At 43.7% G+C, this 144,179-nt stretch overlaps 3 protein-coding genes and 2 long non-coding RNA genes across 21 annotated transcripts; 4 read left to right on the forward strand and 1 right to left on the reverse strand.

Annotated features, from left to right (window-relative positions):
- Positions 1-12,530: 12,530 nt before the first annotated feature.
- On the forward strand, positions 12,531-19,054 carry aktip (akt interacting protein). Of its 4 annotated transcripts, none has more exons than XM_040165052.2 (11): positions 12,531-12,864; positions 13,247-13,325; positions 13,612-13,736; positions 15,084-15,295; positions 15,471-15,535; positions 15,785-15,885; positions 16,319-16,407; positions 16,750-16,848; positions 17,147-17,254; positions 17,347-17,407; positions 17,615-19,054. In XM_040165052.2, the coding sequence occupies exons 3-11, from the start codon at positions 13,689-13,691 to the stop codon at positions 17,720-17,722; spliced, it is 891 nt and encodes a 296-aa protein (XP_040020986.1). In that variant the 5' UTR covers positions 12,531-12,864; positions 13,247-13,325; positions 13,612-13,688; the 3' UTR covers positions 17,723-19,054. The 4 variants fall into 4 exon arrangements, with proteins under 4 accessions (XP_040020986.1, XP_040020977.1, XP_040020996.1 ...); XM_078085549.1 differs by having other exon boundaries at positions 12,723-12,864; positions 15,087-15,295; XM_040165043.2 differs by lacking the exon at positions 13,247-13,325.
- A 521-nt stretch (positions 19,055-19,575) lies between these two features.
- Positions 19,576-77,446, forward strand: chd9 (chromodomain helicase DNA binding protein 9). Of its 13 annotated transcripts, none has more exons than XM_040195826.2 (39): positions 19,576-19,937; positions 23,769-25,459; positions 39,985-40,394; positions 48,818-48,923; positions 50,639-50,782; positions 51,278-51,346; positions 51,505-51,560; positions 51,883-52,000; positions 52,259-52,345; positions 52,602-52,739; positions 53,374-53,495; positions 54,617-54,860; positions 56,714-56,890; positions 57,026-57,169; positions 58,099-58,354; positions 58,728-58,938; positions 60,452-60,647; positions 60,827-61,009; positions 61,898-62,086; positions 62,245-62,355; positions 62,523-62,722; positions 62,971-63,170; positions 63,303-63,462; positions 66,375-66,464; positions 66,994-67,097; positions 67,439-67,556; positions 67,654-67,711; positions 67,832-67,880; positions 68,064-68,319; positions 68,467-68,672; positions 69,124-69,990; positions 70,176-70,345; positions 70,528-70,758; positions 71,597-71,774; positions 72,127-72,275; positions 72,434-72,664; positions 72,885-73,034; positions 73,293-73,397; positions 73,635-77,446. In XM_040195826.2, exons 2-39 carry the CDS (start codon positions 23,873-23,875, stop codon positions 74,616-74,618), a joined length of 9,054 nt encoding a protein of 3,017 aa, XP_040051760.2. In that variant the 5' UTR covers positions 19,576-19,937; positions 23,769-23,872; the 3' UTR covers positions 74,619-77,446. The 13 variants fall into 13 exon arrangements, with proteins under 13 accessions (XP_040051760.2, XP_040051789.2, XP_040051780.2 ...); XM_040195855.2 differs by having other exon boundaries at positions 72,136-72,275; XM_040195846.2 differs by having other exon boundaries at positions 71,600-71,774.
- LOC144385351 (uncharacterized) lies at positions 35,959-37,490 on the reverse strand. Its single transcript, XR_013451592.1, has 2 exons — positions 37,351-37,490; positions 35,959-36,890 (listed from the first exon to the last, which is right to left on the reverse strand). It is a non-coding gene; the product is annotated as an uncharacterized LOC144385351 (long non-coding RNA).
- A 571-nt stretch (positions 77,447-78,017) lies between the features above and the next one.
- On the forward strand, positions 78,018-85,658 carry LOC120810313 (retinoblastoma-like protein 2). 2 transcript variants are annotated; one of them, XM_040164759.2, is made up of 14 exons: positions 78,018-78,291; positions 80,978-81,100; positions 81,443-81,549; positions 81,936-82,039; positions 82,195-82,335; positions 82,514-82,678; positions 82,917-82,986; positions 83,092-83,186; positions 83,277-83,453; positions 83,689-83,760; positions 83,873-83,933; positions 84,178-84,338; positions 84,450-84,614; positions 84,769-85,658. In XM_040164759.2, exons 2-14 carry the CDS (start codon positions 81,027-81,029, stop codon positions 84,985-84,987), a joined length of 1,611 nt encoding a protein of 536 aa, XP_040020693.2. In that variant the 5' UTR covers positions 78,018-78,291; positions 80,978-81,026; the 3' UTR covers positions 84,988-85,658. The 2 variants fall into 2 exon arrangements, with proteins under 2 accessions (XP_040020693.2, XP_040020701.2); XM_040164767.2 differs by having other exon boundaries at positions 78,033-78,291; positions 82,198-82,335.
- A 455-nt stretch (positions 85,659-86,113) lies between these two features.
- Positions 86,114-86,979, forward strand: LOC144385352 (uncharacterized). Its single transcript, XR_013451593.1, has 2 exons — positions 86,114-86,478; positions 86,778-86,979. It is a non-coding gene; the product is annotated as an uncharacterized LOC144385352 (long non-coding RNA).
- The last annotated feature ends 57,200 nt before the right edge of the window (positions 86,980-144,179 follow it).

Here is a 144,179-nt window from a genome sequence, read left to right on the forward strand (position 1 = left end):
AAGTCGACTCCCATGATGTTCATCCAACGACAGCCCCTTTGATTACTGCCTTTAGCACGGGCAATTTCCCTGGTCTCTGCGAGCACCCATGGCACCGGGGCAACTGGTGCAATGTGTCATGTGGGCGTCTGGAAGTAGAAGCTCAGTTCTGAAAGAGCCATCATACAAATTAAGCCCTTTCGTTTCCCCTCTCCAAAAACTAAAAGTTTTGCTGTTATCCCTCAGAGCAGCACTAAAGCAGAAAGCCAGTTAAGCTCCATTACGAGCCTGCGCGCTGTGACGATCTCATTGGAAGTGCTGGATGAAAATTGCCCGGATTAATGTGTTAATCCACCTCTTTAAAATGCTAATGTCCATTTTATGCCCATTAAATCTCAGTGTGCGTTTTCTTTGATGCGTGCAATTTCTATCAATTAAACACAGAGGAGTGAAACAGGCAGAAGGGAGATTAGTTCCTCGCTTCAAGCATGAATTTCTCCTTTTGGTTTCATATTTATCTTGAATGGGAGGGGGGGGTTCGGAATGGGTTTTTGTGAAATACAGAAGGAGTAATGTGATGAAATGAAGAATCCTGGGAGCCTTGAGTGCCTTTCTCAGACCTTGTAACAACCCCTCACAAATCCACCGTCTGTATATGAATTCATGTAAGCGTTGAAGGAATTTTTAATTTCAAAAGAATTACTTTGAATTTAGTCTCTCTATTTTATCTGTTTTTCTCTCACCTGATCTTGCACAATCATTTATTTACCCTGAAGTCTTTTATCATAGATTGTTGTTTTATGTTGTCAGTTGAGTTAAGGGGGAAAAAGTTCCCTGTTATGCTAACCATAAAGCCATCATTTATTTTGTAAGGCACTCCTTAGTGTATTTTAACATTTAAATGAGTTTTCTAATTTTGAAATTGTTAGTGTTTCGAATTGTTTGAAAAGTTCCAGACTGTTGCTAAGCAATACCCCAAAACAGTCCTGCACTTACAGCGTAGCACCGTATGGTTGCTCTTACCAGTTGGTTGCAGGTTGCAATCTGTAACTTTTAACGCTAGGTGCCGTCCACTCCTACACGCTGCACACGAGGGAACTGCTGACTAGCAACGTGTCCAGAAAAGGTGAAATCTAAATCTTCTCCAATTAAAGTCTTGGGGATAATAGACAATGGGAATCGTTTGTTGCTGAGGTAAAGCTATCAAAGCTACGCCTCGGGTGAACACCGCACGCACTCCTAGAAAAAATAATGAAGTTCATAGTTGACAAGACGTAGTGAGTGCCTAAGTCTTAATACTGTAATATACACACGCCAGAGTGTTAGTGATGTGATCAGAGCTATTGGCATGTAACACTGACAAACCCATTTGCCGATTAGTCCTTATGAAGCTCCAGAGGGACATGGGTAGCCTATTGATTGTGGACCACAATTACAAATTACCGAGCAGAATCACGCGTCTGCAACAGCCTGCAGGTACAATAAGCAGTTCGGATAGAAACGAGTTGCGTGGTGAATCCTGCGGAATATGTCTTCCCGCAAATGGCGGGACGACTTGCGGATGCCCTCGCTGTTGTGCAAAGGCTTTTAAGACCAGCAGTGACATAGCTTGTCCAATCACAGAGGCCTCTGTGGCTGACCATAAAATGGTTCCAGATTTGTCACACGCAAAGACACACACACACACAGATTTATTGTTCAGAGTTAAAATGCTTCCAGTAAACTTGCATTTATCATGTGAGCACTATTCTTGAGGTAGAACGCAAGGAACCAATGGACGGGCCGCTGGCTTTTTTAGGGGCCTAGGAAGAGATGAATATAGATTATTTTGATGTGGAGGTTGTGAAGTCCATAAAGATGACTGGAGATAAAGTCAAATTTGCTCCTGTTTACAAGAACTCAGTGAAGAAGTCAGTGAGCAACTAGGAAGTGCCTAGACACTGCATTTGGAACCCCGAGCTAATCCCACCCTCGTGTGCCACTCATCCCCATCATTTAATACACATATTTAAACAACCAGACCTCCCACTGGCAAAACGACCCCTCCCCCAGCGTAAGCATATGTGGACTATTCAGTGGGATGGGTAATTTATTAATATCGACCTAATTTTCCGTGATATTTCAAATCTCTGCCTCGGTAATCGCAAGCCCCATTTCATTGAGCGAATTAGGTGCTCACTGCTTAGTCTGATCAGAGGCCTGGAAAATGAGAGCCGGTCTGGTGTTAGGGAGTGTTCACGGCCTGCTAATGACCAGGGGATGAAATAGATTTCCACAACATTTATTACAGTTCAGCGACAATGTTGAGCAGCTAAATATAAGCACACACTCACATCATTACAGAGGCCCGTTTGAACATACATGACGAGTAATGGCTTGTGTTATGGAGGTCCTGGTTTGGTGTGCGAGGGAGAAGCTTATACCGTTATATTATTGCCATGTGATCCGAGACCAGGGTTGGGTGTGATACAATTCATTACAATCGGGAGGATGAAAAAGGGAGTCTTAAACTGTCATCCAAAGAGACAAAAAATCACATTGAGTATTTTGAAGAAAGCCATAGTTACTGAACAACGTTATGAGGTTAATTTTATGTATGTGCATATATATACTGGAAAACGTTAAAACCTCAGTTGTGCGTAAGTTGTATCTCATTTGCTTTGGAGTAAGAAGATCAGGCTGTTATTATCGTGAACACCCATTAAATTAGTAAATATTATTCAACAGTTGCTACATGATATTTCACAATTTAGCAACATAAAAAACTTGATATTATGTGATATAGAAAGCATTTTGGTCTTCATGGTGCCTATGATCTTTTATGGATAAGGAAGTGAAATGTCCACTGACTGTAAGGATTCATTTAAAAATACAGACCGCAAAAATACATGACGAAACTGTATCAATTGATACAAGAACTTGTACATTATTTCCTCTTAACCTCTAATGGAGTATGGCAGTAATCCATTCCCCTCAGCTTCAGTTTGTACAAATGGCCTAAATGCAAAAAGGTAGTATGAAATCTTTTTTTGGTCCTAAACTGTTAACAGACCAGCATGAAGTGGAAGAAAGTATAGTTCTCTTCACATCTAGCCAAACCTCAGAGACCATTTTTGCATGGAACCAGACAAAGTCTGGTCATTGTCATGTTGTTCTGCTTGTTTTGGGGTTGAGGCTAAATTAGTTGCTGCTGAATGTGAGGTCCCAAGACAGCACGCTCCCACAATGTTTGGGCCACCAATTGTCATCATACAATTTGTCTGTGTTGTTTTCAACAAACAGGAAGTCCTTTAAAACTAGCGTAGAGCTCGGCGAGATACTTTTCTTCTCCAACAGGTTCATAGGAAAGGACTAACGTGATTAGACAGATCCAAGATGGTGCCTAAATATCTAATGGCGTCACCTTTTCCTTCATAGTTGGATAGCCTGCTTGCCACAATAGCGCGTGAGAGATCTTTCCCACTGAAAAACATTGTAATTCTTCTTATGTGTCTGTTTTTTCTTTCCGCCCCAATAATTTAATTTTTAGATTTCCGTTATTTCCCCTCCCCGGCTTCCAGTGGTTCCAGCTGGTGTTGTTGGATTGCATGTTATGGAGTGATCCTCAGAGAAGCCATTGTTATGGAAGTTGGGTCTACTGCACTAGAATCTATTCTGACTTCATTCAACAGCCTCCTAGTCTTAGCACCACAGCTGTCAGTAATGTCACTACATGATGAGCCGTGACACCACCAAATCTAGCAACGCTTTGTCACCCTGATACACTTAAGCATTGGTTACAGAGCTCGGGCTCGACAAAGACATGCTGTCAAGTAAGGACAGACCATTATCTGCAATAGACACAAAAGTACAGGGGATCCCTGCAGACACAGAGATGATTAAGGGCTAAGTGTCATCCTTACTGTCTTGGTGTACTTTTAAAAAAAAGTGTCCTTCTTACTTTGTATCTCAGACTTATTGCCCTATGGGTAAGTGTGAAAGTATTTGAGGGATGTGCCCACAAATGTGGTCTTGTATCCAGGGGATTATATATATATATTTTGAATACATATTTGTATGTATTTTATATAGTTTATATACAGGGCTAGTGTATTTTGTCACGAACGGGGTGGTGGAGGCAGGACTCAAACGCAGAGTTTGGAAACAAAAAAGTACTTTAATAGTCAAAATTCAAAAAAGGAAAAACACAGAAACGAACTAGGAACCAGGAACCACTCTGAGGGTAGGGCATTCAACATTCAGGGTTGAACAATCAATGACGCGACAAAGGGCACATGACACACAGGGCTTAAATACACTGGGAGGTGCAGGTGATTGGACACAGGTGGAAACAATCAGACAATCACAGGGGATGACAGGACAAGGCAGGAAGTGAAGTTAACCCGGGGACACGAGGGACAGAAAACTACAAAATAAAACAGGAAACAAACCCACACCGTGACTGTATAACTACAGTATAACTGGAAACGTCAAGGCTTTGCTTGTATGCTAAGAAATACACATATTTCCTTTTCCACGACAGTTAAATGAGAGGATGGATCACATTTTTTCCTAGTTAATGTGCTCCAGCTAGCGGCTGGTTAGCTTAGTGCAAAGACTGGAAATAGGGGCAAACCACTTGCAGCGCTCTGTCCGAAAGTACCAAAAGTGTACCATTCACTAGGAGTAGTATTTTCCTGGAGTCTCTGAAAATTGAAAGACTGATGATGAAAGAGGCTTGCTGGTTCCCTTAATTTCCAGTCTTTGCGCAAAGCTAAGCTAACCAGCTGCTAGTGGTAGCCTTATATTTACAAACAGAAGAGTGGTATTGCTCTTCTACTCTCACCCAGTAAGACAATAAACTTATTCCTTATACTTCCTTAAACTTATAGCACGACTGGTTCATTTGGCCTGCCACAGATTTTTGTAGCCAATTTGAGTAAGCAGGAAATGCTTCAGGACCGAGTCTGTTTCTCCAACGTCTTGGCTAACATTAGCCCATCTAAGCATCTGAAGAGTTGCGTTATTATTCACAGAGACAGACAGACAACCAGGCTCCAGTTTTATCACTCAGCATTTGCAGGAATCAGATCTGGGACACAGCAGCAGTATCAGTAAAAGATCTAATTTCCACCCGCATGCAAAAAACTGCCTCCTTTAACCTATACTGTGGGTATCAATTGTGCACTGAATAATGAAAAGCAATTATGTAGCCAAACAAAGCTGCGGCAGTAATGGGCTTTTGTTTTATTTTTAACCACAAAATGAAAATAGATTCTGCGGCTCTGTGGTTTTTCTTTTTTGAGATCCTGTGGGTCACCCTCAGGACATGCTCTTCCTACCACCAGTCTGCCTTCAGAAATATTGTAGTGGAGGTTCCAATCCAGACAAATTAGACAGCGAGTTCGTATGAATTGCCGGGGAACGGCGGCAGACAATCTGGCATGAAACGAATGGGAAACAGAAGTCGGCGGCTTAGATTGTTTCTAGATTAATTATTCAACAACCCTATTCTCTATCCAATGACCCTGGTAAAGAAGCACAAATTATTTAGCGAGCTGCCACATCAGAGCTTGGTGTGGGGACATGAAGCATGGGCTCTCACTGAGGTATCATAGGAGGCATGTGAACCTCCGCTCAGGCTGTTTTCCGCATGACACACGGCCCCGTGGGTATTGACGGCTGTATCAGGGTACGGAGGTAAGGTTTCCTCACCGCGGTCACCCATCCAGCGGCCGGGATCTGATAAGGGGGGGTAAAATGTACGCCCTTGTCACCAATCGTAACTGTTGAGATGCTACAAACGAAGAGTGCCCTTCCAAAATCAGATAGCTATCATGTTTGGATAAAGTGACACCAGCCTCTTCAGAACAACTGGTTTTACAGGGTTTAAACAAAGGGAGCGGCACAACTAGTTGATAGGCAGATCAAACGCTATATATATATATTAATAGGGAAATAATGCACATTTTAAATGTTTCCTCATAAGCAGGTGCGGCTATAACTAAGCCTTACCTTGCAAAGGTGACGTTTTCAGCGTCAGCAAATCATGTGACTTGTATTTTTTTTATATAAATGTGTAGCAATGAAATTTATGGATGTATTTTTGCCACAGTGTCACCAAGCAAAAAAGAAAGGTCCTGAACTTAATGACATACAGTGAAATGAGACAGCCACGTCTGACAGCATGATTGTCACCCAGTTATTTTTGTTGCTCTTAAAAAAAGCTGTATACCTTCCACAGCCACTCAAAATGTGTTATGATCTCGGAGCAGGCCAAACACAGAGAGAGAGAGACAGTGAGGGAGAAAGAGAGAGAGAGGTTTAAGAAGGAGGGGACGGACTGGTTGCGTACCCACGTGCAGGTGTACGCGTGTTTGTACACTGTGCATGTGATAGGGAGTTAGCCCTGATCTTGTTAGTGGTGATTGGGGTCTCCCTGAGACCTCACACACTGGGCTGTGGGTGTAATTGCCCCCTGGCAGGCCGGCCTGTAACCATGTGGAAGCTTAGGGAGGAGGAATGGGGAGGCCAGTACGAGGGGCCTTTTGTTTGTGGCGTCCGCCACATGTCTGCCTGTGTGGCAGTGGGCGAGCTCCCGGGTGTAGAGGTTTGGCTTTGGGGAGATGATTGTTATAGCAATAGTGTTGCCTTTAAAAATGACGTTTTAATGGGAATGCATTTCACAAGCAAGAGTCAGCGAGGTCTCGGAAGCCAATACACAGCGGCAGGGGTACAGAAGTTCAGCGTGTGCTTGCGTTGGGAGACGGTTCATTAGTGGAAACAGCCTGCCATCTGCTGCCGGACCGAAGAATAACACACGGGGTCTTGAAACGCTCTGCAGACTCACGTTTGAAACAGATATTTCTGCATTTGTAAAACAGAGAAAATAAATGATAGCACTTCAAAGTAACGCAAAAATTGTACTCAAAAATGATATTATGCTTATATATGTTTTGGAGGCTATTATATTAAATTTAAAAATATTTGGATCAAGTGAACTTTACCCGCTTTTCTCATACTTGTGTCTTTTCACACATTCATTCTGTATGTAAACAAACATAATGCACATGTCATCGGTCGTGTAACAGTGGTTGTAAAGTAGCTTAATTAAACATCCATTCAATACATGACCTTTTTCCACTTACCTCAAGTCCTTTCAATGCTTTTTCTTAATGAACAAATGAATTATGCAGTAACCGAGGCTCAGCCAACAAAAGGCATTTGCTGCCTAAATAGCAGTGAAGAGCAGGCATACCTTTTAAGTGGATAAGGTACCTCCGTTCTGCTTGCGGTAAGTGTCTAGTTTAATTTAATTCAATAATCCTGATAAATGAAATAAATCCCTTTTGGGACATCCATTCCTTGAGTAGTGAGATAATACAAAATGAGGTTCACAGAGAAAAAATTAGAACATTATGGTTGATTGAGCTTTTACAAAAAGCAGAAATATTAATACAGAGATCTTCTTTATGTTTATAATTTTGCAATAATGAATGAAGGCATCCATGTGGAAAACAATCAGCGCTTGAAATGGATGACAGTGATTGTGAGGCTTAGTGAAAGAATGCATTAGCATTTTCACACACTCCCAATGCAAATTGTTTCACTTCAACTTTTTAAATACCATTTTGTGTTCTGACTTAATTTTAATAAGTTTGCAGATAAGGAAAGCATACGCATTGACTTGAAAGGCAGATGGTGAGTCTCTGCAACACATTTATTCACTTTTTGATTCATGAGAGGAAAGGGGGAAATTGAAAAGAATGAAAGAACATGATCTTCTCTGAGAAATAATACATTTTGTGCTGATTCAAGATTATTTGAATATAATAAGAATATCCATATCAAACATTAATTTGAATTCAATATAGACGATTGTATAATTAAATGCAGCACTCTGCACAAATTAAAACGGGCCTTTCTGAAGGCTGCCGCTGCTTTTATTGAAAGTGTTTTACTCGTAGCCATTCAGTTTTGCTTGCGCTGGAATCCATTCGCTAAACATGTTTTGTGCTTTATGTATTTATCATATTAAATGGCCAAACTAACTTTGTTTGTTAATGACTCCGCAAAATCATTTTCAGCATTACCTAAACACCTGAACATAAGGTCTTCAGAAAGTTTGCTGTAATAACAAATATTACCGTTTTTTTTGCAAGGTGCAAATACATTTATCTTTTCGAAGCAATAAGTAGAATGAGCTTTGAGCCGCAGATAGTTGCAGATTTTGAAACTTCAATTCATGAACTGAGTGTTCTAGTATTCATAAACCGGTCCGATATCTCAAACTAATTAATGAACATTCTGTAATTCTAATTCTCCTGTTCTTCTGCTTCACTTGTGTGTTACCACGGTGAACTGTCTCTATTTAACCCCTTTCCCCACACGCAGACTTATCACTTGTTTCCTGCAACTGCAGCCTCTTGTAAGTCAAATTGATTGTCGTCCTTGAACATCTGTTGTTCTGCCGAGCCTCAAAGGTAATCCCGCTAATGGCCCTCTAAGCTATCCACATAAACACACACATAAATAAAAAATGTTTCCAAAGAGATTTGGTCATCGACTTGCTGCTAATCAATTCTGCAGCTGCATCTGTTGATGAAGGTTCGGGAAGTACACAGCAAGAAATATGTGGCGATCAATGCCTGGCGCTACACCGGTTGGGCCATGAGTGACAGTCAGAGCTCCACCGGGAGTCAACACTTACACGCAGATGGAGCGGGGCCAGTCGGATGTCTTGGCAAAAGGCTGCCGTGCACACGCACACAATAGTGAAACCAACAGAACGTTGTCCATCATTTCGGTGCTCGCGTGAAGCGGAGTCAGTAAAGTGGCGCTCCATAATTTGTGCTCTGGCACAGACCGATATGACCGCTGTTGGGTGGATGCCACCACAGGGAGCTGGTTTCAAGATGTGGGAGTGTTTTTTTCTTTAAAGGGAAAAGTGGATTCTCAAATAGCCAGGTACACTTTTTGTATTCGGTCATTGACTCATGGGATAACTTTTATGGTATTTGGGCTTTTCTTATTGTGTCCAGGATGAACACCTTCAGCTCAACAATTTTCCAAAACCGAACAACATGCTGAACAATGGCTGAGGTCACAGTGCGGTATGGGGCATCAAAATGACCCACTATTCACCTTCACAGCCCCGTCCTGAATTTGGACTGTTATGTTTCTGATGTGTTGCCACACAATGGTTTTATATTTTTGACCAAACGAAAAAAGGCCGAAACATATCAGCTGCCTCAACACGCCACTCGAAAGGAAGTAGTCGGAAATTGCAGCTAAAGAAATATCTGACAGATCAAGCCGGGTTTTTTTTTTGATAACTCCTGCTGCCAAGCAATATTCATAAATTTAATTTCCAATCTGCTCTCCTTTTATTAGTTTGGGTGTTATTAAATGAGATTGCTTCATCTTAATATATTTCCAGGACCTGCGAATGTGGCTAGAAGCTGATATTCAAATTCAATAACATGGCCTGTACTTAGTGCATGGCACTAATAAATGCCAACGTATGATGCATATGAGGACGGGGCTCAGCGCGGAAGTCGCAGCGGGCAATAATAAGAAATGCTGTGCATTTCGTTTCGGAGGTGAGATATGCGTCTGTGCTCCGCTGCTCATATGCCTGAAGAAGCCCAGGTGACCTATATACAGAGATGGGCAGGATGGGTGTGCGAGAGAGAGGGCAGGCGGATGTACATCTCTCCATGTATTTTATTAACTAGACTAGACAAATCCCCGAAGAATGTAGACACTAGCTCTATGCCGTGCACGTCACAAAGGGATCTATGTACATCACAGCTTTTTGACTGACCTTTAACCTCCCTATTGGACACTGGAGGAGACCGGCCCGGTTAGATCCATCGTAGGGACAGACATGTGTAGGGGATACATAAAAACATGATCAAGGAGCTACAGTATGTCGTGGCAGGGCCTGGCTGCGGAGTCTCACCTCTTGGCTCGGTGCGGGGTTGAAACGTGGCGTCCCGACCTTTTTTCCTATTTTATCGCCGTAACCTGACAACTGCTTTTGCAAAGATTGCAGCTTAGGAAGCTTAGCTGCAGCAGCAAGTGACCTTTACTTTTATTATGAATATTTCTATTTCCTCATTATTGTAGAGTGAAATCTATGCATGTGATCAGCACAATGGATTTCTTTTTCATTAGTTGTGTAAAATGCCACTCAGTGAATGGAGGGTCGGCCCCGCCAGATTGCCCCTCTCCCCCAGTGGAGGGATTTGACAATTGGAATTAATATGCGTGGAGCTTTCGTCCTCCATTTGTTGGCTGAGGTTTTCCAGGAAACTTTATCAGGGGTAACATTATTGAGAGCTTTGCCAAGAGCTTCTTCATCATGCTCATATCCGAGCTTCCCAAACACTTGTCACTGTCAATCACAAGGTGATAATACACCGATGATTCTCTCATTTGGTTTAATAAAATCTCCAGGCTTATTTGAACTGCAGTCATTACAGCAAATAATTGCTGCATTGAGGTTTTAGCAGGCCATAGCCTCGGGGACAAGGAAAGACTATTGCTATATGAAGGATTTGGCTGATGTTTTTTCTTTTGTATTCTTTACTCCCCAGTTGTTCATATTTCTAAAATGAATATTACATTTGAATCTAGATTTGGCTTTCTTTATTCAAACTAACATTGTTATTACATATTATCTGGATGTGGAATCATCTTTTCTCACTTTTTTATGTCTATGCTGTGAAGACAGGCTTCACCAGGGACTGCCAATTGTAATTTTTAACTGTCATTTAAACGCAATTGTAGACTTGAGTCCATCGGCCTAAAAGTCTCTGAAGAAATGGACCTACAGCAGGGAACATATTTCATGTTAAATTTGAATTTCAGCTGACGGCACGCAGATGGAAAAAAAACAATATATATAAATCTTTCAGACAGGAAAAATCAGATAATAAAATATACCATTACATCATTGATCTACATTGCAAATATAAAAAGGGATCTGATGCTGATATGATACTATTCACATGCAGTACTGTAGCTCATCATCACCGTGGCCCCTGTCAACTTGATATTTTGTATATAGCCTTTACTGCTTTATATATATATTCTAATCAAAATAAAGCTTAATGCCCGAGAAGGGTATAATAATTGACCTCCCACCAAATAGCAGATGCTGAAATATTTCCAGTATTAAGGAAACACAGCTCCAACGGGTTTCATAACGGTCACATATTCAATTAGTTAATCCAATCTCCCCATTTTAATTACATTCATTAGAGTATTTGTTTGACCAAACAAGGTCACAATAGTTGATTAGATAAAGAATCAATGGCAAAGACAAAAAAACTCATTACAAAACCAATGGTGTGAATATTTGCCCCCTTGTTTGTGTCAGACAGTTTATCTCAATGTCGATGGAGGCAAACCAGGCATAAACTTATTTGTTTTGAGGTGATCTTTGATTTGTACATGTCAAAAGAGTGATGGTGACCTTGCGTTGCCGGCTGCCCCAATGAAGCAGCAGGACACTAATTACCTTTGTCAGTGAAGTGTACTTGGAACAATACACAATCAGATAACAATAATGGAGTCAATAATTTGTATTTACTCTGAAACTTGGACAATGTCATTTCTCCCAATTAATGTAATCACCCATGCATTAAATTAGTTTTTTTTTTCTTACCCAGAAAAATAATTAGGGGTAATTGTTAGGAAATCAATCAATCAGCAGAATGAACTGCCAATGAAGCATGGTCGATACTAAAGAAATATGTGACGCAGATGGCTTGAGTCTTATCCTCAAGGGACTATGGCTGTGAGGTGCACTGAAACATTGAAATTAAGGCAATAGAAAAGTGTTTATTATTTTATTATTCATCAGAGGGCCTGCAGCGTTTTTTCTAGGGGACACTGAACAGATAATGTCGTTTAAAAAGACACACAAAAAAAAAACATTGATATTATGATCCGGAGGAAAAGTGTTATGAAAAAAGAAAAATGCACTTGATATTCAGTGTTAAAAAACTCCAATAACATTTAATAATGGCACCTGAAGAGGATAAGCAGAAAATAGATGTATTATTTTGGACTCTAACGTTACATTCAAATATTTAACAGTAGCTCTATTAACAATGTTTATTCAACCTCGAATTTAGCCAATTAATTTAGCAAAATATGAAATATTTCTAAAATGAACCACCCTGGAGTAAACAGCCATGTTGATTTTCGCAAAGAAAATGGGTCAATACCATTTTGGGGAAATGAATTAACTATTAACGGACACGACAGACTTCAATAACAATACAACAATAACACTTTTTTCATTGCAACTTGATTAACCTAGTCAACGAGCAGCAGTGCAGATACCGCTAGTAGACATTATATTCATTATTATATAAGACATCCCGAGCAATCATCTACAACTATTCCATTTAATTTAATATAGCTAAATTAAAAGTCCCTCGAATTAGGTTATCCTGTGGTTTGTCAGATAAGAAAAATGTCTTCTGTTAAAAACGCCTTTTCATTGTGCAATAAATCACCGTATCTTCCTTTCTTTCTTGTTCCACAAAAGAAAAACACAGCAACTGTACTCACGGTTTGATTGACAGCAAGCCATTGTTCCACGAACTACTTTCCCTACTCACGTGACGAGGAAACCAGCAAATGAAATGTGAGAAGTTTATCCTGTAGACCAATACAAATCCGAAGCCATACGCCGAAACGCCCCCTCAGTTGTTAGATTGAACTCTGGTTTCTCTGTCTGTCAAATTATTTAGCTAGCCAATGTTAGCTAGTTAGCCGGTATGACACTTAAAGGACTGACGAACAGCTGAGCAGTTCAGCGATACATACGCTAGGACACACGTTAATATCGCTCTTAAAAGCTCATTGTAAAGCTCTCTGACAAATACGGTGAGTTTCATCGCATAGTTTTTTCTTTCGCAACAGTTTAACTTAAAGGTATAACGTTAGACAATGTGTTGGCAACGCTAAAAGTAGCATTGCAAGCTAATGCTATAACTAATACATTGTTAACCTTAGTTAAGGAAAACAGGTGTGACAACGTCTGTGTGTGCACATCCTGCTTTTAGGCTTTGAGGGAGAATGTGGTTAGAGTTTAAGCTGCAAGCTAACGTTCTGTTAAGTCTATACTGTTTGCTAACGCAACGTTAGCACCGTTATGACGAATGGTACAAAACTCGATATCCTGTCAGGAATGCCACGATATTAATAGCAGATTTTATTGAAATTCAAACACTGTTCTCTGGTGTTGCCACCCGACGACAAACTACAGCGATCAACTTGCTACACAACTGACTTTCCAAACGTCGATGGCAATCAAACTCTTCGCTTCCTTCATGAAAACAGCTAACGTAAGTTAGCACAGAGCTAAGCTATCCCAAACAATCCCTCACATCCCCTGTCATTATAGCGATTGTCAACGTTTCTCATTTTGTTTTTCCATCTGCACTTATTGATAAGACAGATTGATAACGACTATGAAATTGCAATGAAGTATTGCCATAGTGTTAACCTGCTAGATGACACGAGATCCGTATGAAATACTTGACTGTATACTTGAATACTTGACCTGTGTTCTTTTGAACGGAAGCTACAGTCACTTGTGTCAAGCGTCTTTTCTTTCTTTTGTCATTACAGTTTTGGATGGCCAGTACAGCTCTTGTCGTGGGATCTACATAGAAAGAGGGACACCATTCTGAACCTCTGGATGAGTAATGAACTTAAACCCCTTCTGGAGCATGTCTTCCAATTCAAGTCGTAAGGTAAAGTTCAAAACATTGTACTATAATATTGTTTAGTGTTCATATGATGAGCTTGACATGGTAGTTTTGCAAGGGTGCACCATTCTTAAACAATTTAATATGGATTTATCTTTATGGATCATACGCTTGCTAAAGTTTTCAGAAGATCCTTCAAAGTTCCTTTTGCATCATCAATAAATTTCATACATCTGTGATCAACTTGGAGATTAAACGGTACCTGACTTTTTCTCCCAAGTAATTAACACTATATGGTAAATGGGCTGCACTTGTACGACACTTTCCTTGTGCTCAAAGCTCTTTCCCCGCATCATGTCATCTTATGACGAGGTGGTGCCTGCGCATCAGGTATCTTACTAACCATTAACATCCATTTCTACACTGGCACAGTTTGCCAGAGCAACTCTGGGTTTTAAATGCCCCCAAGGACACGTTGACATGGACCAGCGGGAAATCGAATCCCCAATCCGTTGACCTTGCTCTGCCACTGAGCAGAGTTCCCTACATGCATCAGTGTCAACAGCTCTCAGCACTTATAAAGATGATGTGTTGGTACTCTGCACCCTCAACTGTGTTCAGACATCAGTCATCTGATATTTAAGAAAGATAGTTCCTTTTCAGTTTACTTTCTGTAGTTAACGGTTTGTTTTGAGCAGTGTATAGCTTTACCAGCAAGCCTTACTTCTGGCGATTTTAGTACAGCGAGGTAGTGCCCAACTGAATTCCCACAAAGTGAAGGGGAGGTACATTTCAGCATGCTTATGTAAGCGAAGAATGTAGGAGGTCCAGCCTGAGCATGAGTGCAGCAGGAGTTCTTCTTTTCCAGCCTCAAAGAAACATTTCAAACATTAGGTATTCAAGTCCGACTTCAATGAATGTAGACGCTAAATACGTTGCATCATGGCAATTATCCACTGTAAACATTCCTAGCATACTGGTTGTAATCATCAGCATTTGTTGTGGCTTCCTGATGCTTTTTGCTCTGTGAATAGTGACACTGTACGCTGGCTGCATCATTGTGACCGGTAAAAGTTAAACGCAACTTTGGCAGTGTAACCTGAGATGTTGGACACGCCACATTGTAAACTGATCAACTGGGTCGACGGTGGCGCGTGGAGTAGAGAGGGTGCGCTGGGAAGGGAAGGTTGGCGGTCCGAACCCTGGCTCCCCCAAAAGCGTCAGCTAAATTACCTGTAATGTAATGTAACTGCATAATGGCTCAAATGATATTATTTTCTAATCTAAAGACTTTTTTTTTTCTGCCTTCTTTTCACACCGCTGGACTTCTTGTTTCTTTTTCTATACATCTGATGTGCTGAGATTCTTGTTTATATTTCTCATACAAAACAGCAGAGAACTGACAGCGAGGATCAGAGTGGACACAGTGAGCAGAGAGCCAGCCCAGCCCGGCTGCCCTTTGGCAAAAAGCAGCTTCCGCCCATTCCTAAGAATGCAGCCCCCGTTACCAAGCCTGCGTCAATGGGCACCCCGGCCCAGTCGTCCAACGGCACACACGCTTCATACGGCCCTTTTTACTTGGAGTACTCTCTGCTGGCTGAGTTGTAAGTGTTTTTTTCTCACATTGTGCTCAGTGCTCTATTCATATTTGGAGTCTTTTTAAAATGTTGGTAGCACTTTTTTTTTAAACGCATGTGCACAGTTGAAGTTGGGTTTGGAAGTTTCATGAAAGTTTCTCTCACTGTGCATTGATCTGACTTCTTGCTATGTGACCCACAGCACACTAGTGATAAAGCAGAAACTCCCTGGAATTTATGTCCAGCCATCTTACAAATCGGCACTAAGTAAGGACCCTCTTTTTGAAGTTCATGCCCTCTTCATGTTTACCATAACAACATGTGGCTACTCGTGGATTCTTTTGAGAAAGCTCGAGCCTGCTCAAAATAATCTACATGCCATTAGTGCTCAAGCTTTGCCAAAAAAAAAAAAAGAAGATATCTCCAATTTTAAATTGAGCGTTGTCTGTGCAGTATTCAAGCCTGTGTTGCTGGGAGTAGATATTCTGAACTATCTTGTGTCTCACTGTTTTTTAGTGTGGTTCGGGGTCATATTCATCAGACATGGCTTGTACCAGGATGGAGTCTTCAAGTTCACTGTGTATATTCCAGATAACTATCCAGATGGAGAGTGTCCTGTAAGTATATTACACTTCATATAGTTGTTGTTTCTTTTGTTTGCTCGTTTCTTTCTCTTTTAGTATTTTTGTTTTTTGTCATGTCTGTCTTTGCCCATGTAAAGCATATTTGGGTATCTAGAAAAGTGCTTCAACAAGCTAAAGTGTTATTATACTTTGGTGATCACTGTTTATGATCTATTTTATACGAAAAAATATTTTTTCTGTGATCGTGACTTTTCCCGTTTGATAAAATAAAAGACCACATCTCTAACTTTCATTTGCAACAGTTTACAGTCGTATTGAAACTGTTAAACTACATAAAACTGAAACTCCTGAGTCATAACGAGTGACTATAAAAACAACGCTTCGTGTTACAGAACAATCAGTTAAAATTGTCAATCCAGAAGTTAAGGCTAGTTCTTCATCATGTCTTCCTTATGCTGTATTTCAGAAATTAGTATTTGACATCCCAGTCTTCCATCCTCTTGTTGACCCGGTGTCTGGAGAGCTCGATGTCAGAAGGGCTTTCACCAAATGGAGGTATGCTCTCTGCTTTTACACATTTGCAACTACCCTTCTTTTTCTAACACAATTATTTATGTGACTACATTTTGGTTACTAAGTTCCATCAACACCAGCTCCTCACCAGTCAGTGCTTCTCTTGGATAGTTTACTCAGCTGGACGTTGCAAAGTCGCCTTTTGGACCAAACCGGTCCATTTGAAAGTGGGATTTAGTTAAAGAAAATCTAAATTAACTGCTTATTTCACAGAATGTAGTTCAAGTACGATTCTATGGTAGGGTGTTTACGTTTGAAATGGGGCGTACGTGTTCTCACACCAAAGTATTAATGCTGTGGTCGACTTGTAATGTGTTCTTGTAGACGGAATCACAACCACATTTGGCAAGTCTTGATGTATGCCCGTACAATTTTCTACAAGATCAATACCACGGAACCACTCAACCCAGAAGCGGCTGTGCTGTGAGTTTCCCCGCCTCCTTTCACTTCCTTTCATCCAAATTTAAGAAAAACTTTTTTTAACTCAAATCTAAAGAAAGCTCAAACTGTTGACCGTCTGTGACGCTGTTACACTGGAACTGTTAAAAAGAGATGTTTGTTATTTTAGATTAGCCCCGTTTTGATAAAGACTGGAACAACATACGACTCAGCAGCGGGATCCCGACTTGTATTGTGCACAGACATTTGCGATGACAACAAAAATGTGTTGGATTTGCTATCGGCTTTAGTTATAAAGCGTTACTTTCTCCTTTCATTTCAGATATGAAAAGGATGTGCAGCTGTTCAAAAGCAAAGTGGTGGACAGTGTGAAATTATGCAACAGTCATCTTTTTGACCAGCCCAAGATAGATGATGCGTACGCAATAAGGTTGGTCAAGTTTTTTCACACATTTTTCACATTCCACAACAAGAAAAACAGCCATGTAAAGCTCACATCGTGACTCTTAATCCGTTTGACAGTTTTTCTCCATGGAACCCAGCCGTTCATGAGGAGGCGAAGGAGCGGATGTTCACTCACAAAGTAAGTTTCTTTTAAAAAAATGACTAGTTGACCACCTCAACCTTTGGTCCATTCTAGATGAGCAACAGAATGCAGTTGGCTTTTCCTCCCAGAATCCAAACCTCAATTTTTTGGGTTAAGTTGCACTGCAAGCTATTTTTTTTATGTTGTTTTTGTTGGAGCGGTTCCTTTTGTGTAGCCGTTAAACTGCCCGGTTTGTTTCCCCAGAGACGGCCCGAGGACGCCCACAAGGGAGCGCCGGTGTCCGGGCTGTCCTGGGTGAAGCCCGGCTCGACCCAGCCCTTCAGCAAAGACGACAGTCCTCCCCAGAGCTGAGCCTGCACCTCCGATGCAGCAGCAGCAGCAGCCGCTGCCAGAGGGAGGCCGGTGCGTCCACAGCTGCTGCTTCACGTGAAGTGGATCTTTAAACAGTTGGGAACTTTGAGTTTAAATCTCCACGTTTATTGCTTGGCTTTAAAAGCTTTTGTAGGCATCACCTGGAACAGCTTTACAATAAGGAATCAAAGTTGTAAAATCAACGATGACAAACGGATGTCCCAGCAACCGCGTTTAGGCTGTGATGCAATCAAAGAGCTTTTGTCAAGTTAGATTTTCAGAGCTGTGCACATCTTGGGCTCGGTGATCTAACATGCTGTCCCCAAAAAGGAGCTGGAAAGTATGATTAAAGCATTCATACGGTAAGTATAGAGGACTACACCATCTCTACCACTTATTGGGTTTGGCTCAGGACTGTTTTATTTGTCAGACTAGGAATGTTGTCCGTCACTTCTGTGTGAAACGAAACCTCATAAACACCATCCCCACCCCATGACCAGTTAGATTGACGTATGTTGTATAAGTGTTTCTTATTGGACAATGATTTATTCTTAATGCCACTGTCTCGCATAGTTCCAAATATAACTCTATGAATAAATAAAGCAGAGGAGGCAAGGAGGTTTTAAATGAGATGCTAAATATCTAAACTTCTTTCATTTTATTTTGAATGTTTTCTGTACCTTGTGGGTTGTATATAATGGATGCTGTGCTTAGTTTTGATTTAAGAACTGTGTGAATTGCCGCTTAGGTTGATTTTTTTTTTTTTTTGGGGCAAATGTTATTGTTTGTCACAAGTTAGTTATTGCAGGATTCCTGCCAAAGTCTAAAGGAAAGTCAGATTGTATTTTAAATAAGGTTTTAAGTAGTCAAATTACCACCAAATTGCTTTTTGTCCAGTTACAATCATCAACCTTTTCCATTGCCAGATATATGTTGTGTTTTATGTAACGTTTTAATCTGTAAAGGGCTTAATTGCTAGTAATAATGCCCAGTCACTTTCAATATGCAAATATTTTAAAACTAAGAGTCTGGGAATAGGAGGGTATTTTTAAAGTTTGGGGGGGGGGGGGGGGGGAGAGGACTGTATCAGAATAGCAGATATGGTGCTGAAACCGTTAAATCTATTTATAACAACTGTGGAAAGGCAACGACGTGAACATTTCGGTGTGTCGAGCACACACTGACATTTGGCCTTTCGGCCTCTTCAAATGGGAGAGTTTCAATGACTTCTGCACGGACCCATTGTTCCGCTCCACTTTGTGAAAGGGAGGAATGCCAAAATGGCATGTGGTTGCTATGCTTTTCTTTGAAATCAATAAACTGATAAAACGACTTTGTCTTTGCACTTTGTACGCACTGCAAGTAATTTGAAATACCCGATTGAGAGTAAACATTATACACAGAGTTCTCACTCTATGATCTACATGAGAGATGTTTTCATTCGTCACAAGTTCCCCAATATTCAACTCTATAATTAGGCAGCCTACAGCAATACAAAGTATTGTAGTGATTGCCACTACGATACTGTTCTAGTTACATATATATTTTTTAATATGATTATTTAGTTCAGTATGTGGCGTCACTGTCAACATCAAGACACATTTCTACAAAAATGATAAAAATAAAACTCCCCAATTGTATCACGTCATAATAGGCTCACTGATATGAACCAGTGCAACGGGGCCAATGTGGAATCATTTATCATCCGTGGCGGCATGTTGCCCAGTCGGCCACCAGAGGTCCACATGTCCCCGCAGTGGAGCGCAGCGCTCCCACCCATGTCCTCTCGGCCCTGTGGAGAGACTCCGCTTGCATGTGCGAAAGTGAAACCTCTCCCGATTGGCTCTGGCTCGCGCGCGGCCATCTTATGCACTGTGTCAACACGGGGACTTTACGCACAAAACCACGGTTAAATCATCCGCCTACCGGAGCCGGTTGGGTGCGGCCCCATGTCCAAAAGCGCCTGCTCGTCTCGGACCGGTTTTATATTTTACGCCTAAAGGTGAATTCGAGGGGAGCGACCGGCTCTCCAATCAGAGAAGAGCTTACTATTATGCAAATGCGGCGTTATCGGATTCACGTCAGCAGCAGCAGCAGCAGAGCCGCTGCGTCGTGGTCGCCAGCAGGAGCGCAACTAACAACACGGTCACAAGTTCGCCCGAAAAACACACACTGCACATCGACGGCTGGAGTTTCACTTTGGCGTTCGTTTCGGGTAAGGAGTCACACTTCTTCTTCTGTGTGTTTTTTTGTTGTTGTATTGTATTTAGTCTCCCTCGGGGATGTTTCGGGGCTCGAGAGGTTCCGTTCCATTCAGGCTCGGAGCTGTCAAAATCGCGTCCAGCCAGCGAGGCGCGCCTCAGCTGTGTGATGACGCGCCGCCGCCGCCGCCGCGCGCGGATCCTCGCCGGTGGAAAAATAAAGAACGTGACGAGCCCAACTTCTCCGCCGGTAGTTTTCCCGTGAGTTCGCGTTTCATTCGGCGGAAGTCGGCGTACTTGGTACACAGTTTTAGCGGCATAGAGCAGCGGCGGGTTATCTCCCGGCTCGTGGTGGTCCTGAACTGACAGCGACCCGCCGGGCTCAGTCAGCAGCGCACCTACACTTATATACGTAACATATATCCACTTTATATTCATTTATTAATGTGTAGACCCGCTGTAAGTCGACATTTCTATTGGAAATAATGAACAAAAAGTGGTCGAGACTAGTTGTGTTATCACGGACACCATCCCTGTCGACCCCCCTTATCCATCTCCGGTCACTCCCCCCACCCTCCTCCTCCTCCTCCTCCGTGTCGAAGCGTCACGACACCTTTTTTTTCTTCTTCTTCTTCTTCTCCCAATCCTGTGTTGTTATTTTTTTGGCCCATAGTGAAGCTTTTGGGAGCACGTGTGCGCAACTCAACGAGGCTCTACCAATTCCAAACCCACAATACCCCCCCCCCCCCCCCCCCCCCCACATCCCCTCCCTCGACCCCCCCCCCCCTCCTGTTCTCACGTCAGTCCAGTTCGCTTCCGCTCGGCCGGACCAGCATTTGTCCCCCCCCCCCCTTTGACACACTGTCGCCTCGCCGGCTTATCAAACAAGCCGCGCAGAAAGGAGCTGGAGCCATTTGCTGGGGCCGAAGAGGATGCTGAGGCTACCGAGGTGAGCCCCGGACTCTGGTTCTTAACGGAAGGCAAGACTTCTCCACAAACTCCCCACCGCGTCGGAGCACGCGTGTTAACTTAACGTCACCTGTTGAAACATTTACCGCGCAGATATTAGATAGATATTAAACGGTTATTTCGGTTAACGCTACTTTTTTTTTTTTTTTTTACGTCGAGGCTACTTTGTTTCCCAGCGCGTCGGTAACCTTCGGACTATGTCGCCGCGTTTTTTTTTTAGCCCTTTCTGCAACAGGTTGTTGTTTTTGTTGTTTTTTGTTGTGTGTTTTCTTTAAAGAAATGGCGACCTCGGAGGAGTTTTGTACGCGGAGTTCTTGTTGATGTGGGGCAGGAGTTGCACGTGGGTGGACGGCGCTTGCGACGTCACGATTATGGAGGAAACAGCTGGAAGGCGATTTAGATACAGGGGATTGGTTTCTGTCTCGTGGCCAGTTTGGGGTTGAAGGTCAGCGGTGGTTTGACCAGCAGGATGAGGAATATGCCCCATGGTGCGTGACAAAGATGCTATTGAGAGTCACCTCTTCCCCCAGATTTATGTTGTATATTCTAACTTTAAATGTCTACAACCAGCTAATTTGAAACAATTTCAAATAACAGAAATTAATAAAATCTTTGGGTTCATCAAATGAACGGACACAAGCACACTTTTTTTTTTAATTAATTTCATCCCAAAGTATCTTTCTCATGAGAAAAGCAAATAAACCTTTTGATACTTTTAAACCTCTTTAATTAGGGTGTGCAACGGTGTAAGTAACTATCCCTTTTTGTGATCACAAACTGCTGAGAAAGGGCAGTTGAGCCCATTTTCCTGATTCAGTACGGTCTGAGGCAGTAATTTCACATGCCCCGTGTTTTGCTTAATGTGAGACATCGAGCATGCTATTAAGAGTTGGGCGTCCAAAGATGCTTTAAAAAAAAAAAAAAAAGAACCACTGGGAATTTCGCACATCAGGTCCATCACGTGATCCCCCCCCAAATTAGGAGGATGGTAAACTACCGCAGTAAAATTGGAAGGTTGGGGGCACAAGTCCAAAGGACAGGAATGCCTTCATGCTTGTGTGGACAGATTTGAACTGGGACCTCTTGGTGTTGGGAAAGTGCTAATATTACTACCTGGTGTTATGCCAATTCCTTTCGGCTTTACAGCTTAAGCCATTTGATTTGCTTCAACCAAATTCTGACTGGACTACTGCAAATAACACTTGGTGTATCATATTTGTACTAAAGGTGTGAAATCATACCACAACCAAATCACCTTTCACCAGCATAGTCTGAACTTTGAAAGATTGCCAATTAGCCTCCCAATAAGTGCGAGTGTGCGTGTTGATTATGTTTGCCAAGAATCAGAATCCTGACTATTTCTTTCAAATGAGATCGCAGTAGCTGCAGAACTACTTTTCTAATATTGTCTGGAGATATGTCCAATGTCCACCATTGCAGTAATGTATATACAGATACTTGCTTTCAGAGTCCCCTATTTAGTGATTTATTTCACCCTTTGATTGTACATGTCACGCGTGCTAGTTGAGCCTTACACACTTAGGTCTTAGTTAACGGCCAGTGCATTTTAAAAACTGAAAACCCCATTTCATTCACCACTTTTTCACATTTGCAGGAGAAATGGCTGTGCTTGTTTTTTCTGTGCCTGCCTGTGTGCACAGCAAGTCAACATATAATGACCGACCTGGGCGAGCTTCTGTCATCTTCCGCCGGCCTGTGGTTGCAAAACACTCAAACACGCACGCACAGACGCACACGCTAGCTCACGCGGCCGAAGAACTTCATCTGCCGCTGTCCCTAGCTGTTGAAATTCTATCAGCTGTTTGTACCTCCCACACATTCTGCAGTAGCAGGACAGGCGGCTTCTGTGGTTGTGGGTGGGGGGGGGGGGGTGGGGTTGAGGTGTGTATGTGTGTAATAGGTGAGGGGGTTCAGGAAGAGGCACCTGGTGTTGTCTGGCAGCTTTGTTAGCACCAGCTGCTTTGCTACGCACAAGATAGGCGTCCCAGCCCACAACTCTTTTGACTCAGCCATTACCTGTCCTTTTTTTGACACTAAATTGGCATTCGTCCAATTCTACCAGCCTCCAAAGCATGTAGCACTGATGATGAAATGGATGATCGGAGGAGATCTGGTGGTGAGAAATCCCTGATGTATTATCATGTAATCTCAGCCTGAAAATTATTTGTGTGTGTGTGTGTGTGTAGCACGTGGGGGGGAAGGTGGGAGGGGGTCTGCTGGATTATTGTAATCAGTAGCTTGTAGTTTGTTTGCAAATTGTGGTCTAATTATCTAGACCAGGAGTTTCCAACAAGTAGCATGTAAGCTACCAGTAGCTCGCTGCTTGTTTCAGCTGTGGCAAATATATAAGTTGAAGCCTGCATTGTATGTGGGATGTATGGTGATGTTAGCAAGCGCTCACTGGATTTGACAACCATTTTGAAATACTTTTTTTAAACTACAACGCTTTTATGCGACTTTGTGGCTGGTAGCGGCAAAAAAAGAAAGTAAAAGAGCTGAAAGAAAAGCTTTAAGAAAACAGTGTCTGCTTAGTAAAAGAAGCCAACTGTTGTAGGCCAATGCAGAATTAGAGGCACTTTCACCAAAAAAAAACAGCCCTTTGCCGATGACAGGAATGGAAAAGAGGTGATGAACTTGGAGGCTTAAACGTTAATTTAGGACCAAAGAAGTAAGAAAGAAAGTCAATCTTCTATTTACAATATGCAATGAGTTGCTCTCGGCCAATTATCATTTTGACCAATTAGCTCTCCGAAGCAAAACGATATATATTACTTCGTAAACACACACACACAGTCTTCATCTTTGCATACTAATGCTTTATTTTATATATTTTTCTCTCCTCTGTCTTTGGAAAGGGACACAATATTATGGACCTGCTTTAGCTACCAGTGAGGCTGATTTGGGACCAGCTCCGATCCAGTGGAGTTCCACAGGTTCCAGTCACGCTCCCGGCTCTGCCATGGACTTCTTCAATGACCCCAACCTCTTTGTGGGAGGACTGGATGGGCTGGACGAGGATGGCTTCCCGTCAGCACCATCGCTTGTGGATGAGCTGAACCTCACTGCGGATTTCGAGCCGCTCCAAGTGGAGCCCATAGACCCAGGAAAGCACCCGGACATGATGCCACCAGTTGCCACCCAACAAGACATGCCGTCATACAGTCAGCAGATGGGTCACTACATTGGCATTAAGGCGCAGACCCCTATGGGGCAGCCATTTTCCATTCCTGCAGGCACAGGGGGTGGAGGTGGTGGCATGATTGCAGATCAGCATGCCCAATTCCATAGTGCTGCCATGGGCCAAGTACCTCAATCCAATGGGCTCTTCTGTAACAGTAGCAGTCCAATGTGGGGCAACCAAGACCAGAATGGGAATAGGTACCACCCCTTAACTCAACAGCAACAAAGGCTTTGTCATCAGCAACAGCAACTGCACAACCAGCAACTTCATGAAAGACAACAACAAGCACAACAAGCACAACAGCAGCAACGCCACCACCTGTGTCACCAACAACAAGAGCAGCAGCACAGAATGCAGCAGCAGCAGCTGCAACAACAACAACAACAACAACAACAACAACAACAACAACAACAGCAGCAGCTGTTAAACCAGCGGCAGCACCAACAAATTAGCACACCAACTATGTCCCTGCAGCAGCAGCAGCAGCAGCAGCAGCAGCTTCACAGTTTCTCCTTCCACCAGGGAGGGCAGTCCCAGAGCCAACAGCAGGTTCACCATGCTCAGCAGCAGGTTCAGCACCAGCTAGCTGTAGGAGGACCACGGTTCCATTCAAGGAAGTCGTATTTGGATAGTCCAAATGCAACACTGGGCGGGGCTTGCTTACAGCCACAGCCGCAGCAGGCTACCTACCAGCTGACGAGCGCAGGTCCAGCCTTCTCCGGATCGGGCTCGGATGACCCGAACCTGCCGTTCCCCATGCATTCGTCGTCTATGATTCACTCCCTGCCCACGTGCACGGTCGGTTCTGCTGCCGCTTACCAAGTTGCTCAGTACCCCACCTATCCCGGCGAGCCGGAGATGCCCGGTCTCGGTCAGCAGCCCATAGCCTCCGTGTCGATGCCCAACGCCACCTCTGCACCCCTCGCTTCTGCAGTGCCTGAGCTGCCCGGGGCAGTATGTCAGTTTCCATCCCCAGTAGTTATGAGGAACCCGGTGGATGAATGTGCTTTCCGGGCCCTACGTTGCTCCGGGGAAACCCAAGGGAACAAGTCGTCCGAGATGTTTGGCGAGTCGATGAACTGCTTCCCCAGCATTGCTAGCCAGCTGCCCTCTGAGCGGCCTCAGAGCTGCGGGGCCATAAACACAAATGGATACCGAGCGTTGGGAGACAGTCTCCTGCCATCAAAGGCTCAGGTTGGAGACTTGGAGGGCCTGGAGCCTCCTGACCTCCTACCTGACCTTTTGCCCCAGCTGGCAGCTGCCCTCAGCCAACAGGATGAATCCAACAGTTCCTGGGTCGATTCTAGCCAAGAGAGGGGACATGGGCATGGCAGACCGCCACCTGTTGAATACAAGCAAGAAAAGGTAATACGAGTATTTTACTTGAATCTAATGTTCTTTTTAAATGCACTTAACCCTGAACTGGTCATCAGACTAACTCAACACAGGGTATTGGAGTGGTACAGAGGTTTATAAGTAGAAATTCTTTTGATATATCTGCTTTCCTAACGTCAAACCTTTCCTAAAAGGTTCCTTCTTAAACCTTCCCAGTGTAGCACGGCGCAGAATCCACCCACTCGTATAATGTTTAACTAACTATTCCCAGATAGAACATGCGTCTGTCTCGTAGGAAAGGCTGCAAAGCTGCAATCAGTGGTGGGGAGTGGTGGCGAGGAGCTAGCTGGTGCCTTGTGAGAATGATAATGGTCCGGCCCGGCATGGACCGTCTATCTGCCCAGCGTGCTGACAGCAGGTCAGGCCTGATTAGGCTAAGAGTGGCAGGAGTGTCTTCAGGACTTAGCTGTAAGCATACTTAGGGCTATATCAAGATGTGGGTCAGGGCGAGTCAGCGGCACTTGCACACTGCCTCCATGGAGTGTGGGGGAGGTTGCACGCTGTTGTGGTGGCTGCCACAGTTTGTGTGTGTGTGTGTGTGTGTGTTTGTGAGTGCGTGCACGAGAGCAAGAGAAAGACTAGGCGGCAAGAGAGAAAAGCGTGGAGGAGAGTGGTTAGCGCTTGAGGGAGGGGGAGGGGGTTTGTGAGATGGGGAGAGCACTAGCTCATGGAAAAAGGACAGCGTAGGAAAAGAAAGAGACGAGCGAGGAAGAGCACGAGAGGGAGGAGAGAGGCGGTGGGGGAGGCTGGGAGAATGCATTAGCTGGCTGTAACAGGCTTCAGGCGGTTCCTGGACCTCAGTTGGCTAGTGACTCTTAGCAGCATCCCCGCCGCCTCTTGGCCAGCGGGTGACGCGTGACCAGCAGCAAAAGCAACAGCTGTTTCGTGAGGGTCTGCGTGCCGAAAAACGACTTTCAGCAACATCCTTGTATTGGTGTTTGATCCTATTTTTGTGGATTTTCGTTATCAAAAAAAACATCTGTTGTACTATCAATTAAACAGGTTTGGTCCAGCGCAAACAACCCATGTGTGGGGGTAACGTTTTCCACAAGAGCCCACCATTGACATTTGCTGAGTCGTCCTTATTGCTACAGACAACACCCAAAAATGTCCATCATGGCATCATCTCGTCATCGCTCTGGCCTTTCTGCATCGGCATTTCCTCGAGTGTACTAAACGCACTGATAATGACCTTTTTTTTCTTCTTCTTTTTTTTTCTGTCCCTCTGAACCGTGTCCCGCTAGTGACAGCAGACCCGTTGTGCACCCCCACACTTCAAAAACCAAACCTGTGCCCATGAGCCCAAGCAGGACTCATGTGTTGAGTACTGCCTCTACTATCCCCCCTCCCCTCCCCCTCCCCAACAGGCAACAAAACGGGTGGCCTGTGTGAGCAAGGCCTTGTTAGGCCGACCATTTGCCCATCTGCAGAGGCCCTTGATTGAAATGAGGCCATGAACCGCGGCCACACGCATGAGCCTCTCCCCGTCTGTGTCAACATCCAGCCCGCGCTGATGCTCACAGGCTGACTGTGCTATTCATGTGCACTGATGTGTGAAGAGCCTGCTGATGGTGTGTTTGCTGAGCAGGCAAGGCATCGGGGGGGCGCTAGCTGCCCATGCTCTCCACTCCCCCCGCAGTCAGCGGGGCTAATTAGGATTTGCAGTGGTTGTAATTGTCATCTGCAGCTGCGTTTGGCACCTGGAGATTCAAGATTGAATCCCCAGGTCGCCAAATTCAAAAGTTTTATACAGAGTTTGAGAAAAACAAATTGCTTTCGCCCCCCCACCCCCGTTGCAATGGCTCTAAAGCCAAATGAACATGTGTGTGTAGATCTCTAGCCTGGCCCATGAGTCATTTCAACATTTATGCACAGCAAGGGTGCTTTGTTGTAGACGCATACACGCACAGCTGCGGACGCCACAGACGCGGACGCCACAGTCGCAGCACATTCACAGTAAGTTGCTGCACTGCCACTTGGAGCGCGGTGGCCCCCCAATCTTGTTTGCGGAATCCCAACAAATTAGTGGGTGTCTGGAGGGAGCCTTCCTTGTACACCTTGTTGACGACAGGACATGGACAAGAGAAACAAAGCCCCAATCACTATAGACAAAATCGTGTGGCTTTATTTATATAAGTAACCCAGAAGTAGAATTCTGGATTACTACATGGCACATGCAAGTTCTTGGTTGTGTCGTGTTCCATTATTATCCACTTTAGGATCACTGGCTTGATTATACAATGTTTAAATTGTCATTGAGCTTAAGAAGTCACTACGGGGAGGAAGCCGTGTGCTCGCTATGTGCCCAGAGTGTGTAGGAAAGAAGGCTTTTGGCAATAAAAGCAAGCGATTCGGTCTGGGGCTGATTGCCTGTTGCCCCACTGCTAGTTATCATATATATATATATATATATAACTGTGTTTGCTTTGACAAATTTGAAAGGCTGTCTCTTGTAGAGAAACTTCTGATTAAACACCACCAGCCATGGAATACGGATAAAACCATAACGCTGCTAAAAATCAAATTTTGTGTGGATAAAACATGTGTGGTGCTCCAGAAAAAGCTTAGTCCCAACCAGCTACGTTAGAGCTGACCAGTCTTGTGTTCAAGGGGCGGAACTTTGTGCAGGGTCAATTGGGTTTACGGATTTTGTGCATCGTAGTGAAGTATTACATTTTTCTTTGTCCATCACCCTTTACATTACAGCATTACATTCAAGGACACACTTTCAAAGCATTGCACAGCACACTTGAATTGTTTCATTTGGTACACGCTGCATGTCCAAATGATGCACTTCTTATTGGGATTTTAACTTAATAATGTTCTCGATCGCAACCCTAATGTGTGTTGATTTTGATTTGATGAAGGTATTTACGTTTACAAATTAAAATCATCCCTAAAGGCAAAAAGAAAACCAGCAGGCGGGCAACAGAACATTCAAATCAGCCTTTCATGGGCTGCTCAAGCCGAAAGGGTCCGTTCTCCACCCCAGTATCAGTCACGTAGGAACCTGACGTGCACAAAGAGGACCAGGTTCCTCGCGCAAGAAATCACCCAATATTTTTGAAAGGCACTGCTTACTCTAGAAGCTGTCTAATATGACAATTTAAAGTGAATCGTGGATTTGATGCTGTGGATAAATGGAAAACGACCTGTAAAAAATGAGCAGTTTTTCTCTAGAAGAGCCACTTGTGTCCTGTTATGTCAGCACACAGCCAGGTACATTTGGACCACTACTACTATATTTTCACGATACACACAATCTTACAGATTTTAATTTAAAATGTGTTTTTCGCCATTCACCTTTCATTTTGGATCGGACCCAGTATAGGGGCAGAAGGGGCTCCCTTGCTGCATAGAAAGTGGAGACTGATGGATACTGATGGCCTGGGCTTCTGTAGCCACTACAGGCCCCCCGACAGCAACACTGAGCAGGTGCATTCTCCCTGCCTGCCTGCATTGCTGATTTAGATTTATTATCTGACTGGGTATTGCTGGTCCCCCCCCCCACCGAGCAGCAACCTCCAGATATGTGTGCGATTGTGAGTCGGGTTTAGCACGTTTTCTGTGTGCAGCAGCGCCAGCTCTGCCGCTTCCTGATACCACTGAGGTTTATGTAACTCGGAGCCGACCAGGCTGTACAGGGAATGCCATAATCAGTCCTGAGACTTGACACCGTGCGTCACTCTGGCCCTCACCCCTCATGCGCCACACACACACACACACACACACACACACACACACACACACACACACACACGCACACCACTGGGAAACCTGCTGCTTCTGCGGCCACATGGTGAATTAGTGATAGGCTGTGTCATTCACACACTTTCCCTGATTCCACCTCCCCCCAACAGGCATCCACACAGAATTCTTTCTCTCTCTCTCTCTCTCTCTCTCGGCCTTTCGCTCGCCCGCTTGCTCTCTTTCTCACTCTCTCTCTCTCTCTGTCTCTCACTTGCTCTCACACCAGCATCCGGCCTCATCCGCCTGTCTGTTTGGAGGCCTGCCAGAGAAGGGCGGGGATAGAGAAGGGCGGTGATAAGCAAGGGGTCAGAGGTAAAGCGGAAGTGAGGTCGCTCTTTGCTGCAGGCGGAAGGGGAGGGGCCTGGAGGAGGCGGGGGAGGAGCTTGGAGCGGGGGAGGAGGGGTGGGGGCAGTTGTACTTGGATCGAGTGTGTCAGGAGCATGTGGGAACGTTGCCAGCCCAAACTGTCAGTAGGTTTGAATTTAAAGTGTGCTCTTTTATTCCGCTTTGCTACCCTTGCTTCTCTCTTTTGGGATTAAACGGCTTTGAATGTGTTTCTGGGGTGAAGGGTGACCGTGCCGTTTTTTTTTTTATGACTAAAATGCAAAGCTATTGTGTTGTGAAACGAGAGAACTTCCTTGAACTCGTGTTAACCTTTGAGAAGCGGAAAGGCAAAGGCTGGGGGGCGGGGCGGGGGGGGGGTTGGGGCAACACTACCACAATAACTAGCAATTGGAGAAGCAATTCGCCATGAAAATAATTTGTGATTCAACCTCAGTCTAATGTGCAACGGAGGGAATTAGTCATAGCGTGAAGGGTTAATGACCCCTTTGCCCTTGTGTTTACAACTGAAACAGTGGTCGTCTTGCGGTAGAAAGGAGCGATTGTTTGAGGAAATGGTTCATTAAAAGCAACGCAAAGCTCAAGTGGGGAGTTTGCAGTTTGTCCTGCCGTTCCGCGACAGTTCGCGAGGTTCTCTTTTGCCACATTTTGACTAGCAGGACTTTACGTCGGTCACGTTGGCCCCAAGAAGCCGTTTGGCCCTTTGGTTACTGATTTGTAACTTCAGCAAACAGGTTTTTGTCTGGAAATAGTTTGCCGGTTGCCACGGACCCTCATGTTGTAAGTCCAAGTCTTTTTGTTTTATTTTACAACACTGAAAGAAAGTTTGCCGTAACGTGCGTCACAATCTCATCGCTCGCCGTGTTGTGAGTCAAGCCCCTGTCCCTCTCCAAAAGGTCAACTTTAAATAACAGTTGTAGGGGTTTTAAAGGTCAATAGAAGCTTGTAGTAACCCTCTAATGGTTTTAAAGACATTTTGTTCATCAAGTGTTCCATTCATCGTTCTTCCTGTTTGCCTGTTCTTCCTCCTGTTTTTGAATGATGAGAAGCGATTAAGTGTCATAAAGTGTCAATACCCTTCTCCGTATTCATCGTGTTACTCTGCATTTGTCCTTGACTTAGCGGAGAACATGTTGCTCGTCTTCCTATAGCCAGCATTAATGTTTCCACACACAAACATCTAACAAAACAAAAAGTGTCCGTATAGATCAGTCAATCTGTCTAAACGTAATCAGCCAACCAGCCTTCTTGTGTTCTATCCTTCTGCTAATGTCAATGGAGCACAAGGGATCCTGCTCAGTGCATTTCAACCACACGCCTTTTGTGGAGCCCTCTGCTACTCCTGTGGAGATTCCCTCCACGGAGACAGGCTGCAGGTGGAATGCTTCCCCGCTCTGTCTGTTAGACCTTGTGAGCAGATGTATGCAGCTGTGCGTCGGTGTGTGAGTGTTCCTCCTGGCAAGGGCAGAGGCGCTGCTCTCTCTTTGCACTGCTTCAATAATGAAGGAGTAGTAAAGGTCTAGCTTTAAGCCTCTTGCTGGATTCTCCCTCTCTCTCTCATATATATATATATATATATATATATATATATATATATATATATATATATATACATAAATCTCCTAAGGGACCTCCTCTGCGCTGCACTCAGCTTGCACCGATGTTCCCATTAATGAGTGGCGTCATCCGGCTTGCTTGTTGTGCACAGTTCAGCTTTACCTCACAGCCTGGTGTCTGACCTGCTGTGCCATCTCGCTGACTCAGAGAGCACCGCGTCATTACTCACAACAGCTACAGTTTAGCCAAAAAGGAAAAAAACGGCCTCGTAGAGCAGTGGTCCCCAACCACCGGTCCGTGGGCCGTTTGGTACCAGGCCGCACCACAGAAAGCTTATATATATATTTTTTCTGAAAAATGTTTTATTTTGAAAATTGACTGGATTTTCTGATAATTATGTGCTCTCGTCCCTCTGACATATTCCCCACGCGTCACCAGACGTTTTCCTTCACGTTTACAATTGTCCTCTTACCGTGCACGGCAGTTTTTCCCACTACACCCCCCCGTCGGACCTTCTCGACCGGTCTGCAAAATATTGTCTGACATGACCGGTCCGTGAGGTGAAAAAGGTTGAGGACCACTGTTGTAGAGGACCATTCCCAATTGAGTTGGTCACGCATCATTTCCTATGTGTGTTCAATATGCAAAAGACATTCAATTCCTCTGGGGTGACTCATGTAGCATCTGTAGAATTGCCACTTCTTGTGAGGCCACCTGTGTTGCTTTCAAGCCCACGTTACAGGTAATTAGGAGGAGTCATTTCACAGAATGAATTCTGAGAGAGGAGACGACATAAGTAGTTCAAAAAATGTTTTCGCAACATCAGCCATATTTCCGTAAGTGTGAGTGTTGTTCTATTGGTTATCGTGACATTGTTTGTAGCAAAGTAATTGCTGAGATCAGGGAAGCAAAAGTCCCTCCATCAGTTCTTATGCTGCTTCCTTGGCTCACCTTTGACCTGCCGTATGTAGTATATGCTGTACTTTTGACTGCTTGAATGAATTGGAAAAGAGCCACTATGGCAGCACTGGCATGGTTCTTCCTGCCTTCTCTGTGTGCACACGCTGCAAAGCGTGAGCCACGGTGTTATTGATTTTTAAAACAGACACCTGGAGGTGCAGCAAGGGGCTGAAGCCCTGGTTCGAATCCCTGCCGGCACAGTCGGGCTTTAACTGTGTTCTGTATTCTGTCTTGCCCTCAGACCCAATTCAAACTAATCCATCATTGTATTTTCCCTGACGGATTCAGATATGAGGGGCACCAAGAGCTGACGATGACATTCTCCTCCCAGTCCCCCCCCCTAGTGTTGACTTCTGTCCTAGCAAGATGAATATTTGCAGCATGCTGCACTTGAAACACTTCACACGGAACGTTCCCATTAGCCGCATAGGAATGGCCGTCTGTGCCGAACTTGATTAAATAACGGTGTCAATTAGAGGCCTGCATAACAGCCAGCTAATAGGTTGTCTTTGTTAAAGCCTGTTGGATTGGAGTTGATTGGGAGCGTAGCAGGGCCGTAGTGGTGCGACACGCCGCTTGATCGCCCGGTTAATTGTATCTAGCTTGCTAATTGGTTTATTTGCACAGAATTAACTTGGAGGTGTGTGTGTGTGTGTGTGTGTGTGTGTGCGAGAAAGGAATGAGGGAAGTAAACACGGCCTTTTGCGTCGCATCTGTCACGGTACCAAATACAAAACGCTGCACATGACTGCGTGTATGTATGTGTGTGGGTGTGTTTACAAATAAAATCTCAGATGGACCCACACTTGCAGTGTTGTATCCTCTGTGATTATTATCAGCCTTCAGCTTTGCTTGCTTCTTCTTTTTACATGTTGTGCTTATTCTCGAATTTCAACGTATTGCACTTTTTTGCTCATATTTGGAAGTTGAATATGAGCATGTGTAGTTTACAATGAATAATCTGTCATCACTGGTATAAGTTCAGGTCCCCCTCATCAGTAAAGTCTGTGAAGGAAGAGGAAGGCCCCCCCATTTAATAAATAAATCTTTTTCCTGCTCGGTAAGGCCCTTGTGACAGCGGAGCGAACCGGACTGTAGTAATAAAGATGCTCCGTCAGACTTTCAGCAGCTTCTCTGGAGGACACAATGCTCGTCCCAGCTACTGTTACCCTTGACTCTAAATAACCGCCTAGTAGCCGTCTACCTAATTACCAGGGCCTAATCGTTTTGCACGTAAACATAACTGTGCCATCTATTTCTCATTAGCCAAGGCGCGGCAGCAGCACCGAGAGATGTCTTCAAGAAGCTGTGGAAAGTCAGCCAATCCATTTTTTTTTTTTTTATTTGTGTTATCTATGGGATTTTGCAGTAAAAATGTAGAAGAGGCCACAGATTGGTTTAACATCCAACACTTAGTGTTCTCTAAATAACTCTGTATAGCTGCAGAAATGCTGCATTCTGGGAGCCAAACATATATCATGTTTCCCAGTAATAAATACTAAACTAGACACAGACACCTTTCAGGAGTTTGCACTTAAATTGACTCCCAGGACGCAGCGTTTATGTGCAGTCCTCCAGAGAAGGAGAATGTCTCTGCTAATGGGCCGATGCTCTGTGAGCGCTGTGCTGCAGCCCACATCTGGAAGTTCTGGAAGTCAAACCGCCATCACACCTGTCTGATGGATGCGATCAATCCCCAGCAACAGTGCGTCACTATTGTGTTGGCGAGGGCTGTTTGTTTCATTTGTAAATTAATCAATCGGTGAACATTCTGATTTTCATACATGAAGGATTATTGGCCTTCCATGTTTGGCCAGTTAAGCCTCTGCTGACTTAAACAGAATAAAAAAGTTATAGCTATTTTATTTATAAATACACTATTTTCCCCATTAGCTTATTTTGTCATTGTTCAGCTCCTGTCTTCCTCCTTTGCTCCACTTCTTTTGCTGCTTGTTTTAAAGGAAGCTTTTATCCAATCAGATTCTGCCCAATGTTTGTTATTCAGTATTGTTGTCTCTGATGTAAATAGTATTTCAATGCCCTGTGCGCTTGAGTGTGCAGTGTTGCAGTTCTGATGGATTGTTTTGTCGTGCTTTGTTATATATATGTGACTGGTTGTTCTTGTTGGTTTGCTTTTGTCATTGAGTTAATTACATTGATCCGATTATGCATTGGCCGTTAATTACACAGCATCCTTCCATGAAGTATTCATGTGTCTGCCGTTAGTGTATTTCAAGTTATTGAGCTTTATGTAACATTTTATTTCACTTTAACAAAGAATAACCTGTAACTCTTGCATCCTAATGAGGTCATTAGGTTATTCAACTGTAGTAAGCCGGCACGGAAGGCCCAGCTAGAAAATGCACGGCCCGCCACTGTTGGCCATAGATCAAAGAAAGTAAGCGAACATTGGCACAACTTCTGGTAGGTAAATGTTTAGCAAAAGCTAAACGTGCAGATAATAGAAAATGAGAGGAGTTGGCGAGACGCTCATGTTATCGACGTAGAAGAAGTAATCGTCACAGGGTTAGCTCCAGAACAGTATGCATGCTTTTGTGTGGATTAGATGGCTTGCTCAAGGACGCTTTGGCAGGCACCATTATGCAAGTTGTTTCTCCCAAACCCCTTAATTGCTCCTGCTTTTATAACGAAATAAGCACCTAACCAGTGCCGAAGTGGATCAAAAGGTCTTATTCTTGTCGTACGATGCACCATGGATGTTGTTTCCATTAACATTGAGCGACGTGTCTCCAGCTGGCGCCGCTCTTCACCGTGCGTGTGCGTGCGTGCGTGTGTGTCGGCGTCGGCAGCAGCTGGCTGTAGACTCTTGAAGCACCAGTGGGTGCTCGCCGTCTTGTCATCTTCAGTCCACTGCGAGCTCCAGGCCCTCATTTCCCTAACGGTGCGTTAGGTAAGTGGGAGCGGTGGCAGGGCCGAGAAATGGCCGACGCGGCGCACTAATACACGCTCTTTGATGAGGAAGTAATGGAGTTTTCAGAGACACACACCTGTGCCTCGGCAGCCACCCTACCGCTCTGTCTTTACACACACACACACACACACACCCCCCTCGACCCTCGCTGCCTTTCAGCAGCTCAGCCGCTCCCCCTCCTCTTCCCTCCTTCATGTGTACTAAAGTAAGCCAATCCCCCTCGCACACAGAGCTTAACTGTTTAGTGGCCGTGGAGCAGTGGCTTCGTGACCGCTGGAGCGTGTGTGGACGGTTATTTCTCCTTCCTTTGGCTGTTTTTTGGTTCTGACACACGTACGCAGGCAGACAGTTTCAGTTTTGCCGTCAGTAACGGCCATGTGCTCCCGTCTTTTTAAGCGCCATGTGAATCAGAGGTCGTGTCTGTCGCTTGTCCGCCATTGCAGTGGGAATGCAGGTCGTGTAGTTTTGTCGGCAGTAGCAGCAAGGCAGGACGCCGGTATTTGAGTTAAGGCCCTTTGCGCCGTCTGTGTTTGTAGTCCTCGATTAACCCCCCCCCCCCCCCCCGAGGGGGGCTGTACCCTGGTGAGCCTTATCCGGCCGTGGATTTGTTTAGCTTGGCTGGGACACTGTTACCGAGCTTCTCAGTGACTGCGTGCGCTTCTTTTAAAGTCCAAACTCCAAAGCTGATGGCGGCAGGATTTGCTGGGATATTGTTATGCACGCTGCAGTTGAGTCTGTCTCTAAAGGAGGTACGAAGCTGTAAAATGTAAAACACAAACCACAGAGATGTAGTAAGAAGTTCTACCGGCGCTGGTGTACCCGTGTGTTATCCCGCTGATCTTAAAAACCTCCCCCTGCTACACACACACACACACACACACACATTGACTCGCACATTTTGAATAAAGCTGTCCACACATTTCCAGTTGGTCAGTTGCATATAACTTTAATTAGGTTATCAGTTCGGCTTGCAATGTAAAGCCATATTGTAGCACACAAACGCTCGCCCACATGTTTCACGCCACTTGAATGAACGCACAAAAAAGTAGTGTAGTTTGCTACTGGCTGAGAGCACACAAACAAACCTCCATTGAAGTGTTTTTCAGATATTGTGGCAGCTTCGACTTGATGTTCTAGTGTTTTTTGTTTTTATTGTGACCTTAGCCTAGTCATGCATAAGAGTTTTGTAACCGGTGTTTCACAGACGTGGTGTCGAAAGGCAGACCCCCCCCCCCCCTACTTGCTCCAGGTATGGGGGGGGGGGGGGGGGGGGGGGCAGTTCACGGCTCAATGTGTGAAGCTGCATGAGAATGAACGTGGTGTTGGCTGGGAAAAGACAGCCCGTTAAGCTGATTTTGCGGCGTTAACAAAGATTTAACAGCCGACGGGGGCATCTGTCAGGAACCAACGTCTGTCCCGGCAGTGCCAGTAGTGCCTCGGGCCAGCGGCGTGCCTCCGCATAATTCCCTGATAGCATGTGCCCGGCGGTGTGCACGTGGGCCTCCTGCATCGCCCTGCCAGGTCGCCCTGATAGGCTGTCGCGCTGATCCTGGATCTGCTCCGGCAGCTGAGGAAGCGTCGCTTGCCTTGTACACATTTATTTTTAATTTCTGCATAGCGCGAGTCGTGGCAGGGCGACCCGGCCTTGACCTCGCCGGTGGAGACGCGGCACCGCGTGGTCGGGGGAACATCACGTCTGCTTTGCACAGTGCTCACCTCTCAATGATGGCAACCGGGTGTGCAGTTTGTTGTTGGGAATGCATTTTTCGTCCTCTGGAGGATTTGGTCCCTCTGCTTGCTCATCCACATTTTACTCAATGCTGTTTCCATCAAATAAATCTGCACGTGATTGGCAGTAACCTACATGGGGACGAAATAAAACACAATCTGGGGTTGTGTTTGTAATCCAGTACTTTGGGGGTTAAGTTGTGAAAGTTAATGTAATAACTGCTAGCACCATCTGCTGGCCTACTTCCTTACAAAGAGAGAGAGAGAGAGAGGGAGAGAGAGGGGGACCTTGTGAGTGAGCGAGCAAGAGAGAGAGAGCGGAAAACGAGTCTGGGTTTTAACGACATCTCTAATATTCATGCTCATGCATTTCGCTGCTTTGTGCTCTCATTTTCCGCCGCTCTGCCTGCCAGACTCCCGAGCCCAGCACACGCGCCCCGGCCAGGGAGAGGGTGAGGGCAGCGGGGGAGAACGAGGAAAAGGACGAGCAGGAGGTGTGGGGGGGGGGGTGGGCAGAGAAAAAGGAGGAACAAAACAAGCGAGCGAGCTGACACGAAAGCCCTTCTGTGGTTAATAAAAAGGAGCGACCTACCTCGTCCCGGCTGGGTGAAGGACACCGTGGGCGCGAGGAGAAGGGGAAACGGCACAGCGGAAAAGAGCAAGAAATACCAGGGACGCGGCTCGGGGAGGAGCGGCGGGCGGAAAAGAGGAATCAATGAGAGGGGAGGAGAGAGGAGCCGGGGGAAGGCAACTCTGACACGCGCGCTCACTAGGGGGGGGGGGAGAGCGAGGGAGACTGGTGGTGGTGGTGGAGGAGTCGGACGGCGGCGAGGCAGCACGCAGCAGCGGAATGAGAGCTTCCTGGACTGCCACGCACCTCCTCTACCGCCCACAGCGCTGCTCCCGCATCACCCTGTGAAGAGACAAACGAGGGTGAGAGGGGGGGAGAGAGAGAGAGAGAGCTCCCATGCGCTCCTCTTGAGCCCTGCCGGCTGGGGGGGGAGGAGGAGGAGGAGGGAGAGAGAGGAGGGGACGAGGGGCTCCGGCGCTCTCTCACTGCCTCAGGAGGAAGAAGAGCTGACCGGGAGGAGGAGGAGGAGGAGGAGGAGGGGAGGCCAACTAGGAGAGAGGGAGGGGGGGGGGGGGGGGACTCAAGAAAGAGTGAGAGAAAAAACGACTGTTGAAAGGGGAAGAGAGCGAGTGTGTGTTTGGTAAGAGAAAGCGCCAGCGAGCCACGGAGAGAGTGAAGAACCCGGCGAAAGGCTTTTGTCAGCCGGCCGGAGGAGGAGGAGGAGGAGGGGAGGAAAGAGGAAGGAAAAAGAGAAACTCCACCATGTCTACAGTGAAGAGGCCAAGAGGAAGGGTAAGTGAGCTGCTCTGAGAGCTGGGAGGGAGGAGGAGGAGGAGGAGGAGGAGGGACGAGGGCGGTTAGAGGGGGGGGGGGGGGGGGAGGAGGGGCCCGGCAGGAACTGAACAACCTCCTCTGCTACTGGCTCCTGCTGCACTGCCGCCATCTTGAACTCATTGCTGCTTTTATTTTTCTCCCCTCCGTGCTCATTTGCTTCACCGTGCTGGACTAGTATCAATGCACGCCGCGTTTACAGTGTCATCCCCCCTCCCCCCTCCCCCATTACACTTCCTACTCATTCCATACGTCTCGTTCCCACGCTTGTGTACCGTACGTGTAGCGTGTGTGTGTCGTCCGTGAGTTGAGCCTGTCACTCACTCGGAGAGAGCACACGCCACATGTGGAAACGAGGGGGTGAGAGTGACGGAACGCTGGCCGAGCCCAAACTGGGCTGTAAAGGTCCCCGTCGCTTGCAGGGGGACGGCGTGCTGCTGGGGGTTGAGGGGCTGAAATCACTGCAGTGCTGGCAGGCTGTAATTTAAAGTTATTTATAGATGTATTACACGGCTGCAGCGCTCGCAGTTTTTGGTGCATTTCTGTCTGTTCTCTCTCTCTCTCTCTCTCGCTGCCTCCCCGTCTCTCTGATTGAAGGCTGTTTTCCTTTCTTTCATGTGCCCTCATGTTCTTCCGCTCTCGAGCGTTACTTTCAACCCCTCCCCCCTCTTTTTTTTTTTTTTTTTAATAACATGAACTTGAATGAGAACATTCCAGCATGATCCAGTACATTTCCCCCTAATAGCCTCAGCAGCGTTGCACACGTGAGAATCATAATGCAGCCTGTGTGTGTGTGTGTGTGTGTGTGTGTGTGTGTGTGTCCCCTTCCTTCCAAATGAAACGGTAGTTATTCAACCCCGCCCCCCCCCCCACACTTTGTTGGCGAGGTTCAAGCTATTTCTCTTTATTTAGCTCGCAGTGAGAGAGAAAAAAAAAAAAAGAAAAAGCGCGCCGCGCCCGGGCCATGTAGACATCCGCGCGTTTTTAGATTAGGTCGTCCATTTCTGGGTTTTCCTCTGCGTTGAGCTCAAGGCCCACCAGAAGACACTTGTGTGTGAGCATAACCGCAGTCACAGCATCTATTATGCACACGTTGTCATGCATGAGCCCCGGCTGGAGGACGCACGTCTGTGAGGCTCGCTGGACTCACTGATGTTTACCGGACCTCCTTTCAATGCCACGCGGTAAAAAACAATCCCACTGGTATCGGGGCGCCGTGAGTTTCCAAGTCGCACGTTTTCCCACTGATCTGAATGAATGCTTTGGAGTGGGGCGGGGGGGTGGGGGGGGCAGCAACAAGCTCTCCCCCTCCCGGACGGTTGTTTTTATTTCAAGGAGGAAGAGAGGTGCACCGCGTTCTGTAAGGTTTCCTTGTACGCCTCATTCGTTCATACACATCGGGCATAAATCACAACCTCATTGTTCTTCATTGTATCATTATCTGCAGTACGTTACAAAATACAAAGACGGTTCACTTCAAACAAATGAATGATTTGTGCTACTGGGCTGTATGAATTGAATTGACTTGTTTCCTCGTTCGGGAGAAATGCAGAATTATGTGGTTGAAGATTTGCGTCAAAAACTGCGTTTGGTATTTTTTGGTGAAGATCTAAATCTTGTTGCTCATCAGCTTTCTTGTTTAGTCAGCTTCACAGGTCAGTTGTCAACTTTCTATGTCTCTGTGCCACTTGTTTTTTCTGTAGCACATACGGTTCGGCAGCTGAGCTTGAGTTGTTTTCATCTAGAATAGATGACATCATGCCTGTAATGTTTGATAATGATTCTAAAACAATTTCCTGCTTCCACTTCTCCCTCTTTGCGCAGCCTCGAAAGAACACAAATGGTCCCGTCAGCCAAGTTCGGGTCCTCAGCCCCCCAGTGAAGAGCAGCTCGTCGTCGTCCTCCTCTTCCTCGTCGTCTTCGTCCTCATCCAGCTCCCCGTCGGAGAAAAGGACGCCGCGGAGGACGCATCATCAGATGGAGCTGGCTACACAGGACAAGCAGGAGAAGGCTAATCGGATAATATCAGAGGCCATAGCGAAGGCCCGGCAGCGCGGGGAAAAGAACATCCCCAGAGTCATGAGTCCGGAGAGCTTCCCCAGCTCTTCATCGCAGCACAAGCACCGCAAGCGCGAGCACAAGAAAGGAAACGGCAAGGCCCGGCCCAAAGAGAAGGCCTGTAGGAAGGCCTGCATCGTGCCCTCCGCCAAGCCCAACAGGAAGGCAAAGATTGGGTACGTAGTCGAAATGCACCATCACTTGTTGTAGTTGTCAGTGGGGCATGGCAGAATATCCCTCTCCAACACGGCCAGAACCAGTGAATGAACGACGAGCTGTCGACAAAGCCTGACATACTGACGGGGAATTTATGCTGACATGTAATGCACTTTTTGTCACAAATCAATTAATGTATCAAAATATATTTTTAATTTAATAATATGCTAAATCCTAGAATTAACAAATGGAATTAATTATTAATCTGATAGGATCTGATAGATAGATATATCAGATCCTTTTACCAAACGCAGACTGATTGTAACAAAGTCCCGGTAAGACCAGCTATTCAATGCTAACACGATGCTGTCACTGTAAGGGTGAAATACTAAAAGAAGAAAACTAAACCTGAGGGGACATTTGAGATTTTTGGTGGCATAAGATGTTGGTGTTGTGAAACGTTTAACTTGAGAAGGACACATTTGCTGCTGCTCGTTTTCATCCGGCGATCTCAAGGACGTCTCTCTCCGCGAGATCTATATAGGGCACCATAAATACAATCTGAACTTTCCTATAAATATAAAATCAATCTCTTTTTAGAGGACAAGTTGTAGTCTGTTGGGATTGAGCTGACGATCCAAGCATTTTTACTTTAGTAATGAAATCGTTGTTAAGCGCGTGGCTGTTCTAGACGCTGCATACGTTTCACTCTGTTTGGATCGCTCACCTTCGCCTGCCGCCTGCACCCTTATTGGCTGTTGACTCATTCTGCCTGCTGACGTACCGACTGGTTTTGCTGCTACGTGATTCTGTGAAATTTCTGCCCGCGGTTGCCAAGACGGAAGCTCAAAGTCCGACAAAATTTACAGCACGCCATAACAATAAACCCGGCTCCGTCACCAGCGCAGACATGGGAGCAGCAAACAAAGGCCGCTCGAAGAAAGTACCGCTGATGTATAGATACCGCGATCTGCCTCCCATCCCCCTGTTTAACTGCCATAAGCCACACCCAGCATAATATATTGGAATATCAGATGGTGCAGATGTGAGGGGGAGGGCGTGCAGCGGTGTACGGGGGGGGGCGCAGCAGGCTGAAGGAAAAGGAGGACTATTAGCAAGCTGTAATGTCAGATTGTGCCGCTGAAAGCGACTGACAATCGTCAACAGGGATATCTGGCTGACAGCGATGTCGATCAATGATTACATGAGCTGCAGTGGAGGGAGAAGAGCTGTTTCAGACAGTGGATGTTGCTTGGTGTGTGCGTGTGTGTGTGTGCGTGTGTGAGAAAGTTGTCTGTGCTGATGTTTTTGAAAAGACGGTGAGATGATTGAGGAAAAGTTGTGAGCGTTCCACCAACTTTTTAGCTCTGGTTGGCCGTACGTTTGGAGTGTCGCTGACAGTAACTCTGACCTGCCGAGTTATTTCAACGGATTGTTGATCCGCCGGCGTAAACTGAGCATGCTCCGTTGTTATCATTAAATAAAGCTCTGTTTGATCATGCAAATGAACTTTGAGACGGGACGCTTCTGAAGTTGAGGTAGTAGCTTTGCTGTGCACGCCCACCTCGCAGAAACGGGGACGAAGCGCAGCTTTTAATCTAACGCAATCGTTCGAGATTGTCACCGAAAATGTCCTTGTGTTCCAAAGTAAGGAGTTGTGTAACCTGTTCTTATTCAGTGCACCCAGACTTGGCCGACGTGCAGAAAAAGGCATCAGATTAGGGAGCATGTAACGTAACCTGCTCATGGAGCCAAATATTGTCTCAACCTTTAAAATAACATTCATTGCGTCATGCATTTCAGCCATTTTGAAATGTCAAATTCCTCTTCTTATTTCTTTTTCTGCTCGATCGGTCCGATCAGACGACAGACTGGCTCCATAGCTTTGAGCTTTGTATCTCAATCTAAAGTTAAAGACACGGTCAGATGTCTTCTTCTCGTTGGTGTTTGTATTAATGCTACAACTGTGCTGCATTCTATTAACCTCTTTCAAACGTAATAAAATCTAAAGGGTTGAGTCTGATTGTGACCCCCCCCCCCCGTTGTTTGTCCCGCTTTATGAGATCTGAATTTGGTGACGCTGTGACTTTGTATTCAGTGGTTTCATATGTGTGAGAATCCTTTCACAGTTCTTTTTTTAGGATGTGGCTGCTGCCCCGGCCTTTTTCAGTTGTAGCGCCTGTGTGCTTTTTCCATTTTTTTATTGTTTTTAAGCGAGAAAAGTGATTCAGACGTATGGCTCGTGGTGCAAATGTGGAACTGACGTGTAATTCTGTCTGAGAAGAGGCTTGTGGGAGTGTGTGAATATTTTTGTCCCGAGGTATAAAGACGCATAGCTGGTGCGTACTCGTAGTAAAAGCTTTCCTGGGGAGCCGCACTGACGCAAGGAAGTTTGAAGACTCGTACAAAAACCATCCCGGTCAGTCTCAACCTAATGAACTACAAGCGTGCCTCCTTTTCTCCCTTTGTTTGAGCCACATAAATATACAGAGACGGGTGTTTGCTCATCTCTGCAGTTGAAAGGTCGTTTAGAGAGGCTGGTACTGGGAGGAGGGTCCCGGCCACATGCGCGCTCCACCCAGGATCTCCCCATGAACTATTAATGCTTCATGTCTGCAGAACCTGCTAGTCCCGTGTGTGTGTGTGTGTGTGTGTTTTTTGGTGTGGTTGGTGTTCAGTACGTGTGGTTTGTGTTCAGCGTGTGTGCTCGTATTAGAGCGTTGCCCTAATTGTACAGCTCTGCTTCTCTGAGGCCAGCGCCCTGTCGTCACTACAATCCTCGATTCCATTTAATCGCGAGTAACAGCCTTCCGTATTACTTTACTGGTTTACTCCACCAGCAGGTTTTGGGGGGAAGGGGGGGGGGGGGTCACATCATCACATGGAAAACCAGTCTGCCTGATGAGAAAGCAGCTGAATAAAATATGGACTCACCAGCCGCTGTGGCAGGTGGACCAGCAACATGCCACGTATCCAAGAGAAGGAGGAGGGGGGGATTGAAGTGCTTTAATATCGAGAGGGGCTCCTGATCTGAGGGTGTTTGAGGGAATTACAACCACCCGAGAAATTGTCGGGAAACTAAATGGGATTCAGTTTTTGTTAACAACATTCTCTGTCTTTAATTCTTGGCTGGAACTTTGATAAAACGGTGCTGGATGGGGAAAAACCCTGGAGAATTACTATTCATCTGATAAAAAAAAAGTTTACTCATTTACGGTAAAAGTGTTTGTATTCTTTTCTACTTAAAATCAGTAATTGTAGATGGTGGCTCCTTTTTTATTTTGCATGTTAGGAATAAGGGTTTAGTGGGTCTTCCATGCACCAATTGACTGAATGGCCTCTTTAAGGTAAAGAGTCTCACATTCATCATTGCTCGTCTATCTTATCTATGTAATAAGGGATTTTTGGGAGGCTAACTAGGGGGATTCCCTGTATCTAATAATGCATGTGCTGAGAGGAGTGATCCATTTTTAGTTAGAGATATTGCTGTACATTTTTGTATTTTAGCATTTCAGCAACTTTCTTTATTTTCATTAAGCAAAGCCACTGATCTTCTAATGGGTACAAGCGGAACATGTGAGTATCGAGCCATTTCCAAAATCTACCCTTGGGTGAGGCGCGGGTTATCTAACAGGCCAGGGTTGACTGATCACAGCTCTGTCTGTGCTGGAATTTTTTTTTTCCTTCTAGGCAGCCTACCTGCTGGAAAATAAGCTCCCATAATCATCAGATGAAAGCACTTTGTGCCGCTCATTCCCTTCTTGCTTTCTCCCTCCTCCTCCTCCTTTACCTTTTTTTCTCTTTCTTTTTTTTCCTTATATAAATTTGCTCAAAGCCGTGCGCACTGTATTGCCTGTGAGCATGTTCCGAATATGCTGATACAACAAAGCAGCAGGATAGCAGGAAAATATCAAACAAAATGGTGCTCGTGAGATCAATTACATGATAGAAAATGGAGGTTTAAGTCTAGCGTATACGCAGCAGCGTATAGCCGTTCATATTTCACAGCCTGCCTGCAAGCCGTCTAATCTCTTTCCCCTCACTTTTTCATTAGGAAGCCCTAAAGCCTTTTTTTTTTAATTGAGTGATTTCCCGGTTTAATCCCTAGCAGGGTGCATACGTGTGCATGTTGGTGTGTGCCTGTGTGGGATGTAGAGACGCATTAGTGTGTTGTTAGTCTTCGAGTTAAACGTCATTAGTAAACACGCTCCGGTTGGTGTGTGTGTGTGTGTGTGTGTCTCTACGTGCATGTGGGTTGCACATTTGTTCTGATGTTTGCAGATTAAAGCAGAAATCCCCCGTGTGTCCATGTGCACTGTGCTGATACAGTGTTTGTCTTTTGAGAGGCTTGCTGGTGCTGTTACTGCTGTTTCCAGTTGTGTGCTCTAACGCACTGAGATTATAGCCCTCCATTCATAAGAAGGGGGGATTTCCTGTTGAGGACCAGCACTACTGTCTCCCCTCATGATGAGAGAGAGAGACACACACACACACACACACACTTAACAGGAGTTTTAAAGAATCCCCTGTCAAACACCATCAGAATTTCCCCGGGAGACGCTCTCAAAGGCGAGGAAGGTCTCTTGAGATGTCGCCACATTGCAGTCCTGGTTCTGCATAGCACTCTCACTTCTTGGTTGTATTAAAATGAAATACACACACACACACACACACTCCCAGTGGCGGCCTGCCAAGTAGGGCAGGACAACACTGGGGGGACGAGGCATGGAGGTTATTTGGCACATTAGGAGGATGGGAGCTAAGCAGGCCTCCAACAGAACTAGCCCATCACTCTGAGAGAGGAGCTAGCGGTAGCCTAGCATTAAGGATCACTCTGTGATGTCACACCGGGGGCAGCTGTAGTCTAATTACAGATGCAAGATTATGTCTGGAGGACGGCCTCTTTAAATCCTGGTGGGGAGGCAACAACTTTTTCTCCTCCATCAGTAAACACACATTAAGGGCAGCCGGCACCATCCAGGTGGAATTGCATGTTTGCAAAAGGAGGTGGTGTGAATAGTGACACGAGAGGTGGTGTCTAACGCTGCTGCGCCTTCTCAAGCAAACGCTCGGCTGGTGACAAATCCATTCCTCTTTGTGCTGCTGTTCTTTTGCAAGAGCGAAACATGTCGGTTTTCACAAAGCTCCCTGACAAACGTTTCTGTATTTCCTAACGTGTCTCGATGACCCAGAACCAGTTTTTAAGGCAGGCATGCAGAACCTGTTCAGCCCGTTGAAGACCAGGTTCAATCGTCTCCGCGCTGTTGAGCACGGCCGAGCGGGTCGAATGTCGAATGACCAGCGTGTGTTCTAACAACACTGCAAAAAAAACCCGAGGCCTTGTGAATGCGCTCCTCCACAATCGGCCTCGGGCGCGTGCTGTACCGCTACGGCAGAGCTGGTCGGAGGATGAGGTTCCATGTGTTCATTTGGTTGACCACCAGTTCTGCCTGAACTCCATGGTTTGGGCGGGTTTGCTCCTTTCACCGCGGAGCAGGATCGTGAGAGGAGACGCCTTCCGCAAATAAACTTCAAATAACTAAAACAAACTTCTTGAAATCTGACTGTAGCTCGTTTGAGTTCATTTTTCAGTGCGTCATGCAGGCAGCGTTCTGCAAGTTGCAGGAACTGCTGTGGAGCAAACTGAGGTTATCATGTCAACTTCTTCTTCTTCTTCTGCTTATCGAGTGTTTTCGCCTTCTAACCATCACGCAGCAATCCCTCTCTTATGGTTCAAGGTCAGCCGATAGGGTTCCTCTGCAATGTTCCCTGCCTGAGCGAAAGCTCTTTAGCTCCTCAGTGGTTCACATTGAGACTTGATCCCAAAGAACTAGAACAACTTAAACTGCTTCCAGGCCTCGTTTCCTTTGTAAGGGGTTAAGTCTTCCCTGTGATTTGAGAAAATATATTTCACCTTGTGGCGAAGCTGCCAAGGCAAAGGGAGGGTTCGCATTAGCATTGGTGCTAGTAAACTCCCGGGTGGTCCTGTGTATCAGCCACAGCGGAACTGGGCGGGCTGTAACCATCACGTGCGTGCGTGCGTGCGTGCGTGCGTGTGTGCGTGTGTGTGTGTGTGTGTGTGTGTGTGTGTGTGTAAAGGAATACACACTTTTCAGCATGTTTATCTCTTCCATGCTTTTGTTAGTGCTGCAACAATGAAACAAAACATTGTCAAATGTTAAAGAATATGCAGCTATGTTGATGATGAATTGATCCGTTTGAGTAATGGTTTAATGCAGCCTTAGCTTACATAGTGCACAGCATATTACAGTACTCATGAGCCACCCCACCATCAACGTGCTCGGTCTGTTCCCGCTCACTCCATGATTTCACAGCCCTCAAGAATCAAATTTCACACTCCAGGTTTTTCTATATGAGGATCGCAGAGATGCTTATCCCTGTTAGATGCTTTTAGCTGCTTAACTGCTGCCCGTTGGAGGGTGTTCTGCTTCGCCCGTATCCCAGTCAGCATTCATTGGGTGGACAAAAGGCTTTTTTATTTTTTATTTTCTCCAATTCATCTAGGTTGCACAGCTGGTTCTCTTTGCCCATTTGTGTCACTCTGACTCTGCACATTTCCCAACCATTCGTAGTGTCAGTGGACATGTGCTGGTGTTGTTTTTCACAGGAAGTGACATCACCATTAACATTGCCGCCCACATTGCCAAATGTTGCATGGCAACCATAAAGTGTCACTGTCAAGAGGATTTATGAAATGTAATATCATCTAGAGGGGGCAGGGACGGCTGTTCAGCAGCGTTGCTGGAAGAAACTGTTTTCTACTTTCCACATACAAGAATAGGTGTGTGTTTGTGTGTGTGTGTGTGTGTCTCTCTGTTCTACTCGCACACTGATTGCATTATATAGTACATAGGTCTGGCACGGCTACTGCAAACTTTAAACTGCCCTAAAGGTATGAGGGAGTGTGAAAGCTGTCGAGTGGAGTCTGTGATGGAGGTGAACCATGACGCCGCCGCTCGTAGCACAACCAGAACAGTGTATAAATACATCCGAATAAATCTAAATACATTGATTCGATAAAAAAAACAAAGACGGCCTTTCTTTTAAACGGTCGACTATCTAATAAACCGCCTTAACCTGCCGCCTCGCTGCTATCTGTCTGTCTAGTGGGTCCGCTCGGTGTCTGAAGCACTGACTTGCTGTCCAACAGAATTAATGTTTGCTGACAATAGAAGCTATTGGCAAGCGTGGGAATCTTTAGTTCACACTCGCTACGAGTCTGCTACGTGTGATCTCGTGTGAAGGAGCCCCAATGGGACGTCCTTCCCGCCGGAGACATACCTGCTCTTGCAACAGATTCTCACGTGTGGAGGACGGAGCGCGTGTGCCTGCGCAGTAAGGCCTTGCGGGTTTTTAATGTTTACGAAAATTCGTTGGAGAGAGTGGAGATTCTGTAGCGTGCCGGGATGATAGCAGCGTCGACAAGCCCCGGTTTTGGCGCCTGTGGCTTCCAAGAGATAATGTGGGGAGAGGCGCACGATAGGAAGTGTGTGCATGTGTGGTGAGAATGTGTGCGTAAAGGTTGCGGAAATGACATGCCACTTCGTGCGAATAAGAGTGTTGAGGATGAAGCACTGGCAAAAAAAAAAGATGAAAGTTGAATCATTGTGTAATCTGCTGCAATCTGAGCTCCTGATATTATCACATCGCAGCAGTCTGTGTTGGTACTACAATGGTGCAATTAGGCCATGGTGAGAATTTCAACACCCACAAACCAGCCATGGCAACTTAAAGGGAAACATATTGGCCCGATTCTGATCAAATAATTTTCTCGTGAGAACCTGCACAGGGTTGTGCAAGTGCAGCATATATTGTTTTTAACGCGCTGCTTATTAGTATGACCGCTGTCACTCATTTCCATTAAAGTCAGCCCCCTCACCCAAGTAGGTAGAGGTATTTTTCATCATTGTCAGATTCATTTTACTATTCCTGTCTACAGTCTCATTACATTAGGAGGTCAAATGACGGTAGCGGGGAGACCTGCCAGGAGCGAGTTGCAGTAGTCCAAGCGGCAGATGACAGAGCCTGAATCAGTACCTGCGCTGCCTGCTGAGTGAGAAGGGGACGTGTTCTCCTGATGTTGTAGAGCGTGTATCTACAGGACCGTGTTGTCGCAGTGATGTTGGGAGTCAGGGAGAGTTGGCTGTCGAGTGTCACGCCGAGGTTCCCAGCAGTCAAAGTGGGCGTTAACACGGAGTTGCCAAAGTTAACCGTTGAGTCTCCATGTTAAGAGATTCTTAAACCTGGACTTGACGGCGGATTAAATACCGATGATGATCTCTGGTCACCTCTGGGCCATGACAAAATAAAACGTTGCATTTGTCACTACCGTATGAATGTGGAACATTTTTATTGCACGAGTTTCATTCACTCCGCTGCCCTCTCGTCATTCGTATTCATGGTCGGCCTTTCCTCCCCGCAGGAAAATAGTCATCAAGATAGGGAAGAGGAAGAAGCGAAAGCCGGAGTCTTCGGAGGATTCGGACGATGCCCCCCACCCTCGACACGCCGCTAAAGATGACGACTCCGTAAGATCCTGCATGTACACACACACACCCACACACTGACATATAAACCTACAATACAAGTCGTTGTTCTTCTAATTGGGGCGGTAATGCTTGGGAATAGCGTATCTCATCCCACTTAATCATATTAGAATATTAACCCTAAACCGTGAGACGGCGCTCTTCGGTGAGTTATACGCCCTCGCCTTATGAGACGGAAAACTTACGGGACGTTCTTGATCTTTTGTCTGTTGCCATTATGTAACAAGGCCGCGGGCGAAGTGAGGTTCCTCCGTGTGACTGACGTTGAGCCAACAGGGAGGCTTCTCAGATTTAGCTAAAGCCCTGTTGGACTGACTCTGTGGGTCATACAGTGCTATCGCAAGTACAAGTGCTTATCTGCGTTGATGACGAAGACATCAGCAACTCGGCGTTATTTAGGTCAATGCACCAACAATAGCAGTCTCCAGTTCTTCATTTAAAAGGAAATGGTTGCCACAGCAGCAAGAGAAATTAAAATCCTCCAGGGATTTCATGTTTGTTTGATTACATTAGTGTCATTAAGTGATCAGATATTTTTTTTAATTGATATCCAGATTCTATTTTTCACCAAACACAAGGTACCAGTGTGGAAAATTAGTCATTTCTTACCCGACATTGATGTTTTTCAAGATACAAGCAAGGTGCAATGGGGAAGGGAGGGGTCTGATACTTCTTCAGACCCGTTTAGAGTCATCGATTGACCCAAGGGGCGCGTCTTTGGGGGGGAGAAACCCCGCTGCTGTGGGCATGACATGCAAACTAAACACAGAAGGGCGGCCTTAGATGTATCTGTTTTTTTTCTTTTACCTTTTGGTTTCTGCAAAGTCCCAGTAGATATTTCCCACGACTGAATGATTGGGGATTAGAAGTGACTTTGCGGCCCTCCTCAGCTGCCTCCCCCCCCTTTCCCTTTTGCCTCCCATTCAGATTAATGCCTATAATATAGCTACGCTGGTTAAATGCTGCCCATTGCCTTGATGGATACGGTCCGTGAGGACTCAATTAGGGCGATCCTGTGAAGTCAGAGCACCGTGGCTGACGGCTGGAAACAAAAAAAGGAAGCATTGCCACCTCAGGGGTTCAGCATTACGCGACAGATTTGGCTGCGCAGCTTCTGGTCACCATCGGGTTTGGGGATCTGAGGGTGTATCTCCACGGAGATATTGTACTCCATACTTAATTAACTTTGGCTCGGTGGCATTTGTTCCTAATTAACTACATTATACCATCAGAAGGGGCTCATGTATTGGTGAAGGATACAGCAGCCCACACATATGATAATTATAAAGGCTTGACAGGAAGGAATAGAAATAAGCTGGATATGAAAGCACTCCTATGTGTTGGGGGAAGGTTTCAGCAAATATTTTTTAATAAATGTGGTAAATATATCAACAGAGCTACTTGTTGAATCAAAATGATGGATTGAACAATGTCTCAGACACCAAAAAACGTTGGATCAGCCTTTGATAATGAGCTTTATTGCTATAATATACGTGTAAAATAGAAATATCCATTTCCTAACTAGACCATTATGGTACACGTGGAGAATAATCCATTTAATGTTATAGAAGTAGGCAGTAAGCATCATTAGTTTAGATCAAACCTGCCCCCAAACTTTATTCTAATTTTGTTTCAGCAGTGATATTGATGTATGAATTGTAAATGTCCTCCTCACACTTTTCCCTTGGCTTTCCCAGAAGAGGCGATCCAATCGCCAGGTGAAGAGGAAGAAATACTCCGAAGAGCTGGAGGCCAGATTGTCGGATGACGAGGTCAAGGTTATCGTCAAAGCCAAGAAGACCAACGCTGCAGCGTCCAAGTCTGCTGTTCAACTCTTTGTAGTAAGTAGTTCTGCCTACAACTCCCACCATTCAAATGTGTCTGGGAATACATGAGTAATGTTGTGCAGAGATACTCATCACTTCCATCGCTGATGAATCGTCAATGTTATTTCTGGTATTTGTTGTGCTTACGAGGAATTCACGTTTGTCACAATGATGCAGACGAATGTGGTCAGTGTTGTGGCGCACAGCGTGCCGTTCTCACGTTGTGACTTTCGCACCGGGGCCGCTGCAAAACAATTCTACTTTTTTTATACTCTGCAGCAAACTATCACAAATATGCCAAAGTTTGACTTCCAACCATCGTCTCGTCTATTTAGATATGGAATAAAAACAAGGGGGTGTAGAGACCTCAGGAAGAGATCAACTGTGTACAGACTGTTTATCTCCGTTTTTTGTATCTATCGCACACTGAAGTTATGCAAATACTTTCTGTTCGAGGGAAATGGGGAGTCACACTTGTCGTTAAATGTTTGCTGTCCGCTGCATCCGCAGGAGAATCCCAGCGAAGAGGACGCTTCCGTTGTCGACAAAATCATGTCTTCTCGCATCATTAAGAACGAGGTGGGAATCTTCTGCCGCTACGATACCTGCTTTTACTTGATTGCTTTGTTTTTAATCAAAATTCAAAATGTACTTAATGAAATGGCATCAAACAGCTAATAATGATCTCAAAGATGAAATGGAAGTTGGTCTGTAATTATTATTATTATTTTTTACAGGTTTCTCCAGGAGTGGTGGTCGAAGGGGAGGAGTTTTTTGTCAAATACAAAAACTAGTAAGTTCACTTGCAGTTTGTTTTGAATTACAAACGTTTGTTATGAATAATGATCTGAGCCGTGTATTCCGAAATAGTAGAAATCTAATGATCTGTCATCCACCAATACAGCATTCACTAGGTTTTCATCCAAATGATGAAAAGAATTTGACAGACTGTTGCACAAGCTGCACCAGATTTAATAGAGGAGAAGATTCTCTATGACCACATCTGCAGTCTGTGATCACACCTGCGGCCCTCGGCGGATTCACCAGATGCTTTTGAGAACGTGTTTTTCAGGGTTTCTCACCTTAGTCTGTGTGTGTGTGTGTGTGGCTATCAGCTCCTACCTACACTGCGAGTGGGCCACCGAGCAGCAGTTGGTGAAGGACAAGAGGATTCAGCAGAAGATCAAACGTTTCAAGTTGAAACAAGCGCAGAGGGCGCTCTTCTTCGCAGATGTGAGGCTGCGTTTTTTTCCCCGTGCACGTCTTGTGTAGTTTGCACCGTCTTTATTACGTGAACAAATGTATTTTAGCGGTGTTTAATTTACTGTCTGTGTTTTGTCTACGTGGGCAGACACATCTGTGAGCAAATATTTGAATCTCTGCTCGCTCACAGTAGCAATAGTAGTCTCGAATTCCAGATGGCGAGTGGGCTTTTAGGTTCATTCTCTCCCTTTTTTTCCCCGCTCCTGTCTTTCTTTGTGTCCCTCTCAGATGGAGGAGGACCCCTTTAACCCGGACTATGTGGAGGTAGACAGAGTGCTGGAGGTGTCGTATTGTGAGGACAAAGACACAGGAGAGGTAAAGTATATTCCCTTGCTGTCCATGAGTGGCACGCGTGTGTTTTATCTGTGTCTACGTGGCCGCACCTGCTTTACTATGCCGTTTTTTTTTTTTTTCTTTCATTATATTTTCCACTCCAGCGATGCCTTTGTATGTCAGAAGGGCCCGAGGCCATCCTGGCGGGCTTCCTCGCAGCCTTTGTTAATATTGTAAAAGCAGAGCTTGGCCTCGCTCTACTCTTTTGCAACGCTAAATTCTCCCCTGGCTTCTGCAGGAGGTGGTTTACTACCTGGTGAAGTGGTGCTCTTTGCCTTATGAGGACAGCACCTGGGAGCTGAGGGACGACGTCGAGCAGAGCAAGATCGAGGAGTTTGAGCAGCTGCAGGCAGTGAAGCCAGACTTGCGCAGGACGGTAAGCTCCGGCCACCGGCGTTCCTCAGTCATCACCGCGTTTCTTACTTACTAACCACCGCTGCGATGCTTCTTCTTTTTATTTTGTTGGTGGTATTTTGAAGTGGTAAGAAGATGAGTGCTGAAAACACTCACACAGAATGAGTACTTCACAAAACACCTGCTGCCAGTAACTTCCAACAGCAGTGAATGATGTTTCAGCTGTAAAATTAAAAATATCACATTTGTCTCAGAAGACATTCATGATTTAAGATTAGAGCTAAGACTCAAAGAGGAAAAACAATGTTTTTAGCTGTGAACAGTAGATTTCTAGTCTTGTGATTTGTAATGGACGAGCTCTGATTCAACAGTCCCTTCAGGATCGTTATTCTGGTTATATTTACTGTGGACTAGAAAAGGTCACACTGTTTACCAGTATTGATACAGATGCGTACCTCGCGGCCACGCACATACAGTGGAACCACCTGACCTTTAGGAAACATCAGCACTCGCTCTGTGGCTTCACCTCTCCCACTGACCCTCAGATTCCCCCTCGACTGCCGTTGCGATCATTGGACATCTAAATGGTAAATGTTGAATCGTTGGTTTTTTTTAAATGCTGATTTTGTACTCTTCATTCAAAACCTGTCACACAGGAGCGGCCCCCGGCCAATCTGTGGAAGAAGAGGGAACAGTCGAGGGAATACAGGAACGGCAACAGCCTCAGGGACTACCAGCTAGAAGGGGTCAACTGGCTCCTCTTCAACTGGTACAACAGGTCCGTTTCACGTACTTGCACACACCGACAGGCTGTTAGTGCTGCAAGGAATTTATTGGAATTAAAGGGAACAACTTTGCAGAGAGAAGGAAAACCATATTTCTGACGTAATTTGTCATCCATTTATTTATTGTGCAAATGTTGAATGACTCAAAGTGAACAACATATTTTTAAAATAGGTTTTACATTGTGGAATCAATGGACTTAATGCAACTACTCAATTAGTGCTCAATCAAGCTGTATCCGACATAGTTGTTAACAAGTTGTAAAAAGGCAAATTCACTTTTGGCAATTACCTGCTTCTGACTGGATGCTGAATAATCCCTCTCCTGTTTGTTGGCCATGGTGTGACTTGGCTGTATTCACATTCATTGGTCGGTCCTGGAAGGAGCGTCAGATTTCCTGCTGCAACAGCAGTTGCTTTTCTTCGCACACAACTGCAAAAGAAGTGCTGCACATTGCATCTGGAGTGTGAAGTGTGTGTGTGTGTGTGCCTGCATTAATCCTGGGAATTGGCTTCATGTGTGAGCATGCAGGACTGTATGCCTACGCAGAGAGATTCATCAGTAGAGAAGAGAGCTTCTTAAGAGGCCAGTGGGAATATATGCACGTTGCAATTAGCATCAAGACATAATACCCCCACCCACTGGACAGCTGAATAAATGGTTTTACACCACGCAGCAGAGGCAGTTGCATTTGCCATTATTTTGTTTCTCGTCTCTCCAGGTCTGTAATTAGTGCTGATGATGTCGTTTTCTCCTCCATTGTTTCTTTTTAGATTTTTAGTATCTTGGGATTTTTGAATTTTCCTTGTCTTCGCCACCTTCCTTTTTTACTTTTTTTTTTTTTTTTTTTACCCCACTTCATATTTATTTTGTTTTCTTTGGAAGATTTAAAGAAATGAAAACACTGGAGAAATAACATCTAATTCAGATTCATAGTCTGACTTAAAATAATCCCCACACATGCTGTAAGAAGTCCACACCGGTGAACATAATAGAGTTTTCACAAAGGTGTCCTTGGTTTGCAAAGGGTTCATAACCTTTTGTTACACTCTTTCCTCTGCTGTCCTCTTTTTCCTACTTTTTCTTTACCAACCCCTTGTTATTTCCACCTGTCAGACGGAACTGCATCCTGGCCGACGAGATGGGCCTCGGAAAGACCATCCAGTCCATCACATTCCTGGAGGAGATCCTTCGCGTGGGCATCAAAGGGCCATTCCTCATCATTGCCCCGCTCTCCACCATTGCCAACTGGGAGCGCGAGTTCCGTACTTGGACCTATGTCAACGTCATCGTCTACCACGGGAGCATGGTCAGCAGGCAGATGCTCCAACAGTACGAGATGTATTTCAGGGATGCACAGGTATATATGCTCGGATTCTTTTGCCTTTTTTTATTACTAGTATTAGTACAATTTTTTACTTTTTTTTTCTTTTTCTATATCATACCATTCTCATTCATTATATTAATTTCAAGTGGGTGTTTGAAAAAGATTGAAAATCTGAAGCCTTGCTCGAAGACCCTACAAAGGGCACTAATAAAAACATAAATCTCTGGTTAAATACCAACGTCTTGTACACATTACCTACATTTTAGATTTATAGCAGTAGTGCGAGCTATTGTTGTCTTAACAAAGGTGAATGCTTTCGGTCATCTAGTCTGTGTGTTTTGTCACCACAGTAATTGTTTTGGGCTGAGAGAAGCGATGAGGAGCAGGGCAGGAATCCGTTGGAGATACCAAGCCTGGCATTCAGCCGGCCCTCACATACCTGACACAATTGGAATTGTGAGGATTGAAGGGCTTTTTGGTTCATGCGGACATACCTGATGGTCCCCCTTTTCAAAAAACGGATGAGCAGAAAGCAGCCTCGCTGTGTTTACCTTCAGCCTGGAAAGCAGCAATTTACTTTGATTAAAATAATCGCTGTGCTGCTTTTTGGAGAACAGCAGCACTGTGTCATCAACATGAGGTCCTGGGAGTAATCGAATAATATGTTTGAAAACAAGATGCCTGCCCTGAATACAACGACAGGAGCTGTATATTAAAAAGCCAGGCAGAACGTGATTGCCATGTTCAACACGGATGCCTAGATGCACACAAAAAAGGAAAGGAAAGAGGAAAGCAGGCTGCAAGGAACGACAGTAAATGTCTTTTCCGTGTCATTGTTGATTCTCCCATTAGGTCGTGTCAAAATACTGCAAGTCTCCCATCCGTACACTTGAATAGCGGCAGAGATTTGACATCATTTTATGAAAGCCATAGAGTGAACGAGTGGTTCATGGTACTAACGCAGCATATAAGAGGATTCATAGAAGCGGGCACGTGCCCAACAGTAAGTGGGCTGCTGGGTAGTTAGTGAGCCTTGGGAAGAGGCTTTCTGTGGTTGGCAGGCCATGTGATGTGTCACAACAGGCAGTTAGAAGCTCTTAGTGTTCAGACGAGCCGTAGGAGGAATTAAGGCGAGCGAGAGCCGCCACCAGGCTGTCTCCGAGGCAGCACTGTGATGTCACAGCAGCCCCCGAGGGGGGCTCTCTGTCAGCGCTGCTCAGGCATATCAGAGCGAGAGAGAGGCTCCCGTACAGCAGTGTGCCGGCTGTGGGAGGGGGGTTATCGGATAACTCCGTCTCCCTCGAGGACTGTTGTCAAGGCGATGGGTACAAATGGAGAGGCGGGGTAAAGAAAAGCCTCCCCAGGCAGAAAAAAAGAATCGAATAAAGGGAGCGCGTAAACACTCGCTCGCAGGTGTCCACAACAGGAGAATGTGCAAAGCGCCAGCAGCTCCGTTTACCGAGAATCTGGCAGATTTTAAGATGCGTGGCTAACAAAGCTAAACTGCTAGACTACACACAGACAGCCTTTGTTTGAGCTTTGTTTTACACTGCAATGTGGTGGTGTTCTTATCACAGCTATGATGAGAATAGAATTCATTGCACTAATGTCCTTGTTATGTTGTTCATGGCTTCACAACCAAGAGGCGCGTCAAGGTTGCAAATTAGTAGCTTTCTGTTAGTTACATCCTCATTATATTGTCTCAGAAAACGGCTTTTTTTTAATGACTGCACACATTCCGCGGCAATGTAACTCGTAGCACAACGTCGGTGGAATATGTCTCCATGCGTCCTACGCACAGAAACAGAAAGGTCGTCCGTTTTGTTTTGTATACGCTGCATAAACCAACGGCGTGCCTAACATCCCCTCGCCTTCCTTGTCTTCAGGGCCGCGTGCTGCGCGGGGGCTACAAGTTCCAGGCCGTTATCACCACGTTCGAGATGATCCTGGGAGGCTGCCCCGAACTCAACGCCATCGAGTGGCGCTGCGTCATCATCGATGAGGCCCACCGCCTCAAGAACAAGAACTGCAAGCTGCTCGAGGGCTTCAAGCTCATGAACCTGGTACAAAAACCCACCAAGTTCCTTGTGCATTGTTGATTTAAGTGTTGAGGCTTTGCACACTCATTCGCGACAGTGTGTTGTTTCGGGGATCAAATGAGACTAAAACATTATGTTCCTGTGCGTGGTCCCGTCCAGGAGCACAAGGTCCTGCTGACGGGCACTCCTCTCCAGAACACCGTGGAGGAGCTCTTCAGCCTGCTCCACTTCCTGGAACCAGCACGCTTCCCCTCAGAAAACACTTTCATGCAGGAATTCGGAGACCTCAAAACCGAAGAGCAGGTGAGCCGGCCAATAAAATAAATGATAGTGTTTATATGTCGGTCAGAAATCTCCATGTCGCACAATCATTTCAGAAAAAGGTTGTCAGAGCTTTTCGTGCCATTTTGGTGACCTGAAGGATGATGTATGTAAAAATTAAAAATACATGTTTAGTATTAAATATCTTCAGAGCTTCGCATTGTTTCTCAGATGCAGTATGAAGATCTTATTGGTACAGATGAGAGGGGCCTTTTCTATCTAGGCCACAGCAACATTTCGTAAAATACATGCACACACACACACACACACGCGCAGCATATGGTCGATAACGATGACAGATAATGGGATATTATAACACTCATTGTTGGACTGTGTATCGACACTTGATCATACGAAAGGGGCGTTGTACCTTTCCGTTTACATGTTTCTGTTAGGCTTTTCGTTTCTAGTCCAAAGCACTGAATAGATGCATGAAAAGGGGCCGTTACAATGTGTTTTGAGGCGTGGTTCTCACGCTGAAGGTCAAAATATTCCTGAACATGCAGTACTCGTTGTCCCCACTGATGTTAGAAGAGGGGCCGAATGTGTAACACCAAAATAACACTAGTGGTAGTAAGAAAGCTGTGATGCTTCACAGTTGATGCTTCACATTATTTGTCTCCTTCCACTATGGTCATGAAACTTGCATGACGGAAAAATTGAATTTCAAAGAGTAATGTAAACGCTTAGTCTGATTTTATCTATTGCAATGAAATGCATATTGATTTGATCCAATAGATACTTAGCAATTTGTAAAAACTCCCTGAAGCATGCAAACATTTCCTGTAATGTGTACGACGATGCTGTTTCGGTTTGAGTCTGAACCAGTACAAAGACAGCATGTGCAACCCCATACGACCCCACAGTGTCGGAATATAACTACAATTATCTCCTCATCTCTCGGCCCACAGGTTCAGAAGCTTCAGGGTATCCTGAAGCCCATGATGCTGCGTCGCCTGAAGGAGGACGTGGAGAAGAAGTTGGCTCCTAAAGAGGAAACCATCATCGAGGTGGAGCTAACCAACATTCAAAAGAAATATTACCGTGCCATCCTCGAGAAGAACTTCACCTTCCTGGCTAAAGGAGCTGGCCAGGCAAATATGCCCAACCTGGTCAACACCATGATGGAGCTGAGAAAGTGCTGCAACCACCCCTACCTCATTAAAGGCAAGCTGCCGTCTTTCTAATGGTATTTTATTTAGCTGCCCGCTATGATTTCATACCTCGAGTCGGACATCAGACTCTGCATACGGGTAATGTTGCTTTAAGTCAGCCATGAAAACCTAAACAGATATTGCAAATGCACTGAATCTTTCAAGTGTTGTGTTTTTTTATATCATTTTGTTCCCTGCTTTGTGTTTCTTTTGTGTCTTTGTCACTGTATACTGTATAATATGATGACTAAAACGTTTAGACATAGAAAACGAGGGGGTTTCTTCTCCTGTACTTAAAGAGTGGACGTTGCACATTGCGAGAAATAATGATGTGGCAGAGAAAGCATTAAATACTCGCTGATGTAGCCATGTTTTTGGTTTTGCAGGAGCAGAGGAGAAGATCCTAGAGGACTTCAGGGAGGTGTATAGTCCAACCGCAATGGACTTTCACCTGCAAGCTATGGTGCAGTCAGCGGGGAAGCTGGTCCTCATTGACAAACTGCTGCCCAAGATGAAGGCTGGAGGGCACAGGGTGCTCATCTTCTCCCAGATGGTGCGCTGCCTCGACATCTTGGAAGACTACCTCATTCAGAGAAGGTAATGTTACGGAAGATAAGAATCTCTTGACCATATTAAACTTTGAATTTGCTGCTGCTGTTCCAACTTGTAAAGTCAGCCACACGTTATAAAGGACTCCTATCGCTGCAAATGATTAAACCCAGTATGTCCATGGTGGCGTGTCCCAGCATGAAATTGCCAGTGAGAGTAGTTGGCGGCAGAGGCATTAGAGACATGGAGCCCGGGGTTTCAACACATCAAATGAATCAACACAACACATCCATCTGTCTATTTCTGCATCCATTAATCCGGTCTGGGCCGAATGGTGCTGTAAGGTTTCATAGCACGCACGAGACAATAGGCAGTGTGCTCGCATGCAACATGCAAACACACGTTACCCACAGGAATGAGTGTGAGTAATAAGGTCTCCAGTTCATTTAACCTGTTTGTCAAGCCTGGAAATTGACTTGAGCAGTTGCTCCTATGGGGAGTTTTGGAATTAGTTTTTTTTTTTCTCTTTAAAAAAATGTATGACTTGTATGTCTGTAATTAGAGTGAGTATTGCTATGAGAACTAGGGGGTTCTCACTTTGCTTCCGCCTCTGCGTGCTTCTTCTGTCTGTCAGCACCGTCACAAATAATTCTCAAAAGTCCCATAAAAAGCTGGAAAGGAGTGAGTAGTCAACATTTAGCAAGACTATAATGGCCAAAGGCTAACAACTATCCATGATCGCCTGAACCTGACGGCATGGTTCTCCATCGATGCTTTAGTTGCTCTCGTGTCTAACCCCCCCCCCCCCCCCCCCCCCCTCCCTCCCTCCCTCCCTCCTTTCTCCCCACCCACAAGCAGCTGCAGTAAAACGTCAGCATGTGGGGTGGTGCTCCGTACAGACCTCAGACAGGGTTCAGCAGCAGGTTACAGAAGCCCTTGGGGCTGCACTATATTTAGACAAGTAGGGTTTTCTGTGAGGTTTCTCCTGACTGGAAGTGGTTTGCCCTGGGGGAGTGGAAAGGGGGGGTCATGGGTCGGATTGTGGGGGGGGGATGAGGATGGGCCCAGGGATGAAAGCGGATATCACCGCTCCTTGGAGAAACCGTTTGATTTGATTTCATTTGGGATACAGTTTACGGGTGTAGAAGTGGAAGCAAAATGAAAGTGAGGCTTTGGGTGAATTTAGAACCAAGTCCACGAGTTCTGTGGTAAAAATCAGTTGATAGAATGTTAATTCACTAAATCAAACTAAAGGAAAACACAAACACGATTAACATTTTGATCATGTTCAGAATCAAAACACAGGTATTGCCAAGTAGTTAGTTAGTTTTATATACAAAGGATTTTCCTTGGTGTTGGGTGCATACAAGAAACCGTTTAAAGAAAACCAAGTACATGAGTACCTCGAGCATTCGTCACAAAATGATGCTTGCGGTTTTGTGAAGAATGTGCAAAACTATTGTCAGCGCATGTGCAAAAGTCCACACTGCAGATGTGCCGAATAAGTATTCAATCAGTTAAATAACGCACGCGCATCATGGGTCATGCTTTTGTGTTGCAGGTACTTGTACGAGCGGATAGACGGACGTGTTCGTGGGAACATGCGGCAGGCCGCTATCGACCGCTTCAGTAAGCCTGACTCGGAACGCTTCGTATTCCTACTGTGCACAAGAGCTGGCGGCCTGGGAATTAACCTCACCGCCGCAGACACCTGCATCATCTTCGACTCGGACTGGAACCCGCAGAACGACCTGCAGGTACGTCAAAAGAGGCTCTCTGAGCTGTAGGTGCAACGTGCTGCTGTTGAGTTGTCCCATCACCGTGCAGGCTTTAGAGAATTTGACAACACAATTTAAGAATACCAACAATTCTAATCGTCACTGAAAGTGCAAATTTAAGTTCATCATTTCACTTGTGTTTCTTCTGTTCTTCACAGGCCCAGGCGCGCTGCCATCGGATCGGTCAGAACAAAGCAGTGAAGGTGTACCGTCTGATCACCAGGAACTCCTACGAGCGAGAAATGTTTGATCGCGCCAGCCTCAAGCTGGGCCTGGACAAAGCCGTGTTGCAGAGCATGAGCGGCCGAGATAACAGCCTGGGTGGAGGCGCCGGGGGAGCCGTAAGTTTGAGAATTGTCCAAATGGTCTGGAATCAAAATGGTGAATTAAATAATTTAGTAATGTAACATTTTCTTCACTTAATTTGCTTGTTTTTAGACACTGCGTGTGCTCAGTTCAAGTGTCTCGTCATCCATTTAATACCAAAATGAGCAGGAAAGCGCTTTAGTCATTAAGCCTTTGTACACATACTTATGTATCATTATCATTTATTTTGTCACCTATGTCATCTTCTTAATGTCCTCTACCATGCCCACTCAACTTATGTTTTATTAATTATTTGTACTCTCCACGGCGTAAGTCTCAAACATTAATATCACTTGAATGAAATTTGGGAGTGGGTGGGTGAGTTTCTTATTTTCACTAAGAAATGACTGTGACCATCATGTGAGCAAGAGAAATGAAGGACTAATTATTTCATTGTAGTCTATCATTTCAGTCAACTATTTCTGGTATCAGTCTTGAAAGATATCAGAGGAACACTGTAACTGATAACGCACAACAACCAGATGTCAGGCAAGGAAAATAGAGCTATTCTTGTATTTTAGTGAGTGTTACCAATCCTATTAGAGTCTAATCTCATTGTGAGGGAGTGAGTCAAAAGTGTTTTGAAGTGTGTAGGTGGATGTTTTACTGGTGTGTGTCTGAGAGAATTAGTAGAAGAAATTGAAGTTTGAGACCGCAGGTCCACACATCTGGTTTGATCGAATCTATTTGCATGAAAATCATCTGCATGGGATAAATACACGGCTGCTGATATTGAAATCATAAGAATGTTGTTTTGTTTCTATTTAAAAAGTATACTACGTTCCGATCCGTCTCCATTTATTTATATTTGTCCTATATAGTTTCTCAACCCTGAAATGTCGATCTCGTTCTCCGTGCCTCAGGCACCTCCGCAGCAGCAGCTGTCCAAGAAGGAGATCGAGGACCTGTTGCGACGTGGTGCGTACGGGGCCATCATGGACGAGGAGGACGAAGGGGCCAAATTCTGTGAGGAGGACATCGATCAGATCCTGCAGCGCAGGACGAAGACCATCACCATCGAGTCTGAGGGACGAGGATCCACGTTTGCTAAGGTGAATGAAATGGACAACACGGCCTCGCCATGGAATTGAGGAAGGCTACATTTAACCTTTTACAGGTCAACCTGTGTTGTTGATTCATGAGCGAGAGCAGCTTTCGACACAAGAATATGTCAATATGATTATGAGATTATGTTCATGTCTGCCTTCAGGCCAGTTTTGTGGCGTCCGGAAACCGCACCGACATCTCGCTGGATGACCCCAACTTCTGGGACAAATGGGCCAAAAAGGCTGACATTGATACGGATGAGGCAAACGGCAGAGTATGTACTTCGCCACAAACAATAGAGCGGATAACTGGGACCTTTCTCACAAATATGTGTTGAATCTATCAAGCACATAATGGCTGGACGCCTGGTGGGGCTGCAGCCTTCCTTCATCTGTTGTACAGACCTTGAAAAGCCCTTTGCTGAATCTTTGCCGCCTACAGAACAGCTTGGTGATCGACACGCCTCGCGTCAGGAAGCAGACGAGGCCGTTCAGTGCCACCAAGGATGAGCTGGCAGAGCTTTCAGAGGGCAACAGCGACAGCGACGACACCAAACCCAAGCTCAGGCGGAACCACGACCGCACCAACAGCTATGGACGCACGGAGTGCTTCAGAGTAGAGAAGAACCTGCTTGTTTATGGGTAAGACCTTTTCAATAGTTCAAGCAGTTCACTGACACCATTGAACGTGTGTTCGTGTTTAAATGGAAGTCTGGGAGTGTGATGGATTTCTTTTTTTTTAACCAAAATCCCTAACCTAAATGTAACTAATGCCGGCTATAAAGACATCAACAACACTACTATCATTGTAAAGACACAGTAGTACAGCGTGCTGAGGGATTTTAGCCTGAGCCCACCTCTTTTAACTCTTTGTCTCTCTCGTTTCCCAGGTGGGGTCGTTGGAAGGATATTCTCAACCACGGGCGTTTTAAGAAACAGCTGACAGAGAGGGACGTGGAGTCCATTTGCAGAGCCCTGCTGTCTTACTGCCTCGTCCATTACCGTGGGGATGACAAAATCAAAAGCTTCATGTGGGACCTGATCGCCCCTACGGAGGACGGACGCACCAAGGAGCTGCAGAATCACCTGGGTGAGTCTCAGACTTTGTCTGGCCTCATCACCACACACAGTGCGGGCGCGGAGATGTTGGACCGAGGCGAGATTTTGGAAGCTATTTCCCAACCCGTGTGACTGAACCACCTCCTTTTCCGATTTTTTCCAGGTTTGTCTGCTCCGGTCCCTCGCGGCAGAAAGGGCAAGAAGATGAAAATCCAGTCCAGCTCCTTTGACATCCACAAAGCCGAGTGGCTTAGGAAACACAACCCAGAGCACATGCTTCAGGACGACGGCTACAAAAAACACCTCAAACATCACTGCAACAAGTAGGTGTTCACTTACAGATAGCTGTCACTTCAGTACAATTCAGTTCTCGTCGTGACAAACTAAATCGCATTGTGGTCCGAAAGCTGAATTAGTAACAGCAGAAGATGGATATTCTTGACCTTATACAATAGTGTCTCTAGTTGGAAGCATTTTATTTAATGTATTTAACTTAGCTCATGGTAACGAATGGTCTGCGGTTGCTTTATTTTGTGTCCTGTGGGTTGATGTGTGTGTGTGTGTTGTTGTGTCTGTCTGTAAACTTTCAAGCTGTTACAGCAACTGGCAGGTGGTCATTATTCTCCTCTAGGATAGATTTGATCAGATATTTTTTTTTTAATGAAATAAAGCCCTGGTGTTTAAAAACACAGTTTACACATGGCTAAAATTTTAACTGGGGCACCTCAAAGCCACAGTAATTAGGAGGCACTAAAATGTGTATCGGAGCTGACAGTCGACTGATTAATTAACAGATGAGCAGCTCATCGCGACCAGTTGACTGATACCATCTTTAATGAGACTTCATCCCCGCTAATGGCCGTCATAGATCTCTCTTATTTACAGACGGAGGGGAAAAGATGGCTCCTATCAAAACAGGGCCGCTGAGATATAAAGCCAAATAGATGGATGCTTGGTATTTAAAGGGGGGGGGGGGGGGGGGGGGGGGCTTGTGTCTGCAGAGCTTTGCACGCCGAGCGCTGCAACTCCCATAGAAAGTTCTCCATTGTTTCCTTGTCCAGTTGTGCTGAATCCAGGGATTGTCTGATATGTGACAAGCCAGGCAAATGGGGACACGCAGTCAGCAGGGTTTGCTGACTTCAGCATTTTCCCTTGGAGGACGTGGTATGCGACTGGTGGGGGTTGGGGGCGTTCACTCCCTTCCTCAACAGGACCGTGTATGTAAGACTTTTGACACGGAAATGGAAGCTACAAGAAGTAGTCTAGATCCTCACAGTTGATTGACTGATTGAAGTGTGCTAGGTCAACGTCTGATCCCCCGTGGATCATCGCGTCGTCAATGTCTTGCTCCTCGAGCGGTTTGCGCCGGCTTTCTACTGAATGAATGCCATTAACTGGATACCGGCGTAAAGACGTGAAACCGTGGAGATTAAATCTGCTTTGACGTGGAGGACACGGTTTTGAGAAGGCACATAAAAATGTCACGGTGTTTGTGTGTTTTCTGTGACTCCGTAATCTACCCGTTCCGCTGCTTTCCGATGGATTGTTTTCTATGAACATGACTATGAGGGATTCCTTTCATGCCACTCATGTCATGCATACTTGGCTTATTTGCTTCTGAAAGACTGTGTATGACCGTGCTGAGATCCTCTGCTGCGTCTCTGAGAGAACCACATCACACACAAACAACCGCGCACACACACACACACACACACACACACTCGGAGACGAATAAAGGCTTGGAAGGAGAGTGATGAAGGGGTGTGCTGACAGGCAGAGGAAGAAGAAGCAGCTGCTCCCGGGCGCATCCAGTCAAACAAGAGGATGGAGGGCAGAGGAGGAAGAGGGAGGAAGTTGAAGACTTTGATTTACCAGAGCTACAAGTCCAGAAGGGTCACCGCAGACATCCATCACTCCGGCAGACAGACCAGGCAGCCATGCTGCTTTTCCTTTTTTTCTATCGGTGCATAAGGGAGGGATTTGGGTCTCATTCATAACGATATTTAGCTGGATTACAGCCTAAAAAAAATGGTGGAATGCCTGGCGTGCTGTATTTCAGAGAGGCATTCCACAGCTCTCCCTTTGCTCTCTGGGGGGAAAAAAGAGCAGCGCTTCGGGGAAGCTTCTGTATGAGAAGAGGCCAACGGTTCAGATGATGTGATAGGGATTTTTTTTTTTTTGGAGTGGCGGCAAATAAATAGTAGTATCAAATGTTAATCATGAGACTTCCCATGTTCATATTTAGGTAATTCTCAGTGTTCTGACCCTAGCAGTCAGGCGACGGGTTTCTGGCTGAATGTGCCTGTTTAGATTTCTCCCAATCTTCCTGCTCATTTAGTAATGTCAGTGAAGAACACCGTATCCTCTGAGACGTAAACCGTTCTTTAAAGAGTAATTTCAGGGCGGCTAATAACACCTCATTGATATCAAGGCCCCACAGAGAACGTTTCCCTCATGCCAGAAATCCTCAAACCCTCCGTGCCACGTTTTTCCGCGGCCAGCTTTACCGGACGGGATATCAAATAACTTTGTGTTTGGACAAGAAAAAAAAAAAAACTCATTACAGAGAACGCTTTTTACACTGAGGTGAATCTCAAGGCATACTAGCCGTCGGAGCCTGGCACACCAGCGCACCACGGTTCCCACCACTTTGCTGCGTCTTCGCTCAAAGCCCGCCGGCTCCGATGTGTGATCATGCATCACAGAGCTAATGTCTCCCCTGTGAGTCAGTCTGCCTCTCGCTACCTTGTCAGCCTCGACTTCCCAGCCTTCATCTACTGCCAGAGCACGACCACATGACGACAGGAGAGAGACTGTTGTCTGTTCCTTCAGTCCTCGGGGGCTGGATGCGGAGTCGCCCATGACTCCCTACGTGGTCCCCAGACTACTGACGACCTCAGTGAAACCAGAAAAACGACATACGGAGATTCCCCGACGATGAGGCCTATTGTGCTCGGTGAAAGGCCTGTGCAGATAATTATTTATAGCTTTGAAATAAAAAAAACAGAACACATTCCAGTTGTATGTATTACACATAAGTTCAGTATTCAGTTCTGTATTCTGTTTGTTCGACATGACGAGGACTATTGGGGACTAAATTTTAGGATTATATTGTTGCACGTTTCGCTCATTTGCATTTGTGTTGAGCAGGTTGCTGCGCGTGCGTTGGTTCTGCTCGCTCAGCATTTGCGCGCGGCCGGGGCTTTGTTGTGACCAGTGGGTTTTCTCTGTGCAGGGTGCTGCTCCGGGTCAGAATGCTCTACTACCTGAAACAAGAGGTGATAGGAAGCCAGGCCCAGAGGGTGCTGGACGGCGTGGACTCCAGGTGAGCTGCACTTAGCTTACCGTACATTCACTTACTGCACATGTGGTTTCATCCTCTCCTTTGCCAGGGACTCGTTTGAAACCTGTTCACTCTATTTAACAAATGTAATTCAGTAGGTGTTACCCAACACTGCTCAGTGTGGGCTTTTATAGTTCCAGACGGATTCATGGTCATTAGGATATGGTATCAACCTGTTGAAGGAAGAAACCACCCAACAGCTAAATGAATTAGACGGTTGCAGAGCTCCATCTGCTGGTGAAATGTGGGGAGTTTTTTTATTTTTACCGATTTAAAAAATGTCGAGGATCTAAATAAGAAATGGAATAAATATAGCTGTCAGAGGAACCAAGGGAATGTACGTTATTCCAATCTGTTGTTTCACAATAAAACCACTTTATGTCTCGGGCCTACTGGACAGTTAGTTCTGTTGAAGAGCAAATTAATACAGAGATTAAAAAGGTCAGTGAATTGATCTGATCAATAAACTTCACCCCCATGATATTGGTCTAAATGTCTCTCTCCTCTTTAGTGAGATAAAGATCTGGGTGCCAGATCCAGACCATTCGGAGCTGCCAGTCTTGTGGTGGGACGCCATATGTGACAAGTGTCTGCTGCTGGGTGTCTATAAGCATGGTGAGAAACTTCAGCCTCTGCTATGACTTTATTGTGTTTCCAAAAGGTCCTAATTACAAATGTTTTCTATTAATATACTATTGGAAGCATATTTGGTCCCTTTAGAGAAGAGGGAAATGTCAGTGCTTGTTATAAAAGTTATAAAGTTACTATAAAACGGGCAAATTGTTATAAATAAGGAAACAAATAGTTAGAATGTTGGGCTTCCCTGTCCGAATTTTTTCCTTTGATAGCATTTGATTTTGTAAAATCATGCAGCTTGTGCGTATTGCCTGGCAGCTATCTAAGAGTTTCCCAGTGCTAACTGGTCTGTATTTGCTTTCCGTCCTGCGCCCTCCAAGGTTATGAGAAGTACAACACAGTGCGTGCAGACCCGACGCTGTGCTTTCTAGATCGCGTGGGACGACCAGATGAGAAGGCCATTGCCGCCGAGCAGAGGGGCAACGATTTCATGGATGGGTCAGTACAAACTTCTGGTCGCGCACAAAAACAGGAAAAATTGTTTTTGTGCTTTGCTTCACTTAGCCTAATTGTAAAACTTTATACGTGTGTGCAGGGATGTGGACGACCCAGAGTATAAGCCCGCTCCAGCTCTGCTGAAGGACGAAATGGAGGTGAGGCCAACACGGACCAACCAGTTGAAGGATCTATTCCCAGAGTACATTCGTGTCTGCTCAAATGTGACTTATGATGATATTTATCACTGTCTAACAAGCTCTTTCTTCTTAATGCAGGATGATGCCTCTTCTCCTGGAGACTTGGTTGTCACGGACAACGCCGGAGGTGAGAATTAGATGCTTGTAATCCACAGTGGATTATCTTTACTGTGCTTATTTTAAATATCAGCTTCCCACTGACGGCGGAAAGCTGAAAAGTTTTGCATTCAGAAGTTGGACATGGGAGAAAAATGTAACGCCGATTTTTTGAGTTTGAATGTTCTTTGTGCTGCGCATCTTTCTGATTCAGACGCAGTTCCAGTGACAGGAGGTGAAACGTCCTACTGGCCTTCCCCCTCGGTGCTGACCGCCCGGCTGAGGCGACTGATCACAGCCTCACAGCGCTACACCAAGAGCCGGCAGATCCTCCAGATCCACCAGATCCACCAGACTCAGACTCCGTCTCCGTCGACCATGATGCTGCCCGCTCCACTCTGTCCGCTGCCCCCCTCGCTCAACGACACCCTGAACCCCAAGATGGTCGCCAAGATTGAACGGCAACAAAGGTCAGAACGCAGAGATGATTAATGATTGTCTGGGAAATAAAACGCATCTGGGAGGTTTTGATTTCGTGGGAAAGAATATCAAAGATGAAACGCTAAAGCTCAAAGATGAAATTGTTTCTACCGAGTGCTTTTTCTCATCTTCCGCAGATGGACCAGGCGGGAGGAGGCTGACTTCTACCGCGTTGTCTCCACGTTTGGCGTCGTTTTTGACCCTAACCTTGCCCGGTTCGACTGGACCAAGTTCAGGGCCATGGCTCGGCTGCACAAAAAGACCGACGAGAGCCTGCAGAAATACCTGTGCGCTTTTACCGCCATGTGCCGAAGGGTGTGCCGCCTACCACCCAAAGAGGGAGGTCAGAAACCAACTTTCTTTATCTGTCAGTCTTTATCTGTCCACATTACACTACTCCACACTATGTGAGGCTGTGTGGAAACTCATCTCTGTCATATTTCGCTTAAAGCAGTCGCCACAAAGGAATTGACGAATGAAATGCAGAACACAGGTCGTGTGTCAGTCAACCAGTAGCTGGTTGGTAAATGAGGATGTATGCGTTATTGCCCAATGCCCTGCTGAGAGGTTACGGGTCATTGCAGTAAGACCAACACTTATTCATGGCTGTAAAATAATCTGATTGGTTGAAGAGAGAGGTCAGTAGCACCTTGGTAAACAAGCTCGCTCAGCAGTTCTGAGGCAGGCAGGCTGATAAGGTTGATAATGATTTGCAGAAAGACAAACAGTGCGAGGTTTTTTTGGCAGTAGAGCATCTCCTCTCACTCACTCACTCGCCTTGTTCTTTGCTCCAGACTCTTCGGTGGATCCTTCTCTGACCATCCAGCCCATCACCGAGGAGCGAGCGTCTCGCACACTCTACAGAGTGGAGTTGCTCCGCCAGGTCAGGGAGCAGGTCCTTTGCCACCAGTTACTCTACGAGCGCCTGCCGCTGTGCCAGATGAGCTCGGACCTGCCCGTTTGGTGGGAGGCCGGCACCCACGACCGAGACCTGCTGATCGGAGCGGCCAAACACGGCGTCAGCCGCACAGACTATCACATTCTGAGGGACCCCGAGCTCAGCTTCATGGCTGCCCAACGCAACTACAGCCAGACAAAGGCTGCTCAGCAGCAGTCGCGCACCTCCACCCCGCTTGTACACCCTCAGGCCCCGGCGCCCAGCTCGGCGTCGACCGCCTCTCCGCTGCCCCCACCTGCCCAGAGAGAGGCGGAGCCCAGCGGCGTTGTGCCCAAGGTGGAACCGGCCTCGGAGGGGGAGGAGGGCAGGGAGAAGCAGGGGGAGAGCTGGAGCCCCCCTCCGGCACCAGCCACTCCCACGGGGCTGGAGGAGAAGCCGCTGACCGACGCGAGTGACAAAGAGAGGCAGATGGCGGCGGCCCGGACCAAGCCGCTCACGCCCAACTCCTCCGAGAGGAAACCCAAGAAGGCCAGCAAGAGGAGCCGCAGGAAGGCCAAGCGCGGCTCGGACTCCGACTCGCGGGGCTCCTCCTCAAGCTCCTCGTCGCGCTCCTCTTCCTCTTCATCGTCCTCCTCTTCTTCCTCGTCACATTCCGGGTCCAGCTCCTCCTCTTCATCGTCTTGCTCCTCTGGCTCTTCGTCGTCGTCATCATCCTCCTCGTCTTCTGACAGCGAAAGTGAGGGAGAGGAAGGGAAGAAGAAAGGTGAGTGCCTCAAACCCAAACTAAAGACATATTTCAATAATTTACTGACCATCTAAATGGTGTAAATAAAATATTCCATCTGTATAATTAACGACCACGCCTAAAATGAATGTGTCCGCCAGAAGTCTGCACACTTTTCCTCTTCCTCAGCGTGTTTCTAATGTCCGTCTCTGTGCCGCTCTCAGTGCCTGTAGCCACCCTGGTTAAGGGCTACGATGAGGACAGCGTGGCGTCTCTGAGCACCACGCAGGACGAAGCCCAAGACACCCATGCAGCCGAGAACGGGGTCACCAACAGCTCCTCGCATCCTTTCCGGGGTGGAGGATACATGCTTGCTGCATCCTACTGGCCAAAGGTGAACTGCTGCTCATTCGTTTTGAATCCAGCTACTGTGGCAGAGGCAGAGATGCATAGCGCCATGAAATCAGGTGTTTCACTAAAAGGGGAACATTAGTCATGAAAACAAGTCCATACTAAAACTTTAGACAAATGTGTGTTTAATAAGGAAACTTAGGTTGTCTGTGCTGTCCGTCTTAGGATCGCGTCATCATCAACCGCCTGGACAGCATCTGCCAGGTAGTGCTAAAGGGCAAGTGGCCCGGAACACGTCGGGTCTACGAGCCTGGAGGCGCAGTGGCCTCCTTCTACACCACCAAGCTGCTGGACAACGCCAACAGCCTGTGCGAGGACCCCTCTGCCTCACCACAGGGGTCAAAGGTGACCAAGCATGTTGCAGAAAACAAGGAGTTCTCAGTAAAACTCAACGATGTATGTTGATTTCTCCCTTCCTCCCCTCCTCCCTCTGCTTCGCCCTAATCGTAGGACCCTACCGCTCCCGCTGCCATGACCGGTGCTAGCTGCCGTATTGAGCATGTTTCACGGGTTTTCTTTCTTCTTTCCTTTGGGTATGATTAGCGGCTTTGACTGCCTGGCAGGAGGAGAGATTAATGTAATGGCATCCTTCCTCTCTTTTCCCACACACTCTGGGCTCTGAGGCTGTGATTACATGAGCACAAATCACTGTCACGAGAATATAATACGGTTCAGTTTGAAGCCTCTCTAGACTGAAGGGGTCTTGCTTATAATTTGATTGAAATGGAGACCGTGGCTGTGGGTGTTCTCTAATATTCTTCAATGCTATTATCATTGCGGGCTTCTGACTTGCTTCCATTCATATTCCTCGCTTTTGTGTTGCTTTCTGTGAAGGAGTATTTCCCCAAATGATTTGGTTTTTAGCCATCTCAGACCCATAGACACCTGCCGTTGGTTACCTATTAATCTTTATATGCTGAGAGCAGCGATCTCTTCGGCATGGCTTCCTACTGCAGTTCAAACTGTGGAAAGACTTCACCCACTAGCCCCACTAGCCACTACCCTCTGTGTATCTGTTTCCCAAAACTACTCACCAGGAAATACATGGAAACAGTTTCTGTAACTGGATGACATTCTTACACTTGAAAAGATGAATTATTTCACATATTAAAAATTAAAATATAGATATAAATAAGACTCCTTAAAACTCAGAGCAGGCGAGAGAAAACTCCCAAAACAAAAGACTATCAGTCTTCCGAGATGAATCCAGCACTGTGTTTGTCTGTGTGTACAGCAGGAAGGAAGTCTGAAGTTGACCTTCCAGAAACAAGGTCTACCTCTGAAGAGGCCCCTGGAGGTGGAGGAGGGACCCCAGGCCCAGCAGCAGTACCTGGCGCGGCTACATGAGCTGCAAAGCGCCTCGGACACGGGCCTGGCTGACATCACCAAGCCTCAGTGCAGCTTCCAGACGGGTGCGTTTATTTGAAATACGGCAATTCCCATAAGGCCTGTTTAAAGAGCGTGTGTTGACAGACATCTTGTCCATCCTGTATCACTTTGCTACCACTAGGTGGCAGCAAATTCTAGTTTCTCTGACTTGGAAAACCGCTTAGACACTCGGCATCTGCTTAAGCCCTACAGGCTTTGAGTACAAAATAGTGTTTGGTCCAAACTACATCATCTGCCTTTTTCCTGACTGTATCTGGAGATGAAAGGTGTCTTTTATATTTAAGGCAAATGCTTTTTAATGCTCCATCATGTTCCTTTTTAAATAGGTTAAACTTGACACGGTAGTTCACAGCTAACAAGGTGCTTCCTATGCAGCGCCTCCAGGTCTTACTGGTCAGATGAGGCTGAACGGAGTACCTGACGGTCAGCCAGCGGTGAAGAGGAGGAGGGGAAGGAGGAAGAACGTGGAGGGGATGGACCTGCTCTTCATGAATAGGAGTACAGTCCCTTCTGCTCCTGAACAGGTAAGCGGTTATCTCTGCAGCTTGTGTTCTACAGGTTCACAGTACCACAAAGCTTTATGAAGCTGTATGAAGCTGTATGATTGTAAAGTTTTGTTAAAATACATGAATAGTCATCGTATGCCCCCTTGTGCTGTATTTAAACACTGATTTGTGCTCAGGTGCCTCCGGGGTGGGGCGGTATTGGCCAGGTGGGCGCGGCCTCGGCTTCTGTGCCAGGCTTCAGCCAGAGCTCCACTCAGGCGCCCGCGGACACCGACAGCAGGGTCCCCGTCATCAACCTCAAAGATGGCACCAGGCTTGCCGGAGATGACGCTCCCAGGAGGAAAGACCTTGAGCAGTGGCTGACCGAGCACCCTGGCTTTGTGGCGGACACGGGAGCTTTCATCCCCGTGAGTTCTTTTTTTTCCAATAGCATGACAGGGTCTGTTTGGCATGGAAGTAAAGTTGCCCAACTTTTTTTGTTGGTCTAAAATAGTTCAGGATGTTAAAGGCCTTGTGATATTGTACGATATGAAAACATTAAAACGTGTTCACAGAAGGTTGAAATTAATTAAATTTCATGGAATATATGTGATTGCTCAGTTTGACATTTCCCGCATTTGTGTCCAGGGTGTAAATAAGATGCAAATGCAGTTCCACTTCCAGGACGGGCGGCCCAAGCAGAAGAGGCACCGCTGCAGGAACCCAAACAAGATTGATGTGAACAGTCTGACCGGAGAGGAAAGGGTTCAGATCATCAACCGTAGAAACGCCCGCAAGGTGCGTTGTATGTGGTTGTTGTTGAGAGCGTACTGAAACAAACGTCATAAACGCAACCCATGTCATTAATGGCCAATAATTACATGTTACATGACTTGCTATAGTGATATTTAGATCCATTTTGCCTAATGCCTTTTTAAACGAGGTAGTCTTTTGTAAAGAAAGTGATATTTGAGTGTTTGGTCAGGGCGCCCTTTCCCAAATGTAGAATGTGTGTCTGTTCGCTTTGGGTCATGTTGTCTGTTCTCTTGCTTGTAGGTTGGTGGAGCTTTTGCTCCTCCTCTGAAGGAACTGTGTCGGTTCCTTCAGGAGAACCCCGAGTATGGAGTCCCACCCGAATGGGCCGACGTGGTCAAACAGTCGGTGAGTCGAAGAGTAAAACGTTTGCAGCGGCATCAAAACTTTCACCAGAACCGTTGCATCAAGTAACGGCCGTTTGTTATTGACTCTTAGCCGTGAGTAATAGCAACAGCTGTTTCGGGGGGAGGGGATTTTGAAGTTGTGGGACTGTTGAACAGGTGTCGCTAACAACAAACCGCCAGTGAATATGTGTGTGTTTACCCCACAGCTTACGTGCGTTATCTCCCATGTTGTCTCCAGGGTTACCTTCCAGAGAGCATGTTTGACAGAATCCTGACGGGACCCATCGTTCCTGAGGAGGTGAGCCGGCGTGGGCGTCGACCTAAGAATCCTCTGGCCAAAGCGGGAATGGCTGCGGCGGCCGCTGCGGCCGCACCCAACCAGGCGGCCTCCGCCCTCGGCCTGAACCCGCTGCTGAGCAACGGCCTCCTCTCCGGAATGGACCTGAACAGCCTGCAGGCCTTCCAGCAAAACTTCCAGAGCTTGCAGTCCCTGCAGCTCACAGCGGGCCTGATGGGGCTGCCGTCCGACGCCAGCAACATGGCCGCCAGTAACTTGGCCGCCATGTTTCCCATGATGTTGTCTGGTATGGCTGGATTGCCAAACCTGCTCGGCATGAGTAGCTTGCTTGGGAAGCCGGCGCAGGAGGGCACGGGAAGCTTCGAGGAGAAGACCAAGGGAACCGCCAGCGGCGTACCGGTGGAGCCGTCTGCCTCTAAAGCCCCCGCTCACACCTCAGACACCAAAGGAGAAAGGACAGAGGGGTCGAACACGACTCCTTCCTCCACTTCCAGCTCCTCTTCCTCTACCGCCGCCCCACAAAGTGCTTCAGCTGCCTCCGCAGCCTCCAGTCAGCCACTGTCCCTTAACCCCTTGTTACTCTCCAGTATGCTTTACCCAGGGATGCTTCTCACTCCAGGCCTTAACCCTCCCGCGTCTGCAGCACGGCCGCAGAGCTCAAACAGTGACCCCGACCTTGCTCCTGCACGTCCTCCTCCGCCCGCAGCCTCCCGGTCCTCGACGCAGGAGGTGGAACGGCTAGCGGCAGAGAGGGGCGGGGAAGAAGACAACGAAGAAGAAGACGACGACGACGACGACAACGACGAAGAGGACTCGGTAGAACAAAAGGAGAACAGTGGTCCTGAGTGTTCGGGTAAAGCGGAGTCATCTTCATCAGAGTCCGGGGGCTCTTCTTCATCAGATGATTCAGACTCTAGTGATTAGGAGTGAACTCATGAATATATTATTATAAATTTATTTATGTATCGCCTAGAAATGTATACATATATTCACATATATATGGATTTTCCAGCACTTATGTTACGATTTCTTTACATGTAAATACAAGAACTAAACTAAAATGTTGTGTAATAAAGACTACAAAAACCTTACAAAAACAAGAAAAACTGACTAAAAAATAACTGAAACAAAATTTCAGTGTTTGTTCACAAGGTACAGTCTTGTTTTGAGACATTTTGCATGTCAGACTTTAGTAGATTTCTGAACTCTGTGAACCACGATTATGTACAATTGCAACAAAAACGGCATTATTGTAATTATGTCAGGATTTAATTTTATTAAAAAAGTGAAACTACATCAACGTGCTCGTTGAGCTGTACTATTAATATATATTTTGATTGTTGGGGGCCGGGGGAGGGACTCCTGCAGACGCTTTGGTTTCCCATGTAAATAGGCGGTACTTCGACAGGTGCGTTGACACTTATGCTTTGCAGATCATGCGTCGGATTTGTCAGCAATAACTTGAGGCAGCTAATGAATGTCACTGAAGCTGTAGATTCACGTTCCACGCCAGTGCACAAGTCACGCAGCCTCAATGACCGGTCACATCTCGTCCAGTTCCTTTCTGCATCAGTTCACATCGTCTTTGGAAGAGGAAATAACTCTATAGCTTCCACTTTATTACCGCTTTGATTTAGTGTGAGTTCTTTTCAATTCTTCGTTGGATCAAAGTTTTCTGCTGTTTTTTTTCTCTTTTATATATATAAATATAGCTTAAGTTGTTCACATTGATTTCTAATTTCAGAAACGGCTCATTTTCACCATAACCTTACAAACATGTCCCAACATGTCCAAGGCGCACTTTAGCTGTTCTCCGCCGGCGTACGCGTTCACCTGCTCAGCTGTTGATTTGGACTGCGTAGGAGGAAAACAACTCTTACTGTGTGCCAAAAACTGCCCTTTGACCCTTCGCCAAGTCCTGATTTAGTTTTGTGGTTTCCGTGTCGACGAGTAATTCAGGATTATCGATGAGGTGGATTTTACTTCTACAACGCTGGTATATTAAACTGCATCTTACCTCAAATGTTTTCGATGGATTGGCTTCATTGTTCCGATGTACCCGCGCATGGGGTGTGTGTTCCTGCTGTCCATGTACGTAACGTCCTCGTCTCCCCCCCATAGCCCCTCCCTCTGTCTCACCTGGTACCTCCTGCTTCCATAACATTCCAGTCTGAATGTTGTGTATTTAGGACTGGGGGGATACTATTACTACCAAGTAGTAATAATAGAAGACCTTCAAACAACATTCTGTCGCATGACCGCCTGTCGACCAAAGTCTTACACAACCTACATGGCACAAGCACACAATTGGTTGAAATCCCCCCCCCCTTCGCCAAGATTGTAGTCATCGTTGTCGATTTGAGTATTATATTTTACACAGTGCCAGGCGGGTTTGCTTCAGAAAGGGCTAAAAAAAAAATGTAAAAAAAAAACAAACAAAATAGCAGCTTGTGTTGCTGGGAGTTTGCAGCGTGGTTGTTTGTGCGCGTTTTCTCTTTGTCTCGACTCTATTCTGCTGATGAATGGAGCTTCAGCTAGGTGTAGAAGTGCCCTTATCCTGTTCCTCACGCTCTTGTCCAGCCGCTGTCTTGACAGGCCGCTCGTCTCTCGTGTCGGCTGTAACCGGGATACACGTAAACACTGGAGTTCGCTCAAGCTGCAGTACCCTTTTGTTTGTTTCCAGCACAAACAGTGCTCGCTTCAGGACTGCTGTTCCACAGTGGACTGTTAAACCCACGTTCTTCAGATGGCTGGTTTGGACCGGGTACGACTGATCCCCCCCCCCCCCCGCGCTGGATGAACGCGGCCCCTTTAGTCCAGTAGTGCTGTAGCATTGTTGTGAACACAAGGACTGAAGACTCATTTCAAATTTTGCTTTAAAGGGATTTCCTTGTAGGCCTGTTGTTTATATGTGTATATATATATCTATATAAATATACAGATGTATGTAGATATCTATATATATCACGTGATGGGTTTTGCTTGCAATTTCTTTTTTTTAAAATATCATTACTAACCGTACGAGTATTTTTCTATGTCTGAGCAATGAACGTATTCACGCCACTGTCATTTTGTATATCTGCTCCTGCGCTGACTTGTAACTCGTAGTGCCCTTATGCAAACACCCGGCCGTCACTCCTCCTTCTGCTGTGGGTGTTTTTATCCAACAACTGTTGCTGCTTTTTGTTGCTGTGGAGCGATGGGCGGAGGGACTGATGACCCCGCTGAGCCGCTTTAGGACACAAGTGGAAGGGGGGGGGGGGTAACTGGTAGACATACGGTCGGACTTTTAGGATTTCATTTTGCCCGTCTTTCCAGTTGGTTTCTAGGTTGCGCCGTACAAGGACTCCCAAAGCGCTGCGCGGTGCATTTCTGTTAAACACAAGTAAACCATGACCAATATGCAAGAGGAACGGCAAAACACACTACTGCTGCACGGGGGGGCTTTTTCCTTTGTGTTCATACATGTAATCACTGAGATGACAAAACTGGCATCGTTGGATCTGTATTTTGATTTAAGCTTGATAATACCTTAATATCCTGGTCAGTTGTGTTTTTTGTTTTTGTTTTTTTTCATTGGACAGTTGTAATATTTGAAGTTGTGGTCTGTGAAGTCAAAATAATTCTTCATGTAGTGCAGGAAAATGCGTCTTAAAATTCATTTGTAATTTATTGGATTACTTTCTATGAAGTTCTATAGAGGAGATTTGAGGTTTAATTATTTTTATTAAACATATTCTTCTGACTATCAATTGGGTTTGCCTTTGCCTGTTGCGTTGTCTGGGGCCTTACTCAACAAATCATCAGTGTCGGGGACTTCGCACTTGTGCTTTTCACACATTATTACAGAGTTTTGCTTCCATTTGCTTTTCCACACTGCTACCCGGAGCAGATTAGGTGGAGGCGTTCAGAAAAACACCATTTCTCGTCAGCCTGGATGAAAGCACTTGTTAATTTTTCCACGCATAGAATTCACCAGTGACAAAAAATCCAACTGAACTTGCTTACGTCGAGGTAGTTCAACCCTAATGTATTTCTTTCCTTCCTTTTTTAAAGTTTAAATCCTCTTTGTAGGCAAAGTGCTACTGTTCCAAATCAGAAAAGACAATATGAATATTGGCAAAAATGAGCACTATGAGTTATCTCTGTGTATATAATATAATATAACTAAATCCGGTTAGTGTTTGATGCTCTGCGCGTCACATTTGGTGAACAAATGTTTTCCAAATTCTCTTAACCAACTCCACGTGCTTTCGTTACATCATCTCTGCTGCAGCAAAGTGTTGCCCGGTTTTCCTCCCCGCTGTGAGTCCTTCTGGCCTCCTCTTGGTGGCGCTCAGCGGCCTGAATCAGTCTCTCCTACAACTGTTCATTGCTTATCTCAGCAACCAGACCCCAGTGACGAGTCAGGGCTTGTCTGAAGGAGACCAATGATCTCAACTTCCTCAAACCTCCAAAGAGCAGCAGGTTGTCTGCTCTGAACCATGCTGCACCACTCCTCTGCCAGCAGCCCGACGCAGGAGACATAAAGGGGATTTCTAGATGAGGAGGCCCTCAAACTGGCAACTTCAACCGGAACAAATTACAGCCGAAACCGGTGAGTTTGTGACTCTTTTTATGGCTCTAGTCTTGTCCAAAGTTCACCTAAGTTGTCATGGCTGGCACGTGGCATGGAAACTCTGCTGACAAGTAATATGTAACTCACCATTCCCTTCTGTGAGTAAATACGACACCACGGACTGACGCACTGCACTAAGTGACCACTTTAAATATAATACGCACTGCAGGCAGGATATAATGCACCAAGAGTAAGGTCGTTGAGTAAGGTTTGTCTAGAGTTTTATTTGAATGTGTAACATGTGTCTGAAGTGAAAGTAAGGCCTGTCCCGATCTAGTGATCAAAACAGGAAATGGGTGTAACCCATAAAACAAGGCTACAGATTGTGCATTCCTCAGAGCGTGAATTAATTTCTAATTTATTACAACAACAAAAAAACACGAGTTGTAGATTTGTTCTCGACATGAAAGGTAAAGCCAGTTTTATTTCCTTTATAATACAAGTGGTTCTACGTATTATAACAACCATTGCAATAAAAAAAGAATACTACATTAAACTGCTCACAATAAGGTCTGTGGATTATGTTGAGATTGTGATTTTTTGAAATTCAAGTGTATTTTGTAGGCCCTTTACCCAGACCGATCTACAGCCAATATCTCTGAAACTAGGCCCCTCACAGCCAAATGGTGTAGCTGAGCTAAATGCCGACAAAAGCTCTGTGTGAGTGAAAAAATGTTCTGTGTTTGAGTTTAGTTTTATCCCAAATATGTCTTTAATAATCAGGAGAGAGGCTACGAGAGGCTGCAACATTGTACAGTTGTGCGTATCTACATGTATGTGTAGGCCTTCCACTGCTGTTGTGCGTGCTCTCTTGCTTCAGATGTCCGGCCTTAAATCGGCAGCTTTTTAAATCAAACCCAAAACGTGACAGAGACGCATTATTTGACTGCTCCAGAATTCAGTATTTGAAGGGAGGTGGTGTCGATATTTACAGAAAACTGCATTCCTTTTTGTGACGAATATCCTATCATGAAAAATACTACAACTTTGAGGCAATGACAGAAATAATTGTAGCGTGTGCTGTAAATCAAAACTGCACTAAATCTAATTAAACGGATGAACACGCTAACATTATCACACATCAAGGGAAACGAACAAGCATCGTTATTGACACATATTGGCTAATTCTCAGCTTCACTATTGATGTTCAATCTGTTTCTTAAAATATACAGTTATACACAGTGTTGTGCTTATTAACAGCTGTTTCCTTTCCTCCTGATGCTGCTTGACTCTTTTCATAAGTGCATAAGGGTGTAGCATAAGTGTACTTTAACATCATGCTCATTCTATATCTTTCATTTTGGCCAATTTGGGTGAATTTGTTGCTGAGTCATTAGCATGAGTTAGCTTTTAGCTATCTGTTGACAGGCAGTGGTTAGTTTGTGTAGCTCCTGTCTCTCCCTTTACAGGTTCATGCCTATAGAGTTACAGACGCAATACATATTTTGCAAAAAAAAAAAGAGTTAAAACTTGTATAAGCGTGTCGCGTGAAGTGTGACAGCGATCCTCCGTTGAAATAGCGTGTTGGTTAAAACGAAGAACAGCAGCAGCAAAAGACATAAACCGAGGTCAGTCTGAGTCAGTGAGGAGTCGCCTAGAATAATAAACAGTATATGTGGGTGTGATAGAGGATGGTAATAAAATAGGTTTGTTAGAAGGGGGCCTTTTAGGAGAGGAGGGAGTTGTAATCAATTTAAAGGTAAAGCAAAAGGCCTAAAACAAGTCAAAGCGAAGCGGTGGTGTAAGATCTGGTACTGTTCATCATACAGCTCTGGACAACAGTTTCCTAAAGTGGATGCTGTGAACGAGAACATCATTTTTGCACACCTAACATCTCTCTAATTGATACAATACTATTTAAATGTGTCACAACCTGGCTCAAGGGCCATGACAAAAGAGGGAACGAGGCAGCGTAACGGATCAAAAGTCATTTGTTTTACACAGGAATCAACTAAACATATATTTTGTAACGGATAACTTAAATAAATCAAGCAGGGTAATCAGGCCATGGTTGACTTCTGGATTGCGGTGAAGAGCCAGCCGGTGTAGTCTACGGTGGCCCTGAAGTGCAAAACATAACGACAAATAGGAAAACACAACGACATTAACTTCTTACGCAAAGGGTAGGTCCTTATGGCAGGAAGCAGAGGACGGACCCTTCTGATTGGACAGTCGGAATGTCTGTCTTTTAACTGGAAATGATACAGGGCGCTCAAGTGTCACGCACTCCGCCACACATACAATTCCTCACGCCAAGGAATCGAACTCCGGTCCCCGAGCCGTGTCGGCCACAGCGCCCCGCTGTAGCCCCCCCGCGTCCGCGCGTCCATCGGCCGTAGCGCCCCCCCCCCCTATTTGTCGTTGTGTTTTGCACTTCAGGGCCACCGTAGTAGTCCGATCAGGTGGGGCTTTATCACCCTTGGCTCACCGCTCCCAGGTGCCCCAGATGAACTAAGAACAAAGATGTTACGACCCGAGAGAGGTATCACTCCCACAGAGTGGCCTCAATGAACCACACAGAGGCCGTCACAAATAATACAATACTAATTAATTCGTACACAAATAGAAATGAAAAAAAAAACACGTTTGTTCATGAAGTGGTTGACCGACCTTTGGTCCGGTAGATCGATGTAATCTGATGTCTGTTTTTACTGTTCTCGATAAGATGCCAATTCCTGCTGTGAGTCTTACCCGGCGTATGTGCAGATGTCACCATGGCAACCGGGCTTCAGGGTGAACACGGATGGCCGAGGTTTGGCCCCAGGGACCGCCTGATTGCTATGTTCAGGTTAGCACTACAGTTCCATAGTATCACTCATGCAGTCTAACTGCTCCATTTATGTTATTTTTATGTCGGTATATTATTTATCAAAGCAAAAACTATTGTTTGAGCTGATTAAGTTACATTACAAAATAAAAACACTTAAATAATTCACCAGTGGGAAAGAGGGAAAGCTGTCTTTGTAATAGTGCTGCAATATGACCCCACATATCTCTTGCATGCAGGTTATCTTTTGACAATTATGAACATAAAAACAGTTAATATCTGTGTTTTACACGTTGTGTTTTTTTAACCAAAAAACCACCTAACATTCATCTAACCACTACGTTACTATACTATCTGATTTAGTTCCTGCTCCAGAAATCCAACCAAGGCGATCGAAAAAAGACTGAGAGACTTGCTGCACACGTTTCTGCAACACTTCAGGGACAATGCCGGAAATGAGAACCGCAACGGTACACTAACACACTTAAGAATCCTAAAATAATGGATGAGGGGATGTGATAGTAACTGTAAGGTTGGGTATGATGCAAGATGAAGGCTTTTATTTTCCATAGCTTCAATTATTCTGAAGGGCAGAAGATCACAGCTTCCACAGTGTTGCTGGTTTACAGCGTAGGATTTTAGAGTAACAGCAGCAGTGCCCAGTCGGAAACAAAGCATACACTTAAATATTATTTCTGTCAGAAGCAATATCTCCTTCAGCACAGCAGGGATCCACTATCAGCTCACCCACAGTATTTTAAATCTCCACGTGATGAGAGAGCCGCCTGTGTTTAAATGCCAGCTATCACATTTTGGATTTAAGCTTCTGTTGTTGATACATTGCTGTTGTCTACAGATTTGGCAGAAAAGTGCTGTTGTGAAGCCGGGGTCTGGTATTACAGGATCCTGGAGAACGTCATTAGCCAAGAGAGGAACAGGAACAGAATCGGTGACATCACGGTGAGTCTACTGCCACTACTGCCCCCCCCGTGGCCGCTGTTGTCTGGAGAGCAGCGCTTTAGTGCTCACACATGAACAGTCACAGAAGGGGTTTTTGCTACACGTTATTTTCCTTCCGTTTTTAACGTGAAAAAGCTTGTGCTTGTGTTTTGTAGCAGGTCATCTGCCAGAACGAGCATCTCCAGTGCTGTCTGGCGGCCTGTTGTCTGGAGATTACCACATCCTCAAACTGCCTGCCGTGTGACTTCCCTCTGCTCCTTCAGATACTGAAACTGACACCATACGACTTCCTGATGGTGTGTTTTTATAGATATTCAATGCAGAATGAACGTGCTCGATCCTTTCCAGGATTTGGTAAATAGCGGCCGTCGTGGGTTGCAAGAAGCATTCGTTGCAACTGCAAGCTTTACTTTGCGGTGCATATAGAATGTTTGAAAGTATCATCTCCTCCGTTTGGTTTCCCCAATCTGACAGACGATTGAGGTGGTCTTGCGGGCTGAGCCGGACCTGCCTGGTGCTGCGTTCAGACACCTCGCTCAGGTGGAAGAGAAAATTCTGGAGTGCTCGGCCTGGACCAGCGACTCACCACTGTGGGGAAAAATCCAAGCAAACGAGAGCGCTCTGCCTGCCTGCCAACAGGTTGGAAATAACACACTTTGACAAAAAGCTTCACCTGGCTCCCGGAGTTTAATCCGGGGTTTAATCCGAGTGGTTCTTCCAAGGTGGTGCTGGCAACAATGTCTGAGTAGAATGAAATTAGAGATATGGTTGAGATGTTTCTTTCTACCGGTCGAACGATGGACCTTTCATCACATCATCAGAAGCACAACAGAGTTTCGTCTCACACGCTTTAATGAGGGGGAATGTGTCATCGCAGGCGTTGCTTCCTACGCAACTTGAAGATCCCAGGAGAACCGACTTTCATCCTGACAGAAACCACCCAGGAGGTATCGTGCTCCCCTTCGTCCACGCTATTGTGTTACTATTGCATTCAATACGTTGCATAATGTGATCCACTTCTTAAACTTGTTCTCACGGTGGATTGAGATTAGGAGCTGAGCCGTCAGTCAGCACGGAGCCACAACGTTCCCCATCAGCCGTAAACGGGCCTCACAGAAGCAACTTCCTCCATTTGTTTGCTCGCAAGGTCAGTTTATCTACCACACCATATAGCATATTATATTTTCCCACAATAACTTCTGCACAATGTAAAATAGGAATGTACGTTGGTCCTTAGGTTTACAGCTTGATGGGCCAGCGTCTCAGGAAGCTGTGTTCCCTACTGGACATTTCGGATGAGCTGCGGGTGAAGATCTGGACCGTTTTCGAGCGATCTCTGATCCACTGGGCGGACCTCATGATGGACCGTCACCTGGACCAGTTTCTCATGTGTGCCATCTACATCACAGCTAAGGTGGGCTTGATTGACCAGAGAGGGATGTGTTCATTCGATAAATCTACTGCATACATACAATATATAGGCATGTCTTTGCCAAGGGGACATTGATACTGTTGGTCAAAAAATGAACATTTCTAAGTGCTGCTTTTACACTTTAGATGTGTCCGTCTGTCCTCCATCATCCCGCTAACAAGCCTTCCACGAAATGCACGTACATAATCCATTATGAAGTTATGCCACTGCTTTACAGGTCACCAAAATGGAAATAACCTTCAAACGCATAATGAGGTGCTACAAGTCTCAGCCACTTGTCAACAGAAGGGTAAGTTTGGGATTTTTCAGACAGAGGGGTTACTTGGATCTGAAATCACTGTTATCTCAGGGAGTGTAACTCAACCAGTTACTAAATATCAAAAAAACTTTTCTGTTTTCAGGTCTGCAATAATGTGCTGATTTCAGGAAGAGACGGAGAAGTTCATCTCACTGGCACAAACGGTAGGAAACTATTTATCAAAAACGCATGTAAAACAAATGGAAATATTGAATGGAGAATAAATAGAGTTTGATCCTCCACTCGACACACAGGGATGAATGAGTGGGAAAGGTTGATATGGGTTTGCATGAAGAAGTGTACTGTATTACACGTTGATAACAGTACTTATATCAGTAATCTCAGAGTAGACAATATTCTGTAATACCACAATGAGAAGTGACCGTTCATACCATCGTTGATTTACAGATCAAGTTGACAACGGTGTCGGTATGCCGACACCCGACTCCCCATCAACACATCATCCAGGAGCTTTTCAAGAAGAGAGGGGAAATCTTATTGACTTTTACAACCAAATCTACTGGACAAGGATGGAGCACTTTGCCAAACAGTTCGCGCCAACATCTGGAGTAAGTGAACCATTTCAAGTCCATACATTTTAACAGACTAAATACGATTTCTGTCTCTCTTTGTCTCTTAAAAAGGGATTTTCTAACACATGCTGTGTAACTCTGGTGCAGGAGGACACGCCTCCTTTGTCCCCTTTCCCCCGACAGCGGCAGGCATCTCCTCGCCGGCGGCGTCTGTCCAACAACCCCCAGATCTACGTCTCACTGCTCAACACGGACACCACTTCCCCCATCACACCCGGCCTCAGCTACTTCATCAACTCAAGCCCCCCAGAGGTCTGTGGACATAATGTTAGAAAGCGGGGGGTTTTTATGATGAAATTACCACTTTTGAAAAAATCCATAGTGGTACATCGTGGATAGTATATATTGTCTGTACAGAACACAGATATTGAGTTCATCACGATTCAGTTCAAATACTCTTCCACAGTGTCTGCGTGAGATCAACAACATGTTGAGGACGGGCCGCTCACCCAGCACCAGCAGGCGGTGCTTCAGGGAGGAGGAGGAGGAGGAGGAGGAGGAAGATGAAGATGGTCCTTCGGTGAAGAGGCCCCGTTTGGATGGCCAGTCAGCCTGGCAGAGGCGACTAAGGAATGTGGTAAATGATCGCGTGACAACAAAAGACCGGGACCCGGACCGGGACTAGGACCCGGACCAGGACCAGCCATCTCCAGTCACAACGCCCGTCTTGCACTAGAGCAGAGGCGAGCATGCAGGCGTTTGTCAATCCTCATCAGTGTGCATTGCCGGATGAATTCTGTGGCTCGATTCTGATGGTACGAAGGGATCGGTGCACGGCACTTTAAAGAAGATTGTCATTCTCCTGTTTTTATTCAATAAGCCTTTTTTAAACACATTTCAATGCTAGAAATAAGCTGTATTGAGATTGTTGAAAACATGCTGAAATGTTTTTTTAGTGCAGAGGCTTTCATCAGTACATGAATTGTGGAGACCGCTTATAGAAAACTAATACCATGAATAATAATAATACTTTGATTAATCACATGATTGCAACATTAATATTATGGATGCATTAATAGCACAGGACATTTTCTAAAAACCTGCCCCCACTCAGAACAGTTTAACTTATTGCGATATCAATCAAAAATGTAGCCTTCGCTGTGGAGAATGATATTTGTAACCCAAATTAAACTGCAAGCGTTCAGGATTTTGTGACAGCTGAACTAGTTTGTCAGCCAATCGTATTTCACCTTACTATTTACCAGCACAAGTATGATGAGGAAACCTCCAATAGAACGCATTTAAGTATTAGACATCTGCCAAGCTGTCAAACAAATAAAGCTATAGAAGTTCAAATGACAATGTCTCATATTTGCTCCTCTTCATAACATTGTTCCTCTTCAAATGAATCCTCTTCTATGTTGTGAAGTGGAGCTTCTAATAATGACCCGAACACCACTTATATTGAACGGTAACAGTTTTTACGGTCTAAAATTGATACAGGTTCACATATTGCATCACATCAAGCCCAAAAAAAACTGTCAAAGCTACTTCCTGTTGTTCAACAAAATAAAGCACCAGTAGATCTGTGGATACAGATCTCCTCTCACATTAGCAGTGTGGTGATAAACTCAATTCATGAATTCCTCTGACTGAATGAATTCAGAATCTCCATTGCACATGCGTTGTTGGTAACCATGGTTCCCCTGCATATGACACGCGTCCCGCTCAGTGTTTATGTGCTACCATGTTATTTCAGGCCACAGAGTTCATTCTCAACCAACGTTGCTTAGGAGGTAACGACAAAAAGCAGACAACGGCTCAGCCAATACAAACCAGCACACAGGTTCCCAAACGCAAAAGGAAGTCTTGAGGTTTCCATAGAGAGAAAAAAAACACTCACACGGGTCTTAAGGTTATGACCCGTGTTTTAATGCCGTCTACACCTGCGGACTCCTCAGCCAAAGAGCTTTACTGCAGACTGTTGGGTCATTGCCAAATCATGGGTTGCAACACAAGCTGGGTCACCGCGGCGATTGACCCCGCTGAGGAGCCAGAGGAGAGGCTGGAGACGGACCCGGACACAAAGCAGGCGCCGACAGAGGAACCCAACGGAAGCACTGACAAAGGAGAGGATGAAAATCATCATAGCAACGCAAGTTAAGCTCCACTCAAAGTAAGAAATATGCTAAATCCTCTGATAGCGTTCCTTTCCCCCACTGCTTACTTTTTGTAAAATCTCCCCTTTTCTTATCAGCTGACTATGACCTTTCATTGTTTTTCAATTCTATCAATGGGACGAGATAATAGCACCTCGCCATAAAGCCAGCGATTTACGATCATCGCATCGGGGTCACTTTGATGCAATCACCTCTATGACTTGACCGCCGTGTCTCTCTGAGGCGATTTGACATGACAAATGGCCAGTGTGGTGACTGAGATGGGCTGTGTGTGTCTGTGACGCTGTGTGTGCAGATTGGCCTGTCCGGGGGTGAAGGAGGGCTTGTCAGCTGCAGGAGGAGGCGACGATGCACTGTCCATCAACCCGTGTGTCGTCTGGGCCTCGCCCCCCCCCCCCCCCCCCCCCACACACACACACAAAATACACAGCCTCCAGAAAAGATCCAGCACTAATGTCCACATTGCAGGAACCTTATTAAAAAAATACTCATTGAAATACAGCGTTATGTTGTTGAGTACCTGTGTTGCCTTTATGTTCCTTTCCAGCCTTTTGTTTAGATCTTTTTTTAAAGCCCCCCTGTGGCGTACTTGCATTGCCTTTGTTTGGTTTTCACAGTCCCTATATGTTCATTCTCCTCCTCCTCCTCCTCATCCTCCAATGCAGCGTTCACACACCTCTGGTCAGGGCTGATGGTTGCAACGCTCTCTTTCAAACGCTTCCAACTCTGCTGCAGGCCGAAGCAGGAGCCCTTAAAGATAGTCAGCTTAGGTTTCAGCCGTCGGTACCTCGCAGCTCTCAGACTAGATAGTACCGTACGCTGTGCATATCAGAGGCACCGAGTGCTTTACACAGCAAAATAATGAAACGATGCCAGGAGCTCCGGCCCTCTGCAGTCCACCAGGGGGCGTGCGCGAATGGCAAAGCAGTTCCCTCGGCCGCCACCAGGGAGCAGAAGTGATCTTCCCAGATCGCCAGGAGACGAGGACATTTAATCTGAAATATAGGTTGTAAGTTTATTACCAGCTAGTGAATAGAGCTGGAATGGAATAACCATTTCACAAAGCCATATCAAAAAAATACCAATCTCGGAGGCAGCGGGAAATTACATGAAAATATTACCATTACACAAATGGAAAGTATGATTGAATAATGTGCTGCAGAAGATAAATGAAAAGCACTTTGTTAAAAAAAATGTGGTACTAAATAGGTTTTTAATTCCAGTGGAGGGATAAAAGCAGCACATTTTTACCCCATTTCATTGCCAATTGATTAGTGGTTCCACATCTGCAAATATAGAGGGGGCCTTATCGTCTCATTATCAGTTAATTAATATGCATGCACACATACCAATTATCTTTCCTCTGCCATTTAGCAGAAATGAGACATTGATGTTTTTATGGTGGCGGAATGGATAACTCCTGTGTCGCTTTAAAGACAAGGCGGCCACGTTGATTGACATAGCTGGGAAGTGTTAGGAGGGACAATTGAATTAAGAGCAACCTGAAACACTTGATTATTATATTAATACTTCTCAGCAGCCTTGCAAATTTCTGTCTGCTACCAGGTGCTGTTAAACCACGAGTAGTTTTGTTGGACCCTCTACAAAAAGGTATTAAAAAAAATGCACTTATTGTTTGGCGATGGTGTGCAGTTCTATCTATCGATCTATCTTTACATGTGTGTATGCATAATCCATTGTAGAAACATTTTATTTGAAGGACATGCAGAATTGCAAGCTGTTTTTCCGCTGTGCCGTGACTATTAAAAAGAACCCAAGGCCACACCAAGCGAAGCAAACCTAAGAGGAAAGTTATATTAATCATTATTCGGTTTACTGTGTGCACTGAATTTATGAGTCACAGGCCAGTGTTTTGTGCCAGTGAAATAAACAATATTACAGGAGGAAGCACTACTGACATTTTTCATGTCTGCGTAAATGCTCATGGCTGCACATTACGCCGAAGGCTGTTTTTCTTTTATCAGTGCTTTGAGTTCAAATATTGTTGTTGAGGTTGATTATTGTTAATAAGAAAAGGAAAGGCTCTTCTGGCTTTAACCAAACGTAGAATCCATGATGTTTGCAAACATAAAGCGTCACAGATGACAAACTGGTGCCACTGAAGGCAGCTGCTCACAGGACTGTGCCCCAAAAAAAAGGAGAGCAAACAGAAAATGAGCAGGGTAACTAAAAAAAACTCTAGGGTGTAATCTCCTTACTTAGTAATGGACCCTTTATATGATATCTATAATGGGCTGCCACAAATATTCACAAGTACTGGTCTTATTTCCTGCCAGCCTTCTTTAAAGATGTGTTCTTCACAGGGTATCTTTTGTGAATTTATGATCAGAGGCGCGACAGCGCCGGTCTTTAATCTTACACTGGCCTTGAAGAATGTCACTGATTCCACCCACCCTCCTCCTCCGCCACTACCCCCACAACTGCAGGCTACAGACCCCATGCTATTCTCGCCGCGGTGCAGCAGCACATCTCTGGTTGTAAAGAGGGGGTATGGGTTTCTTTATTTTGAGTTAAAAAAACAACAACAACAACAATGGAACATTAGCACGTCATGAAACGTCCCAACCGTCTGAGGCTGCAGAGGCACCGAGGCCTCTGAAGGGCCTCTGAAGGGCCGCTTCATGAGCGGTTGATTGAACACAAAACAAATAGCAAAGGCTCCCTCAGCGAGCTACCAACTTTGAAATGTGTTCTGGTGACCTCTCTGAGAGAGTCTGGTGTTCGATATCTGGGCAATTTGTACGTAAACGTCGCTGTTCAGAGATGATCTGCAGGCTGAGTGATGTTGTTGCAGTAGCCAAATAATATGATTTTGGTTTCCTCGATGTCTGGAATGGAATCATTTTGCATGACATACATTTGTTGACCTTTGGATTCTCTGCAAGATTAATTATGCTCTTCAGCCACGAAACAGAAAAAAAGAAACTATGTAAGGCTTTTAGAGCCTTAACGGATACGCAGACGATCATATTCACCAAGAAACGATGCAAGACGTTTATTCAATAAGGAAATACTGTCGTTTCAAGCTCTCAGGTCACCCCAATTTACCTGTACATTATTTGTAGTTTGGTTATAACTGGATGGGAAAACACATTTGAATACAATGCAGTCTGGTAAAACATATAACTCAAACGTGTACTTTAATCCACATCCTAAGGCATTCCCTTAGGATGGCAATTATCGATCATACACACAACCAAGGGTTGACTTGTGTGGGTGGGAATCACCTATAAGCTCTGTTTAAGCGATACACACTCTGAAAAGAGCAACTCCATCAAGTGTCTTAATATATACTTGTGTTTTTGTTTTGATCCACTGGTAAACTATTCTGTGAATAATTCATAATACATTCAATTCCATCGGTTTGTTATGTTGTCCTTTAGACTCTCTTTTTAGTGGACAATAAACAATAGCAACTCCACAAGGTTTTGTGAGTACTCGTCTGATCCGATGGGCTGGATGTAATGTAGCACACATCCAAATAGGGAATCTTCTTGAACTACGGGGTAAAATGTTCCTGGAGCCAAACTGCCCACAATCCATCTACCCATTGCTTCCGAATTGATTCACTCAAAGTCACCGGCACATGAATAGCGGGACTAAAATATATTACCATTAAGTTTTTTGTCAAATGTCACAGCAATAAAAATCCTGTAGGAGATTGCAAATAGACTATGAATAAGTGGGAAACTCTATAAAGTCCAGAAGGCAAATAAGATTCAGCAGAAGACAAAGGTCAGGGCGCAGGAGGAGAGATACAGGGAGGCATGTGGACAAGGATGACTTGATTATCCTGGAAGGGAGCACAAAGAGACATGTCCTTTTGCAACAGGGTTAGAAGAAACGGCATCCTCTAAGAGGCAAAGGGCCTGTTGGAAATGGTCGAGAGGTAAAAAGTAATAAATGATGCGAGGATCTGATGCCGTGTTTAAACCACACTCATATGGAAACGTACTCATCTAAATGATCGATGTACCGCTGAGGAGTCAATCCAGTGTGCCGTGTTGCTTCATGTGACTTGTACCAAATAGAAAGGAGAGTAAGCATCTAAGTCATTGCTGTGTGTAGAACTCATTGCAGTAAAACACAAGAGCTCAGTGACTGCTGAAAGCCTTCAGCTGGAGTGTGTGTGTGTGTGTGTGTGTGTTAATGTGCGTGGGTGTGTGCTTGCGTACATGTAGAGTAACCTGTTTCAAAGAAAATGGGGAAAAATAGGAAATTGTACTCTAAATGTCATTCATTCAGCTCGGATGTCGGGGTGACCTTCAGCAGAATCATCTCCTCCTATTGTGAACGTGGCCGAGTGGGCTCTGGAAAATATCAAATTTGATAAGAAAAATAGTTGGTGTGCGAGCAAACGTGTGATGGTGGCACTGTGTGGTCAGTTAGGGTCCAGATCCGCCTCTCTGTTATTGACATGGAATGTTACTATTGTGTATTATAGGTGTTGTTGCTTTGTTTTATTCCCCTGGTGGTAATCAGGGACTCGACATTTTTAAATGTGCTCTACAAATAGATGAACCTGATATTTCTATGGATTTTGATTGATTTTGCTGCCATTGTTATAATTGCATGTGCATTAGTAACATAGTAGCCAAGCCCGATGGGCATAAAAACAGTAACTACGGGGGGGTTGAAGCTTTGTGGAAGGGTCACTTGCTTCCTGTTAATTGTTTTGGAGACACACATGTATGTCCTTCAACTATAGAGCCCTCGGCTCCAGGGCTCATGTTTGTCACCATCTACTGAAATTTTCTTGAGGATATACAAAGAATAATATACAGTATGTTAGGTACCGCGCAATAAAACATGAACATGAAGCAAATGTGCACATGCACAATGTATGCACTCTCCTGATGATGCTTTGTTTTGAAATGCTTGTGTTCATCTCTAGAAAAAAAATGTAAGTAAGAAAGCCTTATTATCACAATCACAAACAATTTCCCCCAACCAAGCCTTTGTGTTCACCATGACAACCGGCCTAATACCCCTGAACATTACCAAGCCATCTGTAGAAGGGTTGCTTAACGCACATCAAATAACAATAATAGTCTGCTAATGGCATTATTGCCCGCTGTGTCATCATGCCATCGTCATGCATGCCTCAAGGGAAAAGAGACAATTCTGCTCTATTGTTCCAAGTTGAAACTCTCATGGCATAAAATATCAAGGATTTTTAATCAATTACATTTGTTTACCTTACTGTGTTTCTACGTTTGTTAGTTTTGAATATGATCCCTGCGACTGAATGGCTGCCTTTTAGCCAGCATGTTTGTTTGTCTGCAGATTGTTGATAGCAAGCTTTCCCCAATCAATTATGGGCCCATGAAGAATGTGACCTCATTCCTTGGAAAGAAAATAACAATCATCCCGAAAGCTTTCAGTCAATCAGAAGCAACTGTGCACAAAGAAAAGAAAGGTCCTCTGTTGGGGACGCTCGCTCCGCCTTGTTATTTCGATCTGCTCTCTGGTCAACAATTTAATGCAGGTGCTAAATACTGCAGAGCCAAGTTTGTGGCATGTAAAAGGACGCGTGTGTGCGTGTGTGTGTCGTTGTTGCAGGAGGATATTAGTGTCCAACCATGAATAAATATGACAAGCTGTTGTATGACACATCACAGAGAATAAAACTAAGGTCAGGAGAACATTTGCTTTGAATTTCAAATGCTATTACAGATAGCTACATGAGCAAAGACATGCATCATTAAACTGCAGATGTCATTAATGGGTAATAATGAGATGCCACTGCTGTTTTTCATCTAGTGCCATCATGTCACATAATTGCTGCCTGCCTTGTGCCTCCTTTAGGCCTATTTTACTTATTAAATATTTACATGAAAACAAACCCTGGTGGAAACAACCCATTACTAAAAAAAATCTTTGCACGGCGTGTAAAATAGGACATGGTTTCTGTCACGACAAATGATTGGCACATAGAAAGGGCACATTTGATGCTTGCCTTCATCTTGCGCCCATTCCACGAGGAGATATACATCGCTGCCTTTTTTTTTTTCCTCCAGAGAAGCCAAATGAATCTAAATGGTCATTTGGAGGCTATGTTAGTCTTTTAATTAGCTGGAAAGCTGTTAGCCAAACTACTCACATCCTTTACCATCCTCCAATCTCTGCATGCAGGCCAGCCTGCTGTAAACGGACTAATTGGCAAGGTTCTCAAATCTATCCCCCGTGATGCTGCAACGCTGACGTCCGTGGGTCTACGCGACTATGGGTCTTATTTCATGCGCATCCATATTAACATCTGTACGTATGGAACTACTTGTATGTCAACATTTGTGTTTCCAACTCGCAGTGCTGACTGATATAATTACTTTAATGTTCAATGACCGGTTTAACGATGTAATCAGGCCTTTGGGCAGACTCGGGCTGTGTATGGATTTGTGTGCGACCACAGTTTGTATTACTGTGTATGCTCACTTTCTGGATGCACACCAATCGTTCTCTCCACATAAAGTCTTTGTGTGCTTGCACCCATTGATGTGCCCTGTGTGTGCATGAAGTCCCTCTCTGCGTGCATGTGTATATGTAGCATCTGTTCATCACGGGCTGAATGGTGCGGCGTGTCAGCGCTCAGGTGCAGCTGCTCTTGTCTCCTGTTGCTATGATCTTTGAGCTGAGAGGCATTATTAGCAGCCTGCAGCTCTCATAGCCTTTTCCACTCTAATTACATACCCATCATTAAAATGCTAATTCATACTGTTAAAGGGGCAATTAGAAGGGTAATTAAAAAGGCTTTGTTCCTCCAGTCTACCTGCGCAAACAGTCTGACCATTGCTGGTCCTCTTCTGATCTTCACTATTTCCATAATGCCTGAGGTCTAATCCTCTTATCCAGGTTCAACTGGGTGTCACTGGCTACTGGTGCAGGCAGCTTTGCAGGCTAACAGATTACAATGAAAAGGACTCAAAATCCAGAGCATTTGATCTGAAGAGTTACTGAAATAAGAAAAAAAGCATCGGTTAACTGCACATACAATCACATTCATGCTTGCTTTGCATTTTGTACAGACTAAGAATGCACGCAATGCTATTGTTTTAATCTCTATAACGTCTGAGTCAATACTTTCAAGCAAGATTTAAAGTAACCGTTCCCATGGTTATAGGTAATTAAATGGACGACAAGCATCCTATGACAATCTTTCTCTCTTTTCACATTTCTAAAACTAAACTAAACCTGCAAAAATATCAAACATCAAAACAAAAACCTTTTTTGGATCATGTTATAAAGAGCAACAAATCATTTCTGGGACGTGGGCTTATTTAAAAAAAAAAAAAAAAAGGAAATCATTTTATCCATCTGTGCCATTCAGTGCCAAAAATATCTGATTTCAAACTGGAGCACAAACATTTTTCTTTTCTGGCGAGAGAGAGTGAAACTAACTGTGTCACACACCAATGTAAATGTAAATAACTACTGCTGCGTTGTATACAACGATAGCCATAAACCAATACAGAATTTTCCCTAATCACACACACACACTCTGTATGTTGTCATGTGATCTCAAGCCAAGGACCCTGGTGAATAAGTGCTCCCGTGTTTATCTGTTACAAAGCAGTTCAGTGCCGATGCAGCCAACGTTAATGGAAGCGAGCACAGATGGAATCCTCCAAAAATGAGAGATGATGGATTCGCTCCAGCTTGCTGATGCTGCGAGCTCTATTTGGTTTCTGGGCCGGCGAAGTGTCAGTGGTTTAATTTTATAGTGCGTAGTTTTCCCTGATTTCCCTCCGGAACAGAGTGCTGCCGGAGAATGCGGAACATCTGCCGCCACTCAGAAAGCGATACGTATAAAAACCATCATTTCTATCAGTACTAGTTGCAACCCAGTCATGAAAAGAGAGCCAAGCGCACATTAGAATAGCTGCCTTTTACTCCTGTCTCATGTCGCCTCCTGGGGATCGGCAGTCAGAAACCTATTAAATGATCTTGTGTTTCTGCAGCATTTGTAGCATTTCAAATATGAGCCCTGCGGCAACGGTGGCGAAAGGTACGCTATCAAACGCCACGAAGAATGCCTGCAGACTGTAGCACAATGCTACTATTCCAGATAAAGCAGTGCTTTTATCTCACCTCAATGTTTTATAGCATTAAAATAGCCCTCCATCTTTGTGGGAGCTTTCAATTGCTTATATATTATATGACATGGTTAATATTGTTCAATTTAACCGTCTTAAGATCATAAATAGAAAAATAGATCCCTCATACTCGACAGAGCTCTTATTCTGTTATATAATGTGATTGTTAAAAGGAAAAGATCTGAAATGTTCAATACAATTTGAAAAAGACTTTACAACAATCAATCTTAATATCATTGTTTGAAGTAGGAAGTTAGTTTGTTTCCTCTTGAAGTCAATCTGAAGGATAAAATAAGCAGTGGATGTCGTTCAATATGACGTTGGAGAACTTGTAGGAGATAAAATTGCAAACTTTAGACAAACTTTACAAAGAATCATATGCATGTCCTCGAAGAAACTTACTTGTCTGGTCTTGACAACAGTAACTGCTTCCATTTTGATTCACTTAAATCATGCATTTTCTTCTGTTGTGCAGCTTTATTGTACTTTATTGTCCGTGTGCTTTATTCGTTACCTATCTGATGTCTTTCACTGAGGGTACGCGCGGCAGAGCAGAACTCAAATCACTTAGTCTGTCATGTCTGCCGTCACTGCAGGCAAATCAGACAGTCATTAGGTGAGAATGAAGCAACGGACTGTGACACGTAATGTGTACAGAGAGAGAGACCTCCACAATCAAAACGGAATAAGAACGACTGGATGGAACACATTTGGTGGTAAACACGTCTCCGTGCCCGGGGAGCGACGAGCCACATATCGTGTGGTGGCTTCGCCTGCTTCTGGTTTTCTTCAGTTCAAGTACTTGAGATGATATAAGGCACTGGTTTTAAAAAGACAGGATGATAATTACAGAACTAGTAATCATCCTGAACGCTAACTTTGCCGCGTCTTACGACTGGATCGCGTTCTTTTCCCGCCACCAGGTGTTTTCCGTCTAATCGAGCCGACCGTGTAATAGTAAACGCGGATGAGTGCGTATTTAAAGTAGCTTAAAGGCTTTCAATGTTCTGTTCTGTGTTTTTAACAGCGTCTGGGCTGAGAGTCACCATCGGACTCCATCGGCCACTGAGTAAACCGTAACGTACTCTCTGGCTTCCTCACGTATTCCTCCCACCTCACTGACTGCATTGTTCAGGCTGCTTTCTGCAGGTCTTTGGTACCGAAGGCCCTCGCACGGCTCGACGAACGGTCGGACTGCCGTTGCCAAGCCAGGTGTGCACATCGTCCACGCGTCATCATTGCAAACAAACCGTGTAAGCGTCGATCTATTGACCTGAGCTTGGCCAAATACTTTTTCCACTTTGTAGAAGCAATACGTATACTGTAAAAACGAGTGATTCGGTTTAAGTGGGTAAATAAGAAATGAATTCAAAAACGTCTGTCGTTTTAATAGTTGATGGTCTGCAGGAATGTCTTGGTTAATAACAAACAAATAGAAACTACATTACAGCTGTGGAACAATGAACGCAGCGCGTAAACCCCGTGCTCCTTTTTACCCCGAGAGCAGCTGCCTCTGGGAAATGTTTGCATAAATAATACTCCAATCTCAGTCTGCCAGGCTCCTCTTTTATTTTCTTGTTTTCCTCTGTACTGTCAGTTTAGTAACCTTTATATCTCCCTTGCAGCATGCCCACGAGCTTGTCTGTTTGTCTCATCATCAATTTCAGGGTTCCTTCAGCGAGGTCTGTTGTGCAGCCGGACCTCATGACTGACTCGTACCAAGCTCGTGCCCTGTGGCATCATGGGGTATTTGAGACAAGGTTGCCGTACTTGATAGTGACCCCCCTTCTCTCTCTGGCTCTTGGTTCTGGACGAATGTTATCTGGACCAAATCTTTCCTCCTCATCAAAAGAATCGCAACCATTGGAGGTCCCGAGATTTTTTATTTTTTTTGTTGCAAATCTCAAGTCGGTCACGGTGCAGATCGGGAGAGGCGAAGACGAAACAAATAAGACAGCTGGTTCCAATTATGGTTTTACTAGGCGCTGATGGGCCAGTAATTACGGGATTAGAAACGTGTAACTGCACACAGCTTTGGGCGCTGCTCTCCAAGTCCGGAGAGGCAGAGAGAGAGAGAGAGAGAGAACGGGGCCGGCCGCAGCCAGAACCACTCAAACGGTAATGTTTGCACATTACACAGCGGCGAAAGGCCTCGTACGCCACTCGTTGTGTCCGTTGGCCAGAGATCTGCTGAGGCTGCTTGGCTGTGACATTTTGAGAGTTTTCTCTCTGCACAGGCTGTAATTATAAGCCTTAAAGTCTCCTCCATTCAAACCTTGAAACTGCGCTCGGTGCACACGGATTTCTTAAAGCACGCGAGCTTGAAACATTGGGACTCCGGTGGAAATCAAATGAATGGATGGTTATGGAACAATTTGAATCAACGGCAGTATGAAAGATAATGGATTGGAGGGCCGACTCCTTGACACTTCAGAATTTACATACTGAACACTTTATAAACTTCGGGTCAGGTTTAAAAGGAAGATAATTAATGTCCTATCGTACAAATGTGTATAGCCACTCAGTTAACACAGTACATCATATACTGCATGTGACAAGGAGTACATCCTAATGTAATTACTTTAACTTGTCTTTTGTTTTTACCGTGACACCGGCGTCAACCAAACGTTTTATTTGCTCAACACAAACTAAACAAAAACACAAAATTCTTGAAAAGAAATACATTAGTTTCTGCGCACCAGACCCCATGAATTAAATCTGGTCATTTTCTAAATGTCTGTCTGTATTTTTATCTCTCTTTGAAGTATTCTTAAAAAAAACGACACATACTTTTCTCTCCCTTACCTCCTTTACTTTACTTTACTACCTCTGAATTATAAAGATGGAAAATACAGAACTTGTCAATGTGTAAAAAATAACCAAAATATCATTCCATGATATCCAAGTGAGCCAAACCAGAGCGGTGGCAACAGCGAGGACATGATAATGCAGCCACCGACTGGGAGCTCTGAACCTGACACAGGTTTTCCCTGAGGTCCTAATGGAGAAGAGGAATGGCTGCAGTTGTGGACGGATCGGCTTGAGGTCTCTTCATTGTAGACGTAAGGGACGGATGTCTGTGGGGCTCTTTTGTTATAATGGGGGAGCTGCAGACGCTGGTCTGTGTTAACATTAGTGGCTCTTCAGCCGTTTTACTGCCCAATTCCGTTGGGTTTTCATTACAGGTTGAACAGACAATAAAACTATTTGAATTTTACGCCCCATGTTGGGATTTTCAACTTTTTTTTTTCTTAATATTTCACAGTCACAACAATATATTTGTTCATTGAAAAAAAATCAGCTCAATCAATAATAGAAATTGTCATTACTTGCAGCCTCAAATACTAATAACAAATACAAATAAAACTGTGCATGCAGGTACAGAACAGGTGCATGATTACTTTTCTGGGGGCGGTAAGCATATTGTTAATATGCTTGTGTGTATATTTGCAGTTAAGCTTGAGTTGTGTGTAGGTATGAAAACACATTATTTAATCTGTTGAGCATCAACTATTTATACCGTTAAGTAGAACATTTTTCCTTTTTCATATTCTTCACCTTTGAAACCTCCATTATAAATAAAAACATATCCAAATGTCTACAATCATTAATATGTGGATAAGCTTAATTTTGACACCCATGGCTCACCATGTGTCCGTGTGCATGTACAGGGTGTGTATGCATTTCCTCTTGTGCACGTGTGTGTCCAAATGTGCAGTACAGTTTGTATGTGCGGTGCAGTCCGTCTTCCTGCTCACACAGGCAGTGAGCAGACAAGACATCGAAAGTGAAGACACAAACCGATCTCTATCGTTGCGAAAGCCCAAGGCTGATCTCTGCGGCCCCCGGGATCCTTCTCCATGTTGTCCCCATGTATCACGTCAGTGAAAGTCTTTCTGTTCGCCACAGCTCAGCCTCCCTCCGAATAAAGAGCTGCTGGGGAGCATATGTTGTGTGTGACACATGGTCGCACTGACACACTTGGGCATGACCATGCATTCATACAAACACAAAGCCCTTTCCTCCATAACCACACACACACACACACACACACACTTTCTCTCTGGCTATCACTACCTGGAAATAACTGCGTACATGCATACTTGCATGCAACATTAAATACACTGTTACTGACCTGCACACACCCACATAGACCTGAGACAAGCGATCTAGATCTCAAGTTTAACAAAGCCCGATTTCCCCAGGAGCGCATATGATCGCAGCCACCCTCCACTGTGGAGGCAACAATGCCATAGCAACCAGTTGGACTGCATCCAGCATAATATATATTAGATTTGATGGAGTCAAACCGCTGGCCGCAATCTAATTAAATCTAATGTGTTTGTGTTGTGTGCAGCTGATTAGCGTCTCGGCGGACTGGAGGAGGGCCGACATGATGAGGCCAGCGTTTTTGGCCGCTCAGGCGCTCCCTGTAATTGAGGCCGACGAGTTTGCGCGCTCTGATTGGTTGGCTTTTGGTTCTTCCCGAGAAAAACAGATGTACAAATACAAAGGACAGTGTCCACCAGGCGTGTTTTGGATCCAGTTTTTTGTCATGCATATGTTGGAGCCGGCGCGGGGTCATTTTGTTCAGCTGCTCTGCGTCCACCAAGCGTGGATGTGGCATGACAGCCAGACTGGAGCCTCACGGCAATCTGTGGTTCTTTGTCCAATTCTTGGTCAGCTCTTCTCTGGGTACACATGTGCCTGTTGTGTCCTGTGTTAAAGTATGTACAGTAAATATCGACCAGGACAAACGTTTTATTATTATTGGCTTCTGCAATTGATGGGATTACGGTTCAACGCGATACCGGTCCTCAGACGTCCGTGATAACAGATCAATATTCAATTGCGCAAATACTGTCATTTCTTTTTGTTTTCCTTCTCTTTCCCTCTTTGTCTATGCTTCACTGCATTGTTGTGGTCTTTTAAAAAAGGAACAAAAAGCCTAACGTCATATTTTATCTCAGTAATTCTATCACTATTAATCATGGTTACGTCAGATTGGAGTTAGTCATCACATGTACTTTCCTTACAACAAATAGTTTCAGCACCACATGTAAAATACTACGTTGCCCAGGCGTTATGGAGAAAATCTAAAGTTGTTTCATATCTTGATGTATGAATATATATCGCACAATATTGAAGGTTTTCAAGACAATAAATAAACAATATATATGAAATAACCACAAGCTTTTATATACCGTTGGGAACCAACTACAGATTAAGATCATGCTGAATATGTTGAGTGACTGACCGGCTTTAGTCTTCTATGACGGTACTAATATTTCAAAATCTGGGAAATTGTGATGGACACGTTTCTGACATTTTATTGACTAATATGAATCCATTGAGAAAACAATCTGCATATCATCAGCATTGTTCCTTCAGCAGCCACAAATTAATTCACAAAGAGATCTTATCAATGTTATTATTTCCATTGTGTCCAGCTTGAAGCCAATAACTGAATACAATTATTTGTTTTACAAATAAGGTATAAATATGTATATATCATATATATTTATGGAACCATTTATTAAAAAATGTAAATGTCTGTTTGAAGACCTACTCCAATTAATTTTTTTTGAAAGCTGTGCATCCCCGCACGGCGAATCATGTCCACAGTGTAAACATGACAACTCATGCTGTGACACTGAGCTTTTCATGCCACGATGAAGCGGAGTCAATCTGCAGCAGAGTGCAGTGTCGGGCAGAGTGACACACTCCTCTCAGCCTTGTAAAGTACGGAGTGGCTCTTGCAAGGTAACCATCTTTCTTGGCCGCCCGTCTCATTCACTTGTAAAACATAGCTATACTTTATAGGCTTGTTACTGCCACAGGGTTACTTTTTTATTTATTAGCCTGTCCACAGCGAATGGATGTGTTTCTGTCTGCGATGTGAACCTCTCGCACTGAGCCTGACTGCTGTGTTGCTTCCATCAGGGTTGGACAGGAATGCTAATGCTATCAGACAATCAGTACCCTGCCTGTGGCTGGATGAAACCTGTGCGTTTCTTTACAATGTAAAAGGAATTTGATTAAGACAATCTCTGACATGTAAATTGTTCCCTTATGCATTCTAGCCTTCAATAGTTAAATAGTCACTTAACAGACAAAAAGAAGCACAGGTGACAGCGTTGACCCACAGCTGATATTCAATCTTTACACTTAACAGTTCAAACTGTTTCACGGATTGGAGTATTTTAATATTGAGGCTGTATTCTTCCAGAGGGGTAGGGGGGGGGGGGGGGGGGGGGGGGCGCAGTGAACGGGCCATTGCCTGCCACGAATGTTGACTTGATGCATCTTGGACGGCCGCGCATTGAACTCTAATCTTCAACGGCGTGCCATCAGAGCTCATTTCCATAGCAGCCTCTCTCATTGCACCAGGATCAAATGTGTGCTGGCACAGAGCAGTTGTTTCCATTTGATATACACAAACCACCCCACCCACCCCCCCCCTCCCTCCCCCGTGCTCACCGCGGCGTAATGGCCGCACTGCACTGAGGTTTCAATGCTCTTCCCTCCCGACGGTGAGTGCGCGGCCCGTTCTGTTCCTGCAGTTGGGTCCGTCTGGATTCGGACAGGGAGGGGGGAGGGGGGGGAGAAAAAGAGAGAAGAGATTTTAGTGCACTCTCTGTTCTGCGCGATAATGAATGCTTTGTCAGGGAGAATCCATCAACGGTCACTGCGGGGGGAGGAAATGTCAGGGAAAGTTATGGTTTGTTGGCTTTTAACCCACGTGGCTCAGCCCCGCAAAGTAATTGAAGTACAGAAAATGTCATGTTGTTGCACTTCATCTATTTGTATGGCTGTCTCGCAAGATAAATAGAAATATTGCTGTGGCAACACCACAAACAACGAGCGCGGCGTCTGTTCAGAGCCGCAAAGTGTGGGTGGACGCTTGGTGTACCGCACAATACGCCACAACGCACATCCCCAATGCTGCAAAGAGAGAGAGTCTATCGCTTCTTCTCCTTTTACTATTCAGCTGCTTTTCATCCCAGCGCCTCTAAATAGCTTATTTGTATTTAGACCTGAGTGAAAATTGAGGGCTTAATGGCTGCAGTCGTTTTGAATGCAGTTGGTTTCTGTGTGATACGGACAGGAAAGGGATGAGCAAAGCAGGAACGAAGGAAATCTGTGCGACGCGCCCTCACCAAGGTGTTCCTCCGTGACAAAGGACGTGATGCTCTAACAGATAATCTGCGAGTTGCAATTATTGTCTCCTCGCTCGAAGATTTTCGTCGCAGGCATTTTTATCTTTCAACTGTAAAATGTAACACAGTCTGACTGAGGGCTGTTATTTTTTAAACCACATTTAAATAAATGACCAAGCATTTAACTCATAGTGAAATAGCCGTTAAACTTAAGATTTGCCCGTTTAATTACCCTCACCGTGATCTTCACCCAACAGTGTAGCCATCCATGTCTAACTGAAAGCCGGTGGAAGATGGCGCGGATACATTGCAGCCAGTTATAATTGGAGAGGGCCTGTCTGTCTCTGTTGTTTAGTGATCCATGGACGGACCCTCGAGTTGGAGGTAGCAGGGCTTGAATGACACCTCCACGTTAGTAAAAGCTGCACAACCTCAGACTGATCAGCCTCTTTAACTGCTGAAGCATGGACTTCTTGTGTAGCCTTTCCCCACTTCCAGTCTGCCTCATTCCAGATCTGAAGCCAGAAATAGCTGTCAGTGTCGGCCCAACTAGGCTCCTGGAATCCATCGTCGGGGGGCCGACATTCTTTCTGTGAGTAATGGGAGAGTGTGTGTGGCTCTATCTCCCATCCATCCCGGGTATTGTTTGACTAGCTTGCCTCATCAACGTAAACGCTCCGAGTCAGAGTTCACCGAGGTCATGTTTGGTGTTTATTGACGCAGAGAAAAGAGGAAAAAAAACAGTAAAAATATTATTTTAGTGGATTTAAATTGAGGAAAACTGTATCAAACAACTTCTGTTGCTCCCGAGGAAAGGGCGTCACATGGTCACAGCCCTGAGCAGCTGATGTGCTTTCATTCTGGCACTGTGTTTTTAGCAACGCACACATGATTTGACTCAAATGTTATGATTGAAAGGATGGAAGAAAAAAAGAAAAAATTGCAATCATCAGTAATTGTTACCCGGAATGAAATTGATTCACACTCATCCGAGCATGAAATAACATTGGCAGATGACACTGCCGTTACTGTGCCTGAAACACAACACAACTTGTGCAGAGCAGAGACACACGCATTCATACCTTCGGATGATTCGTCGATGCAAACTGTCAAACCAGGTGAGGCTGTTCAAATATGAATTATCCCCAAATGGGGCTGAGAGAAACATGTATAATGATGAATCTCTATCACAGCTTTTCTCAAGGGTGATAAAGACTTTGAGGGTTCTCATTGCAATACATGCAGTATATTTTGACTATGTCAAAGCTATTGTATAGAGGCAGTTGTTTCTTATTTATTTGTTATTGTTGTTGTCAAATAAACAGCAATAGTATTGTAACACCGTGTTGCAAAATGGTCACAATGGATGAGACTCAAATATGTATAGGAACATAACTTTATCTATATATATCTTTAAAAGTCGATCTTAAAACTGTTTACACACCGATATGTATAGGGAACAGTTATTGGTTGCTGTTGTCATTTCCACAGGGGGCCGTAAAAAGATCTCTTCATAATGCTATTTCAATGTGAGATGTGATGGAGAAAATCTACAGTCCTTATTTTGAGCAAAAAGGCATTTTAAGGTTCAACTGGAGCTCCTATTCGGCTGCAGCGGTCTCATTTAGCCAGATCAAGTGGGTTTCTTATGAAGTTACAGTCTTTTTATTACCCAATTCCCAATGTGTCTCCCTTGCTAACCCAAAGAAAGATAGTGGGAATTTTGCAATAAAAACTACAATATTGGAAAATACCCAGTCGATTTGGCCAACTCAGACCATCTAAGACTCATATTAGCTTTGGCTGAAGTGTAAAACGACTTTGAGGATGAGTGAACGAGGATTTTCTCCCCAATTTCAAATGAATCCAGTTAGCTGTGGAACCCTTTATGGTCAGCATGGAAACAGTGGATGAATAGTCTACGTATTGAGTATGAGTATCCTTTAAAGCTTAAAACCATTGATAATTAACTGAAATATTGTCATATTGTGTCACACTTGATGCAGAAGTGTTGTATTTTTTTGATGTCGAATTGATGTGAGCAGCAGCCTGGCCGTCAAACTCCCCTCTGCTCATTTTCATAGAGCGAATCTCTGCCTGTCTGTCTTAACCTCTTCCTTTTGTTTGCAGCACATACTGTAACTATTTACCAAATCTGTACAGAACAATGTACAAGTAATGTGAACAAACTTGTTCAGCAATGAATGCATGGATGGGGCAGTATTCTAAAGCCTGCACCCAGAAGCAAGGAGAACAACTCCTACTAATTCTCAGCATGAACACTTTTATTGACGAATATGAACTTTTCCCATATATGGCCGCTGCATTGAGAAGTGGTGCTCTGGCTGAGGGTTGTTGGGTCCCTGCAGGACATGAGTTCTAGCCCCGTTAGCCCAGTGGCTCTCTGGAGTCAACTGACTGACCTGATTCTGACGTCCTGCCTCCAGCTATACAGTCTAGAATCATTGAGCACAGCTCCTCTCATGCACGGACGGGCATTTCACAGACTTTGTATTCCGATGCCCCCCCCCACCCCTCCTCCAGTTTTCTTCCATCCGGCTCAACTCCCTCAGCAGAGATAACTGTTTTTTGGAACGGGTTGGTGCATGTTAGTGTGTTAACCAAGACAAAGTTGCTATAGCACTTTAGTAGAAATAAATTGCTCCGATGTCTGAGGATGAAAAGACCCTTGAGCCAGGCATTAAACAAGTAGACCCACATCCATTTGATTACATGGTTTTGTGCTGATTAACCAAAGGTGGCTATTTTAATTTCATTCATCCTGTATTCAATTGTAGACACTGGAGGAATGACAGTTAAAAGAGAGTTGATGATCTACAACAAATGTATGAGCTGGATTACAACAGCAAAATGACAACACAACTCATTAAATACTTGTATACGCACAAAATAGAGACTGTGGTAAAAGGAAATCAGGACCCTCTTCGACTGAAAAATCTCATTGTGCACGAGAAACAAAAAGACTCCACTTTGTACTAAAGAATGGAGTATCAAAAGGACAAGACAGATTCAAAAAGACATATCTTTGAGATTTTACTTGATAGTGTTTTATGGACAGTTTAATTATTAATACAGCAGGAACTTATATAGTGACAACAAAATAGGCCATATATCAGTGTCTATTAGGACGTCTACAAACTGAATGTTACTGCCCTGCTGTTGTAAAATATGGCATAGAAACATTTTCATGAGTGTTACCATCTGCGTGGTTATAAGGCAGAGCATGGTACGTTATGATGAGTAGAGACGCTCAGGATGAGGGTACAAAGAAATTGTACGTGGGAAAAGATGATGCCATCTTTGTGACATCAATCATTCAGACAAAAGTCAGCAGCATGAGTCAGTGAGATATAAGAAGCCACCGTCGCTGTTGGCTCTCCACACTAAATGTAGAGTGATTGAAGTTGAGCTCAGTGTGGAGGCAATCACTCATTCATTGATCTGTTCACATTGTGTTCGGCACTTTTGAATAAAACAATTACACAACATTCATTACAGCCGAATGAACAAAGGGGCTTTAAACTGTTTGATTTTAGCTGCCTTCGACTGCTCAGAATACGTTAAAAAAAGCAGAAGTAGTTCATTTAGACTATTTAAAGGCTGGCAGTGGATGTAAACCCTGAGAATAATGTAACTGAAGCTTTTCCCTGTCACTTCTATTCTTGCCCTTCATGGTTAATTGAAACTAAAAAGTTCTGGTAGGAGACGGGACGTAATGCCACAGATTAACAACAGCTACTTCAAGTGGGTACTTGCAGTCATGCAACTTTAAAAATAAGCAGTTAAATTTTTTTTTACCCACATTGAATGTGTCCATTGAAGTTCAAGTGCAGTCTCCATACAGTACTAAGATTGCAGCAGTAGTAATCTTGTGACAGTATATTTTAATAAATGCCCTAAATCCAGTTATTAATGAACCCACTACTGATTAATCTTCTTCTTGAGTCAAATGATGCACACTTTAAGTAAAATGAATAATTCAAAGATCTCCATTTGAATCGTATTGACTTGGTGAATGTGTACACGGTGGGATACACCAAATCTCGATCACCCTGTCAACAGAATGGGCTCAATCCCACGAGTCTCCATTGTCTCTCCTGCAAATTAGTGGGGGAGGGAATTAAAGTACGAGGTTAATTAAGAAAGAGCTTAAATCACAGCTGCTAATCACTGCAACTCGCATACTGAGAGTGCTATCTCAAGTCTTTATTTTGTTGGGAGCGAGGAACGTAGATTTGGATCCACAGAACAGCGCTGGCAACAATAGGTGAGAGGCTCATTAAACTGCTGACATTACATTAATTCGCTCTCTATATAAACACGAGCCAATGGCAGTGAAGTGAGGGGGAGACGTTTCTCCACTCAAAGTTACTCTTCATAGTTAAATTAGAGCGTCAGGCAGATCTCCAATCAGGATGTGTGTAATGGATTTAGCCATTATATGAGTTCAACTACGTGGAAGGATTTCACTGTCCGTGCTTTTTCTTTTCTTTCTGAAAACTCCCTGACCTCTTGTTAGAAGGGGAAACATTCATGGGTTTGATATGACGTGTTTACAGTGGGGCCAAATGACCTTTGAAGGCACAATGCAAGCGAGTTGTGACTCGCAGGTCCAAGTGGTTAAATGCAACCCATTACATTTTCTCCTTAGAATATAAAAGACCAATAGTTACCCGTCCATGACTGATGTCTACTGGCACTGAGTGTGTTTGTGCAAGACACCTGACCTGAAATCTCGCCTCATCTGGATCTCGTTGTTGCCAAGTTCCTGGAAAAGTTGTTGCCATGTGCAGGTGGGAAACATGAAATACTAGGGAACAAAACCTGATGCCTCATTCCCCTCCGTTCATGAGGCTGGTCGGGTTGGGCTGTACGCAGCTGTTCGAGACGCCCCCAGTGTGGGAAAGTCTGTCCTCGGCTAATGGAAGACAAACACCTCGGAGAGCGGTAGAGATAGCATGAAAACGATTAAAGCGTGACCCAGATTCTGTTGTGTCTCTGGCCTTTCACTGCAGTTGACATACAGGAGGGGACCTTGCTTATGGAAACACTGAAGAAACAGTGGATGCTAATGAAGACAAACAACCTTGTCCCAAGGTGCAGCTGGCTCAGGCTTGACATGATGGGAGAAGGAAAGTGCTCATTAATAGACCCATTATTTTTTTTAAATGTTGTTTTTTCCAAACCCCAAAAACTGTGAATGCTCCGAATCCTTAGAAAGTCCTCTTATATCCTGAACTGAACATGCAGCCTGAGAGATGCCTTTTTCTATTATTAATGTGATGGGAGGGAAGCACTTGACAACATTATTCAGTTCTCAGGCTATCATGAACTTTTTGTGACATTTCAGTGGTTGACATTTGCTGTGCACGGAAAAGATTGAAATCACCTTGTACTTTTTACTCATAACGATGTAATTTCTTTAAAAGGCTTTTATGAAACTTCTGCCCATGCATTAGTCTCTTAAAACAACTCTGCTTTCAATAGAACACGCTCCAGATACCAGAACCGTGTTTTAATTGTAGGTTTTAACCTATTTGCCACACTGCTTTTTTGGCTGAACCTGATCCTATTTATGTCTTTTGCAGTTAGTGCACCGTGCTTGCAGAGCTCTTTTTGTCTCTGTCAGTCTCCATTTGTCTTTTGGAGACAGGGATACATAGCAAAAGAAATATATATATATATATATATAAGAATTTACTCCAGCTGGGCTCTCAGCAGTTGAAATCTCCCAGTTGACATTTAGTTTAGTGCTAATAGACCAATCAGGCAGTGCTCATTGTATTTTGTGCACCCTTTTGCATCTCACTTTTTCACCGTTGAGAGAGAGAAACACAGTAAAACATAAAAAGAGCAAAAGCCCCTTGATGTTTGCTAGTGTTGTAGCAGTGTGTGATGGGACTCTAGGGAGAGACGCTCACATCCCAGCGGGGGGTTCAACCCCCGCCTTTAGTCGCAAACCTGCCCCTGTACTCTGGTGGGTTGACATCAATAAAAAGGCACGGATGATACACGGCTGATCGGGCTTTCTGCCGGATGGACGCTTGAGCCTTAAGCCCTGCTGCTGAAGCGTACAATGTAGCATGTAGCATTTAGCATCAAAACAGAGATAAGGAGTACTTACCCCTTTATTGTTATCCCTATGCAATCCTCCTCCTCTGGAATATATTCCTCGGGGGAGGGGGGGGGGGGGGGGGGGGCATTTCTGCCTTTTTTTTTAAATACTCATCTCGCCAAAGATGTCAATCCCGCCCCCTTGATTCATATCTTGGCCATATCTGCTACTTCAATGTGTTTCCATTTTTTTCAACCCTTTGTTTATAATCTTTGCAGGGTCATAGAAATGCTACAAAAGCCCCTTTGATACATGCAAATGCATGTGATGCTGGATTCATTTTATGTTCCTCTAGAAAACGGTGCCCTATCTAAAAACTGGTAATGCGGAGGTTAATGAGCCTCGTTTGCGTACATAGCAGTACAGTGGCAGTGAGTAATCCCATTTATGAGGAATTTAATTAGCAAATATTCCAGCATTCCAACAAAGAAAATAGGATCCCATTCCACAGTGTTTCTAACAGCCAATGATGCCATACGTGCCTGGAATGAACAACAGTGTGTTTCTGCAGATTGCCAGTAGGGGGCACTGATATAATACAGGACCCTGCAAATCTGTTATGCCTGGCTGGCCCACAGAGATGTTTGCAGTAATTTAGTTCCACTGCCAATATATAAATAGGAATTCTGCTGTTAGCACAAAGGAGCTGGGGGGGGAAACATACTGCAGAATGAATGTGAATTGCTCCCCTGCTCCCATTTCAACATCAAAGTAATCAAGGAAAACAAGCTTTTTTAATCGAAAGTATGCAATTAGAATAAAGCAGAACTGTCCTGGCTGTGCACATTGCCAGAATGAAGAGATTAAATGGGTGAAGAGAGAGGGGAAGCACAATCAGTGTAGCGGCAGCCTTCGGACTGCAGTCGGAAACAGATAATGTAACACCTTTCATTTCTGTCCCATACTGCTTCGCCACAGACCAAGTCGATTCTGAAAGATCCAAGTGCAGAGAAAATGGCAATCATTAGACAGCAGAGTGAACACTTTGTAGAAACGGCCGCTGATAGAAGGATGCTTTTCGTCGTACTTGGTTACAGCACTAAGATACCTGAGATTTAAAAAGACCTCATTGTCCTGCCTGTTCACCGAGTTACCACTACACTTCTACTGCATCCCCGAGAGGAATTACACAGGAGAAATAACAATGTGTGTTTCAAGGAATTGTCAAGAGAGCATGGAAAATTGTCAGTTACGATATATATAAACATCACCACTTTGTTTCTAGTGCATTTTGCCATGTACAACCTGCCCCCCCCCACCCAACCTCACACAAACGCAAACTCAACATCGCTATCTATAGGCACACCCCATGCTATCCTATCCTATGCGGTGGCAAAACAATGATAAACATTTGGCTGCTATAGAAGGTCTCTGGAAACCAGCCAAGCTGAATGGGCTGTTTTGTCTCACTGAACAATAGCTCTGCTAAAAGTCCTTAACAGCTGTGCTACGCTCTGGGTTCCCCGCGGAGCAAAAACAACATACTGGGAAGTGTATCTTTGTGCAGTTGTTCATTTCTTATTCATCTGGGTGCTGCAGTGTGATCGAAGACTTTTAAAATGTAGTCATCTGTTTGGTTTTTTTTTCTTAACGAAGTCTGTGCGGAATCTTTTGTGACAAGACTATCAAGTAGCATTTGCAATTACTACCACTTTGTACAATGTCTGCTTGTAGAATAGTCTAGTCTAATACCTGTGTCGGCTTTCTCCGAGACTTGAAGAATAGTATTTAGGAATCGCGTACTTTTTTTCCCGGTGGTTGATAATCTCAGAACTAGATCTTTCCATCTCAGCCAGGATGTGATGGCTTTGCACACCAAGAGAATTGTTTCACTTTCGGTCTCCGTTCCTGTGTCTCTACCTGTTAGCATTATCTCAGAACTCCATCTGTTTTCTTTCCGTCTCTCTGTCAGGGTATGTGTCGCACCCAGGAATCACCACCAGACTCAGGTTGGTCAAAATGGAGTTGCATAAAATGGAGAACAAAAGAAAAAGGAAAAATGAGTTGGTGTTAGGTCGTCTGTGGCAAACTGCAACAAGTCCACAGCTTAGCTTGTGCCTTTTACTAAATGTAATAACGGGTAGCGACAGGAATACAAAATAAGTAGCAAACTTTACTAATACTAGTAGGGGTGTAACGATTCATTTTAACAACGATTCGATTCGATTCAGTGACTTGAAATCGATTCAGTAACTTTACTGGACAGTGTAGGCAAAGTTTCTGAGATCCCTGTTGTTTCTTGTAAGGAAATCAGGTTTAAATTAATTATGGATATTATAAACAAGCAAACAACAATTAATGGCAAATGTATTAATCTTTTATTCGAATCAAGTGCCATTTTCAATGTAAACATTACACAATAATTACACAATGTTTAGATCAATTCACAGAACCCCGGATTTTCAACCACATAGTAGGGTTGCATGTCTTTACAGATAAACTTGGCAATTGTTTCCTGTGATGGTGAGTTTGGTGCTGGCGAGGCCTGAGGTGTCTGCAGAGCTGCAGTTACCTCCTGCTGCTGCAGCGGTGACGCTGCTTGAGGTCCTGACTGTCGGCGTTGTTTAATCCCACGGCGCCTTAGTAGATGGCCGGAAAGATTCGTTGTGTTTCTGTGGTTTTTTATTCGGCTTCTACATATTCTACAAACAGCGACCGACTTATTTAGAACACCTCCGTGTTTGCAAAAGCCAAAATGTTTCCACGCGCTGGATCGATAAGTTGGTTTGTAAATGTCTCGCTCGCAGTCGTCTCCTCCACGCTGTGTTTTGTTGTTGTTTGAGTTTTGCGCGGCTGCCGCTGCGTACTGATGACGTCACAGACAGGCAGACTGAATCGAGTAACGTGTCTAAAGTGCTAAAAAACAAACAAACAAACAAACACACATCCATACTGTTTTTGTACTTAAATCCAATGTGCAGTTTCCAAGTATCGATACAAATCGATTATGTACCATTTAAATCGATTTGTAATCGATATGTCGTCCGGAATGTCAATTTGCGGAGCACAGATCGATTCAGTTGGATCGCAGGAATATAAATCGATTAATCGATTCAGTGGCTGAATCGTTACACCCCTAAATACTAGTATTTACAATACTAGCACTGTGAGTTGAGTAGACACAAATACAATGAATAGCGCACACACGGTTTTCTGTTGCATTGGTCGATCTCTGTTTAAACCTGCGTCTGTCCTCACTCTCCACATTAACGTCAGGTGGACCAGTCGCCGAGGCCTCACTGCGTACAGGTCAACTTCACTCTTCACAGGCACCGACCTACTCGCTGTCATTTCACATCGATTTCTCCCTGAGGCCCAGCGTAATAAACACTTGAGAGAGTCTCAGGTTTGGTGATGTGCGAGTGTAATGAGGCTCCGTCACATGACTGACAAGTAATGTCCCGGCCTCCTCTTCTGTGATTCAGGTGATCCCTGTGGAAAGCATGTCCATCTTCTGGTCTGCTAGTGCAGTCATTACTGTGAAAGTCCTCTCTCGATGCAGCCAAGAAGTGAGACGCTCTAAGAATGAAAAAGTATTACATTTCATAAGGTAATACCAGGGTTTTTTACTTTTACTTTATCTAATGCCTTCATTCATATTGTGTACAGAAGCAGTAGATAGGCATCCACTTACTTGGGAACTGCCCATTCAAGATTTGTTTTAATGTTAAATACAATGTCTTTATTTGGTGTCTATTTTTTGGGGGTTATGTGTCTTTTTCGTTGTCTTTTCTTTGTGGCTGAGTTTTGTGTTTTCATCTCAGCGGGCACATTATTTTATGCCGTGTTTACTGTCAATCACCTGACACCCACGGGAAAAAATGGAAGTCTGTGCCAGAAAATAATAACTCAAACAAAAACAATAATACAACTTCAACATGTCACCTTGCCAACTTGTCACTTCCATGTCGTCTTATTCAGACTGTTTTTGTTCAGCCAGACAGCACTTAATTTCCAGCTATGGTTAAAAGTACTTAAAAAAACTAACAAATGTGCGGTGCATCGGAAAATGGGAAATAGAAACTAGATAAAGGCAGCTTAGCATATAGAACTAGAATAGAACTATATTTTACCATTCTTGACTGTACCTTAAAAGTGGAAGTATAGCAAAGACTACGGTTGGAGCTGTATGTCATCATGTCCTTTGTTTACACACATTTTGCATATCGGGATTTGGTCCGACCCCTTTTTTTTGCCCTCTTTTCTATAGTAAAAACCCTCCCATCCTCACTTCATTTAGACACCTTAAACAAGAATCAACACTATTGTAATTAATTCAACTGGATCAATGAGCTGTAAAGCTCTGTGTACGTAAAACATTACTTTACCTCGCTTGTTGTTTCCAGCTTGTAATTTGAAGGTCACATGTGGGAAAGCTTCTAAATGACTGACTATCTGCACTGCACACCTCGATGTGTGATAGACACATGCATTCATTATTTTGTTGGACTTGAAGGAAATACAAAGTGCTGACAAAGCTGTTGTGGAGGGCGGAGCAGTAAGAGGAACGTTTTAAATTGAGCTGTGCTCTTAACAGGAGAAACTGTGGCACTGATTTGTGTCTTCTTTAAGCTGGAAATTTTCGAATGCTTGAAAAGTAAGTCAATTCAAACAGATCTGCTCATCCGCTATCTATTTTGCTAGCTTTATGGTCATTAAATGACATGCTTACAACACAGTTTATTTGAAATCTAAACTTTAATTCGTGTAGTATTCAATCTGCATCACTATACTTGTATTACACTGTTCCCCTGGAGTGGCTGGTTGAAAGCAGGTGGAAGGCACGGCTTTTTTATTAGAGGGACCCATGATGTAAATTGTCCTATTTCCATCAGTAACTGAGGTCAAATGTTGGGACGATTTATGTCTCTAATCTTACAAATATGTTTTTAATGGATGCCTCGGGAACATCTCCTGTCCCTGAGATGAGTGCAGTCTCTCATTTGTTGTTTATGTTTTGGATATAACACTACTGATCTAAGTGGTGTGATGCATTCCTTTTAAAAGTTTTCCCTGCTCCTATTTTACCACATTTCAGCGCTGGCACATGAAGAAAATGCAAACTCAAACCGGGCCCCTTTGGCTGTGATTCAACAATGCTGGCAACCGCACCACCCCTTTAAACAACCACTTTTGACGTCATTTAAATATGGAGAAATTATATGAAGTCAGTCCCTGGGCCCAGGTGCATGATGATCTTTGGTTTATGGTAATGTAAATGTTTATTACACTTCTTAATATGCGCACAATCACAAGGTTCTCTGTTGAAGTGCGGTGTGTAGAACTTTACAGGTGTGGATGGGCGTGAAAAAAGAGCACGCAGGTGCAGTCGACAAAGAAATATTGATGTACTCAGTCGACCCAATTCTTTTTAGAGTTTAACTTTGTATTCCCTCAATACCCGAGCGTTACTGGTAAGCAGCTGAAACACCGCGACCACACACGCCACTCCGCGCGTCCCCCAGCCTCAGCCCCCTGCTCCCCCTTTATCATGTGCACCAATCGTACCTTTCACTCCCGGACCGAGGGGACCTCATTAAGGCAGGTTAAGACAAGCCACTAATGGTTCCTCTCAGCGCTAATAACACGGGGTCACCCGATATTACACACTGCTTTGTTCCATCCATCCAGCTATTTATCATGTATTATTAACGGCGAGGCATCGTGATACCACTGCTATACTCATAACAATGTACCCATGAAAAAAAGGAAAGGCAACCCGCGCGGCGTGTTAGCAGGTGACTTATTATGGGATGGGATCCCACCACCTGATGAATATTTCACTGAAAACTGAGTTACATGGAGTAGCAAATCAGTGCCAAGCTGTGTTGGGCTTTTTGCTTCTGAATTCAACATCGTCTCATGTATGTTACAAGAAAAGGGATGCAGCAGCGATCACCTTTGCAAATAATTATATGGACTACAAAATACCTATGATGATAGCCTGTTTATGTTTTTCATCGTTATTTCCCAACTCTGTGTGCTATCCTTATCTAATTAAAGCAAAGGTTTGTCGGAAATGTGCGGGGTTCAGCATTCATATTCATCAGTGTTCCTAATATTCAGTGGCCAAGGGAAAATACTTAGTACGTTTTTCAGCATCTGCTTAGAATAGAACGCTTGTTGTGATATCACATGCAGACCTTTTCTAGACTTTGGGACGTTTGCCTCAATAATGCCTCGGCCACGTTGCTTTGCCAAGCAGGGCAGGCTGATGCGATTTAGCATAATTTGAATAATGCCATTCATGGAAATGTGCGTGTGTGATGAAAAATTTAATGGATCCGAATAACAACTGGTCTTCAATTACAACAGCTACCTCCAGGACTCTGAGGCCTCAATCTTGAAATGGCTAAAATCATTCCTGTAGTATCACTGTTTTTATTGGACTGAATGAATGACTATGGATGTATCTTTTGAAGGCTACGTTTCTCCTCAGTTAGAGCAAGTTCTTTGACCATTTGACCATGTTTACTGTGGCCGTGCTTATACATCACAGTTTGATCAACGTTAGAATAGAAGAAGCTCCAACGGTGACCTAATTCCTGCATTATGACAAGTAAAGCTGAAGTCGCAAGCTTGTGTGGATTTTGTGAAAATCGTGCCGAAGCGTTGAGATAAAGAGATGTGGATATGTAACAGAAAACTGACATTCTAGCGGTATATCCACCAAAAAGGGTCTTATATTGTCGGAGCATTGCAGATATACAATATGACTAGGGATTCAGGGCAGTTAAATAATTGCGAAAGCCGTAAAAACTATGATACTTTTTAGAAGAATACATTGAAATTGCATATTGAGACATCGCTCCATTGGTCCCTGTGGGATGCTTTGTCTTTGACTGCAGTTTGAAAAACCTGGAAAGAATTTGGTGGTGTTCTGCTGATGCAAGAAATATAGAAAATCATTCCTACAAGGATTGAGGACAGGCACGAGAGGGCACTAAAAAAAAATCTGCTCTAAATGTACCATCAATCTCAGTTTCTCATGAATGTGGCAACAAATTACATAACATTTTCAAAATTACAAGCTCTCAAATCCCCCTGAGCTTAAAACGGCCTGATCCATTTACAAAACATATTCCACCATCAACCATGTTTTAGAAATGTATGACTTTGTATAGAAGTGATTTTCTTGCAGGCTACGCCTGGACCATTTATTGCAGATGTGGGATTAGAGTTGATTTACATAACTTTCAGCCAAGCAGTTTTATTGGTCTAAAATATTTTTCAGCAGTGCAGTTGATACCCATAAAGCAGGACAAGCTCTTCTTTATTATAATGTATCTTGTTGAAACCAGGAAACTCCTCAATGATATTTCATATTTTTGCTTTTTAAGATGTTACAGGTTTCTTAAAAGTCACATCCCTCAAAAAGTCAAACGTTTATGGGGGTAGTAATGCAAACTGATAGTTTTTTTTAAAGTTATCCTCATCTATTACAGCAGTGCATTCAAACTGACATTTTAGACAGTTTAGAGTTTAAACTGCAGTCTCACTCATTATTAGCGTAGGTCCTCTCACCAACAACTATGAATATCAGATGCCTTTGTTTGATTCAGGGATCAGATGTCCTATTTGACTCCTGCAATCCCCTCATATCATCCGTAGCCCTCCAGCCTTGCCTGTGGATGTGTGCCAGCGAACATGTGACAAAAATGTTTGGTCTTTCGCCCAAAAATAATTTAACCCGATCATCTGTCCAATCAAGCATTGCAGGCCAAGAAGCCTCGTTTTTTCCCTTTGCCCTCACGTCCTTAGAGATTACAAGACCAATTAGACTGCCGTTTCCTGACATTCTCCCATCAAAGCTGAGAAGCGATTGATTTTATTTTTCACATCAAAAGGATATTATTTTTCTTGTTTCTCCTTTCAAATCAACATCTCCACTGAGGATGTGTGAGTTTTATCTTTCATTTTGCTTTTCATACCCGGAGTCAAAATCTTCTTTGAATCCAGCCATAATGGAAATGGCAAAGCAGACCAAAGACAAAAAGGAGAGTAGCACTCCAGAGATAGCAAATTGTTTCTTTCTATCATCTTTTTTTCCTTTTGCGTATCATTGCTTTTTCTGACACACATGTGAGAGAAGCAAAATGTAAAGGCAGCACCTAGTATTTTTATATGGGGAGCACCTCGCTACACAACATTATAGACGGGTAAGAGGTTTAAAAATGTAGGATCCATGTGCATTATAGATAATAATGTTTTAAATATAAGATCTCCGTTACTCCTTTGAGACTTCTGTCTTGTCTGGTTCTGATTTATCAGGACTGATTGATCTCAGTTGGATTTGGAATTAAAAGACCTTTAGAGGGGAAAAAAAGGGGGAGGAGAGAATAATCCCGGGTTGACATAAAAAGTGTGCAATAACAAGACATTTGGGATACGTGTACACACACTGCTGAATTATACAACTGTATGTCAATATATTCTGAAAACCACAGAACAATATGGCTAAAAAGGATATATTGGTGTGGGATATTAAGAAGAATTCTGCCACAGCTGGGAAGTGTAAAGCTCCTCCGGCTATTTTAATTTGATTTGGTACAAAACTTGGAGGGATGTAACAAGTATCTCTTCAGAACAAAGCTGTTTTTAATCTCCCTGCCCAAAAATTGCATCCCCATAATCAAAAAGGTTTTATCTCTGCAACCACAAGGTATATTTGAATAATCTGGGTGTCATAAAAAAGGGAACACTCGTGAATTAGGACTCCAAACCTCCAAACTAGATTATAGCACAATGTATAAACATCCTCTGTGCAAAGGACAATTTTGCTAAAGCAAACAACATTTTTAGAGACTATTTTAGTACACAGTTTAGGGGAGATTTCCAGAATTCTGTATCTGTATTTCACCATTAAAAAGAAATGATTAACAAATCCAATATTGATTGGCCTGTTAAGGTAAGTGACACTTTACAACTATCTTTTGTCAAAAACGATTTATCTTGTTGATGTTCTTTGGCTCTGGTACGCTGAGGGTTTAACTGGAGAGGGGTTTGCTTTAAATCTCTTCAATATACGGACTGTGTTCTTTGCGTAGAGACGTTGTTTGTGTTTTTAGCTCAAAGTAGTGCTGAGCTAAGAATGTTTCGACTGGCTTACATTATCCAATTCTCGTCTTGCGAGTTATAATGGTTGTTGGGTGTTAGTTTTTGTTGTGTTTAAATATGGCGTGCTAGTTCTGCTGTTTGATTTGATTTCGTTATTAGTTTACGGTAAGACGCTGTTAACTTTGAGCATTTTTCAGACCCAAGTTTGGGTCTTTGGGGCTAAAGAGGTTGATATCTTGTATTCGTGTGTAGACGTGTGTGAACATGAAAATACAGTATGCGTGTGATTCCTTTTATCTTGTATGTATGTCACACATATCATATATACATACTTATGTGCATAAAAGGAACTCAAAGTGCTCTATGCCTTATTCTGTGTTTCTGCCTCTTGAAATCTCTTTAATGCCTCAATATTCAGAAGGAATGACAGCAAAGACGACAAAAACCAGACTCAGATTGTTTCAACGGAAAAAATATGTATCCCATGTAGTAAAAAGGGTTGAAAGCTAAGGGCCAATCGCCTATTGGAAAACTTTAATCAAAAAGGTATTTTGCAAACAGAGTTGAAGCAATTACTCACAATCCGAGAGTCCTTTTCATAGTGCTCAATTACGCCACAGACAAAAGCCGATCTCACTCTGTCCACAAAGATATCATGTTTTAAAGCTGTAAAACGGTCATTGCCCTGGTGTTGTTTATCAAAGGCTCGACCGCAATTGCTTTAACAAGTTTACATGATTAAAATAACCAAAACCAACATGGAGGCAATTTCACTGCTAACGGATGCTTTGAATTTTCATCCATCAACGTCACCTTTCGAAGAACGTCGTCCATCATGCACCAGCAATAAACTTAAAATCATTTTAAGTTTCATAAAATATTTCAACAAACAACGAGGGTAAAATATTAATTTTACAGGGTTCTCAGAGCTATAATTCCATTTTCTGCCCAACTCGACAGTATCTGTAAGATAGATCAAACATGCTCCATTCTATTAACCTAACATGGGAAGTAAAAGTAAAACTAGGTTAAATGAAGAGGCTGGCCAGGCTGTATCATCCATCCTTGACACCCAACTAGTAGAGGGCGTCACTGTTGACGGCTCCCATACTACATGACAGAATGACGAGCCAGTGGTGCAGAGGGGAAAAACTGAGTAGAGCGAGTGCTGTGCTTCTATATGACCTCCGGGACGAAAATACTGCATCACCCTGAAAATGATTTCTTTCTTTGTATCAGCTGCATGCCTGTACTGTAAATGTAAGTACACAAAACAATAACCATTCAGTGTTTATTTCAATCAATCCATCCATCCATCCACTGTCAAACCGCCTATCCTGCACGCAGGGTCGCGGGGGGGCCGGAGTCCATCCCAGCCAACTTCGGGCGATAGACAGGGTACATCCTGGATTGGTCGCCAGCCAATCGCAGGGCTACACAGAGACATACAACCATTCACACAACTACGGGCAATTTAAAGTCCCCAATTGACCTGATACCCAGAGCATGTCTTTGGACTGTGGGAGGAAGCCGGAGAACCCGGAGAGAACCCACGCAGACACGGGGAGAACATGCAGACTCCACACAGAAAGGCCACTGGGCGGAATCGAACCCAGGACCTTCTTGCTGTGAGGCGACAGTGCTAACCACCACGCCACCGTGCCGCCCCTATTTCAATCAATCTGAAATGTAATTTGAATCCTGTTTATACTGGAAAATATATTAGCTCTAGATTGTGTGCAAAGAGCGGATTATATTTTTGAGATTTTCTAGTGTATCCTGACCCTGAATAATTAATCGGGCAACATTCTACTATCTATTTACAAGTTCAAATATGCAAGTTGGTGGAACCGAAGGTTATTACATCCATTATATCAGTGGCCAGAATGTGAATGAGGGACCAACATGCACATTCAACTATTTTAAAGTCTCCTTATGACTCATCCATTTAAAGAAAACGTTCTCATGCAAAAGTCTAGAACAACATAATGTCGAACTCAAACTATATATAATGACGTAGCCAAGCAGTTAACGGCAACAACTGACTTTAAAATCAAATAAAGAAAATGAAATGGGGTAACTCAACAGTATTTATTGTGAGTTGTCAAACTGAACCTTATTAATCAGAAATTTTTCATAATCTGATATTAAATAAATAGTCTCTCATTTCAAGTAAAATAAGAGCTGCAATGAAGAATAAATTACAGAACAGAAATAATTCAAATTGTATTTATCTTACAATAAAGTACTATTTTGCAACTGAATTGCCCTGAAGCTTTAATTTCAATTTATTCAGCTGTTGTAATTTCACCCAGGAAAACCATAATATTGTATTTCCCTCATCTTGTAATGTTAATTTGTAGGGCAGGGAATTCACTTATGGTTAATGAAACAACTTGTTTGTTCTCTGTCTCTTAGTAGCACTTTATATTCTCACTTTTAATAATTGCCTCAGTCTCTGGCCGTACAAGACCCACTGGTTGTAAACTGCCCGTGGGAAGAATTACAATTAAAGGGTCTGGTCTCAATGTCCACTTCTGTCTTTTTAGAGAACTGTGTGAAATAACTTCTCTAACTTAACTACTCAATATGTTGCCCCCTTTCTCTGCGTGTATAAAATCATGATACGCATTGTTGATTGGCCGAGTAGAAAAACGCATGATTCTGATTAGCAACGCATATAATAAGGATTTTTTAATAGTGTTCAGTACTTGATATGTTAGAGGGCAGAGAATACTGGTAAAAATAACAAACAGAAATCAGCATGTTAGGAGAATAACTGCTATTACTAATAAAGTGGGAGCAAATGGATCTCCTGCAGACTCTTCTTATGCTTCATAATTTACGTTACTGAAACATCAATTATGCATAAACCAATTAACAAAAACATGAAGGTCTCTGACAACACAGAATATTATATTAGTTTTTCAACAAATATTACAGCTGAGGATTCGACATCAAATTTCTCAAGAAACAATAACTGCGCACAAATCAATTTGTTATGAAAGTGGACATTGGTAACCTCTTAAACATCCCCTCCCCCCAATCTAATTCTAAATTGGTAATCATTCTCTCATTTTCTGAGTCTTGAAATAAAAAATAAAGTGCTCCTTGTAATAAATTACATGCTGCTCCAAAAATTCCAGTAAGCAAATCCTTCAGTGAACCCTTGTGCCCTGAAGCATCTGTTTTCATTCAACTCATTAACTTAGGTTTTTGCCTTTTATTTGCTACACATCTGTATGCATTTTAGGGTTAGTTGGTCATGTGTCATGATGGCAGGTTTTTTATGATTCTTTACATTTTATCAAGAGTAAACCCTTATTCCAGCGGCTGAGACGGAGTTTCAGTTATCTTCCTTCATTCAAAAACATCCTTTTTTACTCATTCGTTGGCAATGATGTTTATTTGTATTCATATTTATACCTACAAATTATATTACAGTTCTGTTTCCTACTGCTTTGGCAATTGTTGCAAAGTGGATCTCTAAATCTATGGGATTTAACAATTCCTATTGAGTATGCCATGTAGCACTTTATCAGAGATTGTTTTTTCGATGAGAGGCTGACTTTTTTTGAAAAACAAAAACATTTCGTTAAAGTGATAAGGTAAAGAAAATTATATCATTAATGAACTTAAAGCTGATTATTTTCTTCTTTACCATAAAATTTTAATTATGGATCCAAAGCATTTAAAGGACTGCGATATCTATGGTACCCAGAGTTGCCAATTATAGATACAACCAGATCATCATTTTCAATGATAAAAACCGTTCCTGCAGCTCTATAAAATTATGTCGATAACAGTTTCTTTCCCACTGCTCAACCAATTAGTCAATAGTTAGTAGCATTCAACTGGAAATACGCGGCTATCAGTTGTGAAAAAACAGGGACTCTTGACACACGGTGGAGGGGTTGAGTCCTTCTCCGTGCTGAGAGAAAGTCTTCCTTGTAAAGTCCTGGGTCCCTCTCCCTAATGGCATGGCGTCGCTGCTGGGAGTGCAAAGCTGCACCCTGAATACCAATGCGAGGCTTCGGGGTCCTTGAAGGAAACACAACTAGCAGCAGACAAACACTGCCAATTAGCAGAGGGCCCCTACTCATCGCCATGTGTTCACATCTGATTAACAGAACACATGCACCAGGTCCAGGCAAACACAAAACATTTCCCCCGGGCACTTGGTTTTCTCCTCATATCCTTATTTATGTCCAATAAAAAGGCTTTATTAAGATGCTAACGGTGAGACCACTCAGAGGAGTGTTGCGGAAAGTGGAGGAGAAAAGGAGCAAACCGGTTACTGTATTGCTCCTTTGTTTCCCGCAATAAAAGATCTCTACCTAAGGCCTGAACAAAAATCATGCGCTTGGTTTTGCCTTCTTGAACACATTCTGAAGAGGGAAGGAACTGACAATCAACCAGGCTTTAACGGCTGCATACTTCTTTTTTTTTTTTTGCATGTCTTGAGTGGCTTGTGTATAGTGTGGATGAAGAAAGGTCTCTTGTCCTGCCCAAAGGTGCGGCATTGTACTTCTGGTGGTGCAGCTGCCTCTCAAAACTCACCTGGCAAGCAGCTCCGTGACACACAATCCTTCTTCAACCTTCTCTTTCAAAAATATTTAATGTCATTTAAAACTAGTTTAATTCAGATTATGCTCCTGCAAATGTGTGTATATATATATATCTATAGGTCTAAACACGTCGTATATATATCTCCATATCTCTCTCTCTGATAATCATAAAAATGCCATATTTATAAATATCAAACATGTATGTCATTTATGACAATTATGGGTGTTCCTCAATGTCAAGGACAGATCCTTTGACAGCTTATTTCCATCAAGTCATCAAATCCCACCAAAGGACTTCTGAACCGCCAACTGAATCCTTCGTTCAGCAGATTTTGATTGACGCCGTCCTACAATCCTGTTATATTTTCACTGTCCTGACTCTCAGACCCAGAAGTCTGAATAAAGAATATGAGAGCAAACGCATACCTGGTTGAAACGTTACGGCTGTTTGCACATATATTACAGGGTTTCAAACACCACATGGAAGATCCACTTGATTGCAGGACGGTAATACAAGATCAGCTTGAGTTTCTCAGAGTTCACACCTAAATGCACCATGAGCATGAAGCAAGGATCTGTAAATGAAATGCTTGTTTGTTGCACTCAATTCACAAGAAAGGTGGAATGTTGCCATGGAGGTGACTTCTCCCAGGATTTTCCAGGTTTCTTGTCTCTTCATCATTTCTTACTCCGTCAGTGGCCACGGCGTCTCCAAAAGGGTACAACTTGGCTTTTTTCCAAAAGGACAGAAACAGTTCATCCATTGTAGTAGCTTCAATTACTAAACTATTTTCAGCTGAAATACTGAATACTCATCGTACTTTATTAATTTAACTCATGTACCAGACAGAATGTTAAGCTGTCCATGTAAAGCAAGGACCTTCTATTCCTATTGGTCTTATCGGAGACATATTTTCAGCATTTGTTTGAATTTTCACACAGTATTGGTTTGTCCTTATTTCATGTTTTATTTTCCTCTTGTGTCGGTGGGTTAACTTCACTTCCTTCTCGGAGTGTTTTTCCCTCCCTTGTAATTGTCTGCCTTGTCCCTAATTGTTCCCACCTGTGTCCAATCATCTGCACCGTCCCAGTGTATTTAAGTTGTGTGTGTCTCTTGTCTCGTAGTCAGTTCGTGTGATCCTCCGTGACACCCTGTTCCTGTTGTCTCCTGTGCGCTTTTGTGTACCTGTGATTCCCTGTGAGATTTTTACCCTGGCGTTGTCTTTGTTAAATTTGTTTCATTTAAATGTTGGTTCTGCACCTACTTTTGCTAAAAAAAAAAAAACCCTGTCAGCTATTTACACCAGCTATGTCATGCTATTTGTGTTGTTGGGTGTTTAAATTTATGATTTAAATGTATTTACATACACCGTTGCTACTCTGGAAAAAAGAAAAGACACCTTTTTATTATTAAACATATTACAGCAAAGCACTGGCATGCTTCTTAATATCATCCTTGCCATAGTAAATCAATTCTTAAACCATTTAGCTGTGGTCATAATTATCCATTTGTGTGGAAGCAAGAGATGATGTTGTGGGAAGAGGGTGAGGGAGGTACTCAAAGACTGTTGCATTTCATAAAGAGCAATTAGCCCATTTTGACTTGGTAATTAACGAAGAAGAATGATGACGAGGGAAAAACATGAGAATATTCTGTATGGTGTTGTGAAGATACATGCAGTATGAAAGCATTTAATTTATATACTGTTATGAAGCAATTAAAAAGTGCATGATGTGTTAGCATTCATTTAGCAGCAAAAGGCTATTTGCTATTTAGCATTGAGTGTTTTTAGCTGAAGTGTAACGCCCACCCTCCAGTAACACTTCAGCTCTGACAGCACTTTTGCTGTTGGTATTGTCAGCACAGAATCCCCATATTTAGAGCCGGTGAGTCATTAGAAAGGCCCCCAATTATTATGCATCTTTAAATTATTGTTAACGAGGGCTGCAAAAAATTAACGCGTTGATCTGTGCGATGAATGTGGCGGAGATTAATGCGATACAATATTTTAGCGCACTTTGTTTACTTTCGGTCTTCCGGCACAAAGGAAGTAAACAAAGTTGAACCCGGAAACGCAACCGGCACAAGCTGCAGTCAGTTAGGAGAGACGAGGCTTTGGAGATGAAGATGGAGAGATCTTTTTGCATTGGTTAAGCTTAGCTTAAGTTAAGCTAACAGAGGCGCGGCATACAGCGGAGAACTGTCAACTGTCTGTCAAACAGAAGCGGGGCGAGTGGCTAACGCACTGCTAGGCTAACCTAGCTGCTAGGCTACTTCCATCTGAACATCTAACGTTACCCTGCGCGGCACACGGTCTGAAGAGGACAACCACTGCGTCCCTAAAAGACCGCGGTTTGAAAACGTCCTTCCTTAATGGGATTAATGAGACTGTTGCAGCGTCACACAAGGGCAAAGGGCAAAATTGCCCCTAAGAAATACAATGTTGCCCCAGATATCGCGAGTACAGTGACAGGGAGAAATTCCTGTATTCAAATAATGTATCATGACAGTTTGGATGATTTGAAATGGATCATTTATTATCACACTGGCATTTAATTATCACGGCAAACAATCACACTGCACTAAACTGTGTAAATGTAAAGTGGAAATAACAAAACCAGTCAGTATGACTTGTCAAGGAATATCATTCAAGTCTTTCTAAAACAGCGGTCACACGAAAGGGAATGAGGTAACTTTCATCTTCTAAACCAATGCAGGTCACGTGAAAAAAGGATCCAAAGACTCGTACAAAGAGCCAGGTCGGGAAGTGGACGAATCGTTTCTGTTTCCTCTAGCTAACAGTACTGAACCAATGCAGGTCACGTGAAAAAGGATCCAAAGTCTCGTACCCGAAAACCCAGTCGGGAAATGAATGATTCATTTCTGTTTCCTTGACTGACCCCGAGAAAATCTCTCCTTGAGAGGACTCGTTACTCCAGAGTCCTTGTAAAGATTTGAATCGTTCATGAACACATCACTACTAGTTAGCAGTAATAATAAGGTTGGATATATAGGGATTATGTAGCAGGTATCAGGACAATTGGCTGATTAATGCTCAATGTGTTAATGTTTGTGCATTTCAGGTCGTTTTGGGGTATTTATTTAAAACCGTATACTCAAAAGAACTCCAGTACTGAATTTTCTTCCATGGCCGCCTCTACTCTAGATCCAATATGATCTGGTAATTACAAAAGAGTCTTTTTCATTACAGGATCAGGGGCCAGTTGTGGTTACATAGTGGCATCATCTCCTTATCAGATCATGATTATGTTTACCTCTTGTGTTCTGAGATTCTCTCCAGCGCCATACAGGGATCACAGCGGCAGGTGACATTGTGTCACAAGTTTTATTTTTAATGATCCTGATGCCTGCAGCGCATGATGCAAATCTGTTGTCACATAACGAGCTTTGTGGCTCACTTGACCCCAGTGTTTGGTATTAAAAGATGTTCCTGCTGCATTGGACTATTTTGACAAAATGTGTTTAATATTATTCGTACATTTTTACAAAGATAGTGGCTTATTGCAAGCAAAGCCAACAGACGGCATGGCATACGAATGCTGACAAGAATATTAAGTGAGGCAGGCTGAGCAATATAGAATATAAATGAGGTTATTTTACACTGCAGAGCTCTGCAAACCGACGCACAGACCTCTCTCTTTGTAATAAATCATTCCGATTCAGACAGCCTCTACTCTTAGGGCATTGTTTAATACTATCTGCAACAGAGAGGAGAAATAAATTGGTTTACATTGCAAAAAAAAAAAGGTGCTGTGCTTGGAATGCATGATATGATGATGAAAGATAGAATATACTTGACTTATTGATGATAATGAACTTGCATATAGGAGAATATTGCATGCATGGTGTCGTATGGGAGTAATATTAAGAGGGAGAGAACTGGAGAGAAATCCCAAGTAAGCAGTAAATGTAGCAGAGTAAGATTTTCTGAAATAGCATTTTAGTCCCTACCCACCCCTTTCAATAGAATGACATAAAAATGCAATTTATGTCTACACCCCATCTTCTGCTTGTGCCACGGTGAGATAAATATTTCGTCAGAGATACGGAGGGCTAAAGATGAAGTGACAATTCCCCTCAAGAAACACACTCAATGCTTTGCTGTTGTGAGTATTTTGGCAACATTCAGTGGGTCACTTTTTGTCAGATGAAAAGGACAGTTGTTGTGTTATATACATTGGCTTTTACACAAAGCGTTCTGGATATTTTGCTCATATTAAAAACTTGAATTGAAAAGAGTGAATCCTCTGTGGTATGGCTCAACAACTAAAGGATGTTCAGACATCTTTTACTACTAAACACTAGATGGTTGCCCTGCTGCCTGCGCTCGTCACGGAAAAACTCCACCACCTAAGAATTATATCTCCACGTCAAATATGTTGCAGCAATCCCAAATTGAGAGCAACATGCCAAAGCTATTCTCAGAAGAACAGTTACATAATGAAGGGAGACATCCATTAAGCACAAATATGCAAACGCTTCCTTATTGCATTACTCATACATCAGTGGTTTGATAAATAGAGCTTTGTGGACCCTCGTCTTACTTTCGCAACTATAATGATACTGTGAATAGCTGAACATGCAACATTTGGATTATGAGAGATGAGACTAAAAAAAGTACATGTGGCAAATCACATTTCATCCAACAATAAGTAATTAGATAAGACATCTTTACCTGCAGTCCTAAAGTGGGACACATTTCCTCCTGCATTGTAAAGCACCTATAATATAGGTGCTATTACCTGCTGCGTTGTGATTGACGTAAAAGGTGTGGATCAGAGTGTGGCACCTGTAATTATTTTAGAAGATTAAAATCACACCACTCCGTAGTGGGAAATGATGGTTGGCTTCAAGTGAGCCTCTTTCCTTTGAATTGGAGCCAACATCATTAGGATTTACAAAACTCAGGCATCAGGCTTTGGTGGCTCATTATTCTCCTGTTGTTGCCTGTGCCCCGTATCTCCGCCTGCACAGCGTTGGCCTCCAACACCTCCATGTTTGGAGATAGGAATACCCTGCAGGCCTCTTTGATCAGATACATCAGGATGCGTGGTTGGAGATTGGACTATATGAGACACTGCCGTCACTCACCGGATGAAATATACATTTTGGAGGCTGGGCGATTCTGGCTTGTTTTGATAACATCATTATCTCTGGTGATGCTTTAGTATTTGTCATATAGTGCAGTGGTCCCCAACCACCGGGCCGCGGACCGGTACCGGTCCGTGGGCCGTTTGGTACCGGGCACAGTTTGGTACCACCACAGAAAGCTTATATATATATATATTTTCTGAAAAATGTTTTATTTTGAAAATTGACCAGATTTTCTCCTAATTATGTGCGCTCGTCCCTCTGACATATTCTCCACGCGTCACCAGGCGTTTTTCTTCACGTTTACAATTGTCCTCTTACCGTGCACGGCAGTTTCGCCCACCAGCGAACACAAAACGGTCCGTGAGATAAAAAAGGTTGGGGACCACTGATATAGTGAATAGCACAAGAAAATGATAAGACACCTCTGCCAGCATCCCGTACTATTGATGGCAAGGATGGATTAGATGTCGACTATATTGTAATGATTACATAGTGTATAGTGTTTTAAGAAATGTGTCATGGCAGTAGAACAGTAACAGTAGTAGTTTGACATTGTGGTTGGTGATTGAGGAGAGCAGGCGTTTACACTTTATGACCTGGACAATCTAAGCCACATTCATTTTGTTTGGATAATTATCCAAATAAATCCCCAAAAGAAATTATGGTAAATTTCTATACATAATAATAACCAATGGGTTTTTTTCCGCCCCAAAAAAGATTGTGTTTACAGGGGGATGGATTTTTTGAAAATATCTGTACTAATAATTTGATTCATCCAATATATGTGGGGGTGGGTACTAAAAATAGTTTATTGTATCACTTAAATTCGCACTGGCTGTCAAGCAGCTGGGAGGGCAATGTTTTGAGCGTTTGCTTAATCCCTTCTGTGATTTGCGCTCTCCCTATGTCACAGTGTTATAATTCAATGTAACATGTAATGTACTACAGCTATTTCTGATGAACTACTTATTGCTCTACATTTTGACAGTCTGATCTTTGTTATTGCCACAATTCTGAGCAATTAAAAAATGACAGTTAATGCACATTTCAATAGGAGCTGTTGATGACACAGCAGGTGTTCATGAAAAGTAACGTCTGGCAGGATTCAGTTACACTCCTAAAACGAATAAGCATCCAACTATAGTCAGGCGAAAGGAATATGAACTAAAGGGAATGATGGGTCCTTCCAAATGTTAAAAGGACAGGCATTTTGAACCCTACGGGTACAAAAACAGACGCTAAAAATGAGAAGCTTAGACAGTAGTCAGTAGTATCAAAACAACTTCTATTTACTTTTATAAAAGGGGAGGGGGGGGATTTTAATCTCGTGATTGATGTCAAAAGCATTGCACCAGGCACATTTGTGAATACATGATGCAATTGCTATCTTGTTTTGTTTTTATGATTGCCATTCATAAACAAAATGTACACACTGAGGAAAAATAAACTGAAAAATAACAAGACAATTGCACAATATTCTAAAATGAAGAGAACGATGACCGTACTATATTGTGAAATATAATTCTCTACCACATGAAAGATACAACATCTTCAAAGCCTCGCTTTTGAGGGATGTTTCTCTCAATCTAAAATTCCCCTTATAATCAATATCTAATTGCTCCATTTCTCATGACAGACAAAGCTTTGTTACAATATATGGCTATATATTTTGCTAAAGGAGTAAAACCCCTGATTTAGTCTGCAATAAAGCGGCTTAGAGAAACTGATTCTTTCCAGAACATTAATCATACATTTTTTATGGATATCAAATATTTAATACAGTAGAATGTACAACCTGTATTACTGTGGCGCTCTCTAAATCGATCATGTAGAGGAAAATCCATAATTAAAATTATGCCAGCAATGGCAAATCATTAAAATTTCTATTCGCCTTCATGATTCACAAAAATGAAATACACACCCTGTCAGTGATGCATAGCCTATTAGAGGTAGAAATAAATTATTACTGTCTCTTACAAAAATGGGTGCTTGATTATACAGGTATTAGAAAAGTAGAAGTATGTGATAATTCTTCTGTAACTATATCTCAAATAAAGCCTTTATTACCACACAAATGGATAATAAACTATATTTAAAAAGTTAAACGTCCAGACCAGTGGAATACGGTGTTAAATAGAACAATTTTATCAGTAACCTTCATTTTATATCAATCAAGTCAGATAAAGCTGCTCCGCTTTATTTAATTGTAAAGCAGAGGATTGGGACGTGTAGCCTATAAGAATGAAGCTGTCAGAAACAATAGACAGCAAACTGTTGCTTCTTGTCATGTTTTATATTTAATTTCAAAACTATTGAAGGGTGGTGCATATTCAATAGACATTTCAATTGAACTGCTCAATACAGCACATATAATAACCTTTGCTCAATTGTTGTTTTACATTAACGTAAAGGCCCTAGTGCAGTAATTCCTAAAAATTACCATTTATATATATAATAAGATTTGACAACTCACATACACATGTGTTTGGTAACAAATGGTCAGACGCTGATCTTAAGTATGTTTATTGTCACAAAATAATAATGGCTCTGATCTGACTGCTTAGAATATCTCTACCAACATCAGTCAGTTGTACCGACTCAACACCAATTCCACATGTCTCCCCCCCCCCCCCCGTGGCCGGGTGGTGCGGACTATGGCCATTCCTCCATTCAATCACACACACACCTCCCCCACTATCTGAGCAGCTCTGGTTATTCTTTGATCGGCTTATGTTCTCTTGAAAAAGGCTTCAAACAGAGAGGGCCGTGAGATGAGTGACTTTCATGCAAGCAGCTTTTTACATTTTCTTTTCTTGCCGCCCTCTCGTCGATTTGGTAAAAGTGATCGATACTCTTAAATAATGTATCGTATCTCATTCCTCTGCTTTGGGATCAGAGCATTGGTTCATGATTTAGAGAGAAGAGGGGATTTTTACTCTAATGAGCGTTGACAGTCCTCTCCGAATATATGATACAGTATGGAAGGTATGAATTATGGATTCTGAGTTCAAAGGATTCTAATAGAAAGCATCTGATCGGATTATAAAACATTTACCATCAGATGCACCAAGGCCATTATAACTGTGGAAGTCAAACCGAATGGTTTGTAAAGTACAGTTCAATTTTAAGTTAATCTTCTTCTGCATTAGTTCAAGCTTCATTCTCTCAAAACGCAAACAGGAACCAAACAGAACTTGATAACGATTCCCTGATCTGATCCGCCAGATCATCATTTTCATCCGTAGGGAACCGACTAAGCGGACTCTCTGCCAGAATGTACAACAATCCAAAAATGCTTTTGATGGTTTTATTTTGTTGTCACAGCTGTAACCTGATAAACATGGTTACATGATCAAAATCCTGGGGCTTCTAGTTTAAAACTATAATTTATGATCAAGTTATTGATAGAATGGAAACTAACTGGGAGAAAGTGACTACCAAACAAAAACTGTACTTAAATAACAAAAACAAGTCAGGATACTCATCCACAACAGCTTGCATGTATCAGGGCTTTTCAATTGATTCACTTAATTAACAGCAATATGAAGGCAGCGGGAACAGTATGTGTTCCATCTGGAGTCTCAAACCACAATTACTCACAAATCATCTGTGGTTAAGCTGATTAAACATGCACAATTAGCACCAGACAACTGAAAACTAACCACAACAAATCTAGTAACAAACTATTTCATCTCTAGCTAGAAATGAGCAATGTATGAGACACATTGAAAAGGAAGTAAGTGCAAACAAGTAGTCACTGATTGATCATCCACTACATGTGATGCAGCACAGTGCAGTAATCACATTATATATATATGAAACTCTTACCACTGTAACAGCAGGCAAGTGCACACTTTTTATAATCAGGGCGATGTGTTTTAATTACGACCACAAAGCAATGGAGGGGATGCCAAAATGAAATAGCAGGGAAATATGAAATAAATCCACAAAATAAAGCCTAATTTTGTTCCATGTTATTATTTTTGCTTTGAGTAATGCTCTGCTCTTATGTGAAAATCCTTATAATTGTTGTTTATTTTCTTTGGACGCAGGCAGTCTGACACAGAGAAATGCTCACTGAGGTTGCTTTAAAGACCCCCTGAAGCGCAAAACAGAGCTCCGGTCATAAGCTGTGGTTGAGATAAAAAAAAGAAGGAAATATGAGAGCTACCTTTCTGGAGGTAGCAATAAAAACAAACACAGTGATAAAATATAGTGGTCTTGAAACACCTCTTTTCAAACTATTACACTCATATACCACAATTATTGCCATATACTAATATCAGGCCTGCGACATGTTGCTTGTGTATATAAACCTTTAGAGGAGATGGGGGGGGGTATATATTGAGGAATATTTAGTTGAATATAGTAATTGATATTTATATCGGTTGCACTGTATTCTTGGATTTTTACCTTTTGCTCACAGGCTGTTAGATATATTCCCTTTTTCAAGCATTGTGGGGGCACAACATGTTTTGAAAGTGCTTTCTGTTCAGACCAGAGACGCACTTTAAAGCTGCGGGAGCTGCACTGACTATTCTGAATTTGAATATATATGAAAAGTAAACAAACAGATATTAAAACATACAAAATTAACATTTGATTGTGCAGAAAAAGCATCTGTATTGCAGCTGTCTGCTTCGCACTGATGGTCGGACACACGTCACATTCAATAATTGAAAAGTAAATGTAAAAGCTAAATGAAGCAAAAAAAGCAAGCAATGGTTAACTGGTTTCCATTTATTACACAAATATATGGCATATAGTATGTATTCAACAGAAGAGGCAATGCAGCTGTTGTTTCCACGTACTTCTGGGTACAAACTGTGTCATATAGAAGTGGAATAGCCTTTACGACATGTGTAGACTCAAAATGATTCTAGTCTGATTTAAAAATCATATTTAATGCTAAACCACCCGTTTTTATACTGCACGTCATTACCCAACCCCAGGGAAACCTGGCTTCCACAGGAGATGCACAGGAAATTCTTCAGGTCCAGCGCCGGTCACAGTCATTTATCAAAGGATTCACTATTTGACAAACAACCTATCTGTGGACCAGATAAACATCGCGATTGAACGTGACAAAGTGACGATGATGGAGTGTCCCCTGTCTAACAAATGAACAATTGCTGCAGCTGTGATTATTCAGCACGATGGACCTGCAACTGCGTGACCCCATGTAAAATAGTCAGCTTCCACATACACTTGATTTCATAATCTGTTGATTTTAATGCCTCTCACTTGCAATACGTGAAAGGTGCAGCAACCATGTGACAGTCAACTAAACTCGACTAAACTTGTATGTGCCCAGTGAACTGAATGTACCAGATGAGTAGAACTTTTATTTAAAGCGGCACGTTTTTTTAAACAATTCACGGCAGTTTCATGTTTGTTCCTATGACATACAGTTTATCTGCATTTTTAACTTGTTTCGAGTCAAAAAGTACGCATTGTGCATACACCATGGAGTAATGCATCTGAAAATGTGTAATTTGATTAGCTCTTCAGTAGAGCTGCAGCCGAATGTCTACTCATTTATTGACGTTCATGTGATATAAATAGAACTGCGCAAATCAAAACAAACCCCAAATGTAAAATTGTTCCTCAGACTGAGTTTTACAGATTTCATGAATAAAAACATTTTAGATAAGCTACCAACAGAAATTCCTACACCTCAATGTCGATGGGCACATAAATGTGTTTTTACCGGCTAATGGGAAGAATCAATACGAACTTAAAGTCCTACTCTTGACATCAATTTTTTCTTTCCACGAGCTTGTTCATTTCTGAATGTTGTAGAGTCAGATCACATACGTAACAGAGTGTAGCAGCAGAATATATTTGCTCTCAATCAGCCGGTTAGCAGACCTCTTTCCCACATACCTTCCAGCCGTTGGAACCAAAGCAGAACCTTCTTTGGAAAATGTCCTCATTGGGCACTCGGCTTAAGAGCATCGCTGCCATTCAGCCAAATGTAGAACAAGAGTCTCTGTACTGACTGCCTGCCTCGCTACAATTATCAGCTTGCTATCAGCCATCATCGCCGAGCACACCTTCACAGTGATAGCGACACATCTTCACAACATCACAGTGTTAAGGGATTATGATACCGGGTGGCACAAATTATACAGGTAAATTTGGCTATGAGACATCTTTTTTGGCACCGACAGGGTGAGAAGCAAAAGGTCTACAGAAGCCTATCAGAATTTACAGAAGTGTAATATGCCCTCCATTGTGCAGAATTGTGGCGAAATAGTGGTGAGGTGTGTAAAAGCAGCCACAGAACAGCTGGCGGCTCCACGGCGCAGCTGCACTGCTTTACCGACTTACCCCGTAGCGTTCAATCATTCATACATGTTTATCCAGTACTGTACACAGCAAATGTGCTCCAGCACTTCCGTTTAGACGCCTAAGATCGGCTGAGGCAGATCTGGGCTTCTATGGTAACATGAGTCCAAACTTCAGTGCTACATCAATAATGGAGAGCTACAAACAGGAGGTTAAGGACCTCCTGATGCATGGGCAGTGAACTCTGAGTGCTTCATAAAGATTGCTACATGTCACCCCAGCCCCCCTCCCAGTCTGTTCGGCCTCTTCTACAACCTTTGGACATGGCAACAAACATTTTAAGGCACCGGAATCATGAGCAGTGCAATGATCACTCACGGGTGACATGCCTAATAGTCCCTTTAGTCTACCACTTCAACCTGACACGTTCAATAAATTCCCATGCAGGCTAGGTACTGATGATGGATATGATTTCAAAATTACAGACATGTACGGACATGCACACCTTTGTGTGTGTGTAGGTGTTTTAAAGTACACTGCATGCACTGGTGTAACAGAAAAAGGACTTTTGACAAATGGAAATAGGCTACCTGCAGTTGGCTTTCACCAGTGACCAGATTCCATCTCCTTAAAATGAGCCATTAACTCCCAGTGACAGAGAAATGAATTTGCTCTGTGGTGAGAACAGCTTCTCATCTACAATCATTAGTTTAGCACTCCATAATCACCCCTTAGCGCTGTGTGTTCATCAGTAGGTCTGCCTGCTCTGCCGGCGCTATCAGCGACTAAGGTTACTATCATCAAGGGCAGGATGTGAAAATTGCACCATAAACCAAAAGTAATACCCAATAAAATAGGAAAGCAACTGGCACTTACGACATAAAACTGAAAGATTACCATGGTAGTACAAGGTAAACACGTTGTTATTCCCCACATGTAATCCAAATTGCAGCCTTGTGGTACTGCTTTACCTTAAGACTTAGAGGTCTCATCTGTATATTAAGGTGAGGAATGGGGCTCATTGATGAAATGCTTTTCAATAAAGCACATTTTCCTGTTAAGGGTCCATGATAGCAGTAGGGGAATAATTCAAAAAAGGACGCTCAGATTAGAGTAAGAGCCATGTGGCGTTTGGGGCTTTAAAGGTTTCTGCGAGAACGGGAACAATCTGTCTTCATTGCAGCTCTGACTTGATGAGGCAACCTGAAAGGTAATTAACTTTGATATGTTACCTGTGCTCCTCGACCCACGCTTTGAGAGAGTAACAAGGTCCAACAGCAAAAAGCAATGTTTAAGTTATAGCTTGTCATCTCACATTTTCTGTCCCTCGTGATTTTTTTACTCTGACAGCCTCCAATTTATGAATCCTGTTCGAACCGGAAATAATCTAACGTTACCCCAATGTGATAAGCATAAACCCATATTATGCCTAAACAATGTGATTCATTATGAATTTGTAAAGTATCATATTTTTATATGTAATATAATAATATTAATGATTTTCTTTTTTTATTTGGGGGACTTCGTACCGAGTTGATAATAATGTACAATGAACTCCAGTGGAAGCCGTCACATGTGACATGTGAAAAAAAACCACAGGTGTAAATGATCAAATTAACGACGGCTGATTTCCATTTAACTGCTTCAGTGCCATTGTAAAGGTATTGTATTGATTAACTCTCACTTGCCGACTGGTTGAAAAGAACTGAGCCATCGTTAACAATATTGGTGACATCTGTGCCTTTCCTACTTTCTTTGGTCAAGATGATTGCAAAGCCCTCATTAAAGCATTGACTTGAAACAATTTGCAGGGAAGCCAAAGCTCTTCATTAAAACAGGACACAATGTGCACCAATGCATGGTGTCGTGTTCACAAAATGAATATGCTTTACGTTTGCAGTTCTCTTGCATGGTGGTGGAGTACAAAAAACATGTATCGCTCTACAAAAACGCAGCTATTCACTGTGGCACGACGGGGACACGGCGAGGCAGAAAGTCGGCATTAGAACGTCAGACTATTTTGTCGCCCACACACGTTGCGCTGGGTTTGCTGGGAAGGTGCCCATTGGCTTCCAGCTGTTTGTTTTTTAAACAGGGGTCTACACCCACACACAAGGTGTTCATCTCCTGCTGATAAAACTCCTGTCTCCAAAGAGGAAATAAACCGACCTGAGCAATTTAGCCTTACAGGAACTGGTGGGCCCTAATTAGCGACTTCTGTTTACTTTGTTGATAAACAATCCAGTGAAACTTCGATGGGTCTTATACTATGCAACCATATCCTCATTCAATGGTTTGTATGATGTCATTCTAAAAGTATTGTGCGTTTTCCTATGAAAGCCACATGTGTCCGTTTCGGCTTGTTGAATGCACTAGTTTTTATACATGTGGCTATTGATGCTGGATGAGACTAGTGTATTTGTTTGACTATAACGATCATGGTTTGCTTCTAGAACATCCTGTTTTTAAGGGCTTTGTATGAAATGACATACCTCTGTGTGTGCGACATGAGTGAGGCTGTATTACAATCTATTCAAAAACCTTTCCTCATAATTGAGTTAGCTTCTTGCAATTGCTGTCCGTTCGATGGCTTAGAAATTGAGTTTCAAGCCTGAAGTGCTGCCGACATCCCAGAGAGAGAGAGAGAGAGAGAGAGAGAGAGAGAGAATACTGAAAAACAAATTAATATATCCTCATCCTCCTGTGCCCACATTGCAATGAGGGAAAATATATTTATTAAATAAGCGGCAATTGAGAAAGTTTTGGACGACCATGTAAAAACCCAGAGGTTCTTCATCTGTCCAGCACTGGTTTGTACTCATTAGGTGAAAGCATCATAACCAAAGGCTTATACAACCCATCCTTCCTCTATATGCAAAGCAGTGATTACTGAACAGGTTATAAATTGTGTTATTTTCTCCATCTCACCAAGAACTGCTCATTCGTGGAAAGGTGATTTGAGTGGCCCACAATTACATTGCTTGAAAAAGAAAATTGCTCTCTTGACTCTGCCAGAGTCCAATTGGTTTCAACTTCTAGATGATGGGCAATCAAGGCTGTACTTATTTGGTCATGTTTGGGTGCAGGACTTGATTGAATTTTGGTATCAATCCCTATCACTATTTTGTACTTAATTGCATAAGTATTTTCATGTGTGCTTGTGTTGTTTATTTGCCTTGAGTGGCGCGCATGGCAAGCCTCCGTACTGTATGGCACTGCACCCCATTGTGATTGTTCTGTCCCTTTGATCAGCCGGAGTCAATCTTCTATGCTTTCGCTGCCAGACATCACAGATTGGCTAGACTATGTGACACGGATCCAAATTCAGAGCCTGTCTCTGGTTTTGAAGCAAATGCACTCCGAAATGACCCTGGATTTGGTTGTGTTGTCATTACGTCTGGAATGAAGACCATATGGGTCCATATGGCACTGCTTGTCTGAAGCACCATATGTTATCAGCGCAAGCAGGCTGTAGTACTCATTTAAATAATATTGGTGTCTCAAACCAGACCTTATGTTGCTGAATTCCATCACGCTGCTTAAAAATAAAAAAAGACTTCCTCCAGAATTTACCAAGCTTAAGTATTTCATAATCGCCCTGATTCAAATAAAAATAAATCTTGTTCTTGGTTGAACATGACCCGTTTTCCATTTATTGCATGTGTTTCAAACAGCGTTATGTTGCCAACTTTAACTAATTGGTTTATGGGCTGTTTTTTTCCTGCATTCATTCAGACAAAGAATGTATTGAAATTCCTCCATATGCTTTTATAGAATGCTTCAAAAGAAAGCAGCTCCCCCTTCTCTTTTCACTTTGTTTATTTGACTGAAAGGACACACATGTTCTGTTTAAATAGTACCGGTTGATGAAAATTGCTTACAGGCCTGGCTTCTCCTAGGATGAAACCCAACCATCCCATCCCTTCTCTGTCTGTTAGGGTTAAGGATCGCCACCAGCAGCTCCACAGCCTTCTATCAGAATACACAAATCAACCCACCAGGACGCTTTTAACTCCCTCAAGGCAATAAAGGGACACAAAGTGCATCCTATATAGAGGTTGCAAGGTTGCACTTCATTACAGTGTGGACAGGTAGACATGCCAATAGTGTGTCTGCAGTGCACTTGGCTGTGCAGAGCCTCTGAGATGGTAATAATAAAAAAAGGAATGTAACCAGGATTTTTGATTCGAAGCTTGTAAGACTCTGTTTTCAGTACTTTGAGAAAATATTTCCCCCACAGGTGCTGTAACTTACTCAAGGCCAACGAAGAATGCAATGCACGTAGCATCAAATCCGAGGACAGATGCCATATACAGTACATGCACAGTTGCTTGGCTCTGTGCAAGGGTCAGCCAGCAAGCTCACCTCCCTGATCCAAACTGAGGTATCTCAATAACTTTTGGATGAGATCATAATTAAATGTTTTATAAAAACGCATGAACTCGAGAGGATATCGTCTGATGGCTTTGATGATTGGCGGACTTTTCCTGCAGTGCCATCATGAGGTTCACCGTTTGAACATGAGCACAGCTGAATGGAGTCAAATATTTAACTACCGCCATAAAACTTTACCTTTACTCGATTTTTTAAAAAGTTTTCTGAAAATGTATGTTTAAATATGCAAATTTGGTATATTTTCTTTTTTTACATAGTGTACGAAAAACATGATGTTGATGTCACCATGAAGCATTGTTTTGGGGGGCTCTGGGAGAAGTGAGGTAAAATAGAGCTCAAATTAATGTGCATTTTAGATATTTTTTCCTTCTGAATCCACACAGAATCAATGTGGACCATACACATTTGCACAAATGATGAATGACAACCAATTTGATATGCTTTTTTGTCTACACGTCTTTTTGAGGGTTATTTTGTCAAATACCTCTCAGTTGATACACCTTTATGGTAGAGACAATATGTCCTGTTGCTGTCTCCTTTTTACCTTAATAACTTTAATGAAAAGGTCATTCTTGCATTTTCGTTTAGAATAAATACAGCCTTTTTTTTCATAATGGTTCAAATCTTTGAGAAAAACAACATGCGGATTTGTCTGCCAGCACAGTCTTGCTGATGATTATAGACAACTCAATTTAAAAAAAGACAAAATAAACATTTCATCTTGAAGAAGTTCAAAGTCACCTTTTGCCCAGATACTTTGCCTTTTTAAAAAATGTCATTGGTTTTTCTGACAAAGTTGTCAAAGGTCAAGTTGTATTTTTAATGGGTACTGAGGCAGACTCTCACTAGAGGTGAAATTAAAGGGCAAACCAGTGGAGCAGTAAAGAAGAGCTGTGAAAACCAAACTTGACGTATTTCTTTACAGCTGTCATGTGAAGGGACATACAGTACACTCTCAGCCTCCTTCAAAAGGAGCTGCTAAAAGTAAATAATTCAGAAAGTACGGCCAGGTATACTTTGCTGAGAGTTTTTCACTCTCTGACTCCCTCACAACGTGCCTTCTTCCTGCCTTGTCTCAAATAATATATGACAAAAGAGAAGAAAAAAAAGTGCACCATTCCTTTTTTGGGGAATTAGGTTTTTCTTTCTGTCTCCAAAAAGAATTCTAACCCTAACAGCTGCAGAGTTTGATGAGGTCTTATTGCGGTAAGTCCAGAAGCATTGAGGTAAAATGGAGGAGAAAAAGAACATGGACGCAGCACAGCGGATCCTTTCCTCCCCCTTCAACAGGGCCGAGATGGCAAGAGGTTTGTTGAGACCACGGCTCGATCTTGTCAGGCACTGCTACGTTATCATACAAACTATTCTAGTCCCAATGTTGGGGGATTAATCAAAATACGTTTTGTAGCTTTATAGTGTTGTAAGAACGACAATGTTATCCATTGACTAGTTTCTGAAAGTCAATAAAAAAGTATGTCATATCCTAATACCATCCCATTTTACAAACAATGCTGAATTGTAATATTAACAATTTAGCTTTCTAGCTAAATTAATTAGCTAGAAGCGCACCACCAGTGAAATATTAACGAAACCAACGACTTCCTTTCAGCCTTGGACTTGCTGTGTGCTAATTATCTGACAACCTGGCAAACTTGGTAGCCTACCTGTCAAATAACGTGTTAATTACGTCATGCTAGCATGCTGAAGTTATCATTTTAACTTGTTAAAGGCCCTTTCTGCTTTTTGGCTTTTGCGCTGAAAATGGCACACCTATGGTAAAAAGTGTAATAACTCTGGAAATACAATTTCTTATTGTGGGGATAAAGAGGAACCCTGCAAGTGCTATGTGTAAAATCAGTTTATGTGTTACTGTTTAAAAATGATATTGCACTCAACTACTCAAGAGAAGGCTTTTGTGAAAGCCTCACGTCGGCCGTCGGTTGATTTGTTTTGTTTAATCACCTCAAATACGACGAAAGCGCCGCGCAAACGATCGACAGCTTCCCCAGGCATTTACAAGGAAAAACGTGGAGAGCATCACGTGACACTATACACGGTTTTTATTGGCTCCAAAAAAAACACCACAGGACCCCCGAGCCCAAAAACCAGGGAATGAAATGGCACAGGGTTCATCTCGTTGCAATCCATCATTTCCGTGAAAACTGGCAAGGGTAAGACATATTTATGATTTTTTGCTTAGCTGGACTGGTGTTTATTTCATGATAACGCATTTAGCATTTATTTTTGACGGACTGACCAAGTTGTACACCACCGTATGCAGAATTTATTTTACTAACATTAAAATAACTAAAGGTAAAAAAAATACAGTTGTGTTTGGAATATTTTCATGTGAATTGTTGCTTATCGTAGCCAGAACTCATGTATTTTTTCATGATTTATCAATTACTGTAACCATTCTAGTCCGAATGGGCTCATTTCGGTCCCGACTTGATTACCATCTTGGATAACAAACATCTTGACAGCACTCCAAAGGATTCAGGACATTTCATAAATTCTTACAAAAGCATCTGACCCCTGCAAGACCATGATCCTGCTGACCGTGTAGCACTTTTGGCAGTCAAACTGCAGAGGAAACATGTGACCAGCATGCACCAGTAGTTTGGGAACACATACCAGATCCCAAATAGTATATCACGATTGCAGATACAACAGAAGGAAACAGGCAGTCTGGGGTGACCTCTGATTACAAGAACTCTCCGGTTCCATTAGACCTAAAACACTTGAAACTACTCAGCTAATCAAAATTGAATGTTCTCCACTGTTAAACACTATTTAGCTGAATACACAGTTTCTTTAGAGCCTGATTAGTTTCACAAATGCAAAAAAAGTAATAGTACAGCAATATGCAGCCATAATAACTAGCCTTTTTTGGTGGAGTTGATCAGCCGCTTGAATCTGGTTTCAGTAACACACATATTGCTTAGAATGCCACGTAACGGTGGCTTCAATGGCATTTAATATGATGTTTCACATGCCAGGAAATATTTCCTCTTCCAAAAGTACAATATTTTGCTTGATAATAAGGCCTTTTTCAGAGGCATGTCAGAAGCAGATTGAAATATATCAAGTACAGTATTTCTTTGTATGTATTGTTACATTGGATGCATTCATGAATTCTAATAATTCAAAAGAGTTCACTCCTGTTGGCCTCAACTGCAACACGTCAGCATGTTGGAATTGTCATTGTGAGCATGCTAGCACGTTGACATTAGCATTAGCGCAGAGCACGGCCTCAGTACAGCCTTACAAAAGCATAGCTGTAGACTCCGATAATAAAACATTTTTTAAAGGATGTCATTTAACTAAGAGCTTGGAGAATTATGTCGGCCATTAAAGTCAATGTGAGTAATGTGACACTTAGTGGTATGATGTTGTAGCCGACTACAATGGCTCTAGATGAGACTATGAGAGTGAATGACAAGACAGATCATTTTACTCTCTTATTGTTGAATTGTCACACCCGTTCAGATACAAATGTATCATTTGAAGTAATTTTAAAGCAGCTCCACAGTTTGGATGATACAGAACTGAACAACCACAGCTGAAAAGAAAACGTTCGTATTTGCAGAGTGAGAACATCCCGCGTCCCCAGTGGTTACACAGGAAAACGTTTCCTTAGAATGGACCTCAAGGTTATGCGAAAACTTCAATCAACAAAAGGTGTTTCCAGATTATGTTGCCAAACAATTTCCGTAATTTATTTATTTAAGTTCTTTTAATTTAATGTATGGGGCCTTCCATGACCTTGCACCTGACCATCAGACATCAGAAATGCTTTCAGTTCATGAACCAGTAAAGACCTCCAGATCATCTTTTAGCTGTTCACAAAGCAGAACACAAACATTTGGTGATATTATGATCCAAGCCATTAGCTGAGAGTAGCTGAACACTAGCTGTACACTGTAGCTGTACACTAATATTTACTAATATTGTTGTAGTTTGGCTTTAATTCATTTTATAATTTTACGTTTTTTATTATTGCTTTTATTGCATCTGATTTCATACAGTGTCTTATGTGTTTTTATACTATGGTATTTTAGTAGGCCTACTTACATATATTTGTGGATTTTACATCAATATTTATTTAGCGTCTTGATTCCAAAACATTTCATTTCTAATAGGATTGTACTTTGATGTAAAGTCATTTTAGAGAACCTCTTAAGGGAAATATTTCTTAAATAAATAATACCAAAAAAAAAAGAACGATAGGTGGCAGAGGAATTGATTCCTTTGTGCGCGTCAGTGTGTGTGTATGTGTGTATGTGTGTGCAGGGGGGGATCCTTTTCATGCTTGACCATGTGTTGACTGTGTGTCCTTAATTAGAGGAGGGTGGATTTAACCGATAATGGCCATAGTGGGGAAATACATTGGTGTCATTAGGATAATCAGAGCTCTAAATGAGCTTTTGATGCTGTGTGTCAGACAGGTGTAGTGGCAAGATAGGGGAGGGAAAGGTTCCTCCAGCATGCTCCAGCTGTATTTACAGTCTTTGTGTTGAACAAAAGGGGCCTTGTCATATCCACCATGATTGATGCGGGTGCAGAAGAATAGTTAGAGCATATTTACATGCAACACCGGTGGGAGAACCGGCGCGAGCGGGCCGTTTTGTGTTGCCAATATTTGTCCTGCACCCTCCACAGCAGAGCGTTTGCCAAGCAGGCATGCTGCAACACAACAGACCACCTCCAGCAGCTCCCTGTGTGTTGAAATCAGTTTACATGTCTGGGAATGATTCACCACGTCGCCCAGGCCTTTCCGAACACTTCTCCCAACATATCTTTCATTATCGCGTGCCATCTCCGAGCAACCTCTCCAGGTCCGCCTGCGGGAAATAGCACTGCTCAAAACATCTCAGTGAGATGTCTCTCTCCCTCTCGCGTTTCTGTCCTTCTTGCGTCGTTTTTTGAATTGCTAATGATAAATGATGGTCTCAAAAGAAATCATATCGGGGTACTTGAACAGTGAAGGACATTAAAAAGAGTCAATAGCAGCGCTGTTCGACGAACATTCTGGAGATCTCGTCTGCAGCGCGTTTTGTTTTTTTTCATTCCGTGGGCTTCGGATGAGCTCAGTGAGTTTGGACTGATTTGAAGAACAATGAAGTGGATGTGCTGTTCTATAGACTGAATAATGAGGTTGTGTGCTTCAGAGAGCGGCCCTTCCCCCCCCCCCTCTCTCTCTCTCTCTCTCTGTCTCTCTCTTCCTCCCTCACAAAGACACCATCCCCCATCACTCCCCTCCCCTTTGATGGAGCTGATATATGCATAAGCAACACTTTTCATGGGGTGCCATGTATTGCTGCGTTTGAAAGCTTGGTGCCCTACCTATGTCTTACATCATATCACTTCCACCTGCTATACAAGCATCATGAAACCTATTGGCTTAAAACCAGCTTGCTGGAATCGATGGCACAACAGCCTCTGAGCTGCTCTTGCTTTAGTCTACCTGATTTCATGTGCTTTTAGTATGATGTCATTGTCTTTGTTAAAAACAAAAAGATGCCCTTTATGATACAATAGACGTATGCTAGCACATGGCCTCCGACTGGGAAAGGGCATTCTTTGTGTTTTAATGGCTGCCAAAGCACATAGGGAATATGATTCATGTAGAGCACAGCATAGTTATAGCAGAATGTTGTCTCCCTCTAACCCTGAAATACCAAGGCCTTGACTCGATTCCCATGGATATAATTAGTTACTGTGGTTCTGAACCCAAGGTGAATCAATGTCTCAAACATCTCCTTCTCTTGCCGGATACCAAAAGCTTCAATTCTGCCCCCCCCCTCCTCCCCCTTCCTTTTACTTCATTTGGTCTGGATCAAAATGAGCGCCGCAAAACAGGCCTGCTGTGTTATTGTTGGGCGACGCTTGGAGCCTCAGTGAATGTGCTTTGGATTTGTGCAGAGTTCAGCGTATGCAGAATAACTGCTGCTTCTGTGGCAGGCCGAGGTTCACTCCTGGGGGGGGGGGGTTACTACACCCTTAATCAACTAATGGCCGAGCTATAAAGAGGAAGGTTTGTGTAGATCAGTTGGTGCCATCACTAATAAAGCAGTACCAATTGTTATTGTATGTCCATTGTGGTGCGTTTTACAAGCGCGGTCAATGTCAAAGCCTCATTGCATGCAAATGAAAATATGCAGTCATGCTTTAGTGCCTACGATTACATACATAAGCCAAATAAATCTAAGCAGATACATCCCAAGAGGGTGTTTGTGTCCTGTTGATAGCTTCCCGTTTAACGTGCACTCTTTGTTTTCGTGTATAAGCTGACTTATTTCAGAGGCATGAGTTTAATATTTCTTAAAGACCACAGTGATTGTGTGTGATTTGTATTTCCAGTGCCGCTGCTCTCGGGTGCGGAGCTGCTTTGTGTGTGTGAATAAAAAAAAACATTGTGTAGGAATAGCATACTTATTCAACTGCTTGGAGATTTAAAGGGGGATTACAAGGTTTCTCTCCTGGGATGAATTTGCTCCATTTAAACAAAACTTCAAAATCCAGGAGGTAGACCTGCGTGGAGTTGATCAGCAGTTAAAGGTGCAGTTTATGGAGGCTTAAAACTCTTTAATTGATGCTTTTTGCCAGAGTTGAATAGTGGGTCTCCAGAGTAATCAGTATGCATTAAATCTCATCTCTCCTTGAGAATATTACCCTTTCTATAGAAGGCAGGGAGAACAAAAAAAAATGCAGGTTGCTATTCACAAATACTTTGATTTCAATACGAGCGAAAAGGGGATTATTCTCATACAAAAGCTTTTCACTTGTGCTGTGATTACTTACAGAATGTCTGTCAAATAGCAAGTGATGTTCTGTATAACATATACTTTCCTTTTCCA

Source organism: Gasterosteus aculeatus, chromosome 12 (assembly GCF_964276395.1).
Source record: "Gasterosteus aculeatus chromosome 12, fGasAcu3.hap1.1, whole genome shotgun sequence".
NCBI lineage: Eukaryota > Metazoa > Chordata > Actinopteri > Perciformes > Gasterosteidae > Gasterosteus > Gasterosteus aculeatus.

Bases quoted from the DNA above. Each gene is read 5' to 3' on its own strand.
- aktip (XM_040165052.2), top strand. From the start codon at position 13,689: ATGAACTTAAACCCCTTCTGGAGCATGTCTTCCAATTCAAGTCGTAAG. The intron at 15,886-16,318 runs GTAAGTATATTA...GCTGTATTTCAG, and splicing joins ATCCAGATGGAGAGTGTCCT to AAATTAGTATTTGACATCCC. The intron at 17,408-17,614 runs GTAAGTTTCTTT...TTGTTTCCCCAG, and splicing joins AGCGGATGTTCACTCACAAA to AGACGGCCCGAGGACGCCCA.
- chd9 (XM_040195826.2), top strand. From the start codon at position 23,873: ATGGACTTCTTCAATGACCCCAACCTCTTTGTGGGAGGACTGGATGGG. The intron at 48,924-50,638 runs GTAAGATCCTGC...TGGCTTTCCCAG, and splicing joins CCGCTAAAGATGACGACTCC to AAGAGGCGATCCAATCGCCA. The intron at 52,001-52,258 runs GTGAGGCTGCGT...TGTCCCTCTCAG, and splicing joins GGGCGCTCTTCTTCGCAGAT to ATGGAGGAGGACCCCTTTAA.
- LOC120810313 (XM_040164759.2), top strand. From the start codon at position 81,027: ATGGCAACCGGGCTTCAGGGTGAACACGGATGGCCGAGGTTTGGCCCC. The intron at 81,550-81,935 runs GTACACTAACAC...TGTTGTCTACAG, and splicing joins CGGAAATGAGAACCGCAACG to ATTTGGCAGAAAAGTGCTGT. The intron at 83,761-83,872 runs GTAAGTTTGGGA...TTCTGTTTTCAG, and splicing joins AGCCACTTGTCAACAGAAGG to GTCTGCAATAATGTGCTGAT.